The 125,102-nt window shown below is 46.6% G+C and overlaps 1 protein-coding gene across 3 annotated transcripts; it reads left to right on the forward strand.

Annotated features, from left to right (window-relative positions):
* The first annotated feature begins 6,842 nt into the window (after nt 1–6,842).
* VCAN (versican) lies at nt 6,843–101,999 on the forward strand. Of its 3 annotated transcripts, XM_004586221.2 has the most exons (15): nt 6,843–7,176; nt 15,433–15,508; nt 18,514–18,888; nt 21,699–21,873; nt 21,966–22,093; nt 36,246–36,539; nt 43,023–45,887; nt 61,687–66,918; nt 70,074–70,187; nt 72,306–72,419; nt 77,597–77,755; nt 80,010–80,092; nt 95,771–95,915; nt 100,337–100,519; nt 100,665–101,999. In XM_004586221.2, exons 2-15 carry the CDS (start codon nt 15,439–15,441, stop codon nt 100,790–100,792), a joined length of 10,065 nt encoding a protein of 3,354 aa, XP_004586278.2. In that variant the 5' UTR covers nt 6,843–7,176; nt 15,433–15,438; the 3' UTR covers nt 100,793–101,999. The 3 variants fall into 3 exon arrangements, with proteins under 3 accessions (XP_004586278.2, XP_004586280.2, XP_004586279.2); XM_004586223.2 differs by lacking the exon at nt 61,687–66,918; XM_004586222.2 differs by lacking the exon at nt 43,023–45,887 and having other exon boundaries at nt 6,847–7,176.
* Nucleotides 102,000–125,102: the final 23,103 nt, after the last annotated feature.

A 125,102-nucleotide genomic window follows, 5' to 3' on the forward strand; every position in this document is an offset into this window, starting at 1 on the left:
ACCCTTACACATTTTCACTGTACTTTTGAGAGAAACCTGTATTACATTTAATATCACATTTTCTTCCTTCCTTCCTTCCTTCCTTCCTTCCTTCTTTCTTTCTATTTCATGACACAGTTCCAAAGGCTTTGGGATTTCTCTTCACTACCCCCACTGACTTCTTTATCTTAGTACAACAGTGTTATTCTTCAGAGACAGTCCTAAGTCCATCATTCTGCTATTTAAGTGTTTTCTGACATTATAGGTATGAACAATAGCACAGAGTCCAGCATCCTATTGTCAAGATATATTTAACAGATTCATTGGGAGTCCATCTTTGATTTGGAAGTAGAGATGCATACTGCATTGTATCCTCACATCTGGATCTGATCTCTATTATACTGCTCTCTTGATGATTACATAGGTGCATGCGTGTTTACCCATATGTCTATTGAACTTATATTTTGCATGAAGGTTGCCTTATAATAGATCATGTATTTGTCCTTTTGGGATTGGCTTATATCACTGAACATAATGGTCTCTAGTTGGGACCATTTTATTGCAAATGGTAGAATTTCATTTTTTTTCATGCCTTTTTCATCGGTAGATATACCTAAGCAGTTTATTTGTCCATTCCCTTGTTGATGGGCATGTGGGTTGTTTCCATGTCTCTCCTAGTGTAGATTATGCTGTTGTAAATATAGGAGCACGGGTCCATTTCTCATATGCAGATTTCATTTCCTTCATATTTTTAACTTTACAATAACTAAGAAGAAGAATTTTAGACATGTGATTCTTTTCCCTTGTAATTTAAAAATACCTGTATTCATTGACTATGCCCAGTGGTCAGAGAGCCTAGTGATTGGAATGGTCAGCTTCCCTCCCTTGGCTCAGTGTTCTTCCTCCATCCCTTACCCTTCCTCCCATCCCAAAATGCAGATGGGTGATTTCTCAACTCTGGAAGACTTTCAGAAGTTTCAAATGAACCCCAGGCATATGCCATTTAACCAATTACTTTTAATGACAAACACAAGAAGAATGATTTCTTCATATGCAATGAAGTTAATGCCCAAGATTCAGTGTTAGTAGCTTATGTGTCCAAAAGAAATTATCCATCTTCCTCTGTCTCTCCTCCTCTCTGTATATCTGACTTTGTAATAAAATAAAATAAATCTTTAAAAAAAAAAAAATGGGCCCGGTGGCGTGGCCTAGCGGCTAACGTCCTCGCCTTGAAAGCCCCGGGATCCCATATGGGCGCCGGTTCTAATCCCGGCAGCTCCACTTCCCATCCAGCTCCCTGCTTGTGGACTGGGAAAGCAGTTGAGGACGGCCCAATGCATTGGGACCCTGCACCCACGTGGGAGACCCGGAAGAGGTTCCTGGTTCCCGGCATCGGATCGGCGCGCACCAGCCCGTCGCAGCTCACTTGGGGAGTGAATCATCGGACGGAAGATCTTCCTCTGTCTCTCCTCCTCTCTGTATATCTGACTTTGTAATAAAATAAAATAAATCTTAAAAAAAAAAAAAAGAAAAGAAATTATCCAGTAAAAGAGACAGATCTGTGGAGCTATCTCCCCTGATCCCTTAGGAGTCAGTGACATGGTTCTTTATTTAAAAAAAAAATCTACATCAGCCAATGGAATTCCTCTGAGTTCATTAGTCATTATGAAGATAGATTATGACCTCAGCTACCCTAATGAATTAACATTTTCTATTGAGACCATGAAGTCCTCAAAGACAGGAAACAATACTTTTCCAAGCACTGCCTAAATACTTTGTCTAAAACAGTGCACAGTCGTTACCATCCAGGACAGCAGCTTTCAGCACACAGCTCCCAACCTCTGGGTCCCCTGGCCTCTCCTTGAACAGCTGGGTTCTGGTAGCCCCTGAAAATAAGCCACAACCACCAAAGTCTGCCTTTGAAGAAATCCTCTGCGATGTTCTCTGCCTGGTCTCATGGATAGGAAGGTTTCTGCCACTTCCTTGTGTTGGGAAACCAGATTCTTGAGCTCATCCCGGTTCAATTGGCCTCGTGCTTTATAGGAAGTGACCTACATTGTTTGGGCTGTGGGGAGGGAAGGAAGTGTTTGAGAAAGCAGCTAGGGGGGAGGAGTAGGATTGATGCTATCTTCGGTTGACTTTAGTTGGACCGCTTTCTTTATGCCTCGATCTCTTCCTTTACAAGAGCAACAGCGTTTTGTTGGTCCTGTGTCCCAGGCAGCCTCTTTGGGCGAGTGCAGCTGTACGCAGCCATTTGGCTGTCCTGAGGACCGAGCACAGAGCCTCTTCTCCCTAATGAAGTCATCCCCTCTCCGCAGCCCGGCCTCTCCCATCACTCCATGCTGGAACGGGGCCTTGCATTGCATAGTTCTGTCGTGATGTAGATGGCCTTCCAGTTAAGTTAGGGGGAAATCTGTCCAACCATGGACAGGACACTTACAGCAAAGAAGAAAACTATTTTATTGAAAGACACATTTTACTGTAACATTTTCAGTAGGAATTAGGGAATAAACATTCAGCATCTGATTTCTAGAGGGAAAAAATGTAATTTTTTATGGCTTTCTAAGGATAATATCTCTGTTTTGTTTGAGTAAATGATATGCTCCGAGTGAGACTGTAATGAGGTTGTCGTCCTCACTTTGCTCTTTTCAGGATTTCCTTTTTATACATTTATTTATTTTAAGATTTCTTCATTTACTTGAAATTCAAAGAGAGAGAGAGAGAGAGAGAGAGAGAGAGAGAGAGAGATAGCGCGCGCTTCCATTTGTTGGTTCCCTCCCCTGCAATGGTCAGTGCTGGCCAGGGAGATTGTTCTGGGTCTCCCATGTGGATGGCAGGCACCCAAACACGTGGGTTATCTTCACTGCTTTTCCAAGGCTGTTAGCAGGAGCTGGGTTAGAAGCAGAAAGCCAGGTCACAAGTGGCACCCAAATGGATGCCAATATCACGTTAGAGGTGACTTATCTGCTACTCCAGAGGCTCCTCCCTTCAATTTTTTCTTAAGAAAAACAACAAAGACCTTATATTAGTTCTGCATGTCCTAGAAAGCCAAAGGTAATATGAAGTGTTGGATAGAATATCTGTCCTTTAACTGTAGTGGTTTTTTTTTTTAAATACTTGTTTGATGGCACTGTCTTGTTGAGCTGGCTTTTCTTTGAAAGCCAGAGTAGGTGTGATTTTAGTCCTTGGCTTTCTCTCACCTGCTGAGAAGGATACTTTGCTTCACTGGGCTTAGGATCAATCAAGCATCAAGAAACGGAAACTTGAACCCTGCTTTCTTGTTTAGAAAAGGACTGGCATCTCGTCATGCCCAACACAATATCGGGTAATGCTGTGTCTAAGAACTCTGCACCTGATCAATAAAGAAGGAACCCTGAAACAGGATGCGACGCCAGGGGAGCTCAGAGGAGCCTCTGCCGGAGATCAGGAGATTCTCTGGAGACTCGCCTGCGGTCTGCACCTCTCAGCTCCACCTCGCTGGCTGGCTGCCCCTGAGCTTGGCCAAGTTCCTAAGACAAGACCAAGGCAAGGAAGGAAGGCGCACAGCTTCTGGCTTCTGGGCTCCTGTAGCCACTAACATGAGGAATGAAGTTCTTACTGTATCTGTGCATGTGATCTATCCTTTGAAGTATTCACCATTTATTTTCTTTTGAGAAGTATCATTTTTCTATCCTTTTTAAAAAAGTCTATTATTTGCTTTCTTGATATTGGATTGTTTGACTTTTAAAAGAAGATTTAATTATTTTTATTGGAAAGGCAGACTTACAGAGAGAAAGATACTCTGCCTGCTCATTCACTCCGTAAGTGGTGTCCTCAGCTGCGGGAGCTGAGTTGATCCAAAGTCAGGAGCTTCTTCCGGGTCTCCGGAAGAAGATGGCTTTGGGCCATCCTTTACCACTTTCCCTGGCCACAAGCAGGGAGCTGGAAAGGAAATGGAGCATCTTGGATATGAACTGGCACCCATATGGGGGATCCTGGCATGTGCAAGGCAAGGATTTAGCCACTAGGCTACCTCACTGGGCCCCATACGATCTTGATGTTGATATAAAGGTCATTCTGGAACAGGGACATATTTAAAGAGGGACTCTCAGAATGAAATTTTTAACTATTGACTTAAATGTCATGGACAGATAACTATCATCTTAGTTATAAAAATGGCAAAAATGTTTTCCCACTTAAAAACTCCTGACAATTTCATCAGACATCAGATGACTGCTCTGTCATTTGCTCTGATGCAAGCAGGAATTGAGGGCAGGAAGCAAGGGAGAAGGAAGGAAGAGGCAGCCCTGAGCGGCGCTGAGCGGACAGCTGTAGGCCGCATCCCGTCCCGCGTGGGCCACAGACTCTGTCCTGCACAGGCCCGCTATGGTTTTCTATTGATTCTTTCTCTGTTACCAATTTGTTAGAGAACAAACTCTGTCCTGGTGCAAGGAAGTAGATTCTTAGGGACTATCATCACATTGTGTTTGTAATTTGGCAACCTAAGAAAGTGTTTAAAATTCTTGTAACGTGACAAGCCAAAGAAAAGAAAGGTATGTAGGATAAAGCTCATGAATGTTGTCTGTATTCTCAGTAAGTCAGTCAGCCTTGACTGTCCCCTCCGGAACTGAAGGGCAAAGGGTGGCAATGCCCACCGACCCGGGAGACTGGGCACTGGGAAAGGGTGGCAGTGCCCACCGACCCGGGAGACTGGGCACTGGGAAAGCCCCTCACAAGATGAGGCAGAAGGTCCAGGGCCATCGATAGTGAATGCTAACTTATCCTGTAAAATGAACACTAATCTACTACTTGTCCCTTGGGTATGTGCGCTAAATCTCCTTGTAGAATTGTTTGACTTTGCATTAGTAAGGGAAAGTAGTGTGATGGAGAGTTAACAAGGTTTTCCAGACTGGCAAATCTGTCATTTATGAAATGGTCTTGGGCAAGTCACCCAGACCACTTAAACATTCAGTTAGGTTTGCTCAGAGTTAAGAATGAGCAGAAGAATGCGAGTCTTGGAGCATGTCAGAGACAAGTCTGCCCTAACACCGAGAGGACACGTTTCAGTGGAGATTACATTTTGTTGCATTTTCTCCCCTCTGTAAGAAGCGGGGAAGGCCCCTGACCCAGGAGTATATGTGTGTTCTGAGGACAGCTGTGTCATCGGCTGTATGGCTTCGGGGAACACCACTTTCTGGGCCTCAGGATGCCTCTGGGTGAACTATGATGCTTGGGGACCTGATTTGACTCTATGTTTCTGCTAGTCTAAATGTTTCACAGAACAGATTTTTCATTGTGTGGAATTATGATGCAGTCAGTGCCCTAAGAACAATTCTTTGCAAAAGCAAATGAATTTACAAACGTAAGGATTAAGGTCTCTGCCACTCAGGTTAGTTAAGCTGGTAAACATAAAGAAACAGAGACGCACGTTTGTGAAATTATGACTGTCCCGGCGAACCTTTTGTCTCTTACTTCAAAGGCACATACTTTAGAACTGTAATTCAGAGCAGGCCTGGGAGCCCAGATCGCTAAGAGGTTCAAGGTGTGGGCCTAAGCCAAAGTGACCAAATACATGCCAAGGGGAGAATGGACCCCGTTCAGCCAGTGCTGTTTGGCTCTCCTGTGTTTAATGCTGTGCTCCAGGCAGAGCCCCCGAGGGTGCAGTGGCGGAGCTAGTTCCCCATTTCTCCTCTGCTGAGTTGTATCCTGGACTTATTTTGTGCCAGTTGTGTAAAGAGTCCAGCTCCCATCTCTCTAAGGGGCAAAAGCCCTTTCTGTCAACTGCTTGACCCTTGCTGTACAAGATCCTTCTGGAAATCGTTCCCAACACAATGCTAGGGCCTCTCGCCTGCCTTGCTGTTATTTACACAGTGGGGTGAGCAGGACTGAAAGAATACCTCCCCTAAACGCATGAGCGACCCCGGGAGGGGGGCCCTTTCCTGACAACATGGGAGGTGACCGACACATCTAAGGAAGGAGTCACGGGTGTTCAGAAGAACCACCAAGTACTCTACTGTGTAAGGGACCGTGTGGAAGACAGGGCAAGCAAGCAGCGGGGAGCTGAGTGCGGATTGACCTGGGCTATAGCTGGGGCTAGAGGATCAGCCGCCTGGGACAGCGGACTTGCCGGGAAGCATTTCCTGGCCAGTCCTTTTTTACTGGGGTCTTTGAGAATTGCACGCAGGGAAACTAGCCCCCTTGCGGGGCAGTTCCCGGGAAGGACGGGGTTGGAGGAATTGAAGGTGAGGGGGAGGGATCGATTCTCACACTTTCCCTACAGGTTTCACAAGCAGCCCCCTCCCCGCCCCCCAGCCTTGCCGTTTTTTTTTTTTTTTTTTTAAGGTTGGAAAGCCCGGAGCCTGACACTAACCTGGCATGGGACAGGCAGGCTGCGCTCGCGCGCAAACACCCTATAACCAAGTTGGTGCAGCATTTACCCCGAGTTCTCCCTTGCTCCCAAGAATTGAACACGCTCAGTTGTCTGGCTCTGGCTGGTTGCTAGCGGTCTGGGGGTCCCTCTTCCTTAATCCGGATCGGACAGCTCATCGAGGGGTGGGGGCGTTGGGGAGGGGTCAGGCCGCGGCTGCTGCTTCCGCGAGCGCCACGCGATGCTGTGGACCGAGTCGTCGACTGGGGAGCGGTCTGTCCCCAAGCCGATTGGTACTCGCGGTGGGAGAAGAGACGTGGGGCGGTGGGAGTGCCAGTGAGGAGGCAGGCGGTCCCTACCGCAGGCGCAGGGCGCTGCCTCTCCGCCCCTCCGCCCGCTCTCCCAGCCCCAGCTCTTAGGAGTGGCTGAAGCTGCCCAGAGCTTCTGGAAGCTGAATGAACCCTCCTCCTCTCCCTCCTCCTCGTCTCCCTCCTCCTCTCCTCCGAGTCTCCTCCTTGGAGCTGACGGTACAGTGATATAATGATGATGGGTGTCACAACCCGCATTTGAACTTGCAGGCGAGCTGTCCCGAGCCTTTCTGGAGGAAGAACTCCAGGCGTGCAGGCGCACCCGTCGCGAACCTACCCGGGACCGAGATCGGCGGCCAGCCTCGCATCCTCCCTCCTTGTCCGGCACCTTCCCGCGCCCTCTGCACAGCACCGGCACCGCAACGCACCGGTCCCCAGGCCACCGAGCTTCCTATGTGATCCGCCCGGGCAACACCGCTGAGCCCATTCGCCCACAGCTGCGGTGAATTTCTCCCCTAAACTGCCTCGAGCTTCCAGTTAAAGGTAATGCCTCTTTTGTTCCTCCTTGGGGGAAAAAAAAGAAGAAAGAAAACTTAGAGCCTAAACCCGCGAGTTTGGAGCAAAGAAGTACAATGCAATTGGTAGAAGGCTTTAATTAAGTCGAAGAGCACTAGCTGCAAGGCGAAATTCAGAATATGCGTGCACTTAAAAAAAAAAAAAAACGCAGGTAACTTTCGGAGAGGCTCTGGAGCGGGCCGGACCGGGAAGAGCTCTGGGCTCCGGCAGACCCAGACAAAGAAGCCCGGGGCGGGTAGGGGTGGAAGGACTAACGGAATCGGGGGGAGGGGTGGGGAGGCACTTGTGGAGGAATCCTCGGGAAGTCGTGAGGTCCTGAGCTGCAGAGAAGACAGGAGTCCCCGGAACCTCGGTGGTTTTTTGTTTGTTCTTGTTAACCTGCTCGAGGCAGAAGTTTGAATGGGCGCTCTCGGGACTTGCCAGCACGCTAGCCGGTGTAGGCGCGGTGGCCGCGGGGCAGGCCACCTGGTTTGCGAGGCGGAGAGACCCCCCAGCGTGTGGTCAGCGCCTGGCGGGCGTTCCTTGAAAGCCACTGGCGGGTAGCTGCTGACAGTGCGCCCCGGGGCCACTGCAGCCCGGACCTGTGTGGACCTGACCCCTTCTGCCCCAGGACAACCAGGGAGACGATCTGGCCGGAGAAGTGCAGGGGCCCCGGGGCCGGATCGCTTTTGGCGACTTGGGGGGCTGTCACGGCTCTGTCCCCCGCGCCCCGAGTTCTTTTGTCCTGTGCGCTCGCTGCGCAAGGGAGCCGGTGGGGAAGGAGCAAGGAATGGGGGTGGGGTTGGTAGAGCGCCGTGGAGGTCTGGGAGGTGCCTAGGCGGGAAAGGCTTACTCTAGCCCAGCAGTGATGTGCAAGAAACGTTTTCTGTCCCCAAGAGCGAGTAGGGCTGCCGCTCGCGTGTGCGCCGCAAACCCCGCGCCCAGAGCGCTCTCCAGACAAAGGTGGCGCGGCCACCGGAATATGGAGCCTTGGGACCAGTCCTTTTTCGCCTGGACCACGGCACTCCTCCGTGTCCCACCCCCTCCCAGGGCAGAGCTCCGGTTGAGCAACTTCACTGGCGGTCGCTTCGCTGAGGGTCAGCTTGCGGTGCACCAGGGTCCCCAAGGACGGGGGTGGTAAGGAGGCGCGCGGGGCTGGAGAGTCCAACGGCCTTAGTGGGGAGCGGGCGCCGCGGAGCGCACGGACGGGTTTACTCCTTTGCGTTGTGTGTCACTGGGCTGTGGGGGCGGTCAGGGAGTCGAGCGGTGGAGAGTAGGGTAGAAAGCCTAAACTCTGCTCTGGGATGGAGCTCCGCTGCGGCGAGACCTGCACGCCCGCGGGAGGTCGGCGCAGTCTGCTGAGGCGTGCACCCAGTGCGGCTGCCTGGGGCTCCGGCTCATACCGGTGTCCCCCCTTCTCGGTCTCCATCTTCTCCCAGCCCCTCTCGCTGCACCCCCTCCCCCACGCTGACAAATGAATGGCTGGGGTGGGATCCCTGCCTTCTCCCGGGCGCGGTGGGCGGGGCGAAGGAGGCGGTTGGGTAGCGCTCCTCCTGATCTGCCCCGGACCCCGGGGCTGCAGTCTGCGGAGCCCAGACGTCTAGGAATGGGGCGTTCTGCTGCGGTTGTGGGCGCCCTCTGATGGAGAAGTGCAGTGCCGTTGGAGGCCAGCGAGCGAAAGGCTTTCCGTACTCTGTGCGCCCAGGACGGGAAGCATCCTTCGGTTCCCTGTAAACCTAGGAGGCTGGATAGCCTGGGGATCTGGGAACCTTGGCGGAAACGAAGCCGCGCCTTCCCGCGAGGGGGCAGGGGCGCAAGCGCTCCCAGGGGATGGAGGAGCGCACACCGATCGCCCCAGACACTTCCAGGCTTAGAGGAAGGTTTGGAGGCGACTGGGAGGGGCGCGATCTTCACGTGCAATCGTGTGTGTCTTTTATTGAGGTCACACGAAATTGCCTCCCTTTTGCGAATTTTACCAAAGTCCATGGCCCCTGGAACCCAGTGCTAGGGCCCCGCCCCAGGACATTGCAAAATAAGGGCCCCTAAATCAATGGTTGAACTTCCCCAACTACCGGACGCAGGATGGAGAGTCCTGGAAACCCAGGCGAGGCGGGTTCCGGGAAGGAGAGCAAAGAAAAGGAAGGCAGGGAAAATAGGGCAGATGTCGCCACCCGCCGGGAAGCGAGCAAACACTTGCTTCTGGATTTCGCGTCCTGTTTAAACACGAGAGTCCGGGAACTCTCAGTCGCGGGAACCACGGTAGGGAGTGGAGAGAGGGATGGCGAAGGAGGGTAGGGACTGGTGGGCGTAGGGGGCTCCCGTCCAGCCCTCCCGGAGTGCGGAGGAATCGCGTCGGTGGCCTCGGAGCGCACGGTTCAGCAGCCGCCACGTGGGCCGCGCGTCAGCTCCGGGCCGGAGGGTGTGCCTGCCTAAGATCCGAGACAGCGGCAGCACCGCCCGGCCCTGCCGCGGCCAGGGCCCCCGCCTGCTGAAGCCAGGAGGGTGGGACAAGCCTGGGGCGGAGCCTGGCCGGGCGGGGCCGGGCTGAGCTCGGAACCCTGTGGTCACCGCCCACCCGGCCTGGGGAGCCCACGTGGCTGGGGCCGACCTGGCTTCCAAGGAGAAGGCGCTCTCGCTCGCTCGCTCTCTCTCTCTCTCTCTCTCTGTCTCTGTCTCTCTCTCTCGTGGTAGGCGAGATATTGGGCTTTTGCCTGAAAGTGGGGCCGAGGGAAGGGGAGGGTGAAAATTTGCTCCAGGGATGACGTTATCTTCTACTCCATAAAATAGTGACAATTGAAATGTGCTCAACCCGGGCTGAAACTTTTTCCCCCCAGCCAATTGCAAGCTTGATCATCTCGAATTGTCACAGTGTTCATTTCGGAGGGTAGAAGGTTGACTCAGGGCGGCCCTGATGAATTGTGTAGGTCTCCATCCTGATCCTGCTGGTGGGTGGCAGGGCCCAAGGTGCTGGAGCCCTCGCTGCTGCTGCCCAGAGTGGTCATTAACAGGAAACTGGATGGACAGCTGAGGGACTGGATCACAGGCAGTGTCAGATTGCTTGGGGCAAAGCTGCGGCCTCATCCGCTGTGCCACAACACTGCTCCCACTTCTTTCTTGGAACTGGTTTTCATGAACTCCCTGTCACCACCTCCAGTTGATCTGTTCTTTTCCTTCTGTCTCTTTGTAAAAACCCCAAATTGTTGTAAAGCGTGAGAGTATTCTTACCAAGTTTTAAATTGGATACTGTGTGTTTAGTATAGAAACAGTGGTTGCCAGCATTCGGGAGCATGTTAAGACTCCAGTGCCTGCGTTCTAGGCCCCTTGCCCTGGACTGCCTTCTTGCCAATGCATAGCCTGGTGGGAAGAGGGGGAGGACAGCAGGTGTAGACTCAGTGCTTGGGTCCCTGTTGTCCATCTGGGAGATCTGGATGGAGCTGCAGGCTTGTGATGGCAGCTTGGTCCAGCCTAAGCTTTAGGGAGCATTTCTCAATCTCCTCCCCGCCTCGTTCTTTCTCACTGCATTTAACTAAGCAGATATTTATAAAACTTAGTGATTGAAAGGAGCACCAAAGGAAGCACCAGTTAGGTTGGGGGCAGGATCACTTTGCAGCTGAGGTGCTGTGTGGCTGCAGATATAGAATAGTCGGGTCTCAGAGAGTCTGGCTTCGGACTTGTGAGTAAAGAAAGAAATATTTTGTTCATGTCCCCACTACTCCTGCAAAATGTTCCAGTGGATTCCAAAGTGATTGGACAATGACTTCCTCTAGCAGGAAGCCCTCAGCCCTGAATCTCGTGGGTGGTAGAAAGAGGGATGGAAGTCAAGACAGTCACTTAGGGTTTACACAAGAGTTCAAAATTTTTTTCTTCTTAGTAGATGAAAAGAAAGGTTTTTTAAAAGTTCATCATAAGTATTTCTTGCTTTTAAAAATGAAGAATTCTAGACTTATGTATGTTTACAGACAGGTTTCTCTCTCTTTCTCGCACACACACTCACACACACACACACACAATGGAACAAGATATGCCTTGTGTTCCAAGATACCTGTGTATGTGCATGTGGGTCAGTTGTGTTTGGGTAGGGTCTACAAAGCTAACTCAAAGTGTTAGATGATTAAAGATACAGCCCCTTTTCCTGCTTGCCTTACACTGTTGTGCTTGAGTGCTTTCTGGTTAATGATTGGGCACTCAGCAGGCATCACCACCCTGAGCGCTGAGAACCAGTAATCTCTGTCTCCCATAGCCATAGAACTAAGCTCTCTTTTCCTGTGAGGCCTCGGGTCATGGATCAACAGTGCCAAACACTGCACTTAGGGTGATGTGTAGAACTTCTCGGGATCCAGGGAGAGAATGGAGCACTGTAGCAGGCAGCTCTTCACCAGCCACCCAGAGGAGCCTGTGAGGAATGACACATGCTCACTGTTGGCGGTGACTGGTTGTGGTCTGAGAAAACGTGCGGTTGTTGGATGGATCTGTGGATTAGCAGAAAGCACAAAGCATGTACTCTCTCTGATTTGGTATCAGAACAAGCACAAGGCAGAGATAAACATCTTGGCCAGGCTCCATTTGGGTTACTGACTTTTTACCTGTTTCCTCTTTTCCTAATGTAGTCTAGACTTGATAAATTGTATATATATATATTTATATGGTGTATATGTATTTCAGGGTTTTAAGGCGCTGCTAAGTTCTGAGCACTGTGTGTGCCAGCAATGGTTGCAATTCACCGATGGGCACAAAGATTCTTTGTGTAATGTGTTCACTGGTTATGGTTCCTGAAACTCCCCTGGATAGACCCATCATTTATAAAAGGACACAAATGTAGGTCTGTGTTTATATCTGTTTCTATTTCTGTACCCACAGACATCCTATTTCATTCTTTTAAGGGTTTTAGGAGGTGTTTACGCTGATAGAATTAGATTACATGCAATGACATGCATATAATAAATCATATAGTAAGAGATGTATTAATCTTTTTCATATGAGATGACTGATCTAATATTACCAGAGGCACAGTAGAGTAAGTACCAGGCTTGGCATCAAAATTTGAGCTGGACTCAACAGCTGAAAAAGCTAAGACGCCACTTCTGGACTTCTGGTGTCATAATCTTTTAAGTGAGTCCGTAGTTGCAAAGACCAAAAGAATGAATATGAAATACAAGAAATGTTTTTGATGGATAGAAGAAATCATAGGATTTTTTTTTTTCTAAGCCAAGTACAAAACCCAGTAGCCAAATCAGAAAACGTTGGCAGGCCTGAATGAATAACAATACGCCATTTACATCTGTCCAGTCTCCTATATGGCTTGTGGAGGCCCAAGTACTCAAGCCATCATTTGCTCCCGCCAATGGAGTTGAGCTGGAAGCAAAGAAGCCAGGATTAAGCATTCTGAAACCCTGAGGGGGGGGGGCGGGGGCGGGGGCGAGGGAGGCTTGCCAGTGCCGAATGCCCACCCTAGAGCTGATAACTTGATAGATCGAGGACTTACCTATCTAAAAGAGAGATAGCCCTGTTTTCTGTTACTCACAGGTAGCCTCAGAGAGAGCCATAAGCACCTTTCACTCCTTTGAGAAGTTGCTCAGCCTCGTTCATCATTAAAGAAGCAGTAATTAAAACACCCACGATATGCTGTAGCCTAGACAGTTGTCTCGGGTAACTAATGAGCAGACTGTTAGAGAAAACTGCTGTGTCTAAGTCCTTAAGTCACCCCCTGCTCAGCTGGGTTTCCCCAAGATCAAGCAAGAATACTAAGTACCTGCCCAACAGTACCTTGGCTTCCTTTCTAGCAGGCAGTCCGTTCCTGAGTGGCCCTTATCCCCCCAGACACTTCGTGGGGACAGGAGTCCTGGTGCCCTCGGGTCATCTGTCTATTAAAAGTCGCAGGCAGCTGTATCTCAATTGTCTGTTGACTTTTTCCTCTTCTCCTTGACTTCACTGGCACAGAAGGCTAAATATAGAGGCCAGCTCTCCTATCCCCCAGGACTTTCCATGCAGACGGACTGCTTAGCACTCAGAGTTGGTGTTTATAAGACTAGACACAGGGGTTGGGAGTGGTGCTCCAAACGGAGAAAGAGGTTTTGCAATGTTTCTCAGTGAATCACATCGAATGCTGGCGACAGATAGTACATCTGAACAGCCCAGGACCTGAGTGTGACTTTAAGAACATTAAAGCAGAATGGATGCCCATGGGCTCCAAGGCAGAGGCAATGGCACAGTGAAAGTCAGGAAGATCATCAGGGGGTATTTACTAAAGAGAGAAATTATTTTCTTCAATGAAGGGGTTTGAAACCTAGATAACTACAGGGCCATGAGCGGACAGGAAATAGTTAGAAGGCTATGTGGGGCAGTGATGGACCCAGTGGGAGAGGCCACTGTGAGGTTGGTGCTGGTTGGCAATGGGCCAGCTGCAGGTAGGGCCTTAGCATGCCAGATTTTCTGGCTTCTCAAAAGAAGTTACAGTTCTGGGACTTAGTGTGAGCACTGTAAAATTTTAACCTGCAGTGACTTAGCCAATTATATTTATGCATCTTATTCAAAGTATTGAAATTGTGCCCAATCTCTTGCTTATATTTGTAATTCCCTGGTTTCCTTCCTTAGTGTTTAATAAGCAGATGTCATGGGGCAAGTCATGAGAATACTGGTTATACCTATGCAAATGGAGAACTGCTTTCTCCCCTCCCTAAAAAAGTAAGATACTTTGATAAGCATTAAGTGTGGCATGAAGAGTTAGACTTTGGAGCATGTGCCTTGGGTAACCTTCTTTGGTTTTGTGGAGAGAGTTGACACTCTTGATAGTGACAAACATCACTCGTTACTAGGTCATGGTAGATGCTCAGCTGGCCTGATACAAACATTTGTCGTATGTGACTTAAACGTACTTGCTTATGTTCCTAAGGGGCTGTTGTACAAAGTGTGTTCTGAGCAGGAAAGGAAGGCATTGACCAGTGCCATACATTTCATCTAGGTGTGTTCCTTTAGGGTCTGAACCTGAAACGTTGGAGATATTGCAGACATTACTAAGTTGAGTGGAAGAACAGTTCCACATTCTATGAACGAGAGCAACCTTATCTTTTCTGATCACTTCTCATTAGCTGTAGTTATACACTGGTGAATGTAAAATGTTTATAACTGCTTGCTAAACGTCCCATCAACAATGTCCAGTGAAGAAAACGCAGCAGTATCTTCCATTGTCAGGATTGTCAGGATTATGCCCTGGGGCTGAGCAGGTCTCTTCTAAAGTACCTGGCTTCACAGAGAAGGGTAGATACTAGTATCAAACGAGAGTTTGTTAAACAGTAGAAGGAGAGTTGACCGTTAAGAAACCATCCAACAATGGCTATTGTAGAATAGTTCTAAAACTGTTCAAGAAGGGCACAACTATGGAGACCAAATAATCTTCTGCCGTCCTTCTGAGGTTGGCTCTGATTTCTAAATGGCCCCTGACACTGCTACTTATCCTCTTCATAATTGCAGCTTCACAGAAATTCTAGCTGGAAGGGGCCAGTCTGAGACCCAGATGGCTCAACGTCTTCCCTGAAGTTGCACAATAATTTAGTGGTACTTCCAAGGCACTATTTCTTGACTCGGGACAGGGTATTTTCTTTCATTCTTTACTCTTGAGATGTTGGAACTGTTGGAACTGCTTTAAAACTCATGGCAAGCTCTGGTTTGTTTTGTAATTAACAGCTCCTTGTAATATGTTTATTTTGTTTGCTCAGCCAGCTAGACCTCCAATAGAGTCTGTACAGGTCTTTGAAAGCCTGCAGAAGCCCGTGTTCTTTGAGTGCTGCGGGTTCCTTCCCACCTCACCTGTGATGAGGATTTCGTTCTCTCAGCACCTCTCACTGCCGCTCCATCTTCCCCATCTTCGTCTTCTCTGGCTCCAGCCGTGACTGGTGTCCCGTTTCTGAGGAGACTTTTTATTCACCCCTGGAGCTTTGTGCCCTTTCCTTATGTAGGCTTTGGTCTCTGTTGTTCTTCCTGTGGCCCACTCAGATGTGGCTGTTGCATGTCTATATTGTCATATATTTGGAATTATTTTCATAACTACGGCATCAGGTGAGAGTTATACCAGTAATTATTAACGTGTTGAGACAACTTCTCCTGTTACAAGATTCCTCCTGATTTGACAATCAAAGAGGAACTTTCTCTGTACTCTTAGTTCATACAAAGCACAAATAGCAGGTTATTTGTTTTGACCTCCCAGAAACATGAATGCTTGATATTTACTCTGTGTGTTTTCATTTCTAGGACAAAATGTTGATAAATATAAAAAGCATCTTATGGATGTGCTCAGCCCTGATAGCAACTCATGCCCTGCGTCAAGGTGAGCATGGTAACACTTTCTCGTACTAACTGCAATGAAATCTTCAGTAGGGTGGGAGGGAGTGACAGCACAAACCACTGGGATAGAGTTAAGTAACTCTTCAGTGCTGACAACTTTCAGTGTAAATATTGCTGACATGAAGCCAGTGGGTTTTAGTGGAGGGAACAGCTGTCTGTCTGTGTCTCCTTCTGTAATTCTGCCTTTCAAATAAATAAAAATAAACCTTTTTTACAGTTTTTAAGTAAGTGAATCAGAGCCAGATAGTGAATAGGAAGCCAAAGGGTCAAGTGGGCTTTCGGATGGCTTTGGCCTGTGCAGAAAGACTCAGAAATGGCACTGAGCATATTTTAGAATTCTGACTTTGTCACTAAAGATTCACAAACACTTTCTTATACAGAAAAAAGAGTCTCGAGTTTGAAGAGCATCAAGGAGATAGAGGGGTGACAGCCCGGGGCTGGCCCCTGCCCCCTTCCTTCTTTGCTTGTTTTAAGTAACTGGGGGAAGTACACACATGAGCTATTTTTTTAAGCTTTAGATTTTGAAGCACAAGGAGCTGGATCAGAAGTGGAATAGCTGGGACACAAACCAGCACCTATACAGGATATCAGTGTTTCTGGTGGCAGTTTTGCCCGCTGCACCATAATGCTGGCCCCTAAGTTAAGTTTTCCTCTTTAGCGATAGAGAATTTTTTTTTTCCTGAAAGCACATAATATTTCCATAAAATCCTCCTGAAATTTTCAGAATGACTCAGTGAATTTGTCTAATGAATATGTCCACACCAATAACATTTCTGATGTATGCCATGTTGAGATATGTGTCACAGTACTTTTGGCCATCAACATGATAAGTGTTAAAAACACAACATTTTGCTAATGAAAACATCACTATTTCGCTTCACCTAGAGGCTACTGTGAACTTGTTGAGCATATCTTCATGAAGTGACCGTTGCATGGGCCGTTTCCAATGTTAGAACACAGCTTATTAGCCTGATGGCTTAGAGGCTGGAAAGAGGAAGGTGGGCTTCCTGTGAGTGACAGAGCAGCTACTCTCACACAGCATGAAGGGACAGTTAACATGCCATTTAGCATTCAAAGTTTAAAGCTGTAAGCAGAGACGCACTGTGCACATGAATGTTCTGGAACAAAGCCAGGATGGAGTGCGGATGTAATGTTTTACTGCATGGGGAGTACAGCTGAAGTTGCCCTCATGATCAAAGCTACGAGTTCAAACCCAGGCCTAACGCGAGTCCTTGACTCACTAGACTGCCCCTTGCTTCCATCTACTGAAGTACTTCTGAAAACATCTTGCTTACTCTTGGAACTTTATTCTCATTTCCTCTGCAATAGTGAGGCAGTTATCTTAAACACGTTTTGTCCTCCAACCTGTTGTCATTTCCACCTTCCACCTTTTCTTCTTTGTAACCTGCGCCACTGATCTGGTCTGCCCGTCTCCATTGCCTTCAGGTCTCTTGTGTTTCTGTAGGGGGTACTTTACAATCCTTGAAAAGATAAAATTAAATTTGGTTAAAAAATTGAAATTGATGTTTTGATTTTTTTCATAAGACACTTTCACAGCTTTTTGAATATCCTGCAAATGCATGGATTTCAAAATGTTTTTGAACCGAAGAAGTTTATTTCTGAACTTTATTTTCTGTGACTTTGTGAAAAGATTGATTGAGATATTTAAAAGGCAGAGTTACAGAGATAAGGAGACAGAGAGAGAGAGAGAGAGAGAATCCAGAGTAGGGGGTGGTGGAGAGATCTTTGCTGCATTGGTTCACTCCCCAAAAAGATTCCCAACTGCAAGGGCAGGAACAGGCCAGAGCCTGGAACCTGGAACTCCATGTAGGTCTGCGTGTGAGCAGCGGGGGCCACGAGCACTGGGACGTCCTCTGCTGCTTTGCAGGCACATTAGCAGGGAGCTGGATTTCAAGAGCAGCAACCAGAGCTCCAACTGCCGCTCATATGGGATGCCAGCATCACAGGCTGTGAGTTACCATGCTGTGCCATAGTGCTGTTTGACCATGAACTTTTCTGAAGTACTCTCATATGTGCTTCATTTTATCCTTTGTTTTGTTTATGTCAAACACTGTCATTTGTGCCTGACACAATGGCCCAATTGGCTAATCCTCCACCTTCAAGTGCCAGCATCCCACATGGGCACTGGTTTGTGTCCAGCTGTTCTACTTCCTGTCCAGCTACCTGCTTATAGCCTGGACAAGCAACAGAGGATGGGTCAAAGCCTGGGGACCCTATACCCACGTAGGAGATGCAGAAGAAGCTCCTGGCTTCGGATCGACTCAGCTCCCACCATTGTGATTACTTGGGGAGTGACCCCGCCCATAGAAGATGTTTCTGTCTGTCTCTCTTTCTGTCTGGAACTCTGACTTTCCAATGAAAACAACAAATAATTCTTTAAAAACAAAAGCAGTTATTTTTTAAATGAGTACTGTACTTCGGCACGTGGAAATGCGAACTGCTAATTGCTGTCTTTTTTACAAAACAACATTAAAGTTGTGTGCCTTTCTCTTTATACACAATGATTCCATTTACTTTACTTTCAATCATTACAATTACCAAACTGGCTCCCATCCCCCCCCCCCCGTTTTTTTAAAGATTTATTTGTATTTATTTGAAAGGCAAATTTACAGAGAGAAGGGAGAGAGAGAGAAAGAGTGAGAGAGATCTTCCATCCACTGGTTCAGTCCCTAGATGGCCACAACGACCAAAGCTGGACTGGTACAAAGCCAGGAACATCCGGCTTCCCATGGGTCTCCCACATAGACGCAGGGCCCAAGCACCTGGACCATCTTCTGCTGCTCCAGGCACATTAGCAGGAAACTCGATCATAAGTGGAGCAGCTGGGAGTTGAACTGGTGCCCATATGGGATTGCCCACACCACAGACAGTGGCTTAGCCTACTATGCCATGGTGCTGGCCCAGTCTCACATTTTTGCCAGTGGGTTTTCTGGGGGGCTGCTAATCTGTGTCTTCTTTTTCCTACAGTTAAAGTGGAAAACAGCCCCCCTGTCAGGGGCTCCCTGTCAGGAAGAGTCAGCTTACCTTGTCACTTCTCAACCATGCCCACCCTACCACCCACTGACAACACCAGTGAATTTCTCCGCATCAAATGGTCCAAGATTGAAGTGGACAAAAGTGGGAAAGATTTGAAGGAGACTACTGTTCTGGTGGCACAGAATGGGAACATCAAGATTGGGCAGGACTACAAGGGGAGAGTGTCAGTGCCTACCCACCCCGAGGATGTGGGCGACGCCTCCCTCACCATGGTCAAACTGCGGGCCAGTGATGCTGGCCTGTACCGCTGTGATGTCATGTACGGGATTGAAGACACCCAAGAAAGCATGTCACTGGCGGTGGACGGTAAGGCTTGGCGAATCCACACAGAGCAGCCTGGAGTGACTCCAGGACTGTTGTTCAGCGTTTCCGCCAGTGAGGGAAAATGTGCATCTACCCCACAGGCCAGGGGTTTCACCAGAAATACTGCTAGCGTGAAGGCGGGTGGCTGACTTGGGGCAGCCAGTTCATTGACTCAATATACTAAAGTCCAGTGGGATATTCTGAAAGTAATGAATGCCCTAAAACATGGAAGAGTCCAGTAAAGACAGAGGTACTGTTGAAAACAGTAGGCTAGGACTTTTCACGGGTATAAAAGCTGACCTCATTTTAATGTTTTCACAAGTACATGTGCTCACAGACATGCACATGCACATAGGTGCAAAGATACGTCAGTATTTGATCTCTTTTTTTTCCCCATTCTCTTACTAATGATTACTAAAAGATTTAGGTTTACTTTTAAGAAATGTAAATTTTATCTTCAATCACATTGAAGAAAAAAGATACTTAGTAAATACCATGGTGCATATCAAAATATCTTAAAAAGAAGGCGAGGACTCAATTAATACTTGGATTGGATCAAAACAAGCCCCAGTGAAGAGGTTAATCGATCATTGTAATCCACTGAATTTGCAATGAGACATTTTAGTTTTGTCCTTCTTGTGGTGGTGGTTTACATGTCACTTGAATTTAAGTTGGGAGACAAAGCAAAGAAAAATTGCTTTAATTGGGTACACCCGTCATGCCGTAGTGCTTGGAAGCAGTGCTTTCTGGCAAGTTATTAAGCAAAACTGCTAACCCAGACATGATGGAACAGATTTTCTTCTAACCCTCCATTTCCCTATAAAACATTTACCTTTCAGAAATACACACAAAGGGTTTTATTAAAACTCTTTCTTGTGTAGCCAAAAGGAAATGCTTTGAATTTCAGTTACAACACAAATTAACCTTCTGAGCATCTTTCTCCATTTGGCTTCAGTGGCTGCCTTCTTTAGAGCTGTTGTCACCATGTCCAGGTATCCTCGGAATCCCCTGGGTGCTTTGAACATTTTCATCATTCATTGTAGTTAGCCTGAAAGTTGCCCTCTTGTTCTCTCTCTTTTTTTCCTCATGTATATCATTTTAAAAATCCCCAAAGGAGTTTAACAACTCCTTGCAATTTTTCATCATTACAGAATTAGCAGTGGATTTGCCCCTTGCCCTTCTGAAACAAGGAAAATCCTTCACTTAATCCCCTTAGCCCCATGTGGTCTTCAAATTAATGCGACAGTTGTGGACAGTTAGACAGACTGATGTCCCCTACCTTGGTCATGAAGGCCCCTTCGAGGGCCATTACTGCCAATCTTAAGAGCACGTGGAAGATTTTTAATTACCAAGAAGACTATTGAAAGCTCTGATGAACCTAACACTAATGTACAACTGTTCTAAATAACCAGTTAAGCCCAAGAGATCATTGTATGCTGTCTTGTCCTGACCAGTCAGTGCTGTCCATACTTCCTGCTGCTTTAGAGAGATCCCGGAAAAGTGAAAATTGACATCAGATAATTTCTGTTTCTCATGGAACGGTAAAAGGGAAAGGGGAGTGGGAGAGTGAGTGCAACTCGTGGGCTTGAGCAGTTCTTGGCGTTCACTTTGGTCCTAGGCGCTTGCCTCTGCTGACCACTGTTGCCTAGCAGGTGCCTCCTGGGCACACACCTGCCTTGAAAGAGGAACACATTCCAGGGCATCCCGAGAACCACAGTCAGGCTGTGGCGGAGAGACTGTTGTCAACCCCCAGAAATGAGTAGAAGGAATAAGAGGAAAGTGGTTGGTGGTTTAGAGACTGCAGATCATTCCAGATAACAATAGCAGGTGATCTGGAATGTCACGATGCTCAGGGAAGTCTCCCATGAGCTCCACTGGTCCTGATTTCTGTACCGCAGAGACTTGGCTGCAACCAATGGATTGTAGAAATGAGTCATGATAATTACTCCAATTTAAAATGGAAGCTCTCCTGTGGGAATGGGGAGAGAAAACCCAAGCCTCCACTCCCCTGTTGTTGTTTCCTCGTCTCGTTGACGGTTCCTTGAGCCCAGCTGCACAGCTCAAAACCACCACTAAGAGAACCTGAGGCAAGCACCAGGCTGCCTGGCTTCGACTCTGGGAGGTCTGGAGAAGTTCATTTCCGACCTTGTTTGGGGTAAAAATTGCACAACATGTGGGTAATCCATAGTAACTTGCCCAGCATTGAAAACTCCTTATAATTTGATCTTCAGATCAATCAAATTTCACTTTTTGGGGAAGGACCTGAAGGCTCATGTGTGTGACTAGGGCACAAAAGAGGAATTAGAACGAATCTTCCTGCTCACCCCAAGCCAGTGACAGTAATGCTTCTGAAAGTAAATATCTTGGTGTTGTCATCTGGAGGAAGTACATTTGTAAATATTTTCATGGGACTAGTGAGCAGTTAGACACTTACGTGGGAAGGGCCCTGGGTGAAGTTCTGGAGTCTGGGAGGTTGGTCCCATGGTCGCCTCCCCTTTTTCTGCCTTCCACAGAGCCTACTTGTTTCCTTGGGTTGCACAGGGTTCCCAGGGTTGTCTCACTATTACCTGTAGTGCCGACTGCCATTCACTCCTTGGGATTGCCTGACGGGCTCGCATTGACTTCTTGGTAAACTTTTCTTGTTAACTTTACATGTTAACCAGCAAATCCTCGCCAGGATCCGGTCAGAGAGGATAAGTCAGAAACTGTTATGGGTTACCTGCTAATTTGACATAGCGTCCCCATGAGGAACTGTGCGCCATGCAGCAGCTGCTTGAAGCCTGCCTGGTAATTGTCGGTTGTTGCCTCCGCAGGGGTTGTATTTCACTACAGGGCGTCCAGCAGCAGGTACACGCTGAACTTCGAGGCAGCTCAGAAGGCCTGTGTGGAGATTGGGGCAGTCATAGCCACTCCGGAGCAGCTCCTGGCTGCGTATGAAGACGGCTTTGAGCAGTGTGATGCAGGCTGGCTGTCTGATCAGACCGTCAGGTGAGAGAGCTGGGGCCACAGGCTGCTTGAAGTCCATGCTTGGGAAGTGAGAAGTCACTCACTAGCCACCTATTTTCCCACCCTCCCCCCAGATACCCTATCCGGACTCCCCGGGAAGGCTGCTACGGAGACATGATGGGGAAGGAGGGGGTCAGGACCTACGGCTTCCGCGCTCCCCACGAGACCTATGATGTGTACTGCTATGTGGATCAACTGGACGGTAAGGTGTTTTAGGTTCCTCTTGCTTCTTCTGAACTGAGAAAATTCCAGAACTACCAGCAGCACGTTGGAGTAGAGCAGGTCTGCGTGTTGATTGGGAGCAGCAGCCTTTTGGCTAGAAGACTGTATGATTTTGTGGTAAAATGAACCCTAATTAAAGTGGCAGGGCTGGAGAAGTGTGTAAGCGGTTGTGCAGGTTAGGAAGGTTTTTAGTTAATGCCAGGCTTCCCAACAGCCATGCTGCTCTTGGCCGGCTCCCAGCACACATTTAGAGCCTTAAGAATAGCAGGCTGTGAGGGCGGTGCCTATTCTAGCAAGAACTTCAGGTAAAATCCTGAGCACACACCAGGGAGAACACGACTACAGATAAACAAACACCGCAAGCTCAACTCAGCAACGATGTGGACTAGCACAGGCGCTATGCTTGCGTTTCTCCTCCCGTGTGCCCTGCCATTCAGTCATTCAGGTGGCATGATGTCGAAGACACCTGCTGTGGGGCAGATCCCGTGCTGGTGGTCCGGGCTATCTGGAGACATTCTGATAAGTCCCTGTTTTAAAGGTGCTTGGAGTGTGTGTGTGTGTGTGTGTGTGTGTTATTTTCTCATGTACCTGAATTAAAGTCTTGAAGTCAACTTTGAATTCAGTGGTACTGATGTTATCTAAAGGGCACCATGAAGTTCTATTATAAAAAAACACCGAAGAAAAATATCTGTGATCTCTCCTTTTGTGTTAGCAAGTATCTTAGGAGCCTCCCTGCAGATACAGCAACATTGAATGGAGTTACAATTTGAATGTTGGCTGAGTACACATAGAAAAACTGCAAGTTTGTTGATGTGTCCAATGGGGAGGTTGGACCAGGTCGTTTCTGTGGGCCTTTCCAACAGTTCAGTTCTGTGATTCTGTTGTCTATGATTTGAACAAATAACCCCACAACTGGAAGATCACCGATAGAGGCAGCTTACGTTACCCTACTTCCTAGACTAGATGTGAATGGGGAGGCCTAATTTCCAGAAGGCTGCTTAAGCAGGGCTCTTTAAGTTCCTCAGCATTATCATCACTGTTGTCCAAAACGTCAGACACCAATAACCTTAGTACTTGTGTAGAGGTAAGGGAACCACGAGTGATGACTGGCCTATGGCTGCCATAGGGAAAAGTGGAGGCTTCTTTTCTCTGTTTTCTGAAAGATTGTTTTGGCAAGAGGAGTTGATAGAGCTGAACCAGAGATTAAAAAAAAAAAAGATGTATCTTTATCAGAAAGTTTGATCCACAGAGAAGGTGAGACAGAGAGAAAGGTCTTCCATCTGCTGGTTCACTCCCTAAGTGGCTGCAACGGCTGGAGCTGAGCCAATCCAAAGCCAGGAGCCAGGAATTTCTTCTGGGTCTCCCACAGGAATACCGGGTCCCAAGGCTTTGGGCCGTCCTCGACTGCTTTCCCAGGCCACAAGCAGGGAGCTAGCAGGGAAATGGAGCAGCCGGGATACGGACCGGCACCCATATGGGAGCCTAGCACATGTAAGGTGAGGACTTTAGTCACTAAGTACTGTGCCAGGTCCCAGAGATAATTTTTAGAAGATCATTTACTTGAAGGAGTTACAGAGAGGGAGAGGTCAAGAGAGGTCTTCCCTTTCTTTGTGGTTCACTTCCCAAATGGCCAAGATAGGCTAGGACTATCCAAAGGCAGAAGATTCTTCCAGATCTCCCACAAGGGTGCAGGGACACAAGGACCTGGGCCGTCTTCCCCTGCTTTCCAAGGAGCATTAGTATGGAGCTGGACTGGAAGTGGAGGAGCTGGTAACTGTTGCCCACGTTGCATGCTGGCACCACAGGCGGCAGATTTACTCAGCAAGCCATAGTGCTGGTAGTTTTCGAAAGTCTGTATGTCTGATCTAATTGACCTAAAAGTTCTTTACCAAAATATTTGAACTGGTGAATGTTCAGGTGCAAGTCCAGGGCCTGACCCAAATCCAAGGTGACTCTCTCAGGCTAGACTCCTTGATGGAAAGTCAGCCTTAGCTGCTCAGATACCATCCTGGAGAGACCAAGGGCTCGTTTTCAGTGTCTGTCCCCAGTTTGTTCCACTGGCCTCCTAGAATCCCTTTCTTCAAGGTTCAGGACCCCAACTCCAGGACAGCTCTCCAAGCCCAGTGGAGGCTGTTGCAGAGTGCAGCTCATCCCGGCCTGAGAGGACTGAGAGGACTCAGTTACTTCACTGCCCCCACAGGGAGCCTACTGCTGCTCTTGGTCCTCTCAGTGCTGGAGAACGGGGCTCTGATGAAAGAGTCGTTGTGATGATGTGTGTACAGTACACCACGGAAGAGGGTTTACCAGTCTAGCCAAAATCCTTTCCCACCTGTACAAGCACAGTCATGTCTAAGGCCAAGATTATGTGCAAGCAAGGATCTACCTACAGTGTATATACTTGAGAAAAATGTTCGACAAGTCTGATTATCTGAAAAGCTGTATTCTACAGTATAGCATAACTTTGGTTAGGGTATTCATACTGAATCAACAGATTTAAAAAAAGAAAAACCAATGCATCTATTTTGTTGAGAAGCAGAGTTACAGAGAAAAGAAAGGGAGAGGTACTGAGAAGAGAGATCTTTGATCTGTTGGTTTGGTTCTAACAGCCAGACCAAAGCCAGGAGACAGGAACTTCTTCAAGGTCTCCTGCCTGGGTGGCAGAGGGCCAAGCATTTGGACCGTCTCCCACTGCCTTCCCAGGCTGTTCGCAGAGAGCTGCATCAGAAGCCGAGCAGCTGGGACTCAAGGCAGAGGGCCCGTAGGGTTGCTTACGTAAGCTGCTGTGCTATAATACTGGCCTCCAAAATCAGCACAATTTGAATTCTTCTGTTTTAATGTGTAGTTGTTGGAAGAGAAAAATGAAAGAATCAGTTCAATTAAAAACTCAAACAGTGGCTGGACTTTGTGTTGGGAAAATATCAACACTTTTGTTGGATTCCTAAAGGAAGCTTGATAATTCTGCAGGCCTGGTAGTGCATTTACGGCCACGTTGCCCTGCACATTGTCTTTTTCTATGTTGTTTCTTAGCCCTTGGAGTGATTAGGAGTTTGTTGGACACCACTGCCTTCTCTCTTCCCCTAAAACTGGACAGGTACAGGGACAAGAGGAGGTTTCTGGCTGCTGTGTCCACCTGGTGTTTCCTTTTCTTGGTGGTAACAGCCATGGCTGCCCCACGAACTGATAAGCATTCTTCATGGGAAGTAGACTGCATCAAAATCTGGTATTTTGATTACCACACTGGCAAAAAAGTATCTGAAAGTGAGCCAGCATTCCTCATAAGGACAGGCCTCAGCAAGGACAAAGCTGAGGCAGAGACTCCGTTTAGGATTCCCAAGGGGTGGCAGGGCGCCAGGTACTTGAACTGTCGCTGCTGTGCCAGGGTGTTGTTAGCAGGAAGCTGTAGTCTGCAGTGGAGGCACTCTGATACCAGATGTGGGCATCCCACGTGTTATGTTAGCCACTGTGCCACACTTGTGCTCCTTCACGCCTTCCTCCTGGTGTCCAGTGCTGTTGTTCTGGTAACTTTCTTCTGGTCTCTCACAGTCACTTCCCTTTCTTGCTCCCCATCCTTCCTGGAAGACTGTCCTTTCTGGCCTGCTCTCCTTGCGTCTGCCCAGTGCTCTTGAGTATTTGTTTGTAGTGCCTGTTGGTGTTGGTGTTCAGGAGAGCTCTGTCCCTACTGTGCCCTGTCATCCTGTGCCAGCTCTGGAACCAAAACTAGCTCTCCTCTTTGGCTATCTTAACAAGCTCTTCCGGATGTGAACAGCTGGCCATTGAAGTAGATCTTACAGCAGAGTTAAGTGGCAGCTTTCTAGAGATGTTCAACACAAGTTATAGGCCAGATTCTGACATGTGTGATTTCGTCACTGTGGATTCTTTTATTGTTTTTTTTAAAAGACTTATTTATTTTTATTGGAAAGTCAGATATACAGAGAGGAGGAGAGAGAGAGAGAGAGAGAGAGAGAGAGAGAGAGAGATCTTCCATCTGTTGATTTCACTCTGCAAGTGGCCACAACAGTCGGTGCTGAGCTGGCCCAAGGCCAGAACCCTAGAGCCTCTTCTGGCTCTCCCATGAGGGTGCAGGGTCCTAAGACATTGGGCCGTCCTCGGCTGCTTTCCCAGGTTACAAGCTGGATGGGGAGCTGGGCCACCAGGATTAAAACCAGCGCCCATGTGGGATTCTGGGACTTGCAAGGCAAGGGCTTTAGCCACCAGGCTAGTGTGCCGGGTCCTCTTTGATTGCTTTTTAATTTTAGTGGAATTTATAATGTGCAATCTACTGAATCCTTTATCATTGAGGATTACTTAACAATTAGTGATCTGTCTTTACTGGGCTTATTCAATTCAAAAGCTCCACTTGAGAGGCAGGTCTTTGACCTGCCTTGGGTGCCTGCATTCCATATCAGAATGCCTTCCTGGTTTGAATCTTGGCTTTCCTCTTGCAGTCGAACTTCCTGGTAATGCATAGGCTGGGAGGCAACAGAGGATGGCTCAAGTCCTTGGGTCCCTGCCACCCAGTTGGGAGAACCAGATGGAGTTCAGGCGCTGATCTTCAGCCTGGGCCAGGTTTGGCTGTTGTTGGCATTTGGGGAGTGAATAGTGGATGGCAGATTCTCTCTGCCTTTCAAAAACACAGCAAAAACAAACAGAAAAACAAAACAAAACAAAAACCACCCAAAAAACAAAGAGCAAAAAACAAACAAAAAAGCCCTAGCAGCAAATACAGTACAAAGCATGCATCCCATATCATTTTGATTCAGTTCCTGCCACCCACTTAGGAAACTTGGATTGGGTTCCTGGTACCTGGCTTCCACCCAAGCCGTTGTGGGTATTTAGGGGAACAAAAAGGCAAGCTAGATCTATTTCTGTGTGTGTCTTTCAAAATGGAAAAGAAGAATGCAAAAAACCCTGTGCCAGCTGGAAGTGCTTTTTGAATATTGTGGTTTAACAGATAATTAAAATATTGACTCTGGAACTTGTCTTTGTGGCACAGCACGTAAAGCTGCCACCTGCAATGCCAGCATCCCTTATGGGAACCAGTTCGTGTTCCAGCTGCTCTGCTTCCACTGCAGCTCTCTGCTAATGGCTTGGGAAAAGCATCAGAGGATGGCCCAAGTGCTTGAACCACTGCCAGCCATGTGGGAGACCTGGAAGAAGATTCTGGCTCCTGGCTCCAGCCTGGTCCTGCTCCAATGACTGCAGTCATCTGGGAAGTGAACCAACAGATGAAAGCTCACTCTCTCTCTCTCTCTCCCTCCTGCACCCCCAGGGGTGTGTGTGTGTGTGTGTGTGTGTGTGTGTGTGTGATGCTAACTAAATATGTTGACTCTGGATTTCAGGATTCCTATCCAGTAAGCTGAGGTTGGTACCAGAGGCATTGAAAATGTTGTGTTTATTTCCTCGAACTTGTGGCATCCTAGGTCACAGGTGATGCTGGAGCATCTGCTGGAGGCTTTGTGGGAACCAGGAATCAGGAGCTCCATCCAGATCTCCCTCATTAATGACAGGGGCCAAGCACATGGACCATCTTCTGTTACCTCCCAGGCATGCTGGCAGAGACTGGCTGGAATGGGAGCTGGCACACTAACGGGAGATTCCCATGTCATCACAGGTGGTGGCTGACCCCGTGAGCCACAGTTCTGGCCCCTCAAGTTATTTGTCTTTGAAATGTTGGGTGACGAAGCTAAGACCACTGAAGGTGACCAGAGAGCCTGCAGGTAGTACCTGTGCAAGACCATGTCCTCCTTCGGGACAGTGACGTCAGGAGGCCGAGCAGGAAGTGGAATGAGGATGGAGGCCGTTTGCATTATTTAATGTAATTGTCATGAACAACTGGTCAGCCACTTAACAATTCTTTTTTTTTTTTAAAGGTTTATTTATTTTTATTTGAAAGGCAGATTTACAGAAAGAAAGAGATACAGAAAGATCTTCTATCCATTGGTTCACTCCCCAAGTGGCCACAATGGCCGGAGCTGAGCAATCTGAAGCCAGGATCTTCTTGTTGGTCTCCCACGCAGGTGCAGGGTCCCAGGCTTTGGGCCATCCTCCCCTGCCTGCCCAGGCCAAAGCAGGAAACTGGATGGGAAGTGGGTCTGCCGGGACACAAACCAGCACCCACATGGGATCCCAGTGCATGCAGGGAGAGTGGCTGCTGAGCCGTTGCACCCGCCCTCCCCTTACCAACCCTTCTCCTCAAAAAAAATCTTGCACATGAGAAATTTGGGGTAGTGAGAGTCTGAGTGATTGGATTCGCCTTTTCTCCTGCTCACTGCAGTAACTTACAGACCCATCAAAGATTCCCCAGAGGAGCTGGAGGCAGCTTTGCAAGCCAACAATGTGCAGAATCCCCTAAAAGCTCCCCAGATCTCTGATTTCTCTGTAATCCATGCTGGAGAGATGACTGCACTACAGTGCTGGCTGCTTCTAGGTGAAGTGGAGGCTGATTCTCCACTCTTCGAGGAGCTGCCAGGCTGGTCTTCAGAGTGGCTGCACCGTTCTGCATAGGCCAGCAGTACACTAGGGCCCACATTCCTCCATAGCCTTCCTAATGGCTGTGATGCAAAATGCCATTGTGGTTTTATCTCATTTGTATTTTTCTGATGACTAATGATGCTCAGTCCCTTATAATGACTTTTTTTGAAAAATGAGTTTGCTGGTCATTTATGTATCTTTTTTGAAAAATATCTGTGCAGAACCTTGGCACACTTTAAATGGGGTTGGCTTTCCGTTATCAAATTGTGACGGTGCTTTATGTATCTGAGTGCTTCTTAGATACATGAAATGAAAATGTTTTCTTTCATTCCATGAGTTAGCTTCTGAATTTCTTGGTAGGCCCTTTGTAACACAAAAACTTTTATGTTAGTAAAATCTAGTTTATCTCTGTGTGTGTTATGTGTCTTTGCGCATGCTATCTGCATGTGCATTTGTTGAAAACGGCTCCATTGCATGGGGTTGGCGCCCTGCTTGACAGAAGGGTTGATTTCTGGACTCTGTTCTGGCCCACGGATCTCTGTGTTTGGGCTCTGCCAGCATGCACAACTCCTGCTTTGTAGTAAATGTTAAAATTGCTAAGTATCAGACCTCCAGATGCACCCTGGTTTTTTTTTTTTAATTGTTTTAATTATTCAGGCTCTTGAGTTCTAACTGTAGATGGAAGCTCTGTTGCACTCTCTCTCGGTCACCTGGGGGAGCTCATCAGCGATTCCGCTTTCAGCTGATTACTGAGCATGGGCTATTCTTCTGTCATTTTGTATTTTCTTTAATTTTGTTCATCAATGTTTAATCTTTTTCAGAGTGTTAGTATTGCATTTTGGGGGGTTAAGTTTAGCCCCAAATATTTCATTTTGTAATGCAAGTGTAAATTTTTTTATTGTTTACCAAAAAAGTCAACTGTTTTTATATATTGACACTGTTGAATTTATGAGTTGTAGTAAATTTTAGTTTAGGTTTTATTAGGATTTTCTATATGTGGCATCTTTCTCTTTGTAAGCATAGCTTATATAAATATCTTGGCCTGAACTCCTTGAAGCATTTGGCAATCACTTGCTTTAAGGTCTTGATGTCAAGAGCTGCTGGAGCTCTGACTCCAAAGAGTGTCTTTGAAATACAGCATGCATTCGCTTCCCAGCCCTGAAAAGCCAAAAAGTCTCCCCGCAAGGCCAGGTCTCCTGTGTTGACCCGGGGCCATGCTGTGCCTGTCCAACCAGATAACATGTCTAATCTCTTAGATAGTTTGAAGACTCCAAAACTTAGGCACGTTCCAGAACCTGTTTCATGCTAATTAAAATCTACTGCTCTATCAAAGAAAAGGAATGAATAGAGACACCCTAAAATCTGCAAAATAGCTTAAATTGTAGCAGGGGCTCCCCATGCTTATAAACTCTTCAGATGTCTTACCCAAGGTGGTGTGTAATAACATACTTCCTTTTCAAATGAATGTAATCCAGGTTCAAGGATGTTAACTCACTATCAGGGTAGACAAGTGATAATTCTGTAATGGTCGACTAGAGGCTAAAGCTGTCAAAACCCACCTCTTCACACTACAGGACACTTGTACTTTGGGCTGAGACAAATGAGGGACCTGGGAGGTGCCAGTTTCGCTCTCTAAGCTCATTACTCGCTGATGGGAGATGCTACCAGTCTAATACTGACTCCGGTCTACAGTGAAGTTAGGCTGGCCACCCCAGAGGTTTTCCACTGCTCACAGGTCAACCCCCATGAAGTATAGCACCGAAGTTAGTGGAATTGAAATGCTTTGGTTATATCTACAAGGCTCCTATAGGTCAGCCAGCTGTGTGTTTGCGAGCTACTGACCAAGCAGGTACTACTAGCTGGTGGAGGCTGTGGTGGTGGACACTTAGCCTCAGCCTCTGCCGTTTTGGTCTTGTGTGTGTAGATGTGCACAAAGCTGGGAGGGACAGAGGGAGGAAAGGGAGAGAGAAGAAATCTTGGAATAAGTGTAGAAGCCCAACACTTCAGACGAAGGATCACGTTGGGTCGTTCCTGCGCTGCTGCTTGCTATATTCTCTGGCTCTACCGTGTGGGTACTGGAAGCTCATTACATGTGACCGCGTCCAGCTCACTTAGCACATCTATGTGTGCGTGTGTACCATTTTGACCCCCAGAGCAAGGAAATGTGGAAATATTTACAAATGTTGAACTTTCACAGTAAAAACAAACAAACAAACCAGGGAGATCTGCTCCAATCATGGGCAGGAGGATTCCTGATGAGTTTACCGAAGCTGATTTTTCAGACCAAACAGTTCAGGATGCTAGGGTTGGGAGCACAAATGAACAGAGGATACATAAACATTTATCACAGCACCCAGCATATAGTCAGCCTTTGAGAACGCTGGTGAACTCTCGGCTTTGACCAGGCCAAGTGCAGCCCTGGGCAGTTTTCCCAGTTGTGCAAGAATTGCTCTAGGAGGGCTCGGCAGCGTGGCCTAGTGGCTAAGGTCCTCGCCTTGATCCCATATGGCTGCTGGTTCTGATCCCGGCAGCTCCACTTCCTCTCTGTCTCTCCTCCTCTCAGTATATCTGACTTTGTAATGAAAATAAAATAAATAAATCTTAAAAAAAAAAGAATTGCTCTAGGAGAGAAAGATCATCTCCTGGCTTAACCCTGAAGTCAGGTTCTGGAAGAGTTTTGCTGAATGACTCCTGCATGGACAACCTGGCTTAAACACTGTTGCTCAGCGTTTTGATGCATTTTCCTCATTGGCTGTTTCAGTCTGCGTCATTTTTGAGTTTGCCAAGAAGTGGCTTTTCCATTTAGCCATCAGAAGTGTGGAGAAAGAACGAGCCTGGCCCACTCTCCAGGGACTCCTCCCTGGAGAGTTCTCATGGCGCTCAAGCTCACGCTCAGGTGAGGTTATTGTTTGGACGGTCTCCAGGCAGCCTGGTCTCCCCATCAGTATTTTCCTGGCTGTTTTGGAACATCCCTTGAAAGTTGAAACAACAGGACTAACTCAAGGCCACAAGAATTTAACTGGGCTTTTAAAGGAAATGTGGCTTGAGATCCTACGTATTTTCCGTGTGAATGTGTAGATGATTTCATGTGTGAAATCCTGTTGTATTTTATATACACACTCACATGAGGGTATGGATATATGCGTTCATGAAGTCTTACTTAGAACAACTAAAGTAACTTGACTGTTTATCCTAAGCCTTATTTCATGTCTATAAAAGGTATTTTGACTGTTGCTTGATGTTTTATTTACTCTCTAGTTAGACATTTACAACCATATTCCAAATGTGCGGTGGCTGCAAACTGCATCGTGTGATGTCACAGCAACTGCTCTGACGAAGTGTTTCTCCAGTTTCACAGTAGACTTCCTGTTACACCAGCAAAGGCATGTGTGGGTGCCAGAGGCACACTTAGAATGCCTGTGATAAGTGTAAAAATTCATACAATTGTTCTGGTCTTGGACATGAAACACACCTTCCCTCTGTTAGTAACGTAGGCATTTCCCCTCAGACGAGGCTGTGCGTCACTCAAAATGGCAAGAACGCCTATTACTCCCACCCAGGCAAAAGGGTGCCTTTGGGGTATTCTGGGGTCACAGCCTATAACAGGAGCCGACAGAGTCCTGGGAGAGGCAGGAGCTGTCAGGCACGTGCGTGGCTTGCTGTCCCCTGTTTCTCTTTGGATCTGTTGGTTGCTGATTTTGTCTTGTCTTTGGAGGTGAGACTGTCTCTTCATGTGTCCTCAAGTGAGCATCCACATATGTATTAAACCTGGCGTTGTGTTCCAGCGACTGACCCAGGCTTACTACCTGTCCAATTGAATTCTGTCAGCTGTAGTTCAGCTCACAAAGGGAGATGCCAAAACATTTGTGAAAGATGTATATCATGGAAAAACTGCAGCAGGCTCATTTTTGGTACCAAAATGAGCTGATTTTCAATGCTTTTTTTTTTTTTTTTACAGCCATTTGAAATATCTTGTATACTTTGACCTGCAAATAGTTTCTGACTATGGATTCAAAAACAGAGAGTGAAGCGGCATTGCATGTCGATTGCTTTTCACAGTGCAAAATTGGTCTCAGTTTTTAGCTTGAAGTCTGCACTGTTGTGGGGGATATGGGCTGGAATATCAAGCAGGTTGCCTGCTATTTTTATATGATGTGCCCTGATGTGTACTTTTTGTGAAGTGCTTTTAGTTTTTTAATCAATTCCTTCCATATATGGCTCTAATTTCTGCTTTAAATTTTTTTAAAAAATATTTATTTTTATCTGAAATGCAGAGTTACAGAGATAAAGAGAGAGAGAGACTTCATCTACTGGTTCACTTCTGAAATGGTTACTATGGCAGAAGCTGAGACAATCTGCCATCAGGTACCAGGAGTTCCTCCGGGCCTCCCATGCAGATGTAGGAGTCCAAACACCTGGGCCTTCCTCTGCTGCTTTCCCAGGCCCTAAGCAGGTAGAGGAATCAGAAGTGGAGTAGCCAGCACACGAACCAGCTCCCATATGGGGTGTCAGAACAACAGGCAGAAACTTAACCTATTGTGCCACAGTGGCAGCCCTAGTTTTAGGCTCTTTTGTAAAGAGGGGATTTACTCATTTATTTGAGAGAGAGACTTTTTCACTCGCTGATTCACTCCTCGACTGACTGTAACACCTGGGTCTGGGAACTCCATCCGGTCCTCCTACGTGGGTGGCAAAAGCTCAAGTGCTTGAGCCATGGAGGTGCCTTAGCCTGAGGCTGGGAGTGGAACAGCTAAGCCTGCTAGCAGCAGCCCTACAGGGGATGGAGACATTCCCCAGTTGTGGCTTAACTCCATGGCCAACAAGGCCCGCCCCCACAGCTCATCTTCAACTAAGCTCAGTGGGTTTCAGTTAAATTTCCTTTTTCTCCCTCATCGGAATCACATAAATCCCAAATGGTGATGCCTGTATTAGTATGCTTTTAAGATTTTTTCTACTTGCAACATTTGAAAAGTTCTCACATTTAAATGAAAATAGTGAAACGAATGGCCTTGGGATGGAGGACTGTAATAAAGGGAGTAAAGTCTGTATTATATGGGCAGTGAACAGATGACACGAAGTTTTATCCTCCAAACAAGGAGAGTGGTCATCGGTAGTTTTCTGTGAAGTCTGAGAACAAATTTGCACAGAAGAAGTTCCCTCTGTGGTTCTGGGTTAAGGATCCTCAAGAAATCCATGTTCCTTGCCAGCACTTCCTCAGACTAGCATCCTAGCCTCCTTTGGAGCTTCACCCCGGGAATCCAGGCGCCCTGCTGTCCGTTGTCCTTGCTAACCCATCTAGCTGGTCTTTGGAGAAGCTCTTGTGATCCAACCCAGAGCCCAAAACTTCTTGGAGAAGTGGAATTTGACTTGCTGTGATTTATTGATTAATAATGACTTCAGAGGATCATTTTGCCTCAAAGTAGAAATATCTCACAGAGCTGCAACATGAGGCAATGAGACAACTGATACCCAGCCGTGACGGCAAGTCCAACAAATGTGCTCCCTGGTCCACGCCTGACGCAGGTGCAGCCCTGAGGCCGGTGAGGCTGCTGGGGCCCATGGGCTCACCCTCCACCTTTCTGCCGCTGGCTTTGGAGCCATGCCTAGGTGGGGAGAGACACCTGCCGCTTGCTTTCAGCAGCACTCCAGTGCTCTGATGCTCGGTTTGCTTTATTTTATGTTCTATTTGGAAGCAAAGCATGAGAAGGAAACCTCCTTTCCTAGTAGGATTTTTAAATGCGATTTGCTTCACAAATACTACTGACAGCATACTAGTCCTTTTGAAATTTGCTAGGGAGGAAGAAGAGATTATTGTTCTCTTGAGAAATACATAGGATGAAGAAACTATGCATGGGCTTCAAAATGTCTCCACACCAAAATAATCCTCTCTTTTAATTCAATTTTCCACTGTTTTTTGAAGTATCCCTGTCATGGCTAGATCTGTTTGTCTTATCTATTTAAGATAAACATTTTCTCACTTTGATTGTTTCTGTCAGTCAAATAAAAGAAAACTTTCTTTCTGTTTTTTCAGGTGTTGTTACTGGGCTTTGGTCTTGTGTCCTTAGTCGTGATCTTAGATTTACAGTGAGAAAAACCCGGAAGTGCACCAGGGCCGTTTTTTCCCGGGCTCACAAGGCTACAGCACGCCCAGAGGAATGGTGCTATATTTGCTCAGCATTTGCTTGATGCGCCTGGTGTTAGTCAGGTGGCGATCCAGCCCAGAGAGTGTGTCATGCCGCCATGGTCGCATCTGTTATGGAGTCAGAGACTGGCCTCCGTAAGATTTTTTTGGAAAGGGAACCCCTAGCTGCTACACGGATGAGCTGTTCGTGTTTTAGCTTCCTCGTCATCTTGCTCTTTATTGTCCTGTCTGCTCTATTGGTCTTAGTATCCAATGATTCTGCCTCTGCTTTTCAGTCACTTGTGTTCATTTGTGAAAAGCATTGGTTGATTTGAGTTGGATGTAGTTCAGCAAATTGGTACACTCATTGCCTAAGTAAAATTGCAGTGTAACAAGCTCTGGAATTATAATATGTGATTGTAGCATATTACATGATAATAACTGTGTGCTCTACTAATGACTCCGCCTTACCATGTCCATCAGTCAGTAACCACAAAGTTCTCTTGATCCCGGACAGACCACCTGCTACCACTCAGGATAGCTTCACAAGAATTCAAACAACAAGCCCCGCCCCTCCCACCTTGCCCTGGACATATTCCAAAACATTCTGTCTGCCGGACAGAGCCTAAACTAAAGAAGACTTCCTCCCAAGGCACTGTGCCCCGAGGCTGCTTGCCTGGGAGCTGATTTTTGGCCCTGTGCTCCTGTCCAAGCCACAACCTGCATGACAACCATTACGATAGTGGAAGACTGTGCCAGGAACCAGGAACTAGAATCCCAACACCTTCTCATCTCCAAGTTCCAGGAAGTTTACTGGTTTTGTTGGTGGGCTTACTGGGAGTACGTCCATCTTGCTGTAGTATTACATAAGAAGGAAATTGAGAGAATTCCTAGTTGATTTAGGATAAAGTAAGACAGCCTTAGTGGTGTTTCTGTACAACTCCCTCTGTCCATCATGTGGTGTCAGTAAGTGCATTACATCGTTCATTAAAGAGAAAACCCCTTCCTGGATAGAAGTCCCACACAGCTCCTTGGAAAGCTTTGACTACTTTAGAGAATTTTTTGTGGCTTATTAAATGATAATTTCTACACCCTACGGAAATGCGTGTGGCCAAGTGAGAAACAACTGACGATTTGAAATCCGTGAACGTTTTTTCACACTTCACAGTTTCTGTGAAACTAACGAACCCCTCCCCTATATGCTTGGGTTTAAAAATTTTTGCACCAAGCAAAGCTTATCTTTTAAACTAATTTTACATGAACTGTGTGAAGTACGCTCATAGATACACATGTGTGTGTTCATGTCTATGCGCATGCATAGAAACAGGAAACTATCTGACGTGCTGTTCGTTATCTATTAATAATATCTCTTGTAAGGTTAACAGTCATTGTGTTTGTTACTTCCCAGTACCAGAAGCTGCTACCCTGCCAAGAAGTCAGTGCCACCTGCTCCTCCTCCACCCCCCTCCCATCATGCTTATCAACAGGAAAGAACCGAGTCGGAACACTCAGCGTGGTTTTTCTGCTTTTCTCATTCCAGGTGATGTATTGCACATCACTGCTCCCCAGAAGTTCACCTTTGAAGAGGCAGAAGAAGAGTGTAGGCAGCAGTACGACAGGCTGGCGACAGTGGGGGAGCTACAGGCGGCCTGGAGGAATGGGTTTGACCAGTGCGATTATGGGTGGCTGTTGGATGCCAGCGTGCGCCACCCTGTGACTGTGGCCAGGGCCCAGTGTGGAGGTGGTCTGCTTGGGGTGAGAACCCTGTATCGTTTTGAGAACCAGACAGGCTTCCCTCCCCCCGATAGCAGATTTGATGCCTACTGCTTTAAACGTAAGTGTTTAATACCTTTTTTAAAATTATAGACTTAAGTACTTGGAAGGCATGCATTGATGTGTAGCTAGTCATTGGAATGCAGTCCGCGTCTTGCAGTGTGCACACGAACTGGGGGCTTGCAAAAGCCAGTACACTCAGCAGCAACGCTGGGTGAAAAGAACAGGAAATTTGACAAATGAATTTTTAGAGAGCATAATGAAACAATCAGGTCAGAGTTGTAACTGCCCTGTTGTACCCAGAATCATGGCACATGTTACTGAGTGATTCTTTTTAATTACCTTGTTGTCCTTGGATGTTGCTTTGTTGTTGGTGTTATAATACTGGAGGTGACCATGGCTGACTCCAACCCTTGAATTCTGTTTTGCCTTTAATCTCACTTTGTCTTTGAAATTGGAGACCAATCAAATGTCAATAATTGCAGGTGAGTACTTGGAGCTGACCCTGATAATCATAATGGTCTTTTTTATATAACAAGTAGCAATGCTATTGATAAAAATATCCTCATATCCTGCTGTATTTCAACCTGTGAAAATGTGTGCCTCCTTGTGAGTAGCTCAGTATTGAAGTAACTGAAATACAGTTGCAGCATAGATGAGCTGTTTTCAATTATGCTTGATAATGAATATTAGTTTTACAGGAGATTTCCAAATGTTTATAATGTAAGTATTTTGATTTTCAGGTATCTTTATTATAGTAACATTTAGCATGTAACATGATATCATAAAATCCTTAAACACGCCATTACACTTGAGTCTCTTTGTAAGGTTTGTAGTAGAGTCTACAATGTGCTGGCTAAGTCCTCATCCCCCAGCATTGTGGGGGACCCTGCCTGTGTCCAAGATAGCGTTATGTCATTTTGAAAAGCAGCAAATGTTTCCAATGTATCTTGTTCTAGTAGCACCTAGTTAACACCTAGTTGAGAGGAGTAAAAAGCACCCTTGTTTATTAAGTAATTGGTTTCTGAAATGAAATCTGTGGGCATTTGTCATCAGAGAAGGACACAGTGCAGTCAGCATTACAGTGAGTGGTAGTGGACCAGGAAGGTTGGAGTTCCCGCCCTTCTGTCTCTTGCAGCTCATGGGCCTTGGCTATGAGACCATGGACTCAGCTCTGCGTGTCAAAGCCACAGGCTGTGTTGTCAGTTGAGTCAAGCTGGCTGAGCTCCGAGTGTGCTGATTTTTGTTCTCAGACTTTGAAACACTACACAGAATCTTTCTTGGTCATGTTCAGGAAAAGGAGCAGCAACAGTAACAAAGGTCTGAGCCAAGAGTAGGCAGACACATGTTCCTTTAAACCAGGTTCTCACAGCACTGACTTTAAAATTCAGGCTGAAAGCTCAGTTTTATGTTTAATGGCAGATAAGATCCAATGACGGTTTTGGACTGACCTGGGGCAGGGATGAAGGGTAAGATCAGAGAAATAATAACCTCACTATGTTAGGGATTAAATTTTCTTGTGTTTGTTTTAAAAGTGGCACCCAAAAACTTTTAAACAGTGATTTTTTTCTTTGTGAATGTAAAATAGAAACCAAGTCAATCTTTAGTCTCTGAGAGTGTTATTTAGAAATTTCAACCTAATGTGTTTGCTTATTTAAAAGCACTTACACAAATGCATGAAACAATGACATACTTAGATTCAAACAGAATAAGGTCCTACTAATAATTTACCTAAAATGCAAAAAGATTTGAAGATTTAGGCACACATTTTTCTCTCTAATTCATTTAAATATATATAATTTGGAAATCTAATGCACTGATATTTGGGGTTTTTTTCCCCATTAAAACTTGAGTCTAGATTCCTGATCATTTCTTTTCTACCTAAGCCTCCACCATACTGAGAATTCACTCAGCAAATAAATGTTAAGAAACTTTAGACCAGGGCCTGTGTGGTGTAGTGGCTTAAGCTGCTGCTAGCATCCCATATCAGGACCATTTGTGGTCCAGCTTTCTTCCAATGTGCCTGAGAAAACAGCAAAAGATAATCCAAGTACTTGGGCCCTGGCTACACAATGTGGGAGACCAGGGTGGAGTTCCTGGAGCTTCAGCCAGGCCCAGATCCTGCTGTTGAAGCCATTGGGGAGTGAACCAGTAGGTGGAAGATTTCCCTTCATCTGTCTTTCCCTTTCTGGCTTCTCTCTCAGTTTCAGATAAACAAATCTTTTTTAAAAAAAGAAAGTTTAGGCAATAACTTAATTTTCTAAACTGCCTGATGCTAACAGCTTCCCCGTTTTTAGTTCACTTGACAGGGATCTTCTTAGTATATATTTCTAAAGGAAAGATTTACAAAATATTCTCCAAATGAGTTGGCTGGTGTCCACCTTCCCCACATAGTCAGGTAGTGACTAACTTTTGGAGGGTGTCCTTTTTAAGATTGTGGTCTAAGTTAACTCCCAAAAGGATCTCAGAGGTGCACAGCTGGCTGTCTGAGTAGAGGAATTTGAGACAGTAACCATATTTTTCTTGTTTACCAAATATAGAAAGTGGTTTTTATAGTCACTTGGTGAATGAACAATGCCAGGCCTTACTTTATTAAAATTCCCTTTCCTTATAAAGTTACAGAAGAGAACAAATGCCTGGTAAGAAAGACGGTTGGCATCTTGTCAAATGGACTGAAAGATAGAAGGATATAGCCTTTCCTTATGTGTTTTCCCTTGGTGATTAAATCATTCCCCTTTTAATACTTCTTTACCTCACTAAGCAAGATCTGTGGCTCCTGGAGAGTTATTCCACACTTTGAAAGATCATCCCGTACATCCCAGACTGACATGACTCCGTAAGTCCAACATTGCATCAGAGTTGGAGCCCACTTTTCCTCCTTGGGTTGGAGGCTAACATGACATGACTCCCTAAGTCCAACATTGCATCAGAGTTGGAGCCCACTTTTCCTGCTTGGGTTGAAGGCTAACATGACATGACTCCCCAAGTCCAACATTGCATCAGAGTTGGAACCCACTTTTCCTGCTTGGGTTGAAGGCTAACATGACATGACTCCCCAAGTCCAACATTGTATCAGAGTTGGAACCCACTTTTCCTGCTTGGGTTGGAGGCTAACATGACATGACTCCTCAAGTCCAACATTGCATCAGAGTTGGAGCCCACTTTCCTGCTTGGGTTGGAGGCTAACATCTGAAAGATGGACGTTTGTGTTGTTGAGTACAAGTGTGTAGTAGTCCCTTCCATGCTTGCTCAACGGAAACAGTTACCTTGTTTTTGTAATTTCAGCCTCCTCTATGTGACCCCACTTTGAACATTCGCTGTTTTCCCATGCCTTGCTTTGATTAAACTGGCAGCCAGCGGTAGTGGTGTGGAGAAGGTTAAATTACTTCCCATCACTTCCTCCGCTATCATGTGTATCTGTTCGTTTTTAAATCGGCCTGACCTCTCAAGCTATAGTCAGTCCGTTATCTTTTCTGTGTCCTGGATCACACACCGGCCTTAATTGTGTGCCAGTCATTGATGTGTCCAAGATGCTTCCTGCTGGCTGAAGTTGAATCTGTTAACATTCAGTCACTCATAAAACTTTTAAAAGTTGAAATTCAAATTCAATTCCCACAACTGTGAACCCAGAATCAGCTGCTTAGATATCTGCCCCACTTGCAACTTCTTCCCCCATGGATACTTATTTTTATATGTCGCACTGAACGCAGGAGAAGCAGTTTAAACTGGTCCTTCCTTTAAAATGTGGACAGCATGGATTTGAGCCAAATCCACTGTCAGGCTGCTAATAGGAGTTTTATGTTATTAGGAAGAGTGCCTCGTGTCCTCCAGCAGCAGCACAGGGAAGAGAGTTGATGGGACATAAAATGCCATGCGTCCGGTGATGGAAAGCATCTGCGTGGCGGGCAGCTGCAAAGTCTGGAAGGGCCCTTGTGGGAGAGCCGCAACACCGACTCGCCTTGGCTTCCTTGCTGTGGAGCTGAGGAATTGCTGGTGGTTTTCCAGGACTTCTCTGTGTGCTCCCACCTTCTGGAAGGATACTTTTAGAATGAGCTGGAGTTGTGCTTTTATTTCTATGATGGACCATTGCCATGGTGGTGCATATTCCTTAGCAATCTCTTGGTAGATATTTGTGCTTTTAAAAATTATTTCCTTTTTTGGAAAGGCTGCAACAAATGGCACAGATGATCAGATACATTGAGTTATGATGGAAATCAGCTGTTTGCGAAAAAGCTGCCCAAACCCAAAGGAAGTCTGAGGCTTGCCGTTCCAAGTAGCAGAATTAATTGACAAAATTATAAGCAGACCTTTTAAAAGAGCACTCTAAAATCACTGAGAACCCTTTCCCCTTCAAAGTCTCTCTCTCTCTCTCTCTCTCTCTCTCTCTCTCTCTCTCTTCCTCTCTCTCTCTCTCTCTCTCACACACACACACACCCCTCTTTGTCTTGTGAGGCAAACCTTTGGAGATATGTTGCTGTCCGTGCATTTAGGACAAGGAAGACCAAGAGTATACTGTACAGTCAAAAACGACAATGACATGTGTTTGTTCGTTTTTAAAAGACTGAGTCCATTTATAAATTGTTCTAAAAATATTTTACTGGCCTGACTGGAAGCTGGTAACAGAGAACTTGAGCTGGAACCTAGGAGGAACAGATTCTCAGGCCCTTGGTCCCTCAAGCAATCTCACCTCCCTCCAAGTTAATTCTGTGAACCATGGCGATGCTCGGAGCAAAGAAATCAAATTAGCCTTTTTGTTGTTATTAGCAATAATATAACTAAATTTTCTCTGATATGCAGTATGCTAAGGGTTTATATTATGTTTCCATGGGAACTTTCTCTATATGTCTTCTTTTTTTTTACTATTTTCCCCAAGAATGCAGTTAAAAAGAGAAATATGAAATTTGGCAGCTAAGTGAAGTAACGGTTATGGAATTTCAGAGGATAGAGAATTGAATTAAGAGAAAAAGAATGGTTGTGCACATTTGTGTCCATAAATTGTTCATGTCAATCAAAATAAACCAATGCTTCTTGCTAGAAATGCATGCAGAAGGAACTTCTCTTAAACGGGAGGAAAAATGTCCTTCAGTATGTCTTTCCAAGAATACAACTCTTTGTCTTTGTGTGTATATATATATATATATTGTATATCATATATCATATATCATATATCATATAGAAAGACAAATGGTGACAAGTTTTCAAGAATACTTACAGGTACACTAATACAAGTGACCACGACATTTGCATTGTAAAATCGATGCATCTGGGCTGCCTGGTGCAAGGTCTAGGGAATGCCAACTGCTAATTACAGCTTTAAGCAAGGGAAAAAAAGTGAGGAGCCACTTACCTCCTATTCCGATTTACAGCAAAGTTCCATCATTTGATCATTAAGTTTGCACACAGCATATGGAACTGAAAGATACCTAATTTTGTTTTTCAGGGCCTCCTGCTTTAGCATTAGATGCTACAGAACCTCACCTGAGAGCTAGCTTGGAGCCCTAGCGGGTGTAACAGGAAACTGATCATTAACCGTTTTCAAAAGCAGTTCCTTCAGATTCAGTGATGTCCAGTTTTTGATTGTATAAGATACTGATCTTTAAAATATATATATAAAATTCAGTCTTTCTGCAGTAGGCTGCTGGACTTTCCCTGTGTTGAGGAGGAATCTTGTTTACAACACTGGAACTTCAATAAACAATTTAAATCACTTTCAACAGGGCAGGCCATTCTGTGTCAATTTCAAGGCATTATAACAGAGCATTCGATGATGACAGGTTGCTTGAGGTGGCTGAGCCGGTTCTTTCTGATGCTCGGGGCTGCTCACAGGGATTTGTAATTACAGACCTAAAACACAGCATCTGGGTCCTGGGCTTCCTGTACATTCGTGTTCCATGCTAAAGTAAGCCTGGAAGCAAGACCTTTCGGAAGTCCATAGTGTATAGGGCATAGAGCTGAGTACATCCCATCTACTGTTAGGACCAAGTCTCCTCCCTGGAGTTGAAGTGGAAAGGAAGCTGGAGCCGGGTGGCCCACACCTAGAACTGAAGGAAGAGTAGTAGCAGGCTTCCGTTACCCCATTTTCACCAAAGTCTTCATGGACTGTGTCGTGGTTTATATGTAACCCGGACACGCTTGATGTGACTTTGGTGTTGTCTTCTGATCTGAGGCACTGCTTGTCCCCTGAGTGCAGCTTGAGAGGGAGGGAGTGTGTGGAGAGAGCTGTCAGCAGGGGAGCTTCCAGAACAACAGCAAGTTCTCCTACCTGGCTGCAGGGTGCTGCTGTGGCTTTAGACAGACTGTCATCTGTACCCACACTGTGCGTGTGTCATAGCCTTACCGTTCTAGACCACTGAGCAACTTGTGACTCCTGAGTATTCAATGATCAGTCTTTGGGTTAACTTAAACACAACTGTTAGAGTCCTCTCCATCACAACACACTTCCGAGTCACCCTGAAATAACCAGAAGCACTGAGCCAACACTGGACATACAAAATATTTTTTATTAGTGAATTGTCTAATCAACTCTTTGAAATTATTTTTCTAGCTAAACCGAATATATCAGAGGCCACAACCATCGAACTGAACCTCCTCCCAGAAACCACATCACCCACTTTATCCAAAGAACCACAAACAGCAGTTGAGAGAACCACACCAAGCATCCCTTTAGTCACCGAGTTACCTATCCTTACAACCAAATCCCCTCCTGTGGGAAAAATAGTCCCTTCTGAACAGAAATCCACAGCCCAACCTCAGGCAGTAACTGACAGATTAGCCACTGGGCCACCCACACTTGGTGGGGGTACCCAGGAGCCTTGGGAAACGGCTTCAGGTGCCCTGGGAAAGCCAGACATATCTGACATGGAAGAAGTGCTTCCGAGCACACATGCCATTACCTCGCACGCAACAGACTCAGGGGCTGCTGTGCTGGAGGACGCGCAGACCCAGGAATTAGTCACACGGATGGAGCAAATAGAAGTGGGTCCCTTGGTAACGTCTATGGGAAACCCAGAGCATGCGCCTGTCAAGGAATGGTCTGGAAGGGAAACACCTTTTGTATCTGCAAGATCGACCGTGGGATCCAGCATCGAAAAGAAAGCTGAGAGCATGCCTTCTGAACCAGTGACCACGAATCACCACGGGTTGACCTTGGGGCAAGACAGTGGGGAAGATGGAACACTTACGCTGAGGTCTGGTCAGAGCACCTTGGTCCTTAGCCAGGTACCTGAAGTCATTACAGTGTCAAAGACCTTGGAGGGCACCACCCCCACTCAGTACAAGGACTCAGTCTCAGCCCCTACCACTGTCGCACCTGTACCTAAGCCTGACAGTGATGAATCATCTGCAGATGAATGGGAAGAGAAGCAAACGAACAGCAAAGATGTCATTGGCCCGTATCTGTCTCCTCTACCTTTTCCATCACAGCCTCATACAGAAACAGAATTATTTCCTTACTCCAGTGATAAAACAACAGAGGGAATAGCCACAGGGGTCTATTCTCCTTCGCACACACAAGTGGCCCAAGGAAGAGAAAGAACAGAAACACTGAGTCCAGAGAAAACAGACGCTGGGATGCAAGAGATCACCGAAGAGCCACGGATGGGAAAATCAGAGGAAGACAGCTTCTCTGGAATGAAGCTCTCCACATCTTCCTCAGAGCAATTGCATGTCACGGGCTCCTTCGTGGAAATGACCACAGCATCAAGTGCAGAACCCACAGAAATGGGAGGCGTGGAGGAAGAGTTTACGAAACCTGGGATTGGATCGCAAGCTACGGCAAGGCGTGATGAGGTTTTCACCACAGGGCACATGACCGACAGTACTTTCCACGTGGAGGTAGTTACTGTGTCCAAATGGTCATGGCATGAAGAGAATGTGACATCAGAGCTGGTAGAGCCCACAGCACATGCTGGCTCCCCAGTCACGGGGGTAAGCAGAAAGGAAGAAGAAACGTCAAGTTTCATTGAAAATGGAGACAAAGTCACTCCTATGGAGGAACGTTCTCAAAAACCATCAGAAAAAGCTACTGGGGAGGATGTCACAGATCCTGGGGAATTCACAGTGCAGTTTCAGCCAACTGCAGCCACCAGTGTTATGGAGAAACCAACCTTCACAGGTGCTGCACCCACCAAAAGAGTCCCATCTGTCACAAGCACAGAGGGCCCACTCATTTCTGCAACTATGGAAGGAAGTGCTATGGGTGAAGGAGAAGAGGCGGACCTGCCTACGCCAGTGTCCGCTATCGTGCAGTTTGCGCACACTTCAGACGGGCAAGGATTGGCATTTGGTAAAATCACCCAACAGCCCACTCCTCATGCAGACACTTCCCATACTGTTCCTCTCTCTGTAATCCCTGAGTTAGTGTCTTCTGCGCCGTCAGAAGATGAAATTGCAGGTGAATCCTCTCAAGACAAAAGTGTCATTGATCAGACTCACCTTGAAACAGCCGCTTCTCCAGAAACAGTGAGAACAACGGAAATCACACAGGAGGCCACTCAGGAAGAATTCCCTGGCAAAGAACAGACAACAGGAAAACAAGTTCCTGCCCTCAGTTCTACAGCAGGTGCACCAATGTTGGCAACAAGTATCTGGGATGAACAAGAAGGTGATGGATCAGCATATACAATCCCTGGAGATAGGCTGGTGACCGCTTTGGGGAGGGTGCCAATTTTAGAAACAACTCCGGTTGTAAAAACCGAGCATGATGCATCCCACCCCCCGGAGGCCATCACTGAGCACAGGGCAAAAACAGATGAAGTGGTTACTCTGATACCAAGGATTGGACCCAAAGTATCTCTAAGTCCGGAACCTGAACAGAAGTACGAGACAGAAGGTAGTAGTGCAACAGGATTTGTATCACCTTTGAGTCCATTTAGCACCAGTGTTTCCCAATTTATAGAGGAAACCACTACTGGGAAAAGAGTTGAAACATCTCTAGATTATGCTGATCTAGGTTCAGGATTATTTGAAATGCCTAAAGCCACAGAGCTTCCAGGATTGTCAACCATTAAAGCCGTGATTCCAAGCAATACTACTGCCACGTTTGGGTCAGTAGATGGACTTCCCACAGCAGTGTTTGAGCCGTCTTCAGCACCCACTGAGAAACCTCTCATTGACAGAGGACCTGGGGAAGAGACAACCGGTGGCTTGGTGCTCATTGGAGAATCAACATCTCATGTTCTTCCCACTATCCCCGATGATATTGTAGCCAAGGACCCAGAAAGTGATATTGGTAGAGAGTATTTCACGACTTCCAGCACTCCTTTGGCCACACAGCCTCCAAGACCACCCACTGTGGAAAGCAAAGAGGCCTCCAGACCCCGGGCGCTCTCCACCCCACCACCCCCACCGGGGACAAAATTCCATCCTGACATAAATGTTTTTATTATTGAGGTCAGAGAAAACAAGACAGGTAAGTCTTTGCTTTCTCGCCACCCCGTTGGAGGCACTCAGCATTTTATCTTGAAAGTTACTTTGGGGGAGAAAAATGACCTACCAAATGCTGCCATTAAAAGATAACTGGAGTGTGAAAAATAAACTTGTAGTTTCATAAGTTTGTATAGGCATGGGACAAATATGTACACAATTTGGAGAATGTTAGATATGATTTTATGTTGAACGTCATAAGAGACCCTGCTTTGTCATCTAATATAACCCAATCATCGCTGTTACATCACTTCCAAACATGCAGAATTAAGCATTTTAATTTCAGTGTCTTTCCATACATTACTACTCAAGTGTAGCACTAGCCTGTGTTAACATTCCATTGGTCCTTAACTATTAACCCTTGGTACTTGCAATGTGGGGTCTTCAGACGGTTTTGTATAAAGCCCTAGGGTTGATAGGAAGACTTCTAAAGGTTTGCTTTGGCTTCTGTCTTCCAGGATTTTGTAGGTTTATTACAGGACTTCAGTGAGCCATGGGTGTGTTGGTTAACTGTAATTTTAATGCAAATTCCATATATTTTTAATCTGTTGTTTTAGAAGTTTCTTAACCGGGTTTAACCATTCAGAAGTCAAAAAGTCTAGCTCAGTTGTAGGCATTGCTATAATGTATTGCGTCATTATATAATTATAGAAGTGGCAGTGTTAGCATTATATTTGTGTCCTAAAAAAAAAGGCAGTAATGTTGTTTATGTTATGATTTAATTGCTTTACCTGGGAGAAATATTTACGATTCCCTCAACTGTGTGCAAATATTTTAGTTCTCTGGCAGAATTCTTAAAAGTTGTTTCTTTCCACTGAATAATACCTTCCATGTTCCTTATCAAACATGACTTATTTAGCCTGAAGGTGAGACCACACTATCCTTTGAATTTGGTAGGCTGAGCTGAAACTACGTAGCACATATGAACCAACCAATGCTTTATCTCCTTTTAGTTTTGAAGTTAAGATTATGGATTTTAGTGAGCTGTGGGACTTTAAACTTAACGTGAATAAACATTCACCTTTCCTTGTCCTAGCTCTGAGAAGCTGAACCCAGAGCCTATCTTCCCTATCAGAGGTTCTCACTCTCTGTTACTGTCAGAATCTCCCTCCACCCCCCAACATACCATGTTTCCAGAAAATACTAATATCCTCATTAGCATCCTTGGGACCGTGCCTGCTAGCAGAAAACAGGTAGCTGTTCGTCGGGTCAGCAGCTGGTACTATAGTTGTGCACTGTGTGGCTTCTTCACTCTCCAGAATTTTCTTGGTGTTCAGTCTTGTGCATGGCAGTCGATACCAGAGAACACATCTTCACTTTCTAATAACAGCTGAAAGAGGCCAGGATTGGAGCATGGCTCTTTGGGAAGCCATAATGTATTTCCTCTCTTGTGTGTTACTCTTCTGTCTCTCAGAGTTGGAACAGGAAAGAGAACAAGAGTTTCCAAAAAGTGGGAATGGGAAACTGTTAGCAGGCATGGAAAGGAGACAGGAAGATATAGCTGAAAAGAGAGAGAGAGAAGAAAAAAAATAAATTGCCACCAACACTTAAATGGAGAGTTAAGAAAGTACTTGAGCAATTCCACTATGCAGACATTTTTCTCAGTTTTTAAGATTTTATTATTAGCGTAGAGACTGTGTTTTATGAAATAATGTAAAACACAGTAAAAACTCTTCTGAATGGGAGATTGGGAATTCAGGTTAGGGTAATCCAGTTACAATGTGGAAAAAGGCTTTCTCTTCAGTAGAATTGTCAGCCCTTGGGGAAAGAAGAACTAAGTTGCTAAATGGTCACTCAGCGTGGATGTGGGACCCACCTGCTTCTGGAACAACCCGTGCAGAGATGCAGATTCATACATGAGCTGGGCACTTAATTCAGCTGGACTTGCAGGGTACACATGGGTGTTTTGTCTAGCTTCTGCTTTTAGACCATGAGGCCACGATGTACCTCCAACCTAATTCTGTTTTGAGTCGATAATCATAGGTCAGGGAGCTGTGGAATAATTGCTGGTCCTCAATAGGCAGGGTTCCAGTGTGGGTGTGTTCGGGCATCTGTCCATGGAGTAATTTTTTGACCCTCTCACAGTCCTCTCTGTTGTGGCTTCTGTTCGTGTGTCCTCTGTAAGACTGAAAGCAATTACTGCTTTTATGATAATGTGTTTGTTTGGATCCAACTGCTTACTTACACTAATTTTGTTTTCTCTCAGAAATTTAATTTTCCAACATTTTGAACATTGGCAAAGGAAATCCTGAAAGCAACTGTCCAATTAATGAATTCTAAGGCAGGTATATACATTAACAAGGGAAAGGGCCTGTGTGCTTGGAAAACCAACCCTTTTTTGAATGAAGGCAAGATTTGCCAGACTGGAAAATCCTCCACACTTGTATGAACTTGTGTAAATTATTCACAAAAAATAGAATTGGGCTTTACGTGTATTGTGTATCCAAGTAAGCAGAAATGCCACCCATACTACATTGAAACAAGGCATTCCTAATTTTTTGCTGTACTCAGCAAGTCATATAAATCTTGACTTTTTTTTCTTTTTTTTTTTTTTTACTGCAATGAAACAAAATGTCCTCAGAACGCGCATGTGTTGTGTTTGCTCTAATGGATCTTAATAGCAAGTTAGGCTGTCATTGCTAGAAGGCAACTGTGGTTAGCAGTTTAAAAAAAGTGAAGGAACTTTTCAGCTCATAAAACTTTTATGAGCTGAAAAATGCTATGGGGTGTGTTGAACAGTGTTTCACGGGGTGCTGGGAACTGGACTCCTATTTCGGGAGTAATTTGCACACCTGCATCTGGAAAAATTATTGAAAGGTTTTCTTTGTGAAAAGTATGCAGGCTATCAGATTTGAAAGTGTTAGAGGCTTTTTCTCCATTTTAGAATTATTTTTTAAAAACCATGTCTCTAAATCATTTGAAATTTTAAGAATTAGTGGAACAGAACTGCAAAATTAAATGTTTACATTGGTGTGAAATGTTTATAATCATAATCTTAAGATACCTCATTGGTTTTTTATATATAAGTAAGTTCACACGTGGTACCGTGTGTCAGGCATTCTCGGTGTTGTCTTCCTTAAAGTTCTTTTTACTGTTTTTATTACTTCTATCTGTTCACATTCAAGTCTAAGGCAAGTGGAAAGCCAATGTCCAACTAAAATGATGTAAAATTAAGGTACAGATGACATTATTAACATAACATATGAAAGATTTTGAGACAGGTTTTGTAAGATATAAGTAAGATTTTGAGACAGATAATTTTTGACCTCCAAGTTAGAATCCTTTTGCTTGGTTTCTTCATTGAGAATTTTGTATGTGATTGTTCACAGCTTTCAGAAATCATACCCGTCTGGTTCATTTGTTGTGCAGTTCTGTTTGAGCGTTAGAGAAACGTACTTGGAGCTAGAGATTTATTGTCTAAATATTATGGTGTTATGGAGAGGGTCAAGAATCAGGGGCACTGACTCTGAGAGAGGAGATTACCAGCCAAGGGCCAGTATTGAAATCACTGGTTGCGCAGTCATCGCTTTTTACAAGATAAAGTTTACAGAAGATGGTCTCAGAGCAGTTGTGAAATTGTTTACTTCTTCAGCATTTTCTAATTATGCAGAAAAATTACTGTCAGGTTGTCCAGCACAGATCCCATCCCATTCCTCCCACGAAGTCTTCCCGCATACCTCTGCTTTGTGGCCAGCTGGAAGCACAGTCGCGGGGCCATGGGGAGCTTTCCAGAGGGCCTCCCCTCACTCTCCACCCCTGTCTCCCTGACAGTTCCCAAAGTCACACACTCCTGAGAACACAGCTGGCAAGAGAATGGCCTCACCTAGATCACTCAGAATATTCCAAAATAATGACTCATTCCTGAAGGCATTGGCTTTTTTTAGAGCGATGTGATTATCAAGATCTTTATCTGCGACGCAGCTGTTTTCATTTACCTTTGAATGATTCTGTTGTGTGGAATACAATAAATGAAGCAGTTTCTCTCTAATTGATGTGGCTATTTCAAGATCAGACATAGCCACAATTCGAAGTGTCCCGTGCAGGTGCAAGAACTAAATTATCACCAGAATCATGCGTGGACATCTGTCCTTTCATACCCCTTTTTCCATATTTCTTCCCTTTGAACCCTGACGACGTGGGTGCACCAGGCCTGCTAGGTCTCATGCTCTTGGAATTGAGTCTCACTACTAACCTTGAAGTGATTCTTGCCCAGGATGATGAGCTCAGAGGAACAGTGACCCACTCCGTGGTAGCTGACATGCTCCCTGTCCATCACTTCCTGGAGTCACATAAGCTCTGCAAAGACTGGCCTCTCCGTGGCCTTCTGTTGATTTGTTAAGAGCATGGACTTTGGATACCTGCCAGGACCACAGAGCAGCGCGCTGGCATCTGCGCTTGCTATGCCAGCGTTTCAGGCTGCCGCTTGCCTGCAGAATTTTGGAGCAAACCCTAGAAGTGGGTGGAGCTAGTGCCTCACCTGTAGGTGGTCCCTTTGTGGACTCCAGCCATGGCCTCGCTACCAGAGACAATCTTGATTCTGCAGGAAACTGCAATGGCTTCTCCCGTCCCTTGCCTGCTCTGCAATAGCCAGAGAATCCACTTCCAGTGCTCAGTGAGCCAAAAGAAAAAAAATTAGCTTCCTTTCCTTTCTGTAATGTGAAGAAAAAACCCTGATCTCACTGTTTGTGGATGATTACTGAGCTTAGCACTCTGTTAGAGCCCAGAGGCTGGCTTCTTCAAAAGTCCTTATCAGTGAAACATTCTGCAATAGCAGCATGTTCCTGAAGACAGACACATACTTTCACACACATGTAGAATCTAAGCTTTTTAATGGCTGTGAATAGTTTCATTCACCTGCCAACTTCAGTGAACAACATTAAGACGTTGAAAGAGGCTTTTCCAAAAGTGGAAATGTTATAATAAAAGAGAGCCACACTGACTTGTCTACTTCATAAAATAAACCAACACCGATTCTTTCTAGCAATCGCCCTTGCTGTTACAACCTGTCACGATCAAAACTGCTGAGGGAGAGGTGCAGACCAAGGACACACACCACTGACTGCCATGGCATTTAGCTCAAGAGAGGGACGCACACAGCCAATCCAGAATCATGAACCATGGGCTCTGCTTCCAAGCCCATATGAAATGCATATGGGGAATCAGTATCATCATAATTAAGTAACACTTTGATACACACACACACACACACACACACACACACACAACTAGGTAGATAGTGTTGCTGTGTGTTTGTGTGACAACTCATGAGTAGCAGTGTACCCAGCAATGGAATCATTGGAGGCAGGAAGTTAACCCGTACTATATAAGAGGGAAGAGATGCAATGCCTTTAAAAAAAAAATCAGAGGGGTACATAGAAGTTACTGAAAGCCAGTTATCAGCCTGTTCCTGAACTAGCTTCGGCAGTAGGACCAAGGAGTTCCACGTGTAATCAGCTATTTCTAAATTCAACAGGGATCCCACAGGCCCACAGCTTCCTTCAGAAGCAGAGTGCCTTCTTAAGATCCCCCTTTATCCAAGCAGGTTACGGCTGCCAGATGCTTAGCCAGGAGCCCCAGGCAGGAGTGTGTGCACCACTGATTATGATGTGTGCATAGAGTGTCTTCTGTGGTCTGACTGTGTCTGCAGCAACTTCCTGTGATGTACTGTGGTTCAGCCTTCCACCCTAGTAAAGGTAAATGCCACACATTTTCGAAGAGTGCCTGCATGCTTTGGAAGTTGGTGGAAAGGTTTGTGACTTTTGAATTCAAGTGAATATTGACTCAGCAAAGATTACAGAACAGGTGCTCAGAATTGGGGACTGTAAGGTTAGTCTGTGCTTTGCTTAGATGCCATGCAGACCCTGGGACTTCTTAATTTACTCATTAGGTTTTTTTTGCAAGAAAATGGATCTTACTATTATGATGCAGATTGATATTTCCTAGACTTTGACCCATTTTCTAGAATACAGAGTCTAGGAAATCATGAAAATTTTCATTAATGTGTTGGAATATGTGCTTACACACACAGACTGTCTCCAAAAGCTCCTAGATGGCGCACGCTATCTTTTAACCTTGCTTTTTTTTTCAAACATTTTTAAGATTTCTCATAAATGCATACCCAGGCTTACATGTATACATAGACTTCTACATAAAGGGGAACTTCAAAATGTTCATAGAATATAAAATTAAAAGATAAGTTTATTATGGCTCAGAAAATACAGATATTAGTTATATATGTATATATCTACATGTGCACATAGTATATATATTTGATGCTTAAGTAATTACAGTGTGCTAACTACACTGGAAATGTATTTTTTGATGTGCCATCTGGGTAGGGTGCTATGAAAGAGCATGGGTAGGTACTAAGTTTATGCCCTAGGAAGAAACTGTTGATGTAGTGGCAAGCGTCTTTGGAGAGGGACCCGTGTTGGTTGTCAGAATCCTGGTTCACTGCATCCGTTTGATCCAGAATACATTATGGAAAATCTGTAGGTCTCAGTGGTTAAATCATTGACAGTGCAAAGTAATACCTCGGCCTCACGAGATGGTGGGAAGAAGAAGGAGGGAGTGTCCTGGAGCTCTCACCGATGCCAGGCCCTGGAGTAGACCATTTGTATATTCAGTACACCTTGTTGGACTGCAACGTACCACATGCTGAGTCTAGTACCTGGGATTACTTAGTACAAATGAATCCCCAATCAGCTCTAGGAGTTATTTCTTTCTGAACCTTTCAATGTAGGAAAATATAGGTTGCCTTGTACTAAGTAGATTAAAAAGTTGAATAATGTTAAAATCCAAGGTGATCTGTACCACTAGAAGCCCCCTATAACTGCTCGTGGATATCTGCTTGCCAGAAAGTGCTTGGTGATGTGTTAATCCTCTGCAAGTTGTGTTTGTCTTGGAGTAACCACATAGGGTGCTACTCAGAGGGGGCTGCAGCCCTTGCAGATGATGTAAATGTGGTATTGATCCTATAGCATTGAAGAGAAGACCTACTGAGATAATGCGTTGGCATCACCGCGTTTGGTCATCAAGGAAGCCTCTCATTCTCTACACAGGGACTCACTCTTCTTTTTTAGTACCTCAGTGCAGGAACTGAAAACTGGACTCCCAGATCCGAGCAGTTAGGGCAGGACCATAGCTAAGGAGGACAGGCGTGCCTGTGACAGGTGCAAGGGGATAAGAGAGGGATAAAGAGATATTGAGAGTTCATTTTCATGTGATGAAACTGAATTTTATGTTTTTAAAATCACATTGCCTATCTTTGCCAGTTTAAGAAAACGGATAACACTACCTCTCAGTGAGGCCCACTGTTCATGTGTAAAAATAGTCGGTGCTGAAGTGGGTTCATGCATAGAGCAATCCCAAGAATGAGGCTGAGGTTGGTGGGGCAGGGGAGGGTGTTGGTGATAACTTGTAGTGAGAGTCATGATACATTTTTTATTTGAATTTTTTACTCAATCATGATTGAGGTAATAAGAACTATTATAAAATGTTCTTTTGCCTGGGGACAGACAATTGAGAGCCTGTTTTATTGCATTAAGGCTGACATTATTTAGAGGTTCAGTATTAGCCTTTGTGATTTTGAATCAGGAGAGAAACACACGTGTGTTGTCAAGAAGGTTATGATTATTCTTAAAGGGAGTGCTTTGACCCTTTGTAGGAGGATAAATTATGGAGAATTATCTAAATCCTCGCCAGCATGATTGGGGATGATGTAGACAGTGTGTGCACCTCACGTTGAAATTAGAGATGTTAAGAGTGAGAGGAAATGTTTGGTTGTATTTTGAAATCCTTTTCTATGAAAATCTGATGCACTGTGCTCAGGGCTGCCAGGACCTTGCTCACTTGCATGTGTAATCTGTGCACAGGAGGTGCCTAGCCTGGCTTTTGGTGACTTCTGGTGTGCTCTACAGCACGAAGCTCCTGTGTTGACAAGGGTAGCTGTGGCTGCCTTAGGCCATTGTGTGTAGCATGTCTTGGTTTCCTCTGGATGAGTAAGGGAAAATGAAACACTCAGGTGTGTTTCTGGAGAGCCATTCCCGCTGACTCGGTGTAGAAGGCTTGTCCTGCTCTGCTTCCACAGGGGCCTCCCCACTCTCTGCAGGTAAACATTTTCTGCTGGTCTCCTCACACTGCCCCGGGAACATAATTTCAAGGTGCATTGATGTAAAGCCCCTCTGAGGCCAGAGAAAAGAAAAAATATAATGCATAGCTAAGTTGGGAAGGGCAAGAGGGAATAATTAGTAGGCAAGAAAGGGTAAAATAAAGGCTAACTATTCACTTTAATCAGTGGAAAATTAGAGGCTAATCAACTCTAAGGTAAGAAGCATCTTGAGCAAGCAGAGTCCCAGGAATCGTAGGGAACTCTGGGCGCTCCTCACTTAGGGAGCACCCACCTGATTCACCTGGGGGGACCCAGATTTGCCCACATGAGCTAGTGCTGCCGACCTCCATGAGGCCACCTGAGTTAATTTTTTTAAGATTTATATTATTTTTATTGTGAAGTCAAATATACAGAGAGGAAAAGAGACAGAGAAGAAGATCTTCCGTCCAATGATTCGTTCCCCAAGTGGCCACAATGACCGGAATTGAGCCGATCTGAAGCCAGGAACCAGGAGCCTCTTCAGGGTCTCCCATGTTGGTGCAGGGTCCCAAAGCTTTGGGCTGTCCTCAACTGTTTTCCCAGGTCACAATTAGGGAGCTGAATGGGAAGTGGGGCTGCTGGGATTAGAACTGGCGCCCATAGGGGATCCCAGTGTGTGTAAGACGAGGACTTTAGCCACCAGACTACCACACTGGGCCCAAGGCCACCTGAGTTTTTAAGTGCATCCCTTGTGACTTTGAGGTACAGCAAGTCTTGGACCCGACAGGTAAGCCAAAGGTCCTGAGGAAGCTGGAGAGGGACCTGCCGACACCAGATGCTTGACATGGCTGACTGCGCTGCACCAATTTTGAGGGAGAATTTTGGCTCAACCTTCCCAGAGTGGATCAGTTTTTGGGGAGTGCACTTTTTGTTCTGTATGCTAAATGGATCCATCAATACGATTGAAAATAGAATTCCATAGCATTGAAATGCATTTTTTTGGAACTTCCAGGAATAATCAAATTGGATCCAAATCCGAGCAGAGAGTGAGGAGCACCACAGGCCGCACTGGCCGTGTCCTTTCCCACAAACCTGGCGATTGCAAGGAAAATTTTGTGTTAGGGACTCTCTTGCCCACACTGCTCAAGAGTGTTTGTTCAATCAATGTTTACATTTGAGACAAATAGTGGTTACTGCCTTGGTAAAAGCCTATGGGGATTTGGAAAGAAAATTAATGATTTAAAAAAAAGTGTGAAGATTGTGCTTGAACATCGAAGTGGTCTGAAGTTTGCTAACCACAGAAGGCCTTTAGTGTTGGAGTTCTTGGTGTGATCCTTGGGTTGCTCGGCTTGCAAAGAGCAGTTTCTTCAGTGTGAGATATAGATCTCACCAAGGAAGAGTCAGCTCAGTGGAATGTGGAATGGGTACCTACACAGGTGTTGTTCACCGAATTCCTCAAAGGCAAGGGGGGCAGGCGGGGAAGGAAGCCAGGGCCCTGCGTGCTTCAGAGGTTCATGATAGAGAGCGGGGTTTGCCCACGTGAGACCAAAAATGTACGTGTACAGGCATGAAAACAAGTAGGAGATCTGGGAAGACACGGAGAAGCTGTTAGAGGTGCGGACTTGAGCTGGACCCTTTCTGAGCCCCTGGGGTGTTCTCAGGGAGAATGGGTCAGGCTGCTCAAGACGGCATGGGAGCATCTTCCTGAGCAAGGCTGCGTGGGAACGAGGAAGGGCTGTGTGCTGCACACCTGCCAGCAGGAAGGCGGAACAGGAGGAAGGCCTGGAGGGGTCCAGGGTGCTGTCGCAAGAGGCCAGGCGGAAGAGCTAAACATGGAGGGCTAGGCTGGGCATAATTAGAAAATAAAATGCTGCTTGGTAACGCTGAGCTTGGGAGCTGCAATTTTAGTAGCTAAACAGGATCTCAGTGTACTTCTGAGAGCCTTTCGCTTTACTGTCCGTCCTCAAAGCTTTTCTCAGTTTCAAATGCTTGACTTTATTTTTTAATTTTTTTTTTTTTTTTTTTTTGGTGTGAGGCTAACTGATAATCTGTGTGTCTAGCATCTCTGTAGCAAAGCATTTGGCTATGTTACAGCGCTAAAGTGAAAAATGAGACTAAAAATAACCCCCAGGGCTATTTTTTGGTCCAACTTCCCCGTCGTTAATCTTATTTAGGGAACGTTGCAAACCTGAATAAGCTGGCTTACTTACACATTTGGTGTAGTTTTTATCTCATTGCTCAGCAGTGATTGGGCACCCCCAGATTACTTGAGGATACTCTCCAGGAAATCCCTGCTCTAAGAACTTCAAGTTGTGAAGCCCCTTGGGCTGATGCCATAACAAGCAGAGCCCACACCCAATGCTCTCTCCTTCAGCACTCTTAGCTCAGACAACTGTGTCTAAACTCATTCTTTCCACTTGAAGGAGCAACATTATTTCAGGATTATCTGCCAAGGTTATGGGAAAAGGAATGATTCTCAACTATCATCCCCATAGCATATTTGCTTCTTAACAGTGATGCCTGTCAGAAACACTCATGGTGTTTACATTCATTCATTACCCTTTCTGGGTATAGGATTCGTGCACTGGGAAGCCCCACGCTCCTTGCTCAGCATGAGAAAGCTGTCAGGGTAGACCATACGCCTGAATGGCAAACAGAACGAACCTCAGTGGGCAGTGCTGAGTGAGAAGTGGGCTATGGAATCCAATGTGGATCTTCCAGTCTTATTGTGAGTTGCAGGAAGGTTGAGCATAAGCAGTTTCTGTTTTTCAATCTTTGAAGCCAAGAAGGATGCTGACCACCTGGTTAGATTTGGGGAGAGTGTTTTCAGTTGATCTAATGTCATCTTTGAAATCTGTAGATTGAGTGTTGCCATTCTCAAATGTCTCAAATCCTGGCAATGTCGGGCATTTAGGATTTCCGAAGTCACTGGGTAGATAACTACTGGAGATGGTTTTCTTCCCTTCTGAAGGTTCTAGTTGGAGTTGTTTTATTTAAGAATATATTAAAGGTGAGGGATTTGGGAACATTTGTTTTTGTCTGGTTACTGGGTCTGTGATTGACAGCGTATATACATCTTTTTTTTTTTTTAAAGATTTATTTTATTTTTATTACAAAGTCAGATATACTGAGAGGAGGAGAGATAGAGAGGAAGTGGAGCTGCCGGGATTAGAACCAGCGGCCATATGGGATCAAGGCGCGGACCTTAGCCACTAGGCCACGCTGCCGAGCCCCAGTGTATATACATCTTAAGGAATATCAAGCTTCTTAAAATTCTGCAAGTCTTTTTCAACTGCTTCACTATGGCTGTCTGCTGTATTTTTGAAATAAGAAAACAAAATCTTTGTTACCTGTTAAAATTAAATTCATTTCAATAAAGACATGTGATCTAATATATCTCTGCTGAGCATGTTGGTATAAGTTACATTTAATTAAAAGCTCTTAAACTGAAACTGTGAAATTCCCTGAAGAGACCATGAACTTTAGCCAGCTGCCCATGCATCAGAGCAACTATGTTTCTTTGTCTGGTATTAGTATGACTGGAAGACTTGTGCAATGTCTGCAGAACTCTGCAATGAAGTACTTAAAAATACTTGGTGAATAATCTGAGGTCAGCCAGCAATAAAGCTTTGTGTGAAATGTCATTAAAAAAGCCTATTAACCATGGTACTAGTATATTCAAGTCAAGCTGTTAAAATATATTCCTATAAACATAGAAAAGATTATACATACACTCCGTAGAGTTCTGTGGTTTTCAGTCTTGAAATCCAAATAAAAGTTATATTACCCTCAGAGTGAAATTCTAAAATAGAGCAGTCTTTTCTAAGGACGTGTGCATCGGAGAGCCAGGAATGTCGCTAACTCCACTAGGTTGCCCTGCTCACATGAAATACAACAGATCACTATGTTGGACTGAGACACTTTCCTAAAAGCACAGGTGTCTCTCCCACTCTCCCCACCCCCAACTCCCTACCAAGAACCTTTCCTGACTTGCAGTAATTATAGGTGTTTTAAGACTCTGGTGATCTGGGTGCTGGTCTGGGGTAGCGAGAGAAAAGGAAGATGACGAAGTAATTTCAGAAGGTGAATAAACAAGGCGCAGCAGATGCGATTCAGTGTGATGCGTGGGAGTCACGGTAGAAACAGCCTCCTGCTGCTATGCCAGGAATGCACTGTCTTTAAAGATTTCACATCGCAGCCTCCCTGTGCCACAGGGAAAGGAGAGCAGAGCTAGCTGTAGGAACAGGATAAAACATAGATAGATGTGCAAAGCTTTTTTTTGAAAGAAAAATTTAGCTTCAAAACTCCACATGATTAACACTTCTCTAACCTACACACTCAGATTAAGAAATCCAATCACACTATTTTTAGGTTGACATGACTTTTTTAAAAAACAGTGATTGTTAGTTGTTTAATTGTGAGAATATTGCATTCCTAAACAAGAAACACAATAGTTTCAACTCTCACTTTGCAGTCACTAAATGGAAAATAAAGCAAGGATTACATGATATAAGGATTTATTTTTGTTAGGCTACAGCGTCTCTTGGGAGAAGTTGTTTGGACATACTGGTTCACCTCACTATAGATATCCCATAACGTCATGTTCTCAACCTCATATACATACGAAGTATTTGTAATATATACCAAATGAGCATATTATTTATAGAGGTTTTCTGCTTAATTGAAACTTATCATGATGTGATAATGGTTCTCAAATGTATTGGCAAAAACGTTTGTTTCTGAATAGGGAGGGAGAAGACTTGAAGGTGTACTCAACTTGGTGACAAGTTTCTTCCTCACGGTCTATGATATAATGCTACTTACTGGGTGTTGTGGAAGCAGTTAGCTAGTAGAAAGACTCATCATGATTGTGGTAATGATTTTGTGTGCAAAAAAACTAGTATGAAAGTGTGCTATGCTTGTGAAATGCATGTGACATGATGTCTTCAAAGCATGGTATTTATTTGGCTAGAAAATGAAGTATGCTACATCCATCAGCCGCCATTTTTTGGTGAAAAGCTCTGATATGATGATTTAAAGTGCCATGGAAGTCTTAGTGGATTTTCGAGCAACAGGGAGTGTTCAAGTTCTTTATCCGAGAGGAAAATGGAGGGAATCGTGTAGACTTCCCTAAGTGGCTAAGTTTGTAAGTTAATAGTTAACTAGATTATGTGAAGTGTTGATTTACAGGTGGTGGTTTAAATCAACTCCTGTTGATTTTCCCAAGCTTTCCGTGACCCTCCCAGCCATCTGTCTGTGTGCGGAATCTGCACCCTGGCGTGTGTCGGGTTACCCCCTCTCTCTTCCTCTCCACTGCACTTCTTCAGACCCCCTGCTGTCATACTCGACAAAACCTCCACCCAAGGTTATGCATTAGGAGACCAGAGGATACGGGCACCTGCGATTAATTTTAGTCAGGAATTTATTTATTTTAATACAACAGCCAGGAGTTACTTTTTTCCCTATTCACGGTGACAAGTTTGTAAATATATACAAGTGAGCGACTTCCTTCTTTATCATCATGTTTGGCTAAAGAAGGCTGAATGAATAGCTGGTATTAACTCCAATATTCTGTACTGTTGTGGCATAAGCAGAATACAGAGTGCATTTCATGAACCTGAATGCAACACTTTCAATAGTGAATTCTAGTTCTATTTATGCCTAATGAAACAGAAGGATCTTGCAAAAAGTGATAGAATGAACAATTAAAGGCATGTACATCTGTAAAAATCAGATTGTACAAAGTTGCACAGAGTCCAGCTTAAGTCAACTGTATTTAAATAGTATTTACCATGATATGAGTGATTTCTTGGTTTAGTAAATAATAAAATTATTCATGTGTTATTTCAAGAGATTTATATGTGAAGCAGTCATTTAAAATGTCAACTTTTTTTCAGTGAAGCAAGGACTATGTTCAATATAGGTTGTGTTAAGAAGGTATTGTTATATGATTTTATTTTATCTGATTTAGAACATGGGAAATACAGAATCAGAGTAGCAACTTTAGGTGACTAACACTGAACATATTAATTCTTTAGAAGTTTTAAAAGTGCAGAGTATTGATTCATTCTTTTGAACTTGACAATTAAGAATGCTTGCAACATTTGTACGTTGTTTCTATTTTTTACAGTGTGCTGGAGTTACACATTTGTTTCACATCCATTTGAATGTGCCGTAGTTAGCTTATCTGCTTGCAGAGCTGCATGTATGCAGTGAGAGGGAAGATGTTAGGTGTGGAGCGCAGTCGTGAGAGTACATAGGAAACACGCCGAGCTCCAGGAAGAATGACCCAGCTCTGCATGAGTATTATTTTCAATGAGATCATTTTGTAAAGATGTGCTGGGATGTTTTTGTTAGAATGAAAGATAAATCCAATTACATCTTCTGATTACATGAATGTCTTAATTGTTTTTTTGGCTCTTTACATTTTAAGCAATTTAAGAAACTCCCATTGGGTTTATATTGGTAGTTCATCCACTTGTGTTCCTGTGGAGGCGTGGTAGACTAGGATAGGAGAAGTGTCAAACCCTCTTCACCGGCCTCTGCGTTCGCTGTCGGTCCCTAGGATGAGAAGACAACCATTAGCTCCCGTGCATGCAGAGTGGCTGTGTGTGGGAGCTCTCACCGTGGTTCTTCCTGGGCACTCTCCTGGGCTGGCCTGAGCACATGTGGCATGCATTGCAGCTAGGCGAAAGGATGGGTTCTGGAAGAGCTTGCCTGTAGGCCTGCGGGTCTGTAGGCAGGGCTGAGTGATCCTTCCTGTCCTGCTCGGGTCCATGCCTCCATGTCCCTCGGCACAACTGCGTCACTGAAGTGGGTCACTTGCAGGGTCAGGAGCTCTGTGTTGGTGTGACAGCAAAGTTAGTGCGACTGCCTTAGTTATCGGTGCCCTGTGGGACAAATGACAGCCAAGGGAAGGTTCTGAGGGCAACCTGTTGTCTGAGACAGGCTAGTGGGAATACTTAGTATAACTCTTTTGAACTTTCTTTGGAATGAGGTAAGAAGATTTCACTCGGTCTCAGTTCTCGTCCGTCGTCTCTCACAGAGGATAAATGTGGAGAGTGCCGAAATATCTTCCTGGTCCTTTCAGCACACCCTTCCGGGGGTTCCGGGTTTTGTGAGTGGGATGCGGCTAGCCTGTGCCTCACTGTTGTGGTGGGAAGAGTATGCCATTGCGTCGTGAAACGATACATGTAAACTTCTCCTTAGATTTGCTAAAACCAGTCTTCTCTGGTGCCGATTATGAAGAGGTCAGGAGGAATCTTCTGTCCTTAATGAAGACCACGTGCTTACATATCTCTGAACCCACAGGGCAATAGGCAATTGTTTTTCACATGTGAGCTGAGGCAACAGTCTTTGCTTTTACAGTTCAAGATGAATCCTCCCATGTCAAGGCTACTGTGTCTATGCGATTCCTTGCTTCCTTTTAAGGGTTTTGTTATGTGAATAAACACGTTGAAGAGTTTTCAGAACCTGTGTCTATAACGTGAAGTGTATTTTGCTTTTCCAATTGTTCGTGTAAAACAGCCAGGCTGAAGACAGAACCGTGCATGGGAGGGTGAAGGCCCTGGATTGTGAAAAGATTTGATTCGTTTGTTGTTGTTTGGGAGTCTGACCAGCCCTGCTATCGATTTCTTCTGTCGTACACTGCCAAAGCTTCTATTTAAGTATTGTGAAAACTCTTTGTTTTTTTCAGGTCGAATGATTGATTTGGATGCCATTAGTCATCCAATAGATTCAGAGTCTAAAGAAGATGAGCCCTGTAGCGAAGAGACAGACCCAGAGCACGATCTGATTGCCGAAATCATACCCGAAATAACTAACCTAATTAACATAGATATATACCATAGTGAAGAGAGCGAAGGGGAGGAGGAAGAGTGTACCAACGCCACTGACGCCACGACCACCCCATCGGTGCAGTACATCAATGGGAAACACCTGGTCACCACGGAGCCCAAGGGCCCGGAAGTCGCGGAAGCCAGGCGCGGCCAATTTGAAAGCGTTGCGCCTGCGCAGAATTTCTCAGACAGCGCCGAGAGCGATCAGCATCCATTCATGGGATCTGAGATTGAGCTGTCCACCATCCTTCAACCTAACGACTCTGCAGAAGCCACCGAATCATTCGAAATCACGTGGAAGCCTGAGCTTTACTCGGAAACTCCAGAGCAGTTTTCAGGTGGCGAGCCGGAAGTCTTCCCCGTGGCGCCATTCCACGAGGGAGAAACCACAGAGGGGGCAGCCTCCGAGAGTGGCCTTGAACTCGAGAATCTGGTGCCCGAACCTACAGAGGGTCTACTTCTGTTTCCCGAAGAATTGTCGGGAGAGGTTGCCATTGACCAAGTGTCTCCAAAAGTAGTCTCTGGGGGGGCGACCGAGGTACCATTTGCTGAGGGGGCAGAGCCGAGTACTTCTCTCACACACATTCCCAGGGTAGTGCCAAGTTCTGTGACAGCGGCTACTTCAGAGGCAAGATCAGTAAGCTTAACAGGAAACCCACAGCCTGATGGCCCATGGTCTACCAAAGAAAGCTGGGTAGACCCGATGGCCAGACAGAGCCCAGACCTCTCAGGGAGTTCTTCGCATCCAGTCCCAGAAGGCTCTGGCGGAGAAGCAGATGAATTGACAGACCAGGTGTTTGCTGTGGTTACTGAGCTCTCACGGGGAAATGCCACAGAGTCACTCGTTACCCCAGACACTGACAAGTTGATGCTCACAGAAAGCCTGCTAGATGTTCCCTCGGCCACTGTCTACTTGGTTTCCCAACAAGCCACAAAAATAATGGCCACCCAGTCAGTAAGTGAAACAAGCCCTCCTGGGGGCGTTTTCAGTACAGCTACTGAGGGAACAAGAAGGCAGGAGGAGGAGATGAAAGAGGAGGAGGAGGAGGAGGGAGCCACAGGTGCAGCTCCCACAGTTGAGTCAGTACATTCAGCTACTCCGAGAACAGAGCAAGTCATTTTAGCTTCAGAACTGGAAAATGTAAAGGTAGCTACAACTAGTGATTCAGAAGGAAGAGAGACCACTGGGGCGTGGACAGCACCCACATGGTCCAGACGGGAGCCCACAAGGTCTGCTCTTGTCTGGGGAGAGATTCATGCTTCTGACGAGGTGGGGACACGATTCCCTGAGCACAGTGATGGCAGTCAGCATGAGGGACAAGAGGCACTGCCAACTCACCCACAGAGCCCTGCCTTTCCCTTTATGGAGCAGGGCTCTGGAGATGCCGCTGCTGACCCTGAGACCACCACCATCCCTCCATGGCCATTAAACCTAGAACCTGAAACCCAAACCAAGAACGAAGAAGTTGCCACTTTCTCTCCCCGTGTGGGACCTGAGCTTTCCCCTGAGCCCACAGTACGAGTCTTGAGCACTGGTAGCATTAGAGAAGTTGCTGAGATGGATGGGCAAACGCCCACGGAGACTGCTGAGGGCACAGGAGGGCTGAGGCCCAGCGCGGAGATGAGGGGCTTTCCAACAGGGTTCCCTTTGGAGCAGGAGTTCAGTGGTGACACTGGAGAGTATGTCACAGCATCTCAGTCCATCACACAGGAGGAAATGCTGGTGATGGAAGGCTCCGGGGAACCAGCCTTTAGTGATCCTCCAACTTCCCCAAATACCACACCTTCGTCAGTTCATGTCAGTCACACACCTGCCTCAAGAAGACCCAGTAACCCTGTGATCGACCCCTCAGCCTTCCCTTGGGAAGCATTCCCAGCCTCCGCGGAGGGCTCAGGGGAGCAGCTAGCCGCAGCGAGCGGCTCTTCCGAGCCAGTTCTGCACAGTGCAGTAGGTAGCGTTTCCCGGACAGATTCCCCTTTTGTTGATCAAGTAGTGGGAGAAGTGGGTACTGCTGGTGAAGCTCGTGAAAGAGCCACCGTCTTGCCAGCGACAGAAGGCACTGAAGCCCCCCCAGCAGAGGGGTACACAAGCACGGCCACTGGCACAGTGCCCTTGAAGTTTCCCCAAACAATGGAGCCCGCCAGATTATGGTCCAATCAAGAAGCTATTTCTACAAGAGCGGCGACTGAAGATGAAATGGAGACGACCCAAGGGCCAAGGTCTTTGGAATCCTCCCAAAGCTCTCTTGCACCTGATCAAACAGATTTTGATTCCCAAACATCTAGTGGCACTGAACTCCAAACCACAGGTTCTTCTACACTGACAGCAAAGAACACAGAAGGCAGTGACAAGGAAGTGGGGGAAAAAGACACTCCCTTCGTGAACCCCGTGACTCCAGAGCCAACGGCACAACATCCACATTCGCACACCGCTCGCCCACAAGCTGCAGAGAACTCACACCTGTTCTTTGCACCTGCCTCAGTGACTGAATTTACGTCAGCTGAAGGTGCCGTCACAGATCCATCAGTCCAAGCGGAAGACACCGTGACCCCCTTCCTCTCCGGACTGCGGCCGACAGGCAGGGAGTCGGGCGCTGGTCTCCTGTTCTCGGGAATGGGGTCAGGAGAAGAAGTGTTGCCCGCTTTCCCTACAGTGTCCGTGAATTATACTGAAATGGAGCAGATCATAAACACGTTACATCCCCATACTTCTCAAGCGGAAAGTTCAAAAACAAGTGTCTTAAGTGGTAAAACAGAAGACCAAGAGAACATGGAGAATGCGGTAACTGAAGCCGGACCACACGGCTCTAAGATGAACATTCCCGAAGGTGGTGAGGCAGCACCTCACACAGACCTCGTACAAGCTCTAAGTGACCCTGGAGCAGAGGGACCCACCATGACACCACTCCCCTTTTCCAAGGACACTGACCACCCTCAGGACCCCACTCCCGCGTGGACAAAGGAAACTCCAGCTGGGTCACTCCAAAGCACAACTGCCCGAGTCTCCGATGAGAGCGTTGCAACAGCAGAAGCTAAAGGAACCTCAGCCTCACCTGTAGGTGCTCTCGTCCAGACATCTGGTCTCGAAATGGCCCCCGGATCGGTGACATCAGAGCCCAAGCCAGCTGATTTGTTCTATGAGCATTCTGGAGAAGGGTCTGGGTCTGTTCTTGATGTCACCCCCACTTCTAGAACTACTCAGACCTCCCGACAAGAAAGCCTCATGTTTGCTTCTGAGGGGTCCCTGGCAACACAACCTGAAGCTGTTACTGCTGATGGAGTCCACATGGTGTCAGAGGGACTTCCTCACTCAACGCACAGTGATGCCAGTAGCACGTGGCTAAGTCCAACGCTGCATGGGAAGTCCACGGAAGGGGCCACGGCTGCTGCTTCCCAGGGCCATTACGGAAGAGTTGAGGATTCTACCATCAGTCCTAACAGAAGAAAAGGCCCTGAAAATATTTTCATCGATGGCATTTTCATGGACAAAGAGGATAAGGATTTGATAGTGACCATCACAGAGAGCAGCATCCTTGAAATGCTCCCCGAGCTCACCTCAGATAAAAACACCATCATAGACATCGATCACACCAAACCTGTAGACGAAGACATCCTTGGAATGCAGACAGCCGTGGAAGCAGAGGGCCCCTCGGGCCCACACAGCAGCAATGAGGAAAGCCCTGCCAGCCAGGAGGCCTCCCATTACGTCTCTCTAACCGAGGAAACTCCCGAGGGCTCTGGTGATGTTCTTCCAGCCGCCCACACTCAGGCCACACACAGTCCATCAAGGGCTTCCCATGATGGAAGCCAACCAGATCACAGGGTCTCTGACCTCCCAGCCACGACCCCTGAACCTAGCATAAAAGTCAAATTGGAGAATTTGCCTCCGACCATCGTGTCTCTGTCCATCCCTGCAGAATCGGCCACCGTCCCTCCACAGTGGGAGGAGCCAACACTGGAAGCCAAAGGCTTGGACGACACGTTCGAGTCCAGCACTTTGTCTGATGGTCAGGCTGTTGCAGACCAGAGTGAAATCATCTCCACCCAGGGCCGTGTGGAAAGGACCCAGGAGGAAAACAAAGAAAAGAAGCCGGTGGGTCCCTCTTTCCAACCAGAATTCTCTTCAGGAGCTGAGGAGGCATGGAAGGACCCTACTCCCCTTGTAAGTATTGGTGGACCCGTGGCTCAGGGTCTAACCGAGGCTCCCGGGGAGATGGAAGGAACCGACCCTGCCCTGCACACTGAGAGGACATCAACAGTGGCAGCATTGGCAAGGTCGTCCCCACAGATATTGTCATCACCTGTCTCCATTGATCCAGGCAGCGGAGCCTCGGAACACACAAGCTTCCCCCTGCCAAGTGCTCTGCCAAGCCTGGAGGTCAGCCCGGGCCCCGTGTCCTCAGAGGAGTCTTTTAGGGAAGCCCATGCAGATGTGGAAGTGACTTTCAAACCATCCCGTGAAGCCTACTTTTTTGCAACAGAGCCTCTGTCTTCATCTCCCAGCCCAGAATTAGACCCCTCAGAGGAAGGAGGTAGCCCTGAGTTCCCAGAAGAGATGGAAGCATCTCCTGCAGAGCTAATCACTGAGGAAGGGACTGGGGCTCCCCAGGACCCCCCAAATAAAACCAGCAGTCAGCTTCCTGGAGAAATAATGACCCTTTTGCCCAGTGTTGGGACAACGCAGGCTGGGATGGTCATCCCAGCTGCTGGAGAGGTCAGGTTGGAAAGCTCTCCACAGTGGCCACATCCTACCTCTGCTGCTGTGACCTACAGGATGGAGGCCCGTGTGGTGCCTCAGCCCAGCCCCAACCCACACACTGCCGAGGAGTCCACGGTTCCTCCTCCACGGGAAACAGATCTGGAAACACAAGCTTCAGTCACGAGGGAGGGCTCCAGAGTAGTGACAGCAGCAGAAGAGCAGGCATCTGTGGCAGTCCCAGGTGCCAGGAGCCAGGCGGCAGGAAGTGCTGCAGAATTCAATTCCCAGCTTGCCATGCCTCCATTTTCCCTTCCGGAAACCTCTAATGAGACTGGGTTCCTGATTGGCCTTCATGAAGAGTCAGTAGAAGGCACAGCGGTCTATTTACCAGGTAAGATCTCAGCACTGATAAATCTGTTTCCACACCTGGAAACAGTCCCTTGGGCCTCACCTGTGTATGCACCTAGTTTTTACTGTGATGTCAGTCTGACAGGGATTTTAACATTGTTCGCATACAGCAGGGCCGGCCACCGTGTTCAGTCCTTAAAGAGATGAAATGAAGTAAGTACAGGTGATTTCTGGGCTTTGTTGGTATAGTTTGTATTTTTTTTTTCAGGGGGTTTGGAAACAACACACAGTTGCAACATGGAAAAAATGAAATTGTTAATGACCTAAAAATGTAGTGTAATGTCACAAGTGCAATGTGGCTCTCTCCTGTGTCCAATAGTTATGCATTCTAGTTTTACAAACAGGGAGGAAAACAATTCTCTTTAAAAAAAAAAATTAAACAAGGAAAACTCCAAAAATAAAAAACTCTCCCATCAATTGGTGCCATTGTGCCAATATCAAAAATCACACACGAGAGTAATGAACAACTCTTTCCCAGCTTGTTCAAGGTCAGTGGTGAGTTCACACTTTGGTGTAATTTTCTGGCTTGAAATGGTGTGAACAATGCTTCTTACACAGTACCTGGCCGGAGTGGTCGTTCATGGGGCATAGAGTTTTGGTGTACTGTTAAGAAAAAACTGCTCACCTACCAAACGTTACAGAGAGCATGCATTGGACACTGCTTCATAGAGAAGCATCCTGTTTGATGTCCAGGAAAGGATAGAGAGCGAATCCTATTAGTCCCATTCAGAAGGTTGGATCATGGTAGTTTAGAAAGCTCAACAGCTTGCCCACAGTTGCCCAGCCACAGGATGGCAGAAATGGAATTTGAACCCTGATCAGGCCCACTCTGCAGTTCATGGCCTTTGTTCCCTGCTGTTTTCCAATAGGGTGTGAAGATGGGGCATTGGTATGTAATTATTGTAAGCTGGAAGTCTGGCCAAAGAATGCTTAGAATGCAGATTTGTTAGTGTTCAATGCCATTACTTAAATAACCATCTCAGATCCACAAACACCATTACCTCCTGGCAGCTACCCGGAAGAAGAAGAGGAAAAGACAGTGTTGGTTGAAAATGTATGTGTTACTCTGATGGTTGTTTTATGTCATGGCTACTGTTAGAGTGTTTTTTCCAGTCAAATCAATATTACCTTTGGTGCCACAAATGTTTCATATTGATGTACTCCAGAAAGTTGAAAAACAAGAAAGTGCAACATTTTATAAATGGCTTGAGTGTATTGTGAATAAAAGTGATCGAAGATGGTGGGCATTGAATTTTTTTTTTATCTTGTCACTCTGTAGTTAACCTGTAACTGCTAAATGAGTAATGTGGCCACTGTTTTGTAATTTCACTGAAATTTAAATCTGGTTGTTGAAAATGTCGTGTAGAACTAGTTGGTAATGATTATACATGTATATAGAGAGTTAACTTTGCACGATGAGTGAGCGATGTGTACCCGTTATGCACTGTATGTTTATCAAGAATTAGAGTTTGCGTCTTCATTGCAAAACAGATTGTCACTTTAGCTTAACCCAGTAAACAGCAGCTCATGTGGGATTGCCTGGTCTAGCTGTCACAGATTCAGCCCTCTGAGGTTAATACTAACTATTTAGAGAAGAGTATAGTTAATAAAAACAAAGCTCTTTTCCTAATTGGAACTATCTCAAGTTTACAGAGAAGACTCACTTTCTCAGCAAGTCCCAGTCCTAGAGTCAGTGTGCTCTCGCTGTGTGCAGGCCGTGTAAGGAAGTGGGTGGTGCATCTGAGTGGCACAGCAGTGCATGGACACAGTCAGGTTCTACACAGTGTGCAGGTGCCCATGATACCAAATGCAGCCTTGAACAGACAGGGCACAGACAGGGCACGCTCACACGCAAGAAGCATAACTTGCCAGGGGGATTTTTTTTTTTCTTCTTCTTTTTTATGTTTTGGGAACTGCAGAAGCAAATGCCCCAGAAAAGTTTGGAGAGCTTTTGAAGAAGTTGGTCTGATTATGTGGATTAGCCGAGTTTTAATGTGAATTCCAGCCATGGGAGCATGTGTCTCGCACGTCTTTCTAGTCCTGTGGGGTTTGCCTAATGCATCCAGCATGTCCATGCCTGCCCTTTGTGGGTGAGCCTTGGTGGTCTTCTCCAGCGGCCCCTCATCTATGCTCATATTCTTTGAGTTAATGTTTCACAAGAGGTTAGATACATTCTTGTAAGCATTTCAGGACTAAAGATTTCAAGTGCACTCTATTTTATTTCATTTGGGGGGTTGGGGGGAGATGCAACTTTTTACTTTCATTTATATTTGCCAACCTAAGCAATTCTGAAAAAAAAATACGTAAAGAATAAATATTCAAAAGGATTTGGTAAACTCAAAAAAGTACGCTGATTCATGCTATATTTAAAAGCTGTATAATACTCCAGTGAGATTCCTTCGCAGAACGTTTTTTTTTACTAACTGCTCTCTTCGTGAATTTATGCCCATTGCCCTTATGCCAATCTCTTAGGATTATTGGTTTTACGTGTATTTTAATTATTGTAATAGAAATGTGGGATTTCCTTTGAGATGAGGTGTTTGTTTTCGTACAGTAGCATTTAATCCGTGTGTTGCTTTTCTTTAAGTATAGTTAAAGGAGTACATTTGGAACGTGTTTTTGGAAAAGGCATATTAATGTAGCGGAAGATACTTCACTTTCGAAGAGAAACAGTTTCTGAGCGTTAAGTGGTAAAAAGGCAATATAATTCCAACGATGGTAACAAGCCAGTCTTCTAAAAAGAATGCATGTTCTGTGTATCCAGTCATTTCACATGAACTAACCTCGTTTAAAAGAATACATTTTCCATTCACTGTGCACATATGTGTAATCATTTTTTGACTAAAATCAATTGCCATTATCATGCCAACTAAATCTGTGTAGAGTCTATTAGTCGCCAGATCCAGCATAAAAGCATTAAAGATAATCATGATTGAGTCCCAGAAATAAGTAGATGCAATTGATAACAATTAGTTATAATATCAAAAAAACACTCCAGAGAGTAATTTTTTATATGTAGCATCTTGAAATCGCTATGGTAAAGCTTACATTATGATAGCAAAATGTGACATTTTATGCTAAAATAGTTGCAACTGTAGAAATGAGCCTAATTGCTTTGCTTACTTCCTGACATGGTAGGACCTGATCGGTGTAAAACAAACCCATGTCTCCATGGGGGTACCTGCTACCCAACGGAAACTTCCTATGTGTGCACCTGTGTGCCCGGATACAGCGGAGATCAGTGCGAACTCGGTAAGATGCTGTTGGCTGAGGGGGCCTGTGTCTTTTCTGGAAGATACCTTGGAGGAGAATTTCCATTGTCAAATGCATCAGAGATTTCAGAGAAACTCTTACACAGAGAAATGACATGCCCATGAAGTTAGGTCTGCAAGTCATGGGTTGGTGTCTGCGGAGTGGAGACTGACGGGAAACGAGCTCTGCTGGGGTTCCGAGGGCTCGGTGAGGCTGACCCAAGTCAGCGCCGTCCTTTTGTGGCGTTCCCAGGTATGCTCTGCCAAAGTAGAGATGAAAAGGTATAAATTACCACATGTCGCTCTGTTCTTAAAATCTGGGCATCAATAATCAATTGAAGAGTACTACCCATTTTTTAAAAAGATTTATTTATTTTTATTGGAAAGCCAGATAAACAGAGAGGAAGGTCTTTCATTTGCTCATTCACTCCCCAAGTGGCTGCAATGGCTGGAGCTGAGCTGACCTGAAGCCAGGACCAGGAGCTTCTTCAGGGTCTCCCGTGTGGACGCAGGGTCCCAAGGCTTTGAGCCCTCCTCAACTGCGTTCCCAGGCCACAAGCAGGGAGCTGGATGGGAAGTGGAGCTGCCGGGATTAGAACTGGTGACCGTATGGGATCCCATGCATGGAAAGCAAGGACTTCAGCCACTAAGCTACCGCACTGGGCCCTGAAGGGTATTACTCTTTAACAAAGCTCTGTTAAGGCAGTAACAGTCTCAAAAATCAACAAAAAGTTGAGCTCTTGAGTTTGGGATAATTTTACCCCCTGCTGTCGCGTGGGAAGGGGCACCCTCTGCAGTTGATGCCCCGTTCTTCTCTTTGGGCTCCAAAGAATAAAATCAGCTTTCAGCAAATCTCTTCCTCCCATTAATATATTCCTGGTAAGGTTTCCTTTTGTTTGATAATAAGAAGGCCCTAGTGTGTATTGGGCTAAATGTGGGCCTTACCTCTGCAAAGAGTGAAGTAGGTGGTGCAGGTGTTCTTCTGGCAGGTTCCAGGAAGGTGGACTTAAGGTGACTGGCTAAGGAAGCCCACCAATGATGACACCCGAGATTACTCAGAAATACCAGGTGAGATCCCATCAGTCACAAAGCGAGAGTGCTTCTCTTAAAACAAGGAAACCTGCCACGCAGTTAGTGAACTCTCCTCGTGTGCCAGGAGGTGGGGCACAGGTAACATATCAGGAATGATCCCATCTGAGATGCCAGGACTCCGCGTGTCAGAGCATCACTCTGGCCCTCGCTCTGTTGAGTTAATGGCGCCGTGGCTACCGCTTAGCAGCGATGGAAACTGAGCTCTTTTCCATAGCTTCACTTTTGCAGCTTGGAAATACACCTTGCTTTGTGTATCCATATTTTTTTAAATAGGAACTTCATTTAATGTAAGCATTAATTATTCAGTGCAGTTTCAAAACGTGATGGCCTTGGGGTGGGGAAGCCACCGGATTTTGCAAACAAAAATGTATGATGATCAGCTAAATATAAATATCTGATTTAAATAAGGGATAATATTTAATATTTTAGTGTAGGGCCTGGCGGCGTGGTCTAGCGGCTAAAGTCCTCGCCTTGAAAGCCCCGGGATCCCATATGGGCGCTGGTTCTAATCCCGGCAGCCCCACTTCCCATCCAGCTCCCTGCTTGTGGCCTGGGAAAGCAGTTGAGGACGGCCCAGTGCATTGGGACACTGCACCCGCGTGGGAGACCCGGAAGAGGTTCCTGGTTCCCGGCTTCGGATCGGCGCGCATCTGCCAGTTGCGGCTCACTTGGGGAGTGAATCATCGGACGGAAGATCTTCCTCTCTGTCTCTCCTCCTCTCTGTATATCTGGCTGTAATAAAATGAATAAATCTTTAAAAAAATATATTTTAGTGTAAATTAGTCTTGAATATTGCAGAGGACATGCACTAAAACTTACATATACTTCCTAGAAGAATCTTTTCAAAGAATATAGCATCTAAGGAATGTCATATTATAAGACATTATAACATGATCTTTTAGAGGAACACTCATGTTCAGTTTTAACTGATTATCCTATAGCCAACCTGGCCATTTCACAGTAAATAGAACTATTTGATCTTTTTTTTTTTTAAATCTGTTTTCGCAGTCTTACTATTTTATTTCAGATTTTGATGAGTGTCATTCTAACCCCTGCCGGAATGGAGCCACGTGTGTGGATGGCTTCAATACGTTCAGCTGCCTCTGTCTGCCCAGCTATGTTGGTGTGCTCTGCGAACAAGGTAACAGCCGTTACAGCACTTACATGACGCACATTCTCCGTGTTTCCACTCACTGTGGCCTTACCGCGTCGTCTCTCCTGCAGTCCTGCAGAGGAGCCAGGTCCGTTAGGTGTCTGTACGCCTGAGTGGCTCAGAACGCCTGGCCTGAGACCTGGACTGGTTGTGGTTCTTCTGCTGATGGTTTTGGCAGGGACGCTGGGCTGAAGTGAGGGACAGCTAGCTAACCCGAGGGGCACTGCTTAGGCATGCTTCCTACCAACACAGAGACATTGGCTGGCTGTGGCTTGGGCACCCAGAACTATTGAGTCCAGTGTTAGTTGCCTTTGCTTCCTGCCCTGAGCACTTACATTCAATGGCATTATTTCACATACCTGCCGAAGTAATTGATATAGTTGTTACAATGCAATATTAGCTCCAGCCAGGTATTACTATGTAAATGGTATCATGATTCTGCTTAAGAGTTCAACTCCGCTTGAATTTTCCTGCTTAAGAAGTATCTACTTTTTCGGAATGAACAAACGAAGGGCCCAGACCCTCCGGATTGTTGTAGTTGGCATTTTCTGGTAACAAAGAGCTTTCTAAAGGCCACCCGAAGAGAGTATGTTGACGGTAACATCACCTAGTTCATCAATCAAGAACAGCTTGTGTGCTCAGCGCACTCCACTTTGCAATGCCTGTTTCCTCTGCTTCAAGTCATACAGTGGTTTGGCTTTGGGGAAAGTGCTCCGAGCCAAGCTTCCTTCTGCCAGACAAAATGAAAATGTATTAGCCACTCAGACACGTTGGTCTGGCCCCACCCTCTGCTTTGTGGTCATAAGCCAGATGTCATTAAAATGAAAGCAAAGCTAATGGTGGCATGCACTGGATCATTGTTCCAAGGCAATGGGTAATGACTAAGTGTCTTTTTTTTTTAATTGCATAGAGTGAGTTTGTTTTAGAATTTTTAATATAGAACAAAACAAAGCAAGAACCTGAAAAAGTGAAAAAGTAGGATGTCACTTGCTGAAGAACACAGGAGAGTGGGGCACTGAGATCTGTCAGAACAGTTGTAGCCTCCCTGAGTTCCAAGACCAAAAAACCATTCAAGCACTCGGCTCTTCACCTAGTACTTGTTGAGTCCCTGCTCTGCCGGGCACTACTGTGCTGTGTGGGCGTGGGGGCAAGCGCACCACATAATCTCATGTCCTGCACCCGGCTGAGTTAATTGGGTGCAGAGAATAAAGAGACGCTTGATAGTTGCAGCTGACCAAAGGCTTGGAGGCACATCTGCGCGTTAGGGTGTTAGAAGTTGAGGCTCACAGAGGTCCCATCGCAAACGCTATCCCAGGCCGAGTGCATCCAAGTGGCTTGCTTCTGAAGCGCAGGCTTTTCTCAGTATCTTCAGACTTCTAACATGGCCCTCTGATGGATTGTGGATAACAGGGGGTTGGAAGGACTTGGGCCAGTTGTTTTTCTCTTTGAGAGAAAAGGCTTTCATTTGTTCCCATCCTTCCTGGTACCACCTCACTTTGCAATGTCTTTCAGTTCCTCTTCAAACAAGTGCAGCCATCTCCTCTCCCCCCGGAGGAGCGCCCCCCCAGCCTGTTTACACACCACAGCTGTGTGCCTGTGAGTTACTGCCAGGATGGTGAAAGATGTTCCCCCTCCTCCTTTCAGGTTGCCTAAGAACAAATGTTTTCTTCATGAACAGCGGCGACGTTGTCTAAACACTTCTATCGCCAGAGCTCAGCGATGGCTGTGTCATTGTTTCCTCAGACAGCAACTTGCAAGTCGCAGTGACTCTGAAAAGAGGGCACGTGTGGGCACATGTGGGCGGGAGGAAAGCAGAACAAAACCTAGGAAGGGTCTTGGCACGTGCAGAAAAGAGTTCTGTACACACGGCCTCAGCCCGAGTCGGTGGTGCAGCTTGCCCCGAAGAAGGGTGAAGGTGTTGACAAATGTCCCCGAGGTCGCCAGCAGAGGTATCGAAAATATTACTTGTGTAGCCTAAGAAAGACAAAGCCTTCATGAAACTGTAAGAAGGAAGGTTTCTGCCCGCGCGGCCATTTGCTGCACTACAAACCTGGGAGCTTGTATGGTTACCTTCGCAGGATTCGAATGTACCTGCTCCTGCTGATGGTGGCTTCAAAAAGTTGCTTCCTTGTAGGTGGAATGAAGTGAGCTTCATCTGATTTTTAGATATGGATTTATACTCCATATATAGATTTTATATATATATATATAATCTATAGATGTAAGTATTTTATGTTTAATTGATTTACATAAAAGGTAGATTTATAGAGAGGTCTTTCCATCCCTTTCCGAAAGGTCACAACAGCTGTGACTGGGCCAGGCAAACCAGGAGCCAGGAGCTTCTTCTGGATCTCCTAGATGGATGGCAGGGGCCCATGGCCTTGGGCCATCCCCCGCTGCCTTCCCAGGTGCACTGACTGGGAGCTGGATGGGAAACAGGGCAGCCCTCTGTAGGATGCCAGCACTGCAGCACAGCGCCAGCCCCGGAGACAGCCGTTTTAGTCTTGAATTTTGGATTTAGACTTAGATGTTTAGATATTTTAGATGAAGTTGGATAACTAGCACACTGACTCTGAGATCTCCTCTCAGAACACTCCTCTGGGAGTGGCTGCTCCACTGCTGGTTTGTTGAAAACACGGGTGATGAAAATCCCGTTGGTCAGTGGGCACATCTGATTTTTAAAAAACATGTAGTGGCTGTTCAAGTAACTGGTGTTTGCACAAATAATTAAAGCCATTGAGAAGCTTTAGTCTAGATATTATGGGCAAATAGATCCTCCCAGCTTGGTTCTAACAGAAACATTGCTTCTTATTTTGTGGACCTGTTTCCAAACTTCAAAAAGGTCTTAGAAAAAATGGATCTTAAAAAATAAATTCACTTCGGTGCAAGAATTTTGAATCCCATTCCTACTACGCACCTAACATGACCTTCTTGAAGACCCCTCCTTTGTAGCTGCCAGCAGTCACATGGCTATGGGCTGCTCCATAGGATCGTCGGAGTATTTTGTATAGGAGGAAAAATACTTAACAGTAACTTATTTTAACAGCAAAAGTTTTTTTTTTTTAAGAGAAAGCCAAACTAAAACCATATAGGTTAATGAAGTATAAGAAAGAGTATATAGAAGAATGATTTTTTTCCCCTGATACATTACTAAATAAATTAGGATCCTCTGGATCTTTTAAAAGTTTATTTTTCTTTGAGTTACAGAAAAAAAAAAAAAAAAAAAAAAGGAAGGAGAGAGACAGCGATAGAGCTTCCTTTAGCTGGTTCACTCCCAAAATGGCTACCTCAGCTGGAGCTGAATCCATCTGAAGCCAGGAGCCAGAGCTTCTTCCACATCTCCCACATGAGCGGAGAGGTCCAGGAATCCCATCTCCACTGCTTTTCCAGGTCATTAGCAGGGAGGTGGGTCAAAATTGGTGTAAGCCAGAACATGAAAACTGGCACCCATATGGGAATCTGGCATGCGGGTGGAGGCTTAGTTTCCTATACTGTGGTGCTGGTTCCATGAATCCTCTGGCATTTTAAACCATATGTCTCAAAATAAATAGTAATTTCCAAAGTCAAGGAAATCCGTGGTATGACAAATTGGCCTTAGCATTAAGTGCCATAAAGACGTCTCCAGGCCCCCTTTCTTAGAAGTAAATTCCCTCCTATGTGAATAGATTTTCCTGCCCATCCATGCAGCTCAGGTCCAAATCCTTCCAACAGAACTCCCCTGTAGGGAAATTAATAGATCCCAGTGGTCCAACTGTGCTTCCTTTTTGGGCGCTGAGTGCTGCTTTTACACCACCCCAGCTTGCTGTGTCTCCACTATTCCCGGCAGACTTGGTGGTCTCCCCGCAACACTTCCATGTGCGCTCCCTACCTCCAGGGAACAATGAGTCAGCACTGCACTAAACAACAGGCCCAGTAGACTAAACTGCGAGAAAGACTGCTCTTCCAGATAAGCCAAGCCTGTGTGTCGTCACCGCCGGAATGACAGGGCCAGGAAGAGTTTCCCGTCTCGCCGAATGCACACTTTCCCACTGTTGCAGGAAGGAAGACATTGAGTCAGTCAGGAAACTAGTTGAGTTTGAATCTAGCTGCCACAGCACAAAAACAAACAAACAAACAAAAAACCCTCACGAGTTCTTTCTTTCCCCACCACACATGGAGGGGAGAAGATGCCTCTTAAGTAACCTTAGAAGGTTTTCCTAGTGCCCAAAGTTCTAGAAATTTCGCAGCCTTGTGATTTTTATGTGTAAGTACTTAAGTGTATTTCTGAGACGTCAAAAGCATTTAAATTGATATCACATAAGGTATATTTGGTGTGACCCCACCCTGTGGATGGGTGTGCTTATGGGAAACTGAAATGAGAATCTAGTACCATGAGCAAGGCAACTTCTTATGCAAATCCATTTGAACCAGCTAAGGAGAAAGCACTGGAACTTGCAGTCAGTGTGCAGTTTGCATTTCTGTGAGTAATGTTTGCATCCTGTTGAGATCCCAGTTATGGCATACAAGAGAACACGCACACACACTCGTGCGCAGCTTGGGAGATGAAGTTGTATCAAGTCAAGGCATCCAGGTTATTTTTGTTTTTACTGGACTTGAGATCTGGGTGTCTTTGCACTAAGTTATGTGTGCTCCCTCCCTTATGGGGAAGGAAGGACACAGTTCTCACTACATCCCCCAAACTGCCCACCTTAAATCTTAGGGGCCTGGAGCCGGTGTCCCTGCCCAGTTATCTCTCGGAAGTGGGAAAGGGCTCCTTCAGAGGCTTTGAAGTGGTTACGCAAATAGAGTGTTCATAATCCTGTGAGGCAGAATTCTTATCTTAGCCCTTGGAAGGCTGTCTGAGAAAGGCTTCTTGGTGCCCCCTGCTTCTTAAAGCAGCCCCCGACAAGCAGCCCCCGAGGGTCCGGCTGGCTGGCTGGCTGGCTGGCGACTCTCCCCGCTTTCTGCCGCTTGGAAACTGTCACCAGACGCTGTCTTTGCAGTCCGAAATGTGCAGCCACCCACTTTGCAGCGATCTCTTGCTTTACAAAGCGTTCCCTGTCACCCCGAGCAAACGGGGTGCATCGGTAACACAGACTTTGGCTTGGGGGATCCTGTCACCACATGGCCGGGAGAGCCCAGGTTGACTGATGCAGCTAAGTGTCATCTGCCCTGTTTCTCCCCAGACACGGAGACTTGTGACTACGGTTGGCACAAATTCCAGGGTCAGTGCTACAAATACTTTGCCCACCGGCGCACGTGGGATGCGGCTGAACGGGAATGCCGACTGCAGGGCGCCCACCTCACCAGCATCCTCTCTCACGAAGAACAGATGTTTGTGAACCGTACGTACTGAGAGACATGGCCCCAGAAACCCTGCTTGGCTGTGTTCGCCTTTCTCAGTTGGGATTCAGTTGATTGAAACCTTCCCCTGTGAACTACTTAAAATCGCCTGGCTGGTCGCAGCCCTCCAGTGCGGGCATGTTCTACTACACTGGGAGGCAGAGCTGGGCTGCCGGCAGTCCGAGGCTTGGCAGCACAGTCTAAGTTGGACCATAAGGGGAACTGCTCTTCCATCATTTTTGACTTCTGATAATGGCCATTTCTTATGGTCTAGTAGAATCTTCACCGTGATTCCCTCTGTGGTCTCAATTTAAGGATTTGCTTGCGTGGACTCACGTTCAGATTATTTTCAGTAATTTTTTATCTTGCTGGTTAAAACCTAATCAACAACACATCTTAATCTTATCCGAGTTTCTAATTATTTCAGACCACAGAGAGCGAAGGCCATAGGAAGAATGGGAGGTGGTAGAGACAGAAAGCTAATGAAACTAGAAATGAGAGCTGGTTGGCAACTCTGGAAACAACAGCACATTCTGGGGTAGCTAGTTTTTATGTAGCAACTAGAAAGGTGCTTCAAAAAGCTTATGGGAAAATGGACGTAAAAGATAAATTAGCTTTGACTTGATGCAAGGTTCAGCGTTGGGCATACTGGTGAGGCCAATTGTTGGGGTTGGACTCCCGGACACTCCGCGGCTGACCCAGCTCCCTGCGGATCTGCGTGCTGGAGCAGCAGACGATGGTTCCAGCATCTGGGCCCTTGCCACCCACATGGGAGACCTACACTGATTTCCCAGTTGCTGGATTTGGCCTGGCCCACTAACACTGTTGCAAGTTCTTGGGGGAATAAGCCAATAGATAGGAGGTGTATCTCTGTCTCATATATAAAAAATTGATTAATTAAATTTTAAAATGTTTGCGATAATTTTGAAATCTGCACACATATTTTTCACAATATATATTTTATGTTAATTTTTTAAGAAGATTTGTTATGTATTTGAAAGACAGAGTTATGGGGAGTGGGAAGAGAGAGAGAAAAAAAATCTTCAATCTGCTCGTTCACTCCCCAAATGACCCCAGAAGCCAGGACTGGGTCAGACCAAATCAGGAGCCAGGATCCAGGATCCAGGAGCCCAGAGCCAGGAGCCAGGAGCCAGGAGCCAGGGACTTTATCTCTCTCCCACATGAGAGCAGGGGCCCAAGTTCTTGGATCATCTTCACCACAAGAAGCTGGATCAGAAATGGAGCAGCTGGGACTTGAACCTGTGTCCCTATGGGATGCTGGCACAGGTGGCAGCTAACCCAGCTCCTCTGTTAACTTGTTCAAGACTCCTCTTGTGTAGGCTGTTTTTGGTCCAATAGTGTTATCTGACTCCTTATTCAATATGTATCTTTGATACTTGCTGCCTTTGAGAAGTTAGGTTGTAATTTGCATTTGGACAGAAGTCATTTAGCATTATTGCTTGCTGCTTTTGCCAGTGACCCATCTCATGGTGAAAATCAGTAATTTTGAGGATAGTTTTTCAGGACAATCTGCTCTGTGTGTTCACCACTTAAGATGCTCAAAGCAGAACCACGTGGCTTCCTCGTAGAGGGTAGCCTGACACGCTTTGGCCCATTTTTATTAGGCCATTAAACTTATGCCAATGGCATAGCTTGAAAAAAGAAATACATGGAAAATTTCCATCATGAGTAAGGATGAAACTAATACTCCGAGTACTAGCCACCAGGGAGTTTTTGTCTGTATGAGACACTTCGATGTTTCATGGCATTCGCAAATTAGCTTTTCATTCTTTTAAAAGATTGTGTTTGTTTGAGAGGTAGGGAGACAGAAACAGAGCCTCTCTCTGTGGTTGACTTCCCAGACACCTGCAGTCACTGGGCCTGGACTGGGCTGAGGTCAATAGCTAGGAAGCCAGTCAAGGTCTCCCAAGTCCAGACCCCGTCACCTGCTGCCTCCCAGGCTCTGCATCAACAAGCCGCTGGAGCCAGCAGCTGGAGCTAGGGCTGGGACCCAAGAGCTCTCACGTGGAACGTGGCCATGTGAACTGTTAGGCTAAACACCCACTCCCGCAAATTTGCTTTTTGGTTTAAAGCACCTTGAGTAGAACAGAAGATGCTTAGACTAGGAGAGAATTTCATAGCAACTACATGAAAACCTATCCAGAGAAACAGATGTGTGGTTCATCCTGATGGTGATTTCTTTTGATCAGCGTTCATCATATGTGATTCATCATATGTGGTTTCCCATCCTCTCAGGCCTGGGACACGATTACCAGTGGATCGGCCTCAATGACAAGATGTTCGAGCATGACTTCCGCTGGACAGATGGCAGCACTCTGGTAAGATCCAGGGACACCTCCATGTCCTGGCAGAGCCCGTGCCCAGTGTGTGTTCCACGGGGCTTGAGACTGGCCACCAGTCCCGGCATGCGCTCAGGATCCTTCAGGGAACTGAAAGCAGTTCCAAGCTGACCACCCACGGCTGCCACCTTCTCATTAATGGACAGGCCTCTGTTTAAAAGAGGAGGTCGCAGATCTCCCCTGGACCAGGTAGCTTTGGAGGAGGGCGGGAAGGAATGAATGCAAGATAAAAACCTTTGAAGAAATACCTTTACCTCTTCCATAATTGCAGTGAGAATCTGCTGTAAGGCATGGCTTATTTTCAAATCTATAGGTTGACTTGTTTCTTTTCTTCTACTTGAAAGAAAGAGGAACAGACAAAGGGAGAGACAGATCTCCCTCTCTCTGCTTCACTCCCCACATGCTCGCAGCAGCCAGGCCTGGACCAGGCCCAAGCTGGGAGCCTGGAGTTCCACTCAGGCCTTTCACATGGATGAGAGAGGCCCGAGCATTTGACCCACCCTTCCTTGGCTGCCTTTCCAGAACAATTCCAGGGCGTCAGATTGTAAAGAGAGGAGCCAAGCTCGAACCAGCATGCCTTTATAGGATGTAGGTGTCCCAAGCCACAGCCTAACATGCCGTACCACATTTGCCCCAAACATCGTTTGCTTTTGTGCAAATAAAACTTGCTCAGCTTTCATTGTAAATAGGATGTCCAATTTCATTGTATATTATATACAATGTATATTCATAGTTTTCATAGAAAGAAGTGACAGAAATGCTGACCACTATTTAGGGTTCCCAGAGCAAGTGAAGTTATTTTGAGCTGCTAGTGCTGAGCATGCACTGTGAGTATAACTCTGGAAAGAGTTCAGATGTGCTTGGCTCTGCCAGGGGTGCTTGGCACCGACTGTGCGTTACCCTTGCCTGGGGATGTGATTAAAACACTGCTCCCCAGACCTCAGCCCAGATGCATTGCTGCAAGACCCCTAGCAGCTCGATTTTCTGGGTGTCCCCCTGTAGTTCTGAAATGCAAATGAATTTGGGATCCACTGGGCTGGACAATACATGGAAACTGAGTTCTAAATTAAAGGGTGAAAGCTGACAAGGATTTCAAGCTCCTCTCAGGTGTAAACTAGTTGGGTACTTGAATTTCCTTCATTTCCTGCCACTCCCTGGGATTTAATGAGTTTAGCAGAATGTGAGGTTCCTTCTAGAACAGGTGCCAAAGTCAGCTGCGATTTGGAAAGTGTGCTTGGTTCCATCCAGGCAAGCGTCCCTGTGTCCTGGCGGGTGTAGCTGATCTGGGCCTGCCACTGCGTTAAGCACGTGTGACGACCCCCTGCAGGAATGCTCAGGAGTGCAGCGGGGAGAAAGGTGAAGGAAGGAGGGTCAATTTGGTTGCTTTTTGTTGTGGAGTCACAAAGCTGTTAAGTGGTGAAGCCAATATTTGAATTTAGACTAGTCTCCCAAACCACGGCTTCTTCTGTCACCAGTTCCCTTGACTTGAAACTGAGTCTCCCATATTGCATTTTTGCTCTGAACAATTCAACAAAAAGCCTGATTTTTTTGGTCTTTCTGTCTCGTTCTTCTCTCACTCATTTTTCATATTCAGTCCAGCACAATTTTCGTTGTTGTTGTTGGTTGTTTCTTGTTTGTTTGGGGTCCTTTTGGAGGCCGTGAACTCGAGCTGTAAGATTGTGTCCGCTGAGATGTGGGAATGGCAAACTCAGGATTCTTTGTCTCATTTTCTTGGCAGTCCTAGCTGAATGTCGTATCTTTTGTGTTTTCATTTTTGTACCCAAGAAGGATGATCATGGCCAGTTAGATAAATAGTGGGTAGAATTGCACGAGGCCTTAAATGTCAGTTTCAATTGACGATGGATGATTTTGTTTACATAGAGTAAATTTATAATTTAAAACAGCCCTTTTTATAAGTTATAGATTTTTTTGGTTAAAACTTTGATAACTTGGTTACTGTCTGTTACACAGCAGAGGCTTTTAATGTGTTTTCCTTTGTTGAACGCATGCTTCAGTTTTGGTGGGTGAAGTCAGGTTTCTAGGATGTCCGTTACTCGTCCACTGCCCCTAGCTGTTTCCTTGTAAGTAGCCCCGTTGAAAGTGCGGTTCTTGCTGCACCTTTTTGTGTTACGGAGTGTAGAATGCCCTGGACCCAGGGCTTGACTCAGGCTATGTCTTCAGGCTTGGGATTCGAACACTTGTGTCTCACAGATCCAGGCCAGGATTTGTCTTCCACTGTAGGTATAAGCTGGGTTCCTGTGTGTTCCAGCACTGAGCCTGGACTAGCTGAATGTGTAGGAAAGCTCTCATTTGTTCCACACTGACCTGTCTGAGCCAAGTGCCAGTCTGTTTCCAATCTGTCATTGGTTCTAGTTTCCAGTCTGTCATCGGTTGCACACAATTGGTTTGTGTTTTCCCTCCTCTTTTGTAGAGTGTTATGTGTGCCACTGGACCTTTATTCTGGCCTTTCTTACTAGCAGGCTGCCTCTCCAAAGAAGTGGTTCATTTTTCTGCTTTTTGTTTTTCACAGTGTGTAAGATAAAGTCTTACCCCTTATCCCTGTGAGCTTGGTCAATGAAACAAAATGTTGACTTAAATCTGGCAGCTGTGTGGGGATCTGTAAAATGTCTTGAGGCGTTTATCTTCCCTGCCAGGTACCATATAAGTGAGCTTGACTCGTTATCTATTATTATTGCATCGTGCCAAACAAAGCAACTAACTGTTGATTTGTCTGTATCCATTAATGTAAAAAAAATCTACTCAATCAGAGGAAAATCAGATTGATAGAGAGATTCCCCGTTCATTGATTCGTTCTTGCAATGCCTGTAATAGCTGCAGCCCGGACGCGAGTCCAGAAGTCCACCTAGAGCTTCCTCCTGGGGGGCAAGGACCCAACCACTTGAGCCATCACCTGCCAACTCCCAGGACACTGCATTTCCGAGAAGCTGGAATTGGAAGCAGAGCCAGGCATTCTGGGTTGGAACGCAGACATCACAAGCTCTATTTGAATGTTAGGCCAAGCGCCTGTTTCTTTGTCCTTAAGTATTTAACGTTAGCCTCACAAACAAACACTATGGGAAACAAAATTTCTTTATTTTCGTAGTCTGGGCTTATCTTGAACTTAGTCAGCTAATGAGCCTTGCATTGGTCCATGGAGAAACAGGTTTTCAGTGTCAACGGAGGCCTAAGGGTTATGCGCAGGGCACTTCAGTCAGGTCTCAGGTGGAGGAGAGCGCCACCACCTGACCGCAGTGGAGCAGTGACCCTGGTGAGGGCAGAAGCGGCTCTGACCGACTTGTTTGTTTCTGAAGTCCCTGTTTGTGCAGCCTGCACGTGTGCTAAGGCGTGTCCCTCAGCTTTGAACATTCTGGAACAGCCAAGGCCCTTGCCCAGCAGCACAGCTTACTCCCCTGCGACTGATGCCCGGCCCACCAGCCTGCTTTGGTCTCCTCCCTTTCCTCTCCCCTTCATTCTGAGCCAGCCTAGGTGTCTCCCCAGGCCAGTTCTAGCACTTTCTGAAGTCCCTGTCCCCTAATGGGTTCCACATGCGCAAGCCTTTGATGCTAGTTCTCCCTTGTCCCCTGTTAACTCCCAGTGCTTGCTTTTGAGAGAAGCCCTCGGACTGCAGTCCTCATCTGTCTAGAAATGGACTTGACTTGAGTGTGTGTGATTTCTTGGGCTTTGTTTATGTTTTAGAATGATGTCTCTGTGTCTCCTCACTCTCCTCCCCCACCTTTTTTTTTGTTTGAAATATTTATCCAGGTTCATCTGTCTTAGGAGGTAGGGCAGTATTGAAACCAAGCAGAATCTTTGATATTTACCTTACCGTACCTTTGATGTTTGGTCTTAAAATTCAGTAAAAGCAAACAAGTTTATATTAGGTCTCAATTCAATGATTTTTTTAAATTGAGATAATTAAACTTTGATTCCAATAAACTTGCAGTACAATTACATCGTATTTAATAGGATCATGCTTTATAGCTGAACTAATTCAATTCATATGTTTATCCAAATGAACAAAGCTCCGTGGACAAGTTATCTGAATTGGTTTTATTATCCAGATTCGGATCCATTCATTCCACATTATTGGCCTCTGTTACAGGATATTTATTTCATTGGTGAAATGCCAGGTTTTTATTTTTGTTATGTTTTTTTAAAATCATTCCCTTAATTTGTTTGGGGCATTTGCCTAATAAATCTCACAAAATCACATTCATGAGGAGCACTGGGCCTGGCCTTGCTGTTCTAATGTGTACAGGACACTTCCGAAAGTTTGTGGGAAAGGCAACAAGGAGATGAGTTTGTTGTGGTGCAAGAACTTTTTGAAATTCATGCACGTGGAAGGTCTCCAAAGCGCTGCTGGGTCATGAGTGTCATGAAGGAATAAGGCAGGGATTTGGGGGTCTGGTACACCAAAACAAACTTCCCTCTGACTTCTGTCACCCATGAACTTTTGGAAGTGCCCTGCCTGCAGGCTCCCGCAGCTTTGCTCTTGTCCCTGGGCTCTCTCCTTTAGCTTGACTGTAGATCTCTCCCCCTGCCCTACCTCGAGCCTTGCCGGAAACTGACACAGAACCTCAATAATGAATTGTTCTGCTTGTCACCCAAGGAATGTCTTCAAAGACACTAAGTTAAACCAACCAGATACACATCAAAGCTAGTGAGCTTAAGCAAACCTGTCTTATCTAGACTCTTATATGACTTTCTTTAACCAGTAGAATGAGTGACCAGCCGAGTGCCTTTCCTCTGCTCCGTTGTCCAGCAGCAATGACCTCGCCTTCCCCCAGCTGTGAACTCCTGCCACTCCCTTCTCCACATTCTTTGGTGTCTTACCCTTGTTTTCGGGTGACCTGTCAATGAGTGGTGTGTCCACTTCATTTGCCACCTCGTATCTCCAGAGCTCAAGGTGCCCCCCGGTCTCTGGAACAGGCCAGAGATAACCCCAGTAGGGATTTACTTGAACTGGCCCTAGGACTTAGTGTGTTTTTGCCTGGTTCTTGCATTCCGTTCTGTTCAAAGAGTCTGCAGAGCCAAGCGTCTCCTTCTTAGAGGAAGCCCTCCTTGCTCCTGTGACCAGGACTGCTGGTCTGTGTTCTCACAGCCCTCGTGTCCTGTTCTCATCCTAGCACTGCCCCCGTCCGGGGTCGGCTTGCTGACACCAAGTCTCCTGAGGATTAACCTTCGTGTCAGTTTCCCCTGCACCCAGCAAGCTGTTGACATGAAACAGATACGGAGCAAGTGTTTGTTGGGTGATCAGAAGACCTTTAGAACACACCCTCAACTCAGCAGGAAATTCTGAAATGACCATGCTAAGTGAATCTTTCCCAGGCCTTTCCTGTTTGTCTCAGCTAAAGGCTTGAGTAGGAGTCGAACCGGTATGGGAACTATCAAAACATAATGGATAGGTTTCCAAGTGTGGTGGAGAGAAAACACAATGTTCTTCAAAAGTGGAAGCGTAGACGAGGATGCTTCAAAACAGTCATGGAAAATATAGAACTAGAGGATAGATTTATTTTACAACAAAGCTTTCCAGAATCCCAAATTCCAAGTTGTCCCAGTCTGTGTTTTTCAGGAATTGTTTGCAGTATGCTTGTAGCTGAGCATGGTGTACGCTGACCGGCTCATGAGCTCAGGGAAAGCAAGTGTTCCTCCTGCAGGTGATGACGGATGCATTTCCGATTATCCTAGGGACACCTTGGCTATCGACTTTGCAAAGTAATAATAGAAAGTGAAGTTGCGTGCTCTGCTACCCACACATGGTTTAATTTCAGTAGGGAAGATTGTCCACAAAGCTTTGACGGAAGTTTTTTTCCCCTAAGATACACACACATTCAGTGAATACACTTTTCTTTTTGCAGAAAAATGGAAACGTGGGTTCAGATATTCTAATTTATATCCCAAAGGTGGTGGACCAAGCCAGGGGAACTATCACTGCTCTTACCGGCTTAGCTGAGGATGACTCGGTTGCCCAAGGCAGGATAGCAGGTCGTGGTCGATGCCCCGTGGAGGCTGCCCATCGGGCACTGGGACACCCGCCTAGCCGAGCTGTCCAGGGCGCCGGTGGAATCATTCTTGCTTCTCTATCTAGATGCCTCCCAGCAAAAATACTTCTCACAGCTTTGTTTTCAGCTGAAGGCTTCTGTGTGTCCACGGCAGCATCACTAAGGAGATGGAGAACTCGCGGGTGCTCTCATCAGGCCGCGTGGCCAGCACACCTGCCCCATAGGTGGCGAGGGCATGAGCCCCGGCCCTCGGAGAGCCGAGCTGCCTGTGCCTTGCTTGCTCCCTGCCCTTGCCTCTCGGAGTAAGAGCCTCCTGACAGGCATTGTTCCTGATTGCACCATGCAGGTGCACCCTTGTGCCTGTCACACACGGCTGCCCTCCAGGACTGGACAAAGCGGCTGGGCATCGAATAGAGCTGACCACCCAGTTCCTTGCTGAAATAGTGAGCGCCTTTGCTCAAGTGGGATTTGTTCTGCCTCTATGCCTGTCTTTGTTCCTCCACATTTTTAGGAAAAAAAAATATATATATGTATACACACACACACACACACACATATATATGTATATGTAATTTATTTCAAAGGCAGAATTACAGAGAGGAGAGAGAGAGTCTTTCATCTGCTGGTTTACTTCCCAAATGGCCACAACAGCCAGGGCTAGTCCAGACCAAAGCTAGAAGTTCAGGTATTCGTTCCAGTGTCCCATGAAGGCACAGGGGCCCGAGCACTTGGGTCATCCTAGGCTTTTTTTTTTCCTGGGCACATTAGCAAGATGCCAGATTCGAAGTAGAGCAGTCAGAACTCCAACCAGACTGATATGAGATGTGGCCTTGCAGGAGGAGGCTTGTTGGGCTACACCGCAACACCGGCCCCCTACCCCACCTTGTGTGTAAACAGTTGCAACATCCCGTCCTTCTCTTCATGTCATCACTGTCCAGGATCACCTTTCCTGTCCCCTGTCCAGTTTCCTCAGGGAGAAAGCAGACTCCCTGCCACCTGCCCTCTTCCAAATCTGTTGAGGAAGTTCTGGAACAAGGTACCAAATCACAGATCCGACCACGTCCTCTTGTCTTGTTCTAGACAGTTCACCTGGCACCTTAATGATTATAGACTACAAAAGGCTCCATAGATAATACAGGTAACAATACAGTTAGCCTTTCATAATTAAAAGCATTGCTGGAAGAGAACTGAATTTGGCTTTTTGTTGCTTCATTGTATTGGGGGTGGCCGGCCGGCACACCTATACTGCGGACACCCCCTCTCCCTCCGCCACCAGCTGATTTTCAGTCAGTGGATGTAGGGAATTGGACATTCAATCCTGAGACTTGTTTTAGTCTTTGGTAAATAAAGCCTTCAGTCTGTTAAGCAAAGTATTGTGAGGCAAAGTAGCTTTGACAAAAGATAGGGACAATAAAGACAGGCCCTTAACCCAGGAAGACACTCTTCAAAGGGATGGAGACAGAGTGGCGGGCTCTCTGAGGACTCCTCCTTCCTCCCCTCTGTAAACACGAGGTTCCCAACTCCTTCCTGTCCAGCCATCCAGGATACTGGGCAGGCAAGCAGGAACATTGACTAGCTCCGAGCTGCCTTACCCAGCCATTTCGTTGGTTTTCACTCTTTTGCGCCAACTGTACAAACACCCTGTATCGAAGACAGAGTGCTGCTGTTCTATCTGCAAACCTTAGGAGGCTTTCCGTGAAATATCCGCAGACAGATGCCTGTCAGCTATGGTGTGCGTCTGCTGGCCAATTCCAGGGCCGTCGCTCTGTGAACAAGTCACACTGCGCATCAGTATCATTGAATTACGCTGAACTCACAGCCAAAGAAAACATGCTCTCTCCTTGTCCTTTAACACATCCCTCGTGAGTGGAAGAATTCTCACATTGCATTCTGTTAAAAAAAAAAACCCACCCAGTTTTTCAGGAATATCTTTACTCGTGTGGCAGTTGAATCTGACTTAAAAGCCAGAACAGATTCAGCACGCAGACTCTCCCAAGTGCCAGCATACTCCTGGCCACAGACCCCTGCCCTCCACCCTGCCCTTCGCTCGCTGGGGATGGGCTCAGGACTGAGCCGGAGAAGGGCGCTCTTTGAAGCTGTCCCTTCTCCCAGCTCTGGTTCCAGTGGTGTCCCTGGGAAACTTGAGAATCACACGCAGGCAGCCCATGACATCCAATTGCTAATTAGTTTATTGCAATGCACGGCCATGGACAGAGCCCTCCAGAAAAGGTGAATGGGTTCTTGCAGTTTCTGCTAGCCTCTAGATCACCAGGACTTCATTGCTGAAGACCTGTGCAAGCAAGCTCAGGGCCTGGGGGAAAGCACCCTGCCCTGTTGGAGGCTCTGTCTAGGCCCCCTGTGCCCAACGCTCCCAGAGGGAGGAGCTCACGCCCTCCTGGTAATTACTGCTTTGTGGGGGCAGTGAGCTAGCACCATTAGGCAAGCTTAGTGCTACCCTCGGCCGGACAGGCTCTCCTGCACACAGCTTTGCCAGGGAGGAGTATCGTGGGCTCATTGCCACTTCCACAACTATCGGGAGACCCCCAAGTTAGTTTTTCTTCCTTTCAGCTTAGCCCCGTCTGCAAGCTCCAACTCCCCGGCAGCCAGCACAGGGTAGTGACACCAAAACAAACATCCCTTTCTCCCATGGAACAAAGCGCCTCTTTTCTTTTCGACTGTGGGTCGGCAAATTACCCCGTTCTCCTAACAGACAACAGCAAAACCACAGCCTGCGAACATAAACAAATGAAGAGCCAGAACAAAGTCACCTTAGCGAGCAGTGGGTTGGGCAGAGAGCCTGTGGACCTCGCAGGGAAGTCGCCTGCACGGACTGAGTCCAGTCGTAGAGCACCGAGTGGCGCCCCCAGGCTGCAAACAGACGCCTATTGTGCGGGGCGGCCTTCTGGGGGGAACGGTCATGCTAAAGGGACTGTTTTGATTTCTCTAGGAAGTCTCTCAGATAACAGAGTGACTTGCACTCTGCAGGGCCGGACAGCGCACTGCTTCGGCCGAGGCTGGGACTGCGCAGGCCTCCTAGACCGGCGGGTACACTGGGATGTGGCTTGCAGCTGTGTGGGTCTGCGGAAGGGCCAGGATCTGTCCCAGGCAACGGAAGGGATGCCCACAGGGACCTCCGCTTTGGGTACAGGTGCCCTCTTGGCAGAGCCCACCTGGACACATCTGGTCCCGAAAACAGACTCACTGCAGGCAGTTCAACTGTGTGTGAAGGCGTGTATGCGAGATGTGCCCGTCAGGTAGATGTTTTGGACTTGGTTTTTCTTGTGAGCCAGTTTCACTCAGATGTGAATGATCTGAGTGATTTAGGGGGAGGTGGGCAAAAGGGAATGTGATAAACTGTCAGGGATGAATGTTGCAGTCAGAAAATTCAGATTACGGTGGGATGGCGTCAGGTGGGTTCATCCCAGCCTTGGGAGGAAACATCACAGGCAATTCTTGCATCTCTTTTTGCCACATGGAGAAAGTAATCATGACTGTTTTGGGGGAAGGCTTCCTTGAAGTTTCCTTTTGTTGAGTGATTGGTTGTGCATTCCCATCCAATGCCATAATGATGGGCCTCTATCTCCCCCTAGTGGTCACATTACATTTTGTAGTTCAAAATCACATTTCCAACTCCACCCAGATCTTTTTAAGTTCTTGTAGCTTTAATAGTCTAATAATTCCGGTATTAGTTGCAGGACACTGTGGACCTAAAAGTTACGTGTGAAACAAGGTGCTTTTTCAGATGCAGTGTGAAGCCTAGTACACAGCACAGTCGCAGCACCCCTGCTCACGGCAGGCCCCAGCTCTCCTGCATGTTGGCTCTGGACACTGATGGGATCCAGCAGAGGGCTTTCCTTGGCTCATTTCCTTGGCAGGTGAAACTGGACAACTTTTGTGGCTTTATATGAAACTTTTTATTGTGAATGAAATTTGCAGTGTTTGGAGCAGGGATGAGCAGCGAGTAAACCCTGCATGAAAGACCACGCCGTGTTACGATGTGACTGAGTCAGCGCTTCCGGCAGCCGTAAGGGACTGCACGTGTGCTCGCCGCACCCATGTGGGGAATGGCTTTGATCAGTGACATGTGTGTGACGGTTCAAAGGCACCTGGCGAAATCATCCTAGCGCCAAGGCTTAGTCTTTAATTGGCCGCTGGAGATGGTCTAAGTGAAAGGGTAAGAAGTGACTGTGGAAAGCTGTGTCTAACTGTGTGGACGGCGAGATGAGTAGGTACAGACAACTGATCAACAGGACAGGTCCTTGGGAGTTCCAGGTTCAAGTTGCTGTTAGGAATGTCTCCGACATGCGCTGGTCTGTGTGGCCGAGGCCTGGGTTTGCGCTGTGCCCAGTGACCAGCGAGCTGGTACATTGGATGAGCTCTCAAGGTCATCTTCTGGCCACTCAGTGCCGAGGGCCCTGTTGCTGGCCGCGCTGCTCTTAGCAGAAATGTGTCTGCTGTCCAGGCCTATTCCCAGAGCTGTTAGCTCAGCTTTCCCTCCTAGCAAGAAGTGCTGCCCAGGTTGGTGCCGCATGTGTGTGTCTGTGGAAGAAGAGAGACAGACGGAATTGAGAGAGGCGGTTCTGAAGCTGCCGTCCTGAAAAGAAACTAAAAGTTTCTTGGCGGCGCCTGACGCCAGGAGCCCGGGTATTCACTGGTCATTCCTTTCCGTTATTTGGCAAGTTAGCAAACTGTAAAATCTCAGTGGAAAGAACTGGAAATGGATGGAGTGTTGTGAAGAGCTAGTTCGGACATTTTGATGACGACAGATACTCTTTCTTGAAATGTTTAAACGTATTTATTTTTGAAGATGTATTTATTTCTTCGAGAGGCAGAGTTACAGACAGAAGGGGAGAGAGAGAGGCAGGAGAAAGCTGGCTCCCCCTCGAGATGCCGGGGCTCGCTCAGCCTCAAGTCCGGAGCTGGACGCGGAGCAGCTGTGACTCGAGTTGGCATTGACGTGCGAGTCTCTGGAGCAGCTGGCAGTGCCTTGGCAGGCTTGACCACCACGCCAGCCCCCAAGACAGCTGCTTTTGGGTTTCTGTCTTAGCGTGCGGATGAAAGGACTGTTTTTTAAATCAAGATTTGTTTTTAAATCCTAGGAGTTCTTCCACCTCATATCCTCTCAGTTTAGAGTTTTTAAAAAAGATTTATTTTTTTTATTGGAAATTCAGATTTACAGAGAGAGGGAGAGACGGAGAGAAAGAGCCTCCATCCACTATTTCACTCCCCAAGTGACCACAATGGCCAGTGCTGAGCTGAACCGAAGCCAGGAGCCAGGAACCTCTTCCGGGTCTCCCACCTGGGTGCAGGGTCTCAAGGCTTTGCGCCTTTCCCCACTGCTTTCCCAGGCCACAAGCAGGGAGCTGGAGGGAAGTGGAGCAGCTGGGACACAACCTGGTGACAATGTGGGATCCTGGTGCATACAAGGTGAGGACTTTAGCCACTAGGCTACTGCACCAGGCCCAGGCGTTTGACTTTCAAATTGACATTGCCTTTTAAACACTGACTGGAAGCTGACTGGGAGTACAGGAGTCCCCCACTCCAGTTTCGTTCCGTGGTTTCATGCTGTGGTTTCTTGCTCGAGCCCATGGTCCTCACTGCCCAGCTGTGTGCAAACCCCCTCACCGCTGGATTTGCCTAGAGGACCTGCTGGGAATCCGGCGGTCGCCGTGGTTACTAAAAACCACACAGCCTTGTTTGCTTTCTGTGAGAGCAGTGCTTAAGGGAGAATCAGTGAACCCAAGCAGACGCCCTTCTTAAAGCAAGGCCAGAAAGCAAACACAGTTCTGAATATGTCTGGAAAAAAAAACATGCTTTTTTCACCTTAACACCAGACCCTTTGGTTACCCACTTGCGTAAGGAAGAGATGGATTCATTACATTTTTATCATCACTCTGCTTTTGTGTGTGCTTTTGATGCCAGTTATCTGCTGCAGTTTAGGGCCATTGATCACGGGCTTGAGGTGTGTGTTCTACAAGATAAACATCGCCTAGCGTCTCCCAGGCTCTGTGTAATCAGAGACCTTGAACGGATGTAAGCCCCTTCTGGATTTACTGGGCTTGTTGATAGCTTCCGGCAGCAGAGCCCACTCCCCACCCAGCCGTGTGTGCACTGACTGCCAGGAGGCTGAAGGCCGTGGCCACCAGACCCTGGCTGGGTGCTCGGGCCTCGGTACCCACGTGTGCTGTCAAAGGCCTGACTGAGGTGGTGCAGGTTCTGAGCACGTGAGATAACCATGTTGGATTTTTGTCCAGGATTCTTCATTCATTTTTGTGTTTTGGCAACCGATCTGATTGAATCGAGTTGAGAGCAAAAGAAAGCAAATGGTAGGTTAGCAGCGATTGGATCAGTTGTCTTTGGGGCACTTTTTTGGTATAGTTAGTCATTTAGCCAGAACTCAAAACGCAATTCTGTAACACGGCGTGCGGTGTGAAGCAGTTTCGTACTGGGAATAATTACCTCCAGAAAAATCATAGCTGGGTTTCCTCTGCAGTAGCTCTGCGCATGTGTCAAGAACAAAGGTGCAAAGCACCTGTTTTTTGTCTTTCTGGTTCAGTCATGGTCCCCTTCCGGTCCCCTTCCTGTCCCCGAGGGGAGCTCGAGGTGGGGAGGCCCAGGAGAGCAAGCAGGGGCATGCCCCCGTGTGTGTCAGAGGAGTAAGGATGAGTTTCCCAACTCCTGCTGGGTCTTTGTAGTAATTGTAGTTTTCCCATGAGTGCTGGAAGAGGATTAGTCCAGGAAGAGATCACCCATTATGCTGAGATCACCTGGGCTGAGTGTGCACGGTGCTGAGATCAACTGGGGCTAAGTGTGCACGGTGCTGAGATCACCTGGGCTGAGTGTGCACGGATGCTGATATCACCTGGACTGAGTGTGCACGGTGCTGAGATCAACTGGACTGAGTGTGCACGGTGCTGAGATCAACTGGACTGAGTGTGCACGGTGCTGAGATCAACTGGGGCTAAGTGTGCACAGTGCTGAGATCACCTGGGCTGAGTGTGACAGATGCTGAGATCACCTGGGCTGAGTGTGACAGATGCTGAGATCACCTGGGCTGAGTGTGCACGCATGCTGAGATCTCCTGGGCTGAGTGTGACTGGAGTGCTTTCAATAGACCGCGGGAAGCATGGACCGGAAGGACCCCTGGATTTGGGTGGGGGAAAATGGAATCGGTGTTTGTTTTTGTTTTTGTTTTTTTATTAAGAAGCATTTTGCCTGAACTTTGCGAAGCCCTTTCGGAGGGGAGACTGCGTGAGGACCCCTCACTGCTTCTCACTCAGAGGGGTGTTCTGGACAAAGGAAGGCTTTTTCCATGGAACTGGAGAGCCAAAAAAGTAAGACAAAGTGGTTACTGGATCTCAGGCCAGAGAGATACATTGTTTCATGCTTTCCCAGTAACACCTATCATAAACAGTGGCTGCGGGAGAGGCTGTGGAGGAAACAAGGAAAGTTGACCAGAAAACTGGAGTTTCCTCAGTAAGTCAATTTGGTGCCAACAGCACGGAGCCTCCCAGGCTGAGATAAGGCTGCACAATGGGGCTATCAGATCGGAGGGAAGCCGGCGGCATGCCTGTGGCTAGCGAGACATTCTTGTACAAACCGCAGAGCTCCCATCTGGTCTTGCCCCACTAAACCACAGCTCTACCAAACAATAGCAGGAACACCTTTGTCAGATCACTGCTGCCAGCCCCAAAGAATTTTCTCCAAAGACACTGGGATTTGTTACCCTAGATCTGGGTGCCAGAAGCCCCGGGAACAACCTCAGGGGTGCTGAGCCTGACCGTGGTTTCAGAGCCAGAGCGAACGCGAGCTGCTTGTTGTACACATCATGAAGTATCAGCTTCAAGATCCGTGGCGTCGGGGATTTGGCGTTTGCTGAGGGCCAGTGAAGCAGTTAGCCGGCTCCGGAAGTCCTTTCTGAGACACGCAGGGTTTTACTTCTGATGCGCTTTTCTGCTGATTACTGAAATAGTTCATGCTAAACTATAGAAAACTTGGAAGAGATTTAAGGATATATAGCATAGAATACTATCTCTGAATTTCAGAGACTCAGATAAGAGCTTGATTTTACAGCCTGCTAGTCTGGCCCTCTATACACACGCTCACTGTTTTGATCTTTATGTATTTTAAACAGTCGCATCTTTTAATATTTTCCACGTGCTTATATGTTCTTCAAAGACAAACTGTTTTAACAGTTATGTAAAACTGTATTTATTTAGTTATTTCATCGTATATTGACCAAAGGGCCATGCAATAGATTTATAGCCACTCATTGTTTATTTTATGTTAAATGTTCGCATCCCTGATTTTATTTTTAAAAGTATTTGAAAGCCAAGTCAAAGAAAGGGAGAAACCGAGACATCGAGGGAGTGAGAAACAGAGAGATGTACTTGACTGGTGGTTAACTTCTCACATGGCCACAGTGCAGGGGCTTGGCCAGGCTGAAGCCAGTAGCCTGGCCCTCCATCCATGTGCCCACACAGGTGCAGGGACCCGTGGACCTGGTCCAGCTCCTGCTGCTTTTCCCATTATCGGGGAACTGGATTGGCAGTGAAGCAGCCAGGATACAGACTGGCTGCCACATGGGATACTGGCTTGCTGGAGGTAGCTAAACTTGGCTGTGCCACAAAGCTGACCCTCTGATTATTTTTGAGGTTAGAATTTTGGAATCACAGGACCCAAGGGCAGGAATTTTCTGAGGTTCTTGAAAAGCCTTGACAATCATTCCCTCCCCTCCCCCCAAACTTACCGATATCTCTGGCTGCCTGCCTGGTGCCCTGGCACACTGCCATGTGCCAGCCACAGGTGCCATCTTGGCTTAGGCAAGGCACGCACTGGGATGAGTGAAGCATCCTCGGTGATTTCTAAATACCGAGCTGTGTGCGGAAACTTGGCGTGCGTCGGACGGTCAGACGCAGCTCACAGCACCAGGGGAGAAGCGGTGTGTGGAGAAATGCCTGGCTTGTCCTCAAGCTTACATCTCACTAAGGAGAAGAAGCAAACGAAGACCAAAGGGTCCTCGGGGATCATCATGTCAGCTGAGACCAGTTCAGGAAGGGAGGTGGGCAGGGTGGATGGTGACTAAGGAGGAGGGCACATGGCACAGTTGTTGGCCCACACCACAGGGGCAGGCTCTAACTTCCACCCCTAGGGACTGTGGCTGGTTTCCTGTACAAGGAAAGAGGTCAGTAAGGACCACGCTCCCAGATCCGAATGCAGTGCTTGGGAATGTTGGAATCTTCAACCACAGAGAGTTTGAGGTGCGAATTTTTGTTCACACACTCCTGTTGTTTTCAAATCCTCATCCGGCTTCCATCCATGGGTGAGGACCAGCTGGACGAAGCTGGCAACCTGCGAACCTGCCTGTTAGATCTCCGGTGGCTTTGCTGCTTCTGCTTTTGGAGTTGAGGGGACAACAAGGCTCGGGTGGGCGGAGCGGGAGGGATGATTGTGAAGGAAGAGAGAAGCATGCGGAAGCCACGGAGGCTGGGGGCCTTTGAGGCATGCCTATTTTCCATTTGAAAGTCTTCTTTTTATGACCATGAAGATCGTTTTATCTGTGTGACCCAAGAGAAGTCGTTGGGTACCTTGCAGCGAGCCTGCACTGTTGCTTTAGGTTACACTGGCTCATGGCCGCCAATCCCCTCTCTCCCAGCAATACGAGAACTGGAGGCCCAACCAGCCGGACAGCTTCTTCTCGGCGGGAGAAGACTGTGTGGTGATCATCTGGCACGAGAATGGTCAGTGGAATGACGTCCCTTGCAACTACCACCTCACCTACACCTGCAAGAAAGGAACAGGTAAGGCTCGCCGGGGACCGAGAGGGCGCAGGGAACACCAGCGGCCACCTGCTTTGCGGCACACACCGGATGTGTCATGGCCACTCCTGTGGTGGAATTCTCGAGAAAAACAGTGACTGGCCCAAGGCGTATTTTGACGGGAAAAATAAAACAGTTTGTAGACTAGTTAAAAATCGAAACACACGACCATTGAATGATCCGGATTCCGGCCTGTTTAAAAGGGGAGAAGGCTTGGTACCATTTGGCTCCTGGTCAAGCTGGTCGTGGTAAGAAGTGCAGGAGTCGGTGCTCCCTGCTGTGAGAGCGGTTCAGGTGTTGTTGTTTTTTTCTCATTAACTTTTTAAAAATATTTCCTCAGAAGCTTGTTTTACGCTTATAAACCATGGGACAAAAATGTCATTTCTATATCTTCAAGATAGGCTGGAATCAATGCGTGTGTAATTGAGAGCTCCCTAGTGAGAACTGCTTAGCATGAAATGGGAAAAAATGAAGAAAATTGATTCTATGAAAGGTACATTTTGTGTGTATCCTTGAGCAGCGTGTTAAACTTCTTGAAGACATGCTGTGTAGACTTATTCCATGAAACAATTAGAAATTGCATAAATACTTTTAGTGTAATTTGTGATCCTGGTATTAAATACTCAAATGTTTAGTCCGACATTCTGACTGATTCACATTAAGGAAGGTTGCAAAGTCCATGTTCAAAATATGAAACCCCTTTGATTGATTTATCTCCGGTAGGAGAAAATGAAAACCACACATGCTATAAGTATTTGAGAAAGATTCAAACACCAATAAGTGAGCAATTCTGTTGGGACGAAAAGGAGAATGACAGTAAAGAGACACAAAGCTTGGTCTCCAAGCACCGGCTGTGCCAGGGTGGGCTCCTCCCGGCAGCCTCTTGGGCTGTGCCAGGGTGGGCTGCTCCCGGCAGCCTCTTCCTCAAGGCAGAGCTTGGCCTCCGGGCCCTTCCCACACACTCGGCCCGACTCTGCGCTTGCCTTCAGCACTTGTGTGATGGAGCAAATCAAGTATTTGCTGCTTTCATTGTTCCCAGCGTGAGAAGTCTTCCGTTCCCTGTTGGTTCTGTCGGCATGTCTTGTTTGCTGTCCTTGACCTTAGGGCCCTGCAGTCACTCTTTTTGTGATATTCTTACAGTGAGATTTACCCACAGCATGACGCCTGACAGCTTGGGTCAGATAGTTCCTTACTGTGGTCATCTGCCTGTGTCCTGCCCACTGGGTCCTGAACGCCAGGACATTTCTAAAACCTCTCCAAGTCCCCTGCAGTGTGACAACCGAAAGATGTTGCCACAGTCCCTGGTCATGGCCTTGGGGGAGATGGAGAAGGTGGGCCACTTGTGACAATTACTGCCCAGGAACCAAGAACACCATCACAGCCTGCAGTTCCCAGTGGGGAATGTTGGACTAAGCCCTGCCTCATTAAAGAAGGAGAAAAACAAGTTTTTCTTGTATCTCTCTACTCTCTTATATTTCTGTGCAATCAATTCTTTGCTAATATTTACTCTAGGGAATTTTATAAATGTGTTCAAGCTTTGGTAAAAGCTATTCTTTTTTTTTTCTCCTTTGAAATGCTTAAAATATCTTTAAACCTGTAGATCTAAAGTGGTTCTCCTTTTAATGATATACTTGTAAAGGAGGAAAGGTATTAAAAAGGAAGGAAGGAAGGAAAGAAAGAAAGAAAGAAAGAAAGAAAAAAAGAAAGAAAAGAAAAGGCCCCACGTGGTAACCTAGTCCTTACCCTGCACACGCCAGAATCCCATAGGGGCACCGGTTCATGTCCTAGCTGCCCCAGTTCCCATCCAGCTCCCTGATTGTGGTCTGGAAAAGCTGTTGAGGACAGCCCATAGCCTTGAGACCCTGCACCCATGTGGGAGACCCAAAACGGTCTCCGGGCCCCTGGCTTCGGAATGGCTCAGCTCCAGCCATTGCAGCCACTTGGGGAGTGAATCAACCAATGGAAGATCTTCCTCTCTGTCTCTCCTCCTCTCTGTATATCTGACTTTGCAATAAAAATAAAATAAATCTTTAAAGAAAGAAAGAAAAGAAGGAAGAGCGAGCCCAATGCATCTTTGGAGTATCCCATGCCCCACCCCACCCCACCGTCATTCCATTCCATTATTACCCAACTCCCATCAGAGACTTGATTCCCATGTGTCTCCCATTAATATGACCGCACAGCCTGCATCCCTTGAGACACAGGTGAGTTTTGCATAGCTCTGTAGGCGTGTAGTCCTGCTGTGTGCGCTCTGTGCCTGGCCTTTGTCGCTCAGCGTTGCATCTGCAGGACTGCCTTGAGTGGGTGTGTGGCTGTGTGCTCGTGTTGTTACTGCTGTGTATGTTGTCCTGAAGGACTGCCTAACGTCCTGCTAACCTGGCCTCCTATGAGGGGATGTTCAGGTTACAGGGTTACAGTCTGTGTTTTTGCTACTTTAAACAGTATGTCTGTGAGCATTCTTGCACTTTGCTGAGTCCTTGTAGGCTGTGTTTCCAGGAGTGAAATGGCGGAGTCCTGGGATACACGTGCCACCAGGTTGAGTAGCAATGCCACATTCTTTTCCAAAGTGCTGTTCCAATTTGCAGAGTGTGCAAGGGACTGTTGCTCCACATCTTCCTGGTACTATTGGACTTTGAAATTGTGGCCAGTTTGGTGGGTATGAAATGTTATTGCTTGTGATTTAATTTCCACTTTCTTAGGTACTTTGTCTGAATATATTTTCATATACATTGTAGATCATTTATAGCTCTTTTTTGGTAAATTTTCTGGTCATATCTTTGGTTTATTTTTGAAAATAAGTAGGTTGATTATTTTAAAAATATTTTAAGGAGGCTTTTTAAAAAATAGTTCTGGTTATTAACTCCTTGAAAGCTGTCTATATTGCAAATACCATCTCCAGGTCTACACTGTGACTTCCGTCTCTCACTCTTATGTTTTTTAATGAACAGACTTCTTAATTTTGTTGAATTTTCCTTTACAGTTTAAACCCTTTTGTAGCCTAAGAAAACTTCATCTACCTAGAAATCATGAACAGCCTAGATTTTTTTGTCTAAATGTTCTATAGTTTTTGTTTTGTGTTCACATGGTTCAGCCATTCAAAACTGCTTTTCTATGCAGTCTCTGATTAGACAGCCAAATGTCCTTTTTCCATTTCAATCCCCACCTGTCCAGATGGTAAGACTGGCTCCCCCAACCCCCATTGCTCAGCTGTGATGCTTCCGTCAAATAGCAAGCAAGCATGTGTGTGCCGATCTGTGTCTGGTCTATTTCCTCTCTGTGCCGAGACCACAAGCATTTAGATTTTCATGTATCTAAATATATGAATAATTTCAGCAGAAGCCCAAAACCTTGGTCTGTTTGTGTCTGATACATTTTAGTATTTGGACCCTACTGTGGGATTTTCACATTGCAGAAGCAGCATAGGGGTGTGCAGATCGGGGTCACACGGAACTAAATTTAACGGTCTACCTGCCTAGGTTAGACGCGGAATTGCTATTGCAAAAGAGCATGTTGTGAATAACATTCTGAACATGTATGTAAGTCTAATAGTTGTTAAGTTTTTAGTATTAGAAAATGTACATGCGCACATCTCAGCACTGTGCTATCTGTCATCTCTGTCCCCCTGGAGAATCACATTTGCTTCTGAAGGAAATGGCCCATGCTATGGTATCAGAATTCTTTGAAGTCAGCAGCGGGTGGGAAACACCATTTAGGGAAAACTATGTGTAAATCAAGTTACATTTTCATTTCTGCTTATTGCTAGCTTTGTCCCGTGTAGAGTTTTTCATGATAGATCTAAAGTGATGGTTGAGTAGTTCAGCCTTCACCTTGATGGCTTCTCAAGCGCTGACATTTGCATTTAAGAATGTTACTACTCTACACACTACAGAGGCAGGAACAGCCCATGATCTTTCCCGGGGTCTCCACAGACGAGACAGAAAGAGAAAGTGTCTGTGGAAGCAGAGGATGCATTATTCATGTTCAGAAATGTATCTCCCTGTTTTGAAACTCTGAGATCATCATAGTTTGCAAGTTTATTTCAGGGAGGTGATATGATCGGTAATTCTTGCACATCCATTATTATTCCAAGTGAAGGTGGGTAATAAACTGTGGGCTGACTTGTCAACATGAACTTGATGTCTTTTAATTTGGAGTTTTTCCATAAATCACCCTGCCAGATGGATATATGAACCATCAGCCACTTAGCTCTATGAATCTCCAATATAAGATACAGTTCAAGATGACACAGCCCTACTTGCAAACTAGACCCAGAGCCTCAACATTGGTCGTTGTCTTTTATGATAGTGCATGGCTTGTTACTACAAACAGATAAAAACACGGAGAGACTCAAGCTGATTGAAGCCTTTAGAGTGTTAGGAAATAACCCAGTGTGTTTTCCTCAGTTGCTTGCGGCCAGCCCCCCGTCGTGGAGAATGCCAGGACCTTCGGAAAGATGAAACCTCGTTACGAAGTCAATTCCCTGATTCGGTACCACTGCAAAGACGGCTTCATTCAGCGGCACCTCCCAACCATCCGCTGCCTAGGGAATGGAAGATGGGCTATGCCTAAAATTACCTGCATGAACCGTAAGTGGTACTTTAGAAAGAATGGACAACCGTGCTCTAACAACTACTAGACACCCGCATTTTACGGCTGTGCTATCGGTCGTTCAGGGTATGGAGCAAGTAATGTTGTTGTGTTTTCTTTCTTTCTTTCTTTCCTTCCATGTAGCATCCGCATACCAAAGGACTTATTCTAAGAAATACTTAAAAAATTCCTCATCAGCAAAGGACAATTCAGTCAATACGTCAAAACATGATCACCGTTGGAGCCGGAGGTGGCAGGAGTCCAGGCGCTGATCCCCCAAGTGGCAAGCCTGTGTTTTCATCATTTCAGCCAAAGTCCTAACTTCCTGTGCCTTTCCTATCACTCGAGTAGCATGAGCAGCGGGTTTGGATTTGTGGACTACCATCCGGTCTTTTTGGGATTGCCGTGCTCCCAGAGCATTCTTAGCGGAAGCGTCGGCATTCCAAAGCGAAGCGAGCCACAGGAAAGCAATCGAGGGCACAGAGCAACCACTTCCAGCCTGGCTAGTTTTCCTTCAGCTTTCTCGTTGCCTCTGGTGCAGACCGGTTCATGATGTACACCAGCCTACTGTACTATTTAAAACGCTCAATCCCAGCACCAATGGCCATGTAAATAAGATGATTTAATGCTGATTTTAATCCTGTATATAAAATGAAAAGTCACACTGAGTTCAGGCATATTTAATGATGATTATGGGACCGTGGAGGTCTTTAATCATTGGTTTGGCTGCTTTTATGTAGTTTGTTTAGGCTGGAAATGGTTTCTTTGTCCTTGGCTGTCGGCCACACTGAGGACAGCTTTCTCTGGACAACCAGTAAGCACCAAGTCCCGTGGCTTACGGTGCCTGGCTCAGCCGCAGGTGCCGGGGGCTCCCACGGGATGCCGAGGCCGGCCAGTGGGCCCCTGGCGGAGTGGGACTTCAGTGCGGAACGCTTCTTTGCCGCATTCCTTCTTCACTTCCAAGAAAGGCCTGAATGGAGGACTTTTCCGTGACCAGGAGCAATTTGTAGGGCTCAAAGTGCTAATGATTAACTCAACCAGGTCTACTTTTTCATGGCTTTCATAACACTAACTCATAAGGATACAGATCATGGCATTTCAAATGGACACAGACCTAGGGCTCTGGAGGGTGGGGTGGCGGGGAGGGATTGTTAAAACAACGCCACACATGCAAAAATAAATTTTGTATATATAACCAGTTTAATCTTTTATAAAGTTTTGAATGTTCATGTATGAATGCTGCAGCTGTGAAACATATCTAAATAAATGAAGTAAGCCATACTGATTTAATTTATTGGATGTTCTTTTCCCCAGACCGGAAATGGGCGTAGTACACTAGGTATGTCTCAGTGATAGCTTTTCTAGTCTCCTCGCACCATTTGGAACCATATCATGGAGGTATTCATCCCTGATTAGACAATGTGATGGACCCAGTGCTGATTGTGACCGGCGTGGAGAGTCGTGGCGGTGTGAGCCCCCGCGTGTGCCCGGCAGCGCGGGGGTCTGTGCAGAGGCAGCGCGGGGGTCTGTGCAGAGGCAGCGCGGGGGTCTGCAGAGGCAGCGCAGGCCTCCCCGGAGGGGGAGCGTGTGCGTTCACGGTTCTCCCCGTTCCCTTGCGCTCTGTTTTCTCCCTTCGGTTTGAATAAAGTGACTCCTGAAGGTGACTTGGAATCCTTATCCCCGTGATGTCATGTTGGAAGAAAAGCCTGTGAGGCCGAGAAGGCCCTGGGGATTGTTGGTCTGATTTCAGTTACAGCGACTTGGAGAAGAGGCAACAGAGGAGAAGCGAGCGGGAAGGAGCAGGCGGAGCTTGGCGCGGCAGCCCCGCGGTGCGGAGCGACTTCCGCCCGGCAGTCACAGGGCTGGAGGCGAGCTCGCCCTGCAGGCTCCATGAAGCGCGGCCCACCCTCGGGTGCTCTGCAGCACAGTGCCTCACTGCGCTGACCTGTCAGGGTTTGCTCTTCCCTTCGCTCGTTAGGACGCATATAACACTTTGCTGTATTTATATTATAACATGTATAGTGTAAAATGTGAATGCCTTTTTTTCTGTGAATGGAAATCTAAAATCTTTGTAACTTTTTATATCTGCTTTTGTTTCACCAAAGAAACCTAAAAACCTTCTTGTACTCCTCTGACTTGTCTGGTTATTTGCTGCCCTCAATGCCCGTGTGCACCCACATTGCATATTGCGCCTCAGGTGTGGTGAACCAGCGCCTGGCTTGGCTGAAATCATCTTGTAGTTCGCAGATAAGGGACATCTATGTGCCCACAAAACTCCAGATAATGGTCTGGTCATGTTTTCATCTACACAGTGCGTTCATGTCAACTACCAAATGTGGGGAGCCGCCGACCCCACATGGATGAGGGGCTTCAAGATGGCGGCTGGCCGAGTGCCAGGAGGCGGGACTTGTTCCCGCCAGAGGCAGGCAGGAAGTCACAAGGATAGGCTAATTCTCCCTGGCTGCGATTGCTGGCCTATCAGATAGCGCTCCGTGGACCACGGGCAGAAGTGATTGGTGGAAGAGCTGTGTATAAGCAGCTCGCTTTTGGCAATAAACGCCTTTTTTGGTTCGCCCTCTCTTTTTGGTTTTGTCTCTCTCCCTTTTGGTTCGTGACATTCTGGTGGGCCGTACGGGGAAAAACTTTCAGCCTGCGCCAGCATAGAAAAGCATATGGGGGGAATACAGAAACGGGGAGAATTGGGAAGAAGGGTGGTGGAAAACAGGAGGAAGGGTGGCGAAGGAGCGGGTAGGAAAGCTTAGACAGACGGGGACAGGAGCAGCGGAGAAAAGGTTTTAAAACGCAGCCGCTTTTGCCAGTTTTTCCCGGACCTCCAAGAATATTCCTCGTCATTTTAGTGTCGCTGCAGGGCGGCAACATTCTGGTGGCAAATGTCATGAACCAAAAGGGAGAGAGACAAAACCAAAAAGAGAGGGCGAACCTAAAACAGGCACAGGCACAGGAAAGTGGTGCTGTTGCTGTGTACAGCGAAGGACCAAGACAAGGCAGCCAAGTCATCTGTCCACAGTCACACAGCTTGTGGTAAGAGTAGATCATCCCTAGCGCCTGCATGATACCTGAAAGAAAAACAGGATTTTTTTTTTTTTAGGAGAGTAATTCACTGGCTGGGTGATCAGATGGAAGTGATTCTCACAAGATATAAAAGACAAGTTGCCATCCATTCAGCTAGCGACGCATCCCCTCACTGTTGTCGAGGTCTTGCTGTGTGTCAGGCTCTGCGCTGGCCCTGTCTTTACCCATAGGAAGTTGCTCCAATGGAGGCATCCCAGGGGAGCTATCTGAGAGCCTACTCTGTTCCAGGTCTTCGTTGAGTAGAATCTGGGGGACCAGAGGCATGGTGAGGTCTGCATTTCCAGAGAAGATGTCAGAAAGGACATAGGTGAGGTGAAAAGGATTTGAGGTTTTTTTTTCTTGGAACGGGAAAAGCACCTACTAGGACTTGGTCATGAGCAAGTGTGGAAGAACCTGCTTCTCCTTTCTGAGCTTGTCCTTTGACTCTTTCACACAAAACTTTAAAGAAGTCCCGGGGAATACGGAGAGTCTTCCCTCGCTTGTGTGTCTACACCCTTTCTTAGATTTCTCACCATTTTACTGATCTGGGCACAAAGGCAGATCTGGAACAAAATAGGACATTAAAGGGGAATGGCACTACTGAGTGTCGACAAGAGGTGGTCAGTTCTCCGGCATCACAGAGGAACAGACTGTGTGCTTGGCAGGGACTGTTTAAGAGAGGTGGTCTCCCAGGGCAGGTGCGGTGCGGAAGGGGCGGCAGAGGCCGACTGGGGAGGGCTCCGCACCAAGGGGATGCAGTGCTCAGCAGGGAGCAGGAATCGCTCTCACCAAGGAGCTGTTTCCCCCAAATCATATCTGACAGACTGCACACTTAGAAAGCTTGGAAATGTACAGAAAAAGAAATCATAAAGGTTGCAAACATGTTCAGAGTTTTACCTGTGTTTCCTGAGAGAACAACCTGAGAGAAATGGGCTGCAGATAAAAGAGATGCTAAAAGGACTTCGTGATGATTTCAATTTTCACTGTGTTGTTCCGTATGTTTCTGAATGTTGGACATGCAGTGAAATCACTTTTGAGAACAGAAAGCTACACCGATTATTTCTGCACCCTTTGTTCTGCTATGCTGCGATTCATGTTTGCCAAACAAGCTAGAATTTGCCCAAATGATTCTTTTCTAAGACACATCTAAGGGGAAAGTTTGTAAAGGCCCTTGAATGAGTCAGTCCTCGTATAATCTTTTCCCATTATTACTCATTTCTGTCTGTTTGGATCCCAGCTGGATGAGTGAGAGCAAATGCCAAAACAGAACAAGCCTGGGGTTCTGTCAGGGGTGTTTGCAGAATAAACCAAGTCCGGGTTTTAATTGGAGTTTAATTCGGAGTTCTGTCTGATTCATTCCCTGAGCTCTGCCGACAAGCGGAACTCTCCTGCCTTAGGGAAGAACTCCCAGATGACGTGGACGATCTGAAGTAAATTTGAAGAACTAAGTACTCTCGCATTTTAGCTTCTCAACAAGATGGTTTTCATCATAAAACTAGATAAAGGTATTTCTGTCCATTTTAAAAATAAACATTCTAAATAAACATGTAACATTATTTTCAAGGTATCTAGTAAAATCTAAGCATTGTAGTGGTTTGGTAACTTACTATCATCGTATTAAAAATACTTAATAAAATTAATTAATTTCACCAGTCAGAATTTTTTTATATTTTTAAATCATTAAGTCCATTTTTTTTCATTTCATCCCCCGTAGAATAGGACTCAAAAGTTACACATTTGTATACCTGACAGTCGGAACATGAAGTGGAACATGAAGTCAAAGGATAAGCTTATTTGAAACAATTTGAAATCCATCAGCAGTGCCTTTCTCCACGCACTTTTCCAAGAATCTTGTTTCCACCCAAATTTGTCCTCAACATTTGCAACTTTTTTCTTCTGAGAAGACAGCTATAAAAGTGAACCATTTGCTGGGCTGAGCTATCATTGTAGCTTGGTGATACGGAAGGCTGAACCTTGAGAAAACCTTGGAATTTGAAGGGTAGTTATACAAATGCTAGAACTTTAATAGAAGTGTATCTCCACAGGAGGCTGAGGGCTGTTTCTCCCAGTTCATGTTTCCGAGGGTAATTAATTACGTACGACCAGAGTAGGGCATGATGTAGCCACAAGTCTGCTCGTGTCTTTGTTTTCCTAACTTTAAATAGCGAGAACATTTTTCCACATTAAGAAGTCCGTAGAGTCACTTTTCTGTGAAGGCGGCTGCAATTCTTAACAAATCACACCTGTTCTTTCAGGCCTTCGTTTCAAATGCGTCTCAGCTGAGACCAACAGGTTTCCATAGTTTTGTGTTTTTGTTCCAGCGTCAGGGCCAGTGGCGTCCTCCCTACAGACGGTCTCGCCTGCTCCGCGCTTCCGCAGCCACGGCAGCCCCTGAAGGCTCAAGGTGATGAGGGGCTGTTTTATGCAGGGGGCGGGACTGGGGTGCAAAAGCGGGAAAAAAGGGCTGTTGTGTGCTCCTTGGTTGTCAAAGTTTGTCCCAAAACAGCAGCTTTGGCGTCCTCAGGAGCCTGTAAGAAATGTGAACCCTTAGACCCTGCTCTCTGACTTGGAGATGTGGGTGGTGGGGATGGTCCACAGATTTTGCTCATTGCTCCTGGGGAGTCTCATGTCTGCTGGAGTCTGTGAGAGTCGCTTCAAAATCAAACCTACAGACTCCGCATAGACCTTTCCGGGGCGATGACCTTGAAGGCTGGGGCCAGGTGGGAGGGAAAGCTCAGGGCGCAGCCTCCTGGTGTGTGCTCGGGCGTCCCTGGGGAGCCCTGTGGTCTCCTGCCTAGGAGGTGGCCTCGCCTAGGAGGCTTCTGCTTTAACTAGCTACGGAAGCCTCCAGGGAGAAACAGGAGCAGAGAGCCTCCGTCGGTGCGTGACTCCTCAGGGGCTCACGGCATTCTGGGCCGGGTCAGGACAAAGTCAGGATTGGGGAGCTCAACAGGCGGGTCCCTTCCACCCCCACTTAGTGGAGCCATCACTGACCGCCTCCAGAGTGCACGTTAAAAGGAAATTGGGTCAGAAGCTGAGTGGGAACTTGAACCCCGGCTTGTCCATATGGGATGTAGGATTCCCCACTGACTGACAGGTTAACTGTTAGGCCAACTGCCTGTTTCAAGCTTTAAGAAACAATCCTCAAGGTACTTTCCGATTCTAACACACCATCTGCCTGTGTTTGTGACTTGGGTTGGGTGTGCATATGAGAGGCATGTATTCCGCTTGTCCAGTATTCCTTTGTAACCAGTGAGTGGCCCTCTGCATTTATTGTAAGTGAGAAAGGCTTTCGCTGTAGGGGAACCGGAGCGAGACAGCATGATTTCATTTAGTCATTTCACGAAGGCCTAGGGAAAGTGTTAAAGGCAGTAATGAAGACAAACTGTAAAAGTGAGGAGACACATTGGGAGCTTCCAGCAGGGCCAGGCCTGAGGACGACCTCTGGGCTTCCTGGGAGAGCAGGCACACGTGTTGCCTCTGACTGAGTCCAAGTCCTGACACGCCCACCCTCTCGTGTTCACCAGGGATGCTCACTGAGCGCCTGCCGGGTCCTGACCGGTGCGATCCTGCGCTGCTCAAAGGGCGGCGCTCTGAGGGGAAGGACTAGGAACAGCGTCAGCAGGAGGCCTGGGGAGAGCAAGCCACCAGTTTGGATGCCAACTTTTTCTGCCTTTGTCTGATTCATTCATAACCAGGAACTTACGGGCTTCCTACAACTTCTGTGTACAATTGGGTGGCTTCTGAGGGTACAGAAAGCTCTAGAAGTTTTGAATTGAATGATTTTTCTCTGCCCCCCCCAATTAATCTTTTTTTGTTGTTGTTGGGTCCTAAGGGTTTTTGTATTTCCTTACTTAATGCCCATACTCAGTCTCCACATCCTATTCATTATACCTGCAGAAGTCTCAACTTCATCCACTCCTTAATGTCAGCCAGGCTTTACTGCCTCTTGATGCACTGCTTTCCAAATTATCGTTCCGCTTAATGCAAAGTATTTTTGACATTGTGAAAATCAGGGCTTCCCAATTGCCCGGCCTGGAATTTCACAGAACCTATTTCCTGTAAAGTATAATCCAATCTGATATGCCCAGACCTTATTCACCTTCGCTTCCAGAAATAAAATCTCTTCTGGTGCAGGAGGGAGATACTAGGACAGAATGGGGGGCACTCTGGCTCTCAGGGCGATCACTATCAAATTGCAGTTTGGGTTTTTTTGTCTTTTAATTAAGTCTGGTTTCCTGTTCAGACTCCGATCCTGTGGAGCATTAAGAAGAAGACCATCCTCGACTGCTTTCCCAGGCCACAAGCAGGGAGCTGGATGGGCAGCGGGGCTGCAGGGACATGAACCGGTGCCCATATGAGGTCCCGGCACATTCAAAGGGAGGACTTCAGCCACTAAGCTACTGCCCCGGGTCCAAGGCATGGTATCTCATGATGCTACCTCATTTGTTTCTCTCTTTTGGGGGATCAGTGTCCAGTGAAGGCTGTTGTCCAGTAGCTAGAAGCCATGGCTGTTATCCATGTTTGCCTGGTTTTTTGTTTGTTTGTTTTTTTTTTTTTTAGCTTAAAACCGAAAGGTAAATTTTGTCCGTGTGTGTTTTGTTCCTGTTGGGTGCTACACTGCTGCACCCACACTATCTGAATGTGGATGTGTTTTGTGTGTACCTCTTACCATCCATGCAGCTTGCTTGGCTTTCCTCCATTTGCATCCCAGGTCCCTAAAACCTAAGTCAGTGTGGTACTCCCCCAGGATGCCAGGCATAACAGGCAAGGCCTATGGGTACAAGCTAGAACAGGACAGCCAGCAGTCCCTGGCTGTTTTCCGAGGGTTTGTCTCTGTTACTTAAGATCCAGGTGGTTTATGAAAAAATGCTCCAACCAGGACAGATTTTAGAGTAGCTGTTGCTGGGAGACTCAAAAGTCCAAGATGTGACCCGACCCTCTGTGAGGCTTTGGAGAATTCCTGCTGCTTTTCACTAACCTGCACACAGTGCTTCAAATCTGAATGTCAGCAAAGGGAATGTAACCATCTGGAAGAATTTCAGATCTCTGAGAGTCAGTACAAAGTTTTTGTTGTGAGATGACATGCCTCCCATACCCCCAGAAATGTGTTTAAGTGCTAGCATTGAGTTGATGTGACGCTGTATTCAATGGATCTATACTTGGAGATTTAAAATATGACTAAAAACAATGAAAACTATTTTCTAGGAGAATGAGGCTTCTATTACATTGATTTCTAGGCAGAACGTTTCAACTTCAGAATCCCAGTGTTGCCTTCCTGCCAACTGAGGAGTGGATAATTAGATCTGAATTCATCCACTGGCGTTTCTATTTTCATTTAGAACAAAATAGTCTTATGCATTAGTTAAAAGGCTGAACATGCATGATTTTTATTACAGCATAGGAACTTCTTTTAATCCTTTGTGTGATGAAAAGGAAACACACAAAAGAACTTGGAGAAAGATGTTTCTGCTGGTGATGGATCTGTCAAAGCAATGCCAGTTCCCCATCCGGACCTCGTTCTGGAGCCAAGAAGCTGTGTATAGGCACATTAAATGTGTTTTGGTTACATTTGTAGAAATAAGGCCTGAAGAACACAAAGATAGCATGGAAGTGAGGAAGGAAAGTGAGTTCAGACTACATAATATGCAGCATGTGAACTAGTGATTTTTTCCTTAGCCAACCTTGAGTTTTAGCTTGAAAGTTGATGCTCTACATAATTAGATTAGTCTTAATTACCTGACAATGGTATTTACCTTTCAGATCAAATGCTTTGTTGAAGTATTTTGGTTAATGAATCGCTTAGCTCTGATTTGGGAAAATCTCCTTTGCCAGAGATCTCTGAAGGATTAATATTATTTATTGGGTATGAGCAAAGGGAAGGTTATGAGGAAGAAGGAAGCAAGGGGAAATGTACCGGCCCTGAAGTGACAGGTCTACACACTGCCCTCCACTGTTTCCCGGACAGTGAGACCAAAGCACAGACCCTCATGCAATCGGTAGATACAGAAGTACTAGCAGGCGTGACTCTTCAACACTTGTCAAGGTGTTTTGTGATCAGCAGTCAGATTTCAGGCAAAAATGTTGACTATGGGATGCAATAATGACTTTAGAAACGGGGGATGAAGGCTGTGGGACAGGGCATATGCTTCCTAAATGCTATTTCTACTCCACTGTTCCTGCTAGTACTTCGGTGAAACAAGTGTATATTCTGACAATCTTGTACATCTCTTATTTTCTATTCTAATTCTTCTCCTTTTGATTCTTTTTAAAAAAAAACATTTTGTTCAGCTCACCAAGCTCATTTTGTAAAAGAGATTTATTTGCTTTTATTTGAAAGGCAGATTTACAGAGAGAGGATACAGAGAGAGCTTCCATGTACTGGTTTACTCCCCAGATGGCTGCAAGTGCTTGAGGTAAGTTGATTCGAAGCCAGGAGCCAGGAGCTTCTTTTGGGTCTCCCATATGGGTGAGGGGCCCAGGCACTTTGGCCATACTCTGCTGCTTTCTCAGGCCATACACAGAGAGCTGGATGGGAAGTGGAGCGACTGGGATATGAACCTGTGCCTGTGTGGGATGCCAGTATTAACCGATTATGCCACTGCGCCACCCCCACCAATGCTGTTTGTTATTGTGTTCAGGCTGCTGTAAACCTACCTAATGATTTTAAATAGTACATCTTTTTTCATTTTGAACTTTCTTTTGGATACTTTGAATAGTCCAGTTTTCAGCATGATTCTCAGTATTTTCTACTAAATGTGCCACATTTTTTCTCTCACATGTAAATCTGTGTTTTGGTAGTAGAAACCAAAACTTCCTGGATATTAACCTGGCTCCTAACCCCAACCCCAGTGCTCGGGTTGATTCCTTTTTAAATGAGTTTGTTGTTGTTCCTTTGGTGAGCAGGGAGGTCTTGAGGAAGCCTGGGTTCGTGACCTGTTAGGGCTGGACCCCAGCATTTTACCTTGCTGGCCTTATTCCCGTGGCCTGGAGGCTGGTCCCTCTTTCCAATGCCCATCTCCTGTGATGTGTAGACAAGATGTCGTGGTCTCGCTGCGGCCTCTTCTCACCGATGGAGTTTCAACATGCCTGCTTCCCCAGTGCTGCCTCGGCTGAAGTGCGTGCCGGGGGTTTGTCGCTTCTCCGCTGTTCTGGGTCTATAGAGTCTAGCCTACTCGTGTGCAGCTCAGTGCAGTCTAACAGCTCACTCCACAACAGTCTGTCCATCTTTCCCCAATCTCCTGCTGGAGTTTCTCTCCATCTCCAAAAATGGGGTTTGCAGGTGAGCCTGAATTCCGAAGGCTCTCTTCTCTCTCCCACCCGACTTTCTCCTTGGGCTCTACTTCCCCGTGTGGATATAGAAAGCCACCTTAGCGAACAAGATGGAGGAAGTGTGGGCTGCCTTCTCTTCTCCTTCAGGGGTTATGGCACCTGCCCTGCTCGCTCCTTACCATCCAACAGTGGCTTTGTGCATTTGGTCAGTTCTCATTAGTCCAGGACAGAACAGTTTGTTGTTTGTTGAGGCTGGAGCTGGTGCCCCTATTCTCCAACATGCAGTACCACAATTTCCAGCCCATTTCTCCAGGTAAACTATTCCTGACCGGGTCTCCAGTGTCATCTGTGGGTGTGAACACAGTGGACTTTATATTTAGTTCCTACCCTGCTTTAACTCAATCGTTTCTAGAGTTGCCTACTTTCAATCTTTGCTTTGCATTTCATATGTACCTTCTTGGATTTCCTTCTCCCCCCTCTGGTGGTTCTTTCTAACACCCAACCTTTGGCGCTAGATTCTGGTAGCCTCTGACTTGAGTCTTGGATGTCTTTGCTCCTTATTCTACAACTCCACCACAGGCAATCTCATTCAGGTCTAGGAATTAAATATCTCCTTCTGATGACTGCCACAATGTTCCAATGCTGACAACTCTCACACTGCTATTTCCAATCCAGGTCCCACTTCTGAGTGTCATAGCTGAGATCTGATGGCCAATTTGGCATCTCTACTTGGATGATTTGCAGTGTGGCCCAAACTTAACCTATCTCAATTTTTGGACAACTTTTGTGTTCTAAGTTGACCACCCCTTCCCTCTCCTTACCCTGTTCCCCATGTCAGCAGAAGACATCACTGTCTCCATACCCCAATCTTCCTCTTAAACATTTGGCAGGAACCTTCATTCTTTCCTGTGATTTCAATATGCCAGCTACCAGAAGGTCACCTTCTGAGTAGATTTTAGGCTTTCTGAGAGTACTTGCAGGGCTAATGATCTCACTACTGCTTTGCCCTGGGCCTGGACCACAGTTTTGGAGGCCATCAAAATCTTTTCTTTTAGTATTTGAAGGCATAGGGGCTGTGAACCCAGAAAAGTCACAGTGTCACAGCATGGGATAAATACACCACAAATCATCAAATATAGTTGAGTCTATGTTCTCTGTGCTGTTTAGTCAGCAAGGATTTTTATGATTAATTCTCAGTGACTTCTGGGAACTTTAGAAATTTGAGAGAAGAGGCATGGGCCATCACAGATGTTATAAGGCTTATCTTCTGGAAAATAGTGACCATCTCATGAAATTGCTCCTGCAATTTGTGAAGTTGCTCCTTGCTGGAGGGGTTATCAATTTACATTATACAAGCTGCAAGTTTAGGCTTTCTTTTTGTCATGGATAACAGAGTTTTGTAATAATAATGCCATGCGTGGTAAGCTATTGAATGTCTTTAAAAATTCAAATAATCATTAAGATAGCAATGTATTGTAGCTAATTAGATTTAGATAGAAATTATGCTCTCTTGTGTGTGTGTGTGTGTGCAATGGGATGAAGACATCTGGCTGCTCTAGACCCTCAATTAAGCCTTATTTCCGTAGGAGTCTGCAATGGTGTTTCTGGAAGGCGTTGGGATTAGGATTACAGGGCTGGGTCAGGCAGATGAGCTCTGCCTGAGTGAGTGGGCATTGTTCAGTTTGTTTAGGATCTGAGTAGGATGAAATGATGGAGGGAAGGGTTTCTCTTTCCCTGCTGGCTGCTTCCTCTTCAGCTTTTCTCTGTCCAACTGCTAGACCCGAGATTCTGGTCTTTTCCTGCCCTTGGACTGGGATGACAACATCAGTGGTTCTGTAGACAGATGGAAGTCTCTCTGTGTCTGCAGAGAGAGATAAAAGGAGTTCTGGGGACAGTAGGGATACAGAGAGGCCCAATATTGGGTGTGTTATTCTGGATAACGACTACTTGAACTCTTAGATACTAAGAAGTAGCTGTGACGTCAGGCCGGCCTCTGCCTTTGAAGGAAGCCTGCTGCTTGAGCTGCTGGGGTTCTTGAGGCTGCCTCCTTGTCGCAGCAAGGCACGTGTGTTGCCTTCGGCCCGCGAGTCAGTGTGTGGTCAACACCACCAGCTCAGTATTTGTTCTGTGAGCAGCGGGCATCTGAGCTGGCTTTCAGCCTACCCAGCCATCTCTGTCTTTCTGGGATGCATTTGGAATTCTAAGAAAGACTCTGAACACCCACCCCTAAGTCCCGTGTCACCTCTCCAGCACGTTCTCTGCTGAGTCATGTCCTTGCTTCCCATGGCAAACGCGAAGCATGACCGCCTGTGTCAGCAGGCGGCTTCCTCTGTGGTCTTAGGATTTTGCAACCGAATCTCATCACCAGGTGGTTTGTACACAGGTCCCTTAGGAGATGCAATATTTGCTCATTTGCAAGATCATCTGGACCTAATGGTAAGAAGCACAGGCCGAGAAACACAAAGGGACGCAAGGTAGCAAGGGACACCTGATGAACCCCACTGGGCAGCGCAGGGTGGGAAATCATCTCCTGTCCACTCAGGAACGGCAGACTCGCTAAGTGTTGGTGCTGGGGCGGGCCCCCCGCTGCCTCCCCCGGTCTGCAGGGAACCGAGATGACGGAGGCCTGGGAAGTTCATTGCCCTGTTCACTCCGGCCCTGCCAGGGAGAGCCCTCCCACCACCAGTGCTTTTAACATTACTGCTGCTTCCACAACAGCAAGTCTGAGTCCCAGGCCAGAGTCAGCTTTGTGAATTGAACTTGACCTCTGCAAATGACATGATCCAGTTGTAAGCCTTGGAACTGGCCTTATTTGGAAATAGGGTATTTTCTGCTGCTGCTAAGTTAAGCCAGGGGCTTGGTGGATTTAGGTGAACCTCAGTCTGGCAGTCTCGGTCCTCAGAGAGATGGCTGCTGAAGGCCAGGAGAAGATGGAGCTTGTGCTGGGAGCAGTCCAGCCACCTGCTGAGCAGCACCAAGGGTACCTGGCACCACCAGAAGCCGGGAAAGGCTGGAAAGGATTCCCCGCTGCCTCCACCTTCTCTCTGTTCTTTAACCTCCAGTCCGTCACTGAAAACACTGCTGTGCTATCAGCATACCATGTGAGGGTATTTCCTATGAAGATCCTAAGAAACGAATAGGAGGTCGCTGTTACAAACGACTTTATTTTTTTTTTCCGAATTTCAGCATCATGTTTGGTTTGCCTCAGTTCTTCCAGGGGAGCAGGTAGATACTTAAATCTCCATGGCCTGGGGTTCACCGTGCTGCCCTGCTTCCTCCCAGCTCTGAGTCTGTGTCTGACCAGAGGAGGCTCACAGCTGTCGGACCCAGTCGTCTTGGCACATCTGTGTTTGTGTTCCTCTGCGGTTCTGGGAGGACCTCGCATTCCGCGGCAGAGTACCGGGGGTAGGCACTTTTTGCACCGGGCCACCTAGCTAAGGGCTACGGAGTTCCTCGGTACCCATTTCTCTGTCATGACAGTCCTACAATGGAAGCGGACATCAGGGCCTCTCTTCCCAAGAGCCAGCTGCCTCTAGCCCCTCTCTTTACCCCACCTCTGCAGCCACGCACACACCCTGCATCTCATTTATCCTTATCCCTGTCCCCTGTCTGGTCCTCTCCCCTCTGCTTCCAGCACAGGCTTTCAGAACCCCAGGGTCTGCTGCGTCTTCCAGCTTCCTGTCCCCTCACATCCTCCCCCTAAGGCAATGGGCCTGGGATGCTTGCTGTGGCCTGGGAGGGCAAGGAAAGTGGAAAACGCCAGTGGGGGAAAAAAAACTAAGAATATTAGTACACAAATCAGAACTGTGGCCTGCATGAGGTGTGAGACGGAAGGAATAGATGCTTCTGAACCGCAGGATCAGCTGGCAGCAAGGCCGCCCTCCAGCTGTGAGCACTCGGCCAGGATGTGGAAGCCGGTTCCCTTCCACGCAGACACCAGCTGTCCCGTCTGGAAACCGACTGAGGGTGGTTCCCGATTGCGGGGCAGGATGCTGCTACACAGGCAGTGTGGTCCTTCATTGTCCTCCTCTTGCCAAGAAAGCTGCAACTTCCCGTCCGTTTCCATCATGGCCATCGGCGAGCTTCGGGGCACTGTGGGTTTTTGGTGGATGTTTTCTGTATCTGGAAACACGCTTGGCAGGCAGAGAGACACTTAATATATTAACCTGATGGGCTCTCCAAGCTGAGCACAGCTGGACTTGGGGGAGTTAGGTGGGCCCAGTCTTTCTGCAGTCAGGCACAGCCAGTGGTGTGGACCTGAAAGTTTTCCTCTGATTTACAAGGTGTGGTGTAGGTGTTGTGCCACTAGGTGTCGCGGGTGGGCAGGTGTCCTATTTGTTCTGGGCTGGTGATGTCTGTAGACCTTCCTAGGCTGCAGTGACTTACCGGCTGTCACATCAGACAGACACCAGCTGGCATACCTGGGGTCTGCCCTCACAGCAAGGGCCCTGGAAGGTCGCCCTGCCCACCCCTATCTACTCTGAGGACTTTAAGGTAGCAACGGTGTTTGAAGACTTCATTGTGAACACTGAAGATGCTGGGTAAAGGGGAGATGATATACTGCAGTTGAGGCAAAGGCTGTAACTTCCTTAACCTCAGAGCTCTCCGTGGTTCTCACGCTGACACAAGGCAGTGGCCACCTGTTGCAGTGTTTCCTAGGGTTGTTCACTCCCACCCGCTACCTGTGAGGCTCTGTGCTCAGGGCTAGGAAAGAAGACAAACTGTGGTAGCAACTTTGCTCGCAGAGGGCACCCGGAGAAGGCAGAAGAATGATTGTCAACCTGACAATCAGAATGTACATCAAGCCGTGGGTCTCCCTTTTACTCAACAGACTCAGTTTGAAGTTGTGTCTTTTAAAGGGGCTTGGCCTGGGAAAACAGTGGAGGATGGCTCAAGCCCTTGTAACCTCACACCCATATGGTAGATCAGGAAGAAACTCCTGGCTCCTGGTTTCAGATTGACTCAGCTCTGGCCATTGTAGCCATTTGGGGAATGAACCAGAGGATGGAAGATCTGTCTGTAGGTCTGTCTTTCCAATAAATAAATAAATAAATCTTGAAAATAAATAAAAGGGCTTCTGTTTTTTCATGCTAAAATGCCCTATCTTTCTTTGAGATAACACTGGCAGGTAGAAGCATTTCTTTTCATATTATTTGAAAATCTAAAAGTTAGCCATTCTGTGTTTGGTGCTGTAATGCGCCTTCGGAAGATTTTCCGGTTTTGAAGTCCCACAGTCTGGGAAGCATTGTGCGTGCCATCCTCTTCACCTTTCCACCTTCGCGTCAGCGTCATGAGCACTGGAGAAGATGTTGGAGGAAGTTTGAGGAGACCAGCTTCAGGTAAACTGAGGCTGAAAACAAGCAGACCCATACGTTGGGTCATAAACAGCATAGGTTCCTCCCAGGAAAATGCTCTTCTTACAGTACCACTCTGACCAGAGCGTTGGTGGTCTATTTGAATTTTGCAGCTTGGGGTTGCCTTAGAAAGTTTTCTGTATTTTGTACAAGATTACCACCGGGATAGAATCTATCCTATATTCTAGTAAATAGCCTAAGGAAATAAAACAGTGAACAGAAGGATAGCTAACCCTGCTTAGTGAACAGAAAAACATCTCTCCTTACAAGACCCATTTAGTATCAAAACAAAACAAAACAACTGTATGAGCAAGGCCCTATGCTTTAGGGTTTGCTTGGTTGGGCCTTGCTCAGGACCTACTCCGCTCTTTCTTTAACCTCTTCCTGTGGAAATGAGAATGCCTGCCCTGTGCCCATCCCGGCACTGTACTCGCTTGATTTCCCAGGCTTGTCAGCGGACAACGTAAATTCGCTGGGTGATGTGAACAAAAACCACCCTAGGCTTTTCTGAGAACAAAAAGGCAGATTTTCCAGGCTGACTGGCAAAGGAGGCAGGAATCCTGGCCTAACCCTACCACCCTGACCCGGGACCTGGGGACTGTTGTGTGGGTCAGGACGATAACCTGGTGTGTGGTAGTGTGAGCGAGGCAGGTTCTCCTGGAGGATTTAGTGCTGGGTCACCGTGGTAAAGCTTAGCAGGGTGGGCTCCAACACTATTGTCTTGGTCAACAGAACCCCTGCTTCTGAATGGGCCTCGTTGTTTGCATTCTGGTCCTGGGTAGTGTAGGTAAGGTCTGTCCCATTTGCTGCACGTGCCCAGGGTGCAGGATGGGCAGTTTTGGTCCAGCACAGCCGCAGTTGTTCTAGGCATTTGAGGAGTCAATCAGTACATGGGAGCGTAAGTGTGCACTCGCTCTCTTATGCAGAGAATTACAACACAAGGAAACCACGGCAGACACAGGGCAGATCCATTGGAATGTAAGGTGGGTCTGTCACAAGATGTTTTTGGCTTGTTTGGCATGGCAAGAGGAAGTTAGCAAGAGGAGCAGCACAGTGATGAGGATTAGAATGAATTGCACCTGACATCAGCCTGTCTGACTTTGATATTTAGATAAATCTCTGGGCTTTAAACTTTGGAGCGGGTACTGGAATAAGTGAAGACTTGGGAGGCTGTCAGGATGGAATGAATGTGATTAGGTTTAAAGCTTGGAAAACGAAGACGGAGCTTTGCTGAGCTCAGAGGCCGGAGACCCTGCCTTGGGTCACCACCCCTGCACCTTGTCTTGCCGCATTCACCTGCAGGTGCAGAAGGGGCTTTCTCTGAAAGTCTCCACCTGCCTCAGCACAAGCCTTGAGAAGGCAAGCACAAGTGCTCTGTAGGGTAGACACCCAGTAGACAGCTGCAGAAGACCACCATGGGCCGCCCGGCGATGGCTCTTGGACGGAAGGAATGTTTGGAGCTGGTCACTTTGCTTCCCTAAGGTACTTAGTGTGAGGGGAAGTGGGTGCAGCACCAGCATATGGTCAGCCTAGAACCCCTGCAGCTGGTGCTGGCAGGGGGCGGGGGTTTGGAAGGTTCTGTTCAGAGGAGACACTTTTACCTGGCTATCCCAGCTGACCTGCATAGCTGGTTCGGACGCTAACTGTCTCCAGAATCCGTGTTCAAGGCTCGGTCTCTGGTCTAGGTTAAATAGGATGTGTAGCCCTAAAACTCCTGCAGCTGGTGAAACTCTGATGTCTTAATACTAAAGGTTTATGGCTTCCAGGTGGATGTGGGGCTGGGCTCCTGAACTGACGGCAAGTCTTTGGATTGCTGGGGGCATGCCCTCGGAGCTCGGTCGCCAAGAGCAGTTGATCAGTCCCGATGCTGGGTTAAGTCCAACTTCTCGTTCTTTCTTCCTCATGGTTCGCCATGTGTCCCTACCTCCACACCTGCCATGAGCAGCATCCAAATACCAGGCTACAGGGCCAGTTCATGCTGGACTGTAGTTGCTAAGCAGGAAGCTGAAAGAAATTTTTCCTTCCCTGGAGAAGCTACAGTCCTCTGCTCCCAGTGCTACCAAGGTAGAAACTTGACTACAGGTGTTTGGAGGCAAGGTAATGGGATTGGACCCTTGGGGCGGAGCCACTGTGTCGAATTCCTGGTGGTGTTGTAAGAGACCCGGGGGAAGCAAGGCTAGGTGCTTCGCTTTCTCCTGCTTTGTACCAACTCAGGGCGCTGCCAGCAGAGTGCAGGCACCGTGCTGACCCTGTGGGGCCTGCCCAGTGTTGCGCCTGGAGCTCCCAAATGGTGAGTTCCACCCCCTTTTTCTCTCTCTAAAGTGATTTGTCACTGGTATTTTATTGTAGTAATGAAGTGCTGACTGATGCAGCTGATTTTTGCAGTTCGATCTAGAGAGGTTGGTGAGAACTTCAGTCACAAGAGAAGGGCCAGAGGAGCGGCGAGGCCTGAAAGGAACATGGGTTTTCAGGCAGGAAAGGACCTAGGCAGCCCCACAGCTGGGGAAGGAGACGGGCAGGGTGGGGCGAGGTGAGGGAAGCCTTGTGCTTCTCTGCAATTCCTGTTGGTTTCTGGGCTATTTTCTTTGTCTGCTTTAGCGTTAACACAGTCACTTCACACGCCAGACTTGGAGTCTCGGCTCAGCCGCCTGAACAGGTGACGTGGGGATCCTTTCACGTTGGCTGTAGTGATCATGTGTTCCTCCTGGGGGAAGGAGGCCCTTCAGATCCATTTGTTTTGTGTGCAGACTGGGGTCAAGCATGCACGCCTCTGTGGAGATGGCTGTGAGCAGGAAGTGAAATGAAAGGGAAGGTGCCAGGTCAGTCGGCGCAATGGGAGTGGGTGGAAGGCGAGGCCTTCTTGTTAAGTATGTGGCTCACTGATGAAAAGCTGGCCGACTCCTTGCGAGTCCCCAGGGGAAATTCCGTGTCCTGGCAGACTCCCTGGGACCCGAAGAACCCCTGAGGCTTGCTGGGTTAGTAAGGAGAATCAAACGCCTTTGGTAGGCAGACAGGTGTTTCTTAATTTCCAAGTGCTAGCATGTCACTTCCCCTCACAGCAGTTTCTTTCATTAAGCCTTTCCTTAGATTTTTAGTCTTCTGCATCTCATTTGCTTTCTCTTTTCTCGTTGGATTTTGTTTGCCTGCTCTGTTCAGTCCTGCAGCTGTTAAAGGCCTGGAGGACAGCAGAATGCCCGCAGATTTGAATTCAAGTGGCAAAAACCAACTGGGCAGCCTCCAACTCCTCTTGGCCTTAACTGCTTTCCCTCCCGCACCTCGGAGTTTTCTCTTGAGAATAACTTGCTCAGGCTCTCTTCTGCTCTTCCAGCTTCCCAGGGGGCTCCTTGGGATCCTGAAGCAAACTCTAACCAAACCAGCTGCCTCCTCAACTACTTGTGGTTGTAAGCCAGGTGTAGCTTAGAACTCACATACATGAAATACGAGGGCCTGGATTTCTGTTTCTCCTTGGTTTGCTGCGTCGGGGGATGCTGTAGTCCCCTCACCCCATTTCTGAAAGTCCACGAACAGCCTGAGCTTTCTTGCACAGTAGCTTATGTATTCCAAGCACGAAGGACCCTTTAAGATTATTTTAAAGGTGTGTGTAGGGGTGTGTGTGTGTGTGTGTGTGTGTGGATATTCATAAGCATATTTTGGGGAAAAGCAGGATATCTTTGAGCATAAGCCCAAAGACCTCGCCAAAGATGGTCCCGTTTTGTAAAAGTCAGGGTTCAATGTTAACCTTTAATTCCGTTCGGTTGTTCCTTCTGCCGTTGCCTTTGTGTGATCTCCACACACTGTTTTCCTACCGAGCACCATCTCGGTGTCACTGGCAGCAGCTGTATGTCGCACGCGGGGCTGTGTGTCTATGCATACACCAATCCAGAGCAAATGGGCTCTGCGGACCATGCGCTCAGTTGTCAAGATGGCCACAATAGTGGAAAGGGGAGGGCAGAGCGAGCAGAGAGCCCATCTTGGGACTGGGAGTCCAGCACTGAGCCCTGGAGAGGCAAGTCGTGGCAGTGGGAGACAGTAGCATTGCCAAGTTGGGGAAGGCTGGAGGCAGAGAGAGGAGAGAAGCCACATTGGCTGTAGACACTGTCGAGTTACACACGCACTCCAAGAGGCACTCGGCCAACAACTGTTCGTTTGCTCATTTAAACTGGGTGGTTTCAGCTTATTTGATCAAGAAGAATCTTGGATTTTGTGCAGAGCATTCTATGGCATTGATGTGCAGTTATGATCTATTGGAATCCTGTTATTTACTGGTAAACATCAAGTACAAACTGACTAAGGTGGCTTTCACAGAATTCCTTGCTTCGGAACCTGTCTCCGGTGTCTTGGCAAGCAAGATTACATGATGCTTTCACTAGTAAACATCGTGCCTGCGGCGGAGCCTGCAGCCATGGGGTGGAGGACTAAACTCTGCAGGTGCTTGTGTGTGACAGCTCCCAGGGAAAGAACCGGATGTGTGTGTCTTTTGCCTCGGGCACTTGGAGGCACTTTAGTTGTCAAATAAATGACTAAATGGATTTTTAATTTACTCAGGTATGCGTTTCGTATTGAAAGCTGAGGGTAATGTTCCAGTGTGTGAAAACTGGAGCAGCCTGCACGTTGCTGTGAACAAGGTCGACTCAGACCTGCTGCTTCATTTGCCACAGTGAAGCATTTCTAAGGAGATGCCGAAGTGATAAAAATCAACTTAATTCAGTGGATTTAAGACTTTTTTCTCTGAAAATCGGTTTCACCTAAACCCTTCCCATGATTAAAAAAAGATGAAAGATTTATTTGTAGCTTTGTTTTCACTTGCTTTGCTTTTGCTTTTCTCCACTAATATCTGCTAATTGTCTTCCATGAGGACATAATCCTCCTTGCACTGTTATCGCAAATGATTTTGTTAAGCACATAGTTGATGCAGAGGTTTAAAAAAAGGGAATGGAAAGCCAAGGCCTTCAGCGTGCTCCTCACCCCAGGGTGGAGTGCTTTTGGTGCCGGCCAGTGCAGGGCAAGTCTCACAGAAGCAGAGAGGCTGGGCCTGTGGTCAGGATGGAAGAAACCGTGGACAGGACTCTGTCTGATTTCCCCTGCCTGTCTGATTATTAGAACCCATGAAGAGGGCTTGTTCAAAAATTTCTGACATGCAGATGACACCCTTGGTTGTGAGGGGGCAGGGGAGGGCCAGGGGATGGGCATAATTGCTTTCCCGGAACTGGCTGTTTACGTGGGCCACATGGGAAGACTGACTTTTAGGAAACATCCCATAGAGTGGCACTGGCTTCTCATCCACTTGAAATTTGGCTCTCATCTCTGGAGCTGGCATTTTCCGCAGAGGAAGGGTGTTCAATTGGGCCAAATTTGAGCACAGGAAGAATGACAAGGGGCTGCTTCGCCCCTTCCTGGGCTCTTGGCAGCCAGCAGTACCTGGGCACATGCTGACTTGGCAGAGGAACACAAGAGCGAAGCTGCAGCTGTCGACAGATCCACGGCCACAGCCTCGGCCTCCTCCAAGGGGGGCTCTTCCTACTCCCTAATAGTCCACACTGCCTTTTTCTTTCACTGCTTTCTACACGGATATGAATTTTGGTTAGTGTAATTCTCATAGATCAAAATTCAAAGGCAGAGATATTTTTAACTTGCTTTTTTTAAAAAAAATTGAATTTTGATGATGATTACATAGTTAGTGAGGGTGGGAAGAGTCGAGTGTTAGGAGAATGTGGGTGAGACCGTTGTTTCCACTTTTACTTTTTTCTGTTTCCTATAGCTGGGCAGAGGGGGGAGGCGAGGGCAGAAGGCACATCCAGCTTCTCAACTGACTTAGTACCTGGGGGGGAGGATGGCCACCCGATGTCATCCCAGGGTCCCCGATGTGGAGCATGCTCTGAGGGTTCTGCTTAGGTGGTTTCGATAGTTTCAAAATGCTGTCAATCTCGCTGATCCAAGGATGAGGGAATCCTTCCAAGGTCCAGTGGATGACATATTCCATCTTAGAGTCTCCATTCACCCAGATATTTGCTGCCAATGCTTGGCCAGGGTAGTTGGTCAGTCTGTTCTGCTCTCCTTCCTCTGCTGTGGTACCAGTTGTCCTCTGCAGGCTCCAATGGACTGCCATGTCCTCCATGTGCATCTGGGTATTCTGTCCACTGTTCTGTCTAGGCCACTGATGAGAACCCGTTCTGACACATGCACTCCACGGTCAGACCACGGATCCTGTGATTCCCCCCATGGTTGGAGTTCTGAGTCCAGCAGTTCAGTTAGGGAGATCCCCAAAGAAACCTCATCTGAGGTGATCCCAGACTTGACTCCTGTGTGTATTTGCCAGTATGGGGTCCAGCTCTGTCTGTCACCCACATCAGTCTGTGCACACTCTGTTAGTTGCAAATTCTGTCTCCAGCCCCATCTCCTATGCAAACTAATGGGTGCTGCAGCCCAGCCCGACCCTGCCCACCACACACTCAGCCCTCACATCCACCAGTGGGACCTGTAGCCTAGTCAGATCAACCTCTAATAACTCCCACCGAGCTCACCCCCTGCCCTGGTTCCTGTGCTTGCCAGTATCTAAAGGCAAAGATTTTTTTTTTAACAAACCAGACATACCTATGCACACATTTCACATGGACAACTCCCCCAACATATACAAATAAAACACCCGAAGGTATTTCAAAGAAGATTGCCTTTTGGCCCTTCTCCCAGAATAAAAAGACAAATACACAATATTCTTAGAACTCTACTGCCTTCCAAGAGCTTTTATTTGTTGAAAAAGCCAATAATTTCATTGTTGGGAAATCTAAGCTTGCCCTGTACCCTGAGGTTTCACAGTGAATGAACTGCACTTGGGCTGCTGTCAATAGTCGATTGAACTGAAGAATCCTCTTCCGGTAGCCGAGGCCTCGGATGCTGGAGACCCCGGGGGTGGGGGAGCAGCATAGATGCATTGAGCAGGGAGAGTGATCCACGTCACCAGGGGCTTAGGAGCGTACCCTGCGTTGGCTGCTGCTTGACATGATGAGTGACTGTGGAAGCGACAGAAATTTACTGGCTTGAAAGAAACCTACAGAAAACAGACCCGGCTTGATGCTTACTGGAGGAACAGTTCGGGCAGTGCCTTGGGGCTACCTGTCGACAGCTTCCTGAGAGCTCCATTTGCAGAGCCATAATAAGACTTGTCTAAATCATCCAGACAAGAGAGTCATGGAAATTAAGGCAGGAAAGCAAATGTCCTTCCTACTAGTCTGTTTTTCCCTACAATATCCTTTGCATTTACTAACAATTGTTCATGTGTATTTTAAAGATATATTTATCTTTATTTGAAAGGCAGATTTATAGAGAAGGAGAAACCTAGATTCTCCATCAGCTAGTTTACTCCCCAAATGACCACAACAGCCAGAATTGAGTGGATCCAAAGCCAGGAGCCTCCTCTGAGTGTCCCACAAGTGGGTGCAGGCGTCCAAGGACCTGAGCCATCTTCCACTGCTTTCCCAAGTCATACGCAGGGAGCTGGATGAGAAGTGGAAAAGCTGGGACTTGAACCAACATCCATGTGGGATGCTGGTGCCTCAGGCAGATTAGCTGGGGATGCCGCCATGCTACCCTGCCTTAGCATTTCTAACCCTCTTAGCTGTCTAGCTGTTAGGGACACAGAACATTCTGCTCCAGAAATATTAGCATTTATTGTGGTCACTTGATAGGAAACTGAGTGTCATGCCTGGTCAGATTAACTTTACTTAAGCATAGGGAAGATCTTCATTTTAGTCCCAAGCAAGTTTAGCATCTGAGCAGGCTGTAATCTTACGCATATTTGCTGGCAAAATGAAGTTGTCCTTCAACTGATGCAGAATTTCAACCCTTAAACGTGATGACTACCCTTCCCGTCACACCTGGATTGCTTTCCTCCCCAATGGTGTTCGCTGTATTTTGGAGAAGTGTGGAAAAAAGTCTTTCAAGCACACTTGTGTTCGAACGTTAACAACTCAAACTCATGTTGGTCAGTTTTGTTAAAGTGATAGAGCAAGTACTGGATCCTTACACCCAGCAACCCGTGTTCATATACCAAGAAAATCTAGAAATTATTTATCTTGTCGAAAGTTCAGAGTAAAGATGGAACAGTGGCGATACTCCCCCTGCTCCTGGTGTGTAACGTGTTAGGGTGGAGCACTTCCTTCTCAATACAAACCTTATTACACAGACAGGAAGCATTGAAGTATTGTGAACTCACTAATCTAGTGAATGCCCCACAAATTTCCGTGTGTGTTAACTAGGTGAACAGAATAAATTATGCTTTGAATAATAGACAAATAGAAAACAAGTCCATAGATTTGGACGATACCACTCATTACTGGTACCATGAGCAGTACCTTAACACGAGCTGTTTTACTGCTTCACTTTGGTAGATATTGGGCAATGAAGTTGCTTTGGTGTTTACAATTAAAATGCAAATGTATCAACATGGAGATGAATAAAATATCTTTCCTTGAAATACTGCAGTTTTAGGATTTGACACACAAAAAAATCACTAAGATTCTACAATTCAGAAAAACCAAAAGATAATGCGGAAACACAAAATTGACTTTTAATGTTTACCAGTTCATTATATCTTACAGAAAATGAGAACATTTTTTGGGGGTAATACAGATTGGTTTCTTTTCAAATTTCTACCCAATAGTATGAAATTCCTTTAATAAAGGTTTCTTATTTTCTTTTAATCAAATGTCTTAGAAACTTAGGTATTTTTGTTACGCACCACTGCTGCATCTGGGAGTAGGGAGCTGTAACAGTTAACTGCTCAACAAACCTCCCAGCTGTTCCCTGATTCTTCTTGATGCATATTATACCCAAAATTGATCACTGACTTCTTTCAAGTGGTCAGTTACTCCGTGAGACCACTGGGTTC

Source organism: Ochotona princeps, chromosome 28 (genome assembly GCF_030435755.1).
Source record: "Ochotona princeps isolate mOchPri1 chromosome 28, mOchPri1.hap1, whole genome shotgun sequence".
In the NCBI taxonomy this organism is placed as follows: domain Eukaryota; kingdom Metazoa; phylum Chordata; class Mammalia; order Lagomorpha; family Ochotonidae; genus Ochotona; species Ochotona princeps.

What these genes read in the sequence shown, in the direction of transcription:
- VCAN (XM_004586221.2), top strand. Translation starts at nt 15,439, where the DNA reads ATGTTGATAAATATAAAAAGCATCTTATGGATGTGCTCAGCCCTGATA. An exon ending in GGTCAGAGAAAACAAGACAG is followed by an intron (nt 45,888 to 61,686) that starts GTAAGTCTTTGC and finishes TGTTTTTTTCAG; the next exon opens with GTCGAATGATTGATTTGGAT. An exon ending in AGAACAGATGTTTGTGAACC is followed by an intron (nt 77,756 to 80,009) that starts GTACGTACTGAG and finishes CCATCCTCTCAG; the next exon opens with GCCTGGGACACGATTACCAG.